The 121896-nt window shown below is 31.5% G+C and overlaps 1 protein-coding gene across 2 annotated transcripts; it reads left to right on the top strand.

Annotated features, from left to right (window-relative positions):
• Window positions 1-313: 313 nt before the first annotated feature.
• Window positions 314-59748, top strand: MS3_00002725 (uncharacterized protein; the record flags this gene model as incomplete). Of its 2 annotated transcripts, none has more annotated exons than XM_051210343.1 (6): window positions 314-877; window positions 31014-32187; window positions 43705-43890; window positions 46482-46919; window positions 48180-48294; window positions 57203-59748. In XM_051210343.1, exons 4-6 carry the CDS (start codon window positions 46599-46601, stop codon window positions 59185-59187), a joined length of 2421 nt encoding a protein of 806 aa, XP_051070329.1. In that variant the 5' UTR covers window positions 314-877; window positions 31014-32187; window positions 43705-43890; window positions 46482-46598. The 2 variants fall into 2 exon arrangements, with proteins under 2 accessions (XP_051070329.1, XP_051070330.1); XM_051210344.1 differs by lacking the exon at window positions 314-877 and adding an exon at window positions 36269-36357 and having other exon boundaries at window positions 57203-59187.
• Between the last annotated feature and the right edge of the window lie 62148 nt (window positions 59749-121896).

Raw genomic sequence — 121896 nt, 5'->3', positions numbered from 1 at the left:
GCTAAAAGAGAATATGCTCACTAATCTTTCTTAGCGTACTTTGATATGGAGCCCGAAACGTAAGCGGCGTTAACCTCAGATCATCAAAAATCAGCCTTAATACTCACCTCACACCTTTCCTTATGAAATTACCTTCAGAGTCCCTCTATCACAATAGAAACATCACTGGTTTAGAGCAAGTACAAAAATAAGTTAGTTGTTTGGCATGCTGCTCTAAAATATTCATTCATGTTGTAGCGAATTAGGGGTGGAAATGCCCCATATATCTTACCCTAGCTAATGACTGATGCTCTAAATTGCTATCCCTCACCTGCATGGACTTCGTATAAATTCAGTCTACGAACGGAGGAATTCACGGCATCTACAGACGATTATGTTATCTTCCAATGAGTCTTCCAAAGAATGCTCAACATTCACTATCAGCTGAATGGATTTTTGGGAAAATACTCATGACGCTGAGTCTCAGTCACTACTTTAGTTATTGACTTAAACTTATATGTTATGTGTTCCAGTGAATAGTTGATATCCCCAATAGACAGATTAATCTTTGAAAGGTTTGAAGCTTAAAGTGATTTTTTGATGAATGATAGGCAGTCATCCCGCATTCCAAAATTTGTTTATTTATACCAGTTTATTAACAGTGAATGTGAAACAAAGATACACTAAATTTAAAATTACTATTAGGATTTCGTGGTTTGGTTGCATGGATTTAAACACAATGAACTGTGATTCAAGCTATTTATAGCTATGGGATATGAGAGTCCTATGTCACTTAAAATTGAGATAAACATAGAGAATGAACTCGGAGTTTTTGAGCCTCGAGATGATGTTGCTGGTCATATATTAATAAAAACTGAAGAAGATACAGAAATTGATAGTGAGTACATTCGGTATAATTTGCAAAATATATTTTAAATTCAAGGCATATTCATGTTTTGTGCACGTCCAATCACTGACTTGAAGACTTAAATTTATACAATGGATTTCAACTTCAGTAAGACACATATCTTTCACTAAGCTTCATTTATGTTAATTTACGTCATAACCAAAAATCAAGGTAGTGCTATGAAAAACGTTTTAGTTTTTTTCTGAAAACGGATCATCCAACAAACCGCAAATATAAATACCTAAATATTTGTTTCATTTTTCTCATCTAGTTCATTAAGTCGTATGAAACAACTAAGTGATAGTTTGGATTAGTGTAGGAAGAAAAGAGCACGTTGAACACTGCTAGCATCATACTGAGTTTTGGGCCTTTTTCAAATGATACATTGTAGGTTTACATTCCTGTTTCACATTGCATAAGGAAAGCTGTTGAACTACAAAACTAAATTTAAAATCTGGCTATATGTATTAAAACAGCATATGATTTTTATCTTCGTGTGACAAATACAACGAGTAGATGACTTAAAATAGGTCTTAAACTGGCAGGATCATGATAATTGGTAGTATTTAAATCAGTGTGTTAACTGAAAATTCCGAAATGGTACAATGTAAGGCAAGTAGAGCTAGATGAGAACACATGAACGTATCATATCTGAAATTCGTAATAAAAGCGCAATCAAGTACATAGGAATCATCAGGTAGTATAGATGTCACAGGGATGCCGAATTTTAACATAAATCTCCCTAGGAATTAATAGCGGTGCAGTATATATACATCCTCCCTGACTAGTTTGTTTGTTAGCTCAGTGATCAACTTCTACTCAACAAGATCCAGCAATATCAGTGACCGCTTTACGATCAACAAGTTATTCTTTGTTGGCTCTCCTTATTAGTCTAAAAACTCAGTTCTTTGGTATCTGATAAGGTATATTTACTTGCTTTGAATAACTTCCCTCGCTTTTTGCTAAATAATTGTACAATTTGTTGGAGTAGCTTATCGTTTCACTTTCTGTGAACGTTCTATTTGTTTTATGTTTTCTTCTTAGCTTTGAATAACGCTTTCATTTCGAAATAAACCTTATTTATATCAGATATTGCAATTTTAATGAAAAACTGGGTTTTCATACATTTGGCAAGCTAATACTTAGTGACATACCAATACTCTTTTATTTAATGGATCTCTTAAGCTGCTATAATAAACCAAACATCTAAATCATCCCACTAAAATGTGATAGTATTGATCAATATACTACATTAATTCTAGTTTTTCTTCACTGTATCCGCTTGATTGTTTCTACAGAAAATTGTTGACTCAAACAAAACTTTATGAAACATCTCTTGCTTTTAATGCCTCCTTTGAAGTGTACGATAGTTTATTGGTTACTGAAAGCTGAATGGTCATTTTGGGGTTAAAAGCCTAATTTGTGTGCTTCTTACGTCATTCGAATAATCTGAGTGATATAAACTTACCAACGAGAATATGAGGTAATGTCTAAAAACTCTTTACTTTTAGTAAACCAGAAACCTTGTGAATTTTTCGGTCTGTCCATATCGAAACGTATTGCATCAAATAACACTCAAAATATCTTAGTAAGTTTCGTTATTATAATTGGCTAAAATCGTTCTCAAATTGGGGAAAAACTTGTAAACTTTCAAAAAAAACAACGTCATAGGTTACAAAAGTTTTCAAAACTTATATCAATTAGGTGTTCTAAAGCAACATATTTGCACTGATCTGAGACCAGCAGTAAAGATTATCATCTCGGTATTTGTTAAGAACAGTAATTAGTTTCATATTATACTAGCGCTGTGTGTGTGTTCTTTTTTACTATCTGCAGCTTTAATACTCGATCATGAAGTAAATAATTTAGTTAGAGAAATCCATTTATATGTTTTACTTTTGGTGCGTTATTGTTTTGACTAGAGATAGTAGTCAGAAAGGTTTTAAGCAAAACCTCTTCACAGAAGATATCACCAAAAGTAGCGAAGTTTATGACTGAAATTCTGTTGTATCAGTAGTCACTCAAAATACGTCTTATTTGCCACATATTTTGAGAGTAAAATTGTAATGCAAACCAACTTTACGAGTTGAATATACTTCTGTTAAAACGCCTGACGTTGCACTAATTAACCTTTTTTCACTCCGTAGCCTTTGTTTAATTGTTATCAAGCAAATGGCTAAACGTTAGTCATATCAAAGAGCATTTTAATGGGTATTTTGTACACTCAATCAAACTTTAATTATTGTCTGCTTTATCTGTATGATAACATTTGACTTTTTATATTTTAATTTGAATTACTTTCAAAACACATAAGTTTTTAAAAATAGCGATTGAAGTGGACGTTGGCTGAAAGACAGGGGTATCTAAAACTGAGTTTAAACACCTGGGTAAAAATGTCGCCGTCTTTGACAAAAACATGTATGCTAAAGTTGCCGACACTTTATTCGTCATTTGGTAAAATAAAATATTTACTGGTCAAAGTTTTTATTTAACAGCAGTACAGAATTTTAATTATTAAAAAGGAGGAGGCTTTGACAGAGCATCTGAATTTTTAAGTGACAGACTTAGAGTGAAGTATTCTTTTAAAAATAAACTAGCAAAATACCCTTTGTTCTGTAGTTAACGTACATTCATGTTTATGTTTGAACAGCTTTTGAGAGTGATTTCTTGTTTTTTAATGGACATTTTCGCTACACTATCTTACAGTCGTAGTTATTTCAAAACGTTCCTTAATAAAATTCACTTTATATCTGTCAAATATAGAGAACAAAATACGGTGACATTTCTGATATTTTAAAATCGGTAAAACAGTTGATTTTAGATTTTAAAGTGATTACATCTACTCAAGAATGGTGTCTTAATTGCCTTACCAGAAGGCAAATCATCTCAGCTTCCCAAACACACTTAATGCTATTGTAGTTCCTCAGAGTAAGCCATCATATAGTTATATATAAAGGATCCTTGTAATTGTGCTAAATCAGTACAATAAATTGACCTATAGGCAAATTGTAATTTAGAAGTTTTCGAATTTGAAGAGACGTTGAACTGTTAGATGTATGGTGCCAACTGTTTTGAAACCTAGTGTGATGTAGTGAATCGAATTAGCTGATATGAATTTTGTCAAGTAAAGTGGTTTGATCAAAATAACTCTCAGTTGTCAAATATTTTTGCCACTCTCTCCATATATCTTTTCACCTCTTTTGAGCAAACATTTCACTTCTTATCAGTTTTATGGAGGAACAGCTCCACGGTAGTCCTGCAAATAAAAGTAATCTTTTACTGTGATTGTAATTAATGTTCAGTGCCTGTAAATTCAAAAATATATTTGCATAGGATCTTCTTTTATTTAGTTATTTTTTTATTTATGGAGTTTTATTATTTTGGAACCACGTTAATGAACGCCAATCCGTACATCATGTTCTTCCATGAATGTCTCACTGTCACCTGTAATCCTATTTTCGATTGGTAACTGATAGATGCTAAATTTTAGAATAACTGTCTTGCTCATCCTAGGATTTGTCAAGTAAACCTAATCGAACAACAGGAAATATTTTTGCATTTTACTTAGACCTGAAACTGGGACATGCCACTTAAAGTATCAGTTCTAATTCAGTTTTGGGCAATAAAGCTGTAGAAATCTTGTATCCTGAGTTCTATATTGATCATCATCAAATGCAATGTACTCAGAGTTATAACTAGAATTCAAACCAAAACTTTTGTGTACATGGCAGCCCGTTTGAGCGCTTGGGGAACCCATTTCCCAACCATACCAGTAATAGAAGTAACCCACCTTTTTCAGATCTATTCGGACTAAATCATAATAAGTGGTAACCGTGTCTACTTACAAATTGTTATAGAGGGGTTATAAATTTTAAAAATACTAGTTACTGGAAGAATTAAACAGAAACACTGACATATTTTCATTTTTACCTATCCTTTAAAACACATAGAAAAAATATTATGCAATTCAAGCACATTCTATATGTTAAATGGAAAAATAGTTGTAGTAGCTGAACTGGTAGGAAACGTTGATGATTAAATCAGGTTGAAAGATACTGATTCTTAAAAATATTTCCGAGATATATTTGAACAATTTTAATTTTAATGTATACTAAAGAAACATTTGCAGTAATCTTGTACAGTTGGTACTGAGGATTATTTACTGTGTTAAAGTTCATAGTGTCGAATAAAACTATTAATAATATTATTATTATCACATCATTTTTATTATTGAAGGTAATGATTGTCTTTCGTTCAGATTGTCCTGTCTTGTTAACTAAATAAATAAATAATAATAATAAAATGATAAAAATATTTCTTCAGTAATAATAAAGCATTCGATATAATTTAGATTTTGTTTGAATAGGATGATGAGTGATGAGAGAATGCTTGTGTGACATTAAGTGAAAAAGATATTAGATTTTAGAACGATATAAACGAAACGTTATGAAAGTTAGATTTTTAAAGAAGCTATTGAGTTATTTATACTTATAAAACTTCTAATAGTTCTAAATGTATTAGTTTAGTGTAGTGAGTTAGTCAGCACTATTTCACTAAGTATGGATATCGTTACTTGTCCAGTAAGTTTAATTATCTAGTTTCTCTCATGAAATAATAACCAAGGTGGAACCTAGTGTTAGTGCATATTTTATTCGAATCGTAACAGTCTTAATAAAGCAGCAAAAATTTACAATTGTTTTACAACTGACTTAAAACCACTTAACATCGTATGGATTATCTTACTACTACTATTATTACTACTCAAATACTTTATGCATCAAACCCATCGAACTAAGTTTTCATCCCAATAAATCTAATAAAGGATAAATAAAAAATCAATACTTAATTAATCATTCAATCGAATTACTTCGAGAAAAAAAGATAATTGTTTAAAAAAGAGTGGAAGATTCCGTAAGAAATATAAAAGAAATAAGAAAAATAACTGTTAATCAGTATTTATTAACCTTAACAAGTTTATCGATTCAGTAAGTCAACAATGACAATGAATAAAATTGATTGGTGTTTCCTTTTTTTCAACTTGCCTTTTAATAAAAGACAACTTATGAGTTTAATATATAATTAAAAATAATACAGTTAGATTAGTAATTTGTTTTCCTATATTTATATAAATGAAAATAATGATTGAATTCTACTGAGATGAAAATGAAAGCAACTATAACAATAAAAAAGTAAACACATTTATTCAATAAGTCACTGAAAGTTAAAAATAAATAAGTACACATTATTTTATTTTTATCTTGATATGAACCTTAGCACTGAGAGGGGGACATATAAGTCCAGTCGATGAGTATCTAATAGGATGAAACGTGAGTTCTGGATTCTCTTGCTAGCCACAACCTATCTATTCTACTTGAAACATAAAAGTTTAGTGTAATTTATAGAAACTCAAGTTGTTGGGGTATCAGTTAGTTGCTGTTATAGTCTTGTATGATAATGACAACCATTGTAGTGTTAGAAGTTATCTTTATCAGTAAGGTTTCTGATTAGTGTAAAGCGATTTTGCCCAGGAGATATTTGAGAAGTTCTTGATTTTAAATGCGTATTTTGTATCAAATTTCGTTTATGTGTATATCTTATAGGCTAAATTTTTTAAGCCCATTTTTTCAAGCCCCAACGAACGTTCGTAGAAATAGTGTTACCACTTAGACTCACGCGAAATGACGTGAATTGATTTGTTCAAATTTTAGAAGGTAATAATCTTTTCTTTGAAATATATTAGAACATTTTGGAACGCAGTCAGGGTTTTCCCTACTCAAACATTTCAGTGACTTAAATCAGAAGTAGAGTTCGTGAGACTGTTATTCCAAACTTCAATATCAGTACTGATAGTTTTCCAGCAATTTGTGATGTTTGTGTTTTACATTATTAAGCCAAGTTGTAATTAGTCTCATACAACTAACAAACTAATAAGCATATTTTGTTTACTCTACTGAGTGAAACAATCACTTATTGCTTAAGTGATGAGGCCTGAATACTGGTATGGACGGTTCCCAACTATATGTAATGCTTTTTGGTGTACTTTCAAAATTCATATCACTTAGTCATACTTTATTATTAATAAGAAACATAGGACCAGAGTATTTTTATTAAACTATGATCTCATGTTAATATTCTTTGTGAATTTGAAAATAAAGATTGGAGTTATCTCGTTGATGATACTTAAGACTGAATAACGCATCGATGTTTTAAGTGAGAGATGTTGATTTCTAGTCTCATTGTAAGGATCAACACTAGGTCCCAGGTTTATCCAGATGACGTGTCCCAAATAGGTAGAAATGTACCTCTTGGATTTGATTGCTGGTCATAATTTATTTATTTTAAATAAGCTTTATTTTATTTCAACTTCAAAGCTATTTTTATAATTTTTTGAAATTGGTTATTACGAAATTTGATTAACTATCAGTAAAGAACTGAACATATTTTTAATTGAAGTTTGGTATTTACATGAAAGAATACTGTTACATGTGCCTATGAAGATTGGCAGTGATAGATTTCATAGTGTATTTATCGTATGACATTTTATACTTTACGACTTCTACTTATAATGGGGTCAATTTTCAAATATACCATTCAGTTTCTAAAATAATATAATATCGTGGTATATAATCATTAAATGATTCAGGTTTGTTGATTATTAGTAATTTTCTAATATTCAGTCTTATCTAAAGGTGTTTTTCACAACGATCAATTTTCACTATAATAAGACTTCATCAAGAGGGTTTTCATGCTTTTATTAGTATTTTAAATCCAGTTGGTTGATGACTCATCATAATATTAGTCGACGCTGTCTCATAGGACATTATGTATTCAGAGCAATAATGTTCCAGGTGATTAAATGGTGTTCTTTTGATTCTCTTTTTTTCCATAAATATTGGAATTTTTTAGAATTTTTTTAATATCTTTTATTAATAAAAATAAATGTAGAGTGAAAACTATAATTTATTCATGTTTTTATTAGTATAAGATTAACTACCCAATGACATAAACAGAGTTCCACAATGTACATATGATCTCCATAAGGTTACAGCTGATTTCTAGGATGATAAATTTGAAACATACATTTAGTATAGATAAGTTTGACTAAATGGGTTTGGCAGAAAAAATCTAACTTGTATCAAACTACTTAAGTTTTCCTAAATGTCTAGGGAAATCCTCAACAGTGCAACAAAAATGGGAACTTACTTTTTCTAGTAAGTTTCTATTCATCTTGTGAATGATCATGAACAATGAAATTGTTCTAGTCAAATAAAAAGTAACTGATAATCTCTATGCTAAAGAAATTGCTATACAGGAATACCAATTTTATAATTGACAAAGCTGCAAAGATTGTACGAAGAAGGGTATATAACTTTAACACCAGTATCCTTATGTATCAACTCTTGCAACCGAATATCTTTTTATACACATGTAGGCGTCATTTAAGAGTCTTATCATAACTTCTGTTGACTGGTACTCTTAATTAATGCATAAAACATTTTTAAAAACATTTTGTGGTTAAAATTATGCTCGATATCTGCGCAGCATAATGATATTTGATTTAGTTTGTTCACTACGATTAATTATTTTTGCTGTTATAAAGAAGCGAATAGATTGTACCTATAAACTAAATTCCCATTTATTTGAATGCCTCAAATAGGTTTTTACTTTATTTAAATCATTCCATTTTTCCTGAGTATTTAACTGAAAATTGATTTTTTAACATGAGGTCATACATTTTTGTTTTATATACAGTTATTTACTTCCTGGATATTTTCGAGAACATGCTAATCCATTCCCACATTTTTGCAATAAACTTTATGAAGTGTCCTTTAATCATTCAAAATAAAGAATGAATTTTGATGTATTACTAGCTAAGTATTTTATTATTAATACCGCTTAGTAAGTATAAAGTACAATGGTGTTTATTATTTTAAAAATTTTGACTTTACTGATAGACTATGTAAGGTTGATCAAATTACTTATTATTTTTTATGTTTAATTAAGATAAATATATTTCCGGTTAATTCACCTGTTTTTTTAATGGGTGGAAATTCAAATTACTTGGTGAGAAAGTGTAAATCCACTGAATAAAGGTGGTTGTTGTTTACCTCAAACGCCCTGGTACAACTGAGAGTGAGGAGAGTAATCTCTCCCTCTTAAAATACTCTCACATGCCCACGAGTATGCAGCCATTGCCAGGGAAGTCCTACTCATTGCCTTCTCGTGGCAGGGGTGTTGTTTATGAATTTGAGAGGATGAAAAGCGAATATTCGGCACTTTAACCGGGTCGGTGGACAAAGAGGGTCTATGTAAGGGAGTGGGAAAACCCTGATTATAAACCATTGGTACACATGGGCTTCATGATACTGAGGGAACAAATGGTGTATGAGTCAATCGTTGGTTACCGGATACCCTGGAACTACATCTCCTGACGTTGCTCCACTGCCTTACAGATCAGACCTTTAGGTCGAAGACTCCAGGTGTGACCCCCATAAGAAAAGCATCTGCTCCGGTTTGGGCACCCGGGCAGTATCATAGCCCATACATAAATCAAGTGACTTGTGTACTTCATATCTATTCGTTGCCTTTTTGTATCAATATTTATGTGTTCAAATAATAAATAATAATAATAACCACAATTTGTATTTTACGTAATCCAAATAAAATTCAATTAAAATTTTCAATCCAATTGTTTCAATGTTTTTCCAAAAAATAAAAGTGAAATATTTTCTTAAATTCAGAAATAATAAAATATATTATTTAGTGTAGTTTTCAGACAAGATAAATTTGAAACATATGACGAAATTACTAAAATGAATATTTATGTTGTTGAAGTATATAGCATATATAGTATAAAGCAACCTATCAAAAACGATAAGCTATTTATTTAAAGTTGGATACAAGTCATAAACTTGATGGTACAATGATTGCAACCTGGACACCAATTAATACAAATACTGTATTTGTTGTTATTGTTGTTGTTGGTAAATTACTACAACTTATCTAAATGACTAACACATTCTCTTATCTTGTTCATACGAAATATGGGAAACGTTTGAAAAAACAATTGAATTTTCACTTAACAATATATTGAAAGAGCAAAATATAAATCCTTTCTTTTTTAAAATAAATAAGTGGAGATTTTTAAATTTCTCATGATTTTCTACTTTTGGAGTTGAAGGAATAGCTAAAACGTTTGCTCATACTCAAGATAATGAATATTTTAACGTATTTCTTAAAATTATTTAATAATGATAAGTCAGTAGTTGAAATCATGAGTCAATTGAAGCTAGATCACCATGGAAAACCTGAAATCACTGGACGGCCGTTTCGTCCCATTGTGGGATTCCTCAGTGGCGCACAGCCATGATCCCGCCCCCGCGAGATTTTGAAGCTAGACATTAACACTGTTGGATGACGGCCTGCTCAGTGGTCTAGTGGTTAAGTGCTCGCTTGCGAAACTGATAGGTCCTGGGTTCGGATCCCGCGGGGTGCGGGATCGTGGATGCGCACTGCTGTGGAGTCCCATACTATGACGAAACGGCCGTCCAGTGCTTCCAGGTTTTTAATGTTAGTCTAGATTCAATTGACTCATGATTTCAACTATTGAACTTATAACAATCTCCACAAAACCCCTTCTGATAATGATGAATCACATCAAGTTTTTAAAAATCCAACTAAAATGCTTGATCTAAAGTTTCAGTATTTTCTAAAAAAGATTAATATCAAGTTTATGCTTATTAGACTTCCTAAACTAAAAAGAATACTGAAAGTTAATGCTCATCCTTTGGGTCTTTTGATTCAGCTTCATCCATTAAACCTTTAGTCAACTGGAAAGACGTAATTCATCATCTAATGAATGAATATGTTTTATTTCGTAGGTTCACGTCAGCTGCTTACAACCTGTGATATTTAAAATTATAATTATATAATGGGTTTAAATTACTTACATGAAAGAGTTTATTATCAAATATAAAAAGCTCAAAAAAACCAAGACGGAAATAGTTACGGTCAATAAAAAGCCAGTATCTATAAATGTTAACTTCAAAGGTGATGATGTCGCACACATATTCAACAGGAGACTGAATACTACGCCAGCCAGAACTTATCCGGCGGTTAAACTTTTAATTCTCTATAAAACAACATGCTCAGTAACTCTATCAAATGTCGACAAGCACCCCTTTCATGCTACCGCCAACTGTATTTATAAATTTACGTGTACCTGAGAAGGCAGCTACATTGGCCGAACAGAAAGGAGGGCATATCTTTTGAACATGTTCCAAAAAGTCTCAGAACAAGGAAAAGAAGGACTTTAAATAATGCAATCACTAAACATCTCCTTGATACAGGACATCAGGTAGATACCTTGCAATCGTTTAAGGTGATTAGTGAGCAGCCAAACTTCAGTCTTCTGAAGTTTGCTGAAGTCGTTGCCATCATGCGTCAAAAACCTGACCTATGTGTTCAAACGGAGACGATTATTAACCTTTCCTTGCCTTGGTGACAAGTACTCTTTCGCTGCACGTTAAAACTTTTTTTCATTAAACTATTTTTCATACTTATTACATCATTGAGTTTTATTTCAACTATCTTCCAAATTAATAATCCTGTTTTGTCGACTGGGCTCTACTCACTATATTCTCATCAATATTTATTCATTATGTAATCACTTGTTTCTAGCCGCTTGATCTGTTGTCACATAAAGTATATTTTCATAGATTGAAATCATGAGTCAGTTGAATCTAGCCCACCATGGAAAACCTGGAAGCACTGGACGGCCGTTTCGTCATAGTATGGGACTCCACAGCAGTGCGCATCCACGATCCCGCACCCCGCGGGATCCGAACCCAGGACCTATCAGTTTCGCAAGCGAGCACTTAACCATTAGACCACTGAGCTGTCATCCAACGGTGTTAATGTCTAACTTCAACCAATCCACAAAATTGAGAGACATATCCATCATTGTCTTCAGTGAGCTGATATCTCACAACTGACTTATGATTTCAATCTGTGAAAATTTCTAAGATCTCCACAAACCCCTTCTGAACATAAGGTATATATTTACAATATTCAGTCTATTAATTCTATTTACACCCTTGCTATACTATACGAATATGTCTTCAATATAACTTCCAACCAAACTCTTTCATATAATTAATTTAAACCCATTATGTGATTATAATTTTAAATATCACAGGTTGTAAGCAGCTGACGAGAACCAACGAAATGAAAATGAATTCATGCTATTCTGATAGAATCTTTGTTCTTGCTCTTTTCAAAATGATAAATGGAATGAATATATTACTGAATTATTGAGTTACAGTTATTTTAATTCATATTCGATGATATAACCATTAGATTTAATTAAATTTGAATAAAATATACACTACCTAATTACTGAAGTTATTTATTATGTTTAACTTTTAAACGAATTTACAAATTCTATAACTTAAAAAATATACACAATCTTGTAAATAATCCAATCGAAATATTCAGTTTTGTACAAATTTGTTATCATTAACATTGGCTTTTTCTTTCTTCTGCATTTCTCATTGATTTGAAGATTTATAAATCTTTTTTTGGGTTCATTTACTAACTTTCCAAAAAAGTTTTGTACAATATGACAATGAAACAAAAAAGAAGGGTCGATTAGTTAAAATAACCTGTCTCTCTCTCTCTCTCTCGACAGTTCCTTCAATAATGCAACTAGCTTATTAGTAGTATATGACAATTTAGTTAATACTTAAGTGGTAAAAAGAAGAGAAAAGTCTATTGTTATTATTTTTACTCTACTTACTTTTTCAACAAACATACTACATACAATGTAAATGCACAATGTTATTAACTGACAAAATAAAGGTCACTGTTAACTTGTCATCGTGAATAAGTGAAGTGTTTTTTTTAAACAAAAAACGGGAATACAAATGAAGTGGAAAAAATTCATTAAGAGAATAAGTGGCACAGTATAATTATATATTTATACATGTGGTTTTATGAGGGAAGAAAAACCACAAAAATAAAACAGATTAAGTATGTCTTGTCACTTGTTTTTCTCTTGGTTAACATTTTTACATTTACCATTTTTAAAACAATAAATTGAAATGCTTTTGTTTTAACCATATAGTGAATTGTAAGTACTTATGAAAAAGTAGTTTAAAAAAATCATTTACATATATTTTTCATCTGAAATATGCATAGATATATACCATGTTGTCAAGTTGCGTATAGATAATGAAACCGAAAACGAAAACAACAATTAAACTAAATGGCTAATTACTACACGAATCAATGTTAAGTTGAATTAACTTACAAGGTCAGAGCTACTATTTATTGACGAAGAAATAATTTGTTTTTTAAAAAAAGCTAATGGGTCATTCAGACAATCATGAAAGTAACGTGAAAAAAAACCTAAAGATTCTGGTTTTTCGCACTTCATTTGAAATGTTATTTAAAAGCATCATGATTGAGACAGTGTGTACATTTTTTATTCTAAAGTGTGCTATTATGTCATATGGAATATAATGGTCGAGTACGTCAACAAAATATCATTTGTTTACAGTTGCATAGTGAGGTATAAACTAAACCAGGTTTGGCTCATATTTCTAGAAAATAGGGAAAATATACTTGATAATTGATTTGTATTCCCTGGATATATATAACTCGTGTTAGCGGTAAAAATCATATGACAGATTAAAAGTAGAAAAGAAAGTCAATTCTTTTATCATATCGTTTGAAGATCATCTAACTTAAAATTTTGGTAGTTAGATATTCTGTTTAAAATTGTTCGAACCTAAGTAAACTCATACTCAACCACTTCTAGCTTCTAAATTTTAAACGGATTCTACACTCTGCATATTCTTCCACCTTCCGTTTATTTCCAGATTTTATATTTTATCATATTTCCGTTTATGTTGACTTTCTAACTCAGTATCGGTACATATGATAATTATTTGTGAGGTTCTATCTAGATCATTTTAGTCTCTATTCTATCGTTCCTTCGTTGTAAATCATATTCTCAGCATTTGAGCAGAATAGCACGAATCCTTTTTATTTCGTTCATTTTACGTCAGATGCTTACAACATGTAGTATTTAAAAATCATAATAACAAAATGGGTTTAAATTACTTTTACGAAAGATTTTAATCGAAATTCACTTCAAAGACACATCAGTATAATATAGCAAGGGTGTAAATAAATATAATCGACTGAATGAAATATTATATACATATAGATACCTTATATAAAATAACATTCTACAACATTGATTGTAACAAGAGTGCTTGAGTGCGTTATTAATCATGTTTTATACAGCATTAATAGTTTAACTGCTAGGTATGTTCTGGCTAATATAGTGTTAACTCTCCTGCTAATTGAACTTGCGACGTCATTCCCTTTTCAGTTCAGCTTTATTGATGGCTTCAGCAACATGTCTTTTTCTCTTTAGATTTTTAAAACTTTTGGGTGAATTTCTGTGGGTAGCAATTGTCTGTTAGACACTTTTTCACTTTCATCGAATCTTCTAGTTTGTCAGTGGTACATATGCTTTATACCCTATAAAGTAATTTCTTGACCAATTCTTTCTTGTCGAACAAAAACTACTGAAATTCATGCAAAGACTATTCTAAGTACTTTTTCGATAAACCGAATTTTGAAATGTCCCGTTTCCCCTCCGTTTTATGGCAATATCAAGAAAGTGGAACATATCATTCTGTTCGTGTTTCATAGTAAATTGCATATTGGGATAAGCATAGTTAAAGAGTTCTAACAGGTGGATCGTATGGTGTTGACTGCTTCAGATAATCGACATATTTGGAGTATCCCGTCATTTCTCTAAGCACTTGTTTAAGCTCCGTGTTTTCAAGATAGCCCGTGAAAGCATCTGCCATAATTGAACCTAATAGACTTCTATTGCTACACCGTCACTTTGATGGTGTGTGATATTATTAGACTATAATTAAACGTGTTTTGTGCATATAAGTAGTAGTTTTTTTATTCTGAGAGGCAGGAGGTCAGAATTCTTACAATTTGTATCAATAGTTCCTAGAATTAATATTTTGGTCAACAAGGATGTTACATCAAAGGAAACCATGGACTTACAGGCAACATTTATAAGATTCAGTCTGTCGTCATTTGAATGAACCTCTTAACGCATATGTTGTTAGTCTCTGACGGACTGGTTCAGGTTTATCTGATAGCCAGGGTGCAACTTTGTGATACAGTGAATTGACAGGATAGGTTTAAGGGGGAAATCATGTTTATACACCTTAGGTAGAAAATGCATATAAGGCAGACATGAACCGTGAGGTCTTAGATCATTTTAAGTATAATTAGTATCCATTTTCTTTTTTAGAGGTTCTCTAAGCGTTCTATTTTATTCGTTTTTCTGTTGAGTCATTTAAATCCTTGTTGGAATTGTCTGCCTTAAATTACTGTTAGTCGTCTAGCATTGACTTCAGCCTAGTGATGTAACCATCTGTGTTCGTTTGGATGATACTCAAGCCTTCAACTGGTCGTAGGATCATTACCTCATCATTTTGTTTCATGTTTATCAAAGCTATCAGGTGTTCTTTGGATAGAATATTAGACTTTAATGCCAGTGAAACGAAATATTGGTTGATAATGTCAGCTAACGTTGATTTAAACCAGCCTTCTTTTGCTCATCCATTAGATGCAAATCTTTTAACTGGTTGTTTGGTAACCATATAGAAAAAACAGGATCACGACGTGATTCTAGATTTCAAATATCAAACGAGATTGCGTAATAATCAGGGGGTTAAAGAAGAATAGGAGGGAAGAAGTAATTTATCGGTCAGAATTATGAGAGATAATTGTCCATTTAACAGATATGAAAAGAAGAAAAATGTAAAGGTCATAATAACAATCGAACAATAATCTTGAGAAATTGTTAGGGGATAAAAATAAATGATTACGGTTTTAAATCACAAAACAATACTTTAAAAAACAAGACCAAGATATAGAGCAGAAAGGAATCAGTGTCAAGGAAGGATGAGAGGTCTCATGCACATTTCGGGCTTATATTGGTGGATCACCAACGCCTCAGCAGTGCGTAAGTTTTTGATTTGGCATCCATTCAATCCAGTTTCCTTGATTGTATAGATTATTTTGAGGGAGACTCCTTCAGAGTGACGTGTCCAGATTTGATCAAGTGCTCCTGTAACTTTTTGACATTCACTCCGGGTAATGTTCTAAAATGCGTTTGGAAATTGATTGGTTTGTGTGGTCAGTGTAATCTGTCTCAGAACAGCAAGTAAATTTATAGATGTTTGGCAGTTTAAAAATCCTCATAGAATATTCAAAAAATGAATATTTGAGCGAACAGTTGTTTTCTATAACTTCATCGTTTTAATAGATGCAAACGTTCACCATTTTTAACATATAACATTGTCAAACTCATTAAAACATGTCTTATTTTAGCCTTTGTAAAATATCATAATAATGGACTTATAACTGTAGAGCCTGATGATGAAGTTATAGATGTTTATCGCTGTGGTTTAAACCGGAATTTTATCCTTAACATATCCTTGAATAATAGGCTGGTTTGAGGAAATACGAAGGTTGGTTCAATAAAAGGTTTCATTCATGGATTTTGGAATGTATTTATTTAAGAGTTTGGCAGCCGTATCTCCTCTAATTTTGATATTCAAAATAGTTTTCTTTTAAACTATGGGAACTTTTGTAGGATATTGTCTTGGTATTAAGTTTCTATCATTAAATCAATAGCCATTTCTGAGGAGTATATGCTGAAGTTGAAGTAGTTCATTATTTATAATGTCATTAGAAAGTGTTCGCCTGTCCTTGAGAATAAAAAGGGAATCAAGTTTCTCTTTCTACTCAATTGGACCCAGTTATGGGAATTCGTATACTGACCGTTCTAGGTCGGTTGTTTATACACGGATTTCTGTGAGAAACCATCTGACCTTCTTTTCAACCGGACACGGAGTAAATGAAATTCCTCGTTCGCTTCTACTTCGAATGTGAATTGCAGTGAATAATGACATTAATTGAATTAATCCAAATTTCATTAAAGTTCATATCCTCTTTGCAATTAATGAAGATATCATCCACATATCGCTTATATAAATGAAATAGCTCAATTATTATTCTTTTAGACAATGTTTTGGGATGCAAATATCAAAGTTTTTATTTTCAGTGTTGTCATATAAAAAGCATATAGTTTCAATTAGTGGAACATATGTAGAGAGAGGTGACATTGAATGACATCATTTCTTTGATTATATACATTGATATTTCTGATTGAGTTGACAAAATCAAATAAATAAAGTTGTATCGATTGATGTGATTTCTGACGGGTTTTAAAATTTCAGCTAACTATTTAGCAATCAAATGATATGGAGAGTTATTCATATCAATTATACGACTTATGAGGGACATTCTTATTATGAAATTTATGATGCAATCTTTTTTACCTTTTTACAGTTTTGATTTTCGTCTATGTTCAAATTTCCTAATTAATGTGATAAAATTGAGATCGGTTACATAATACTTTAAATTAATTATTCGTGGAATTAACCGTCAAAATTTACATTGGTCATTGTTTTTCGTTTAGACATGCATAAGAGATATAAAAAGAACCTGTCAGAGTTTAAATGAACTTGTCAATATTTGTTGAATATAACCGCTACTGCATTGTCCTTGGAACAGAAAGTGTTTTTATGCATCGGGATATCGTTACTTAAAAAATGCATATGCACACAATTTGTGTTTTTACGAAATTCTTTTTAAATAGATTAATATATTTATAAGAATCTACCCAATGCTCAATTTATTCGAAATTATCAAGTCAAACCTTGATAATGATACCTACAATCTCTTTGAATAGGTTTTAAAGATGGTTACGATAGTTAGCTGTTTTTGAATAAAAAATTTTTTAATTCAGAAAAAAACCAAAAATATATATTCCAGTTTTACTTATGTTGACCGTGACATGTATTCCTAAATCCTATATTCTGACTAGTTTGACAAATAAACATTAGCCCTTATACACTTTATCATATCAGAGTTAATATGCCTGTTGAAGGGAGGTCAGTTGTGCTTTGGTTATTTCTATTTCAAAGCAAGTTAAATATTTAACAATAGCCTTTAATGTTAGCTTTGTTTGACCAGGTTTTTCTTCTACAAGATGAGGTTGCTAACCCTTTCCTAAATTCTTCTATTTTATCCAGGCTTGGGATCATCCGTAACCCTAGAAGGGCTGTAGACTAAGTTGTTACAGAGTACAGTAGAATAAACGCTCAGCTGAAGTTGCTTTGAAGGGATTTGTATTGTGTATTTATTACGGTTGAATTGCATTTTTGATCGTGTTTAGAACCAGGAAGCATTCAGCAGAATTTTTATACATGTATGGGACTTCTCCATGAACCCGTTAGATAAATGAATTAAGATTTTTAAGTTTTACAGTGGACATTTAATAATTAGAACCACTTAGTCGGTGTCCATTGATAATTATATAATTCCAGTTAACTTTGATATAGACTAAGGGCCGTAGAATTCTGTTGCTGACAATCGCTTCAATCCCGAAATGTCTGAATAATAGTTACGACTTCTCACTGGAACTTCGGGAATGTCTTGAGAGAAATCACCAGTAAGCCGACTTGTATAGTTCAATTGAAAGGGTTTTAATAATAACAGCTTAGTTTGTAGGTTTTATGGTGTGTGTGTGTGCATTGGAGAATAGTCTCATACTAGGACGAAATAGGTATCCAGTACTCCATGTTTTCCAATCGTATTTTAACTGAGATCATTTTGTGGTAAATGCAATCTATTAATAAAGTTATAGTCAAAATTTATGGGAAAAAGTTAGTACTGACAGATTGGTAACTGATATGATTAACATTTTTTAAAGTGATTTTTTTTTACTTGAAATAATGAATAATAAAGTTTACTGTTATTATGTACAACTGCATTTCACTTATGAAAAAATTGTTTTTTCCATCTACTTAATTTTAATACACAGTTTATTGTAAACGTCAAATAATCATTATGTTTTTATCTTAGTAAATTTAAGTGAATACTTACTTACATATTCCTTTCCATGAATATTCATATTACATTTTATGTAATTGGAACGTTATGATCACAGAATCATAATACTTTTATTTTAATCCATATCAGATACATTCACTATCGAAAATTCTGTTAATAATATCTTCAGTGTTGATTATATTTTTCAACCGTAGGTAAACTGGTTTTTTTTTTACTGGAAATACCAAGGTAATCATTATGTGATTTTATGCTTTTTGTTAAGTAGGAAAATTGACTATTTGCACAAATATATAATAACAAAACTAAGATGTAATCAGTAGTATAAACGTTGTACTTAGTTATTAACAAATGAATAAAGTATTGTATATAATTAGTAGATGTATAAGAGTGTTACTTGTAGTGATGGTATAAACTTAAAATTAATTAAGTGGTTAGTAAAGGAAATTAAGAACTTTGCATTTATAATTACAAACGAAATAATTTTTTTTTAACTGTTGACTGACCTTATTCTAGATTAAAGTGAGAAAAATTGTATTGAATCAAGTCATTATACTATTTAACAAGTGAATGTATTTAAATGTGATTCCTTATATTTTGGAAATGTATAGAAAGTATATGTGTATAGTATTTATCAGTTTAGGTGTTTTGGAGATTGTTAAGTTTTTGATTGGAATCATGAGTCAATTGAAGCTAGACCACCATGGAAAACCTGGAAGCACTGGACGGACGTTTCGTCCTAATATGGGACTCCTCATCAGTGCGCATCCACGACCCCGCACCCCGCGAGATTTTCTTATGTTTTTAAAAAGATTGTTTAATTCACAGTCGACAGTTTGTAGCTCTCAGCTATATAATAGCTTACTCAATATTTTGAATATATTCTTGTAGACAGAATCCAAAGAAGTATTTAATTTATAAGAAAATATAGGAGATAGTATTATTTAATGTGTTTTATTATAAATCTATCTGAATAATAACTTACAATTATGCTTACTTACGAAAATTATATATGATGACAAATTTTTAAACTTTTGCAAATTCTTTATATCAATAAGGATACATACTTAATTTTCTTTTGTTCAAACAGTTTAACATTTGTAAAGTTATGTGATTTTATATTACCCTGTATTGGTGTATGGTGTGATTGTGTAAACGACATGTAAAAGTACACCGATTCATAGTATTCGTATTCACTATTTTAACCGTTTAATTCTATCAATAACTGTTGCTGATTGATCTGTATAATTGAAAGTTGGAAATTTTAAGAAACGGACAGACAGAAATAAATCAACACATGATATTGTAATATAACTCTGTTTAAAATGGATTGGATTATCGCGTTGTTGATGTTTCAACTGAAACATGATTAGTCTTGATTTGCATATATGTATTCCAGGTGGGTTTTTAAATTGAGTTAAAGCTCATGCTCGTTGCGTGAGTGGATACACAAATTCAATATAAAATTGGATAACGCGACAGGATTTGAAGTAAACGGCACTGGATTCAAGTTCCGAAATAAAGTTCAATTTTGGGATGCAGGTACATGAGTCCAAAACTGGACTAAATGCGCGTCCTGGATTCCATTGCCAGCCACACTTTATCTATTTTATATTAAATTGTAATATATCGTTTTTAAATATCATGATTCATATTAGCTAATGCACATATAAAATACTGGAGTTATGAAGAAATGGAATATCTCCAGAACAAAGTTTACGAAAATCTATGAGCTGTTGTCTAAATAAGATCAGTCCGTGATGTAAATTGTGAAAATAAGTCATTGTTTGCGAATCAGTATGCTGTGTCATAAGTAAATTTGATTGAGAATTCGCAAATGTTTAAAATATATTCATTGTTTTACTACCTGAACCAGTCAATCAAACGTGGTATTTTCACCTTCACGAAAACGTTTGATCACACGTCCCTTTACAGTTAATGTCTATGATGATAAAAAGAGTGAGCGTATTAAATATACTTCGAAAATAGTGGACGAGATTAAGGACTAAAGAGTACAAAATAACAATTAAACTAAAGATCCAGGTGAAGATAAACAATGGACTTATTTTTTTCACTTGAAGAAATTCTGGTCCATGTCACCTAAGATATTCATTCATGAATCACTGTTGTTGGGATTAGGCCAACCAGAAAGTTTCAAGCCACTAATTTGGCTGAGATTATCAGCCACTGACTTTACGGACTGATATCACTTTTTTATTTATCATCTTAGAGTTGTTTTATAACATAACTAACAATCACTGTGGAGATACGTAGTGACTTGGCATAACAAATGTTTAAACACAGTAACTCGATAATGATTCATAACATCATACACTAGTTTTCAAAATCTCATTAGCACTCAATATGTAATCTCAAGACTGGTTACTCAGTCCTTCTAAGACATACTCTTAGATGGTGCTATCTTTTCCTTCTACCTTTAGAGAATATATTGCACTGTTATAGAGTAGTAAGGGACAAAAAACTGAGCGGTGTACTCAGACAGTGTAGCAGTTCTATCTAATCCACAGTTTTTATTTTCTGTTGTTTAATTTATTTTTCAAGATAGGAAGCTTGCCTCATTCTATTTTTCATCAAGTCAGTTATAAGATGCAAATTAAATAACCTCTTAGATGTTAACAAACTAAACAGGATGTTTAGATGGAAAAGTCGTTAACAGAAACATTAGTGTCATGTAATGAGAAGCCATTACTATTGGAATCCAACCGTGTTTGAGGTAGTTACCCACCGAAATTAATGAAGATGGTTGTGTAAAATGGTATTGTTGAAGTTAGGCTTGTACATCATTTGACACAGGTTTACTGGTATCTTAAGGAAGCATTCGCGTGCGAACCCGGAAGTGTTGGGTTTTGTTCCCGGTTGTGAGGTCGTGAATACACATTGATGAGGAGTCCCATACTATAATCAAACGGTCGTCTAATGCTTATAGGTTTTCAATAGTTCTCCAACTTCGATCGGTTCGCGATTTCAGCGATATGTCTTAACTTTTTATACATTTTAATCTTATGTTTTCCCCACACGTAATTTTGTTATTATCTGTATCGTTCACTTAGAAGTTAATTTCTTTAGCAAAATATTTATCATAGCTTAAAATATAAAATCAACTGTAGTTTTACAGTAAATCTTGACTAATTCAGATAATCTAAATCAATCTTTTACATAACTATGTTTTCAAAACTATTCCAGAACTGATGTTTTAATTATGTCGCTTTGCTGCTAACCTTTTGTGTAAGTTATTTATTTAAGTGAACTTGTAATACTACTGCCAGCAGTGTGAGATAACCAACAACCGCTCATAATAATGAAAAGATAGATAATCTAATTATCTATATATTCGCATTTACAACAAACAGTTTTACTGAGAAGATGAAAAATATCATGTTTTCTTATAATATGAGGTAATTTTTTTTTGAGAATTGAATTTCGAAGGCTTTTTGTACTAAAATATTATAAACAATTTCATGTTTCATTTATGCTTGACTACAGATTTAGACTTTTAAAGTTGAGTTTATTTACAAAGAGGAAAGATAAATGTTGACAAAAGACACTTTGATAAATAAGATTATAGATAGAAATGCTCGAATATAAAAGCTAAGTTTTCATTGAAAATGCATTATATCATATTTTTTCGATAAATTCTCATGGAAGTTCTTTTACCAAACAAAAAAACGAAGTCAATCAATTTAAAGTCATAAAATTGATTAATCAGTCAAACTAATAAAAAAGAATTTCAAGTTTGATCGGCTATACACGTTTTAATTTTTTATTCAGTTGAACATCCATCATACAAGCAGAGATTGATCCTTTTTTTTGAAAAGTTAATTATTCATATCAAATTATGAGTACAATATCAAACTCGGGGTAAAATGGTCAAGTTCTCATTTTCTTCAAGATATCGATTTGTGATTATTTACTGACTGGAAGACGTAGGAACCAAACTTATATATATATTTCTCATCCCTTCTAAAATTTAAATTTCCACTTTTGAATAAAACAGTGATGAAAACAAAAATGTGTTGGTTACTTACCTGTCAGTTATCTACCTGTGAGTGTAGTTTAATTAGATATAAGAAAAAAAATCATAGGAATCTATACTTTTCTCTTTTATCTTACTGTAACTTTACTCAGTCATTCTCTTATCCATTTTGTTCACATAGATTAAATCTTGACGTGTTCATGAATTTTGAGGTAGTTTTCTTGTATGACTTCAAATATATTATGATACAAAATAGTGACATTTCATTAATGATCTTTGCTTTTTGTTGGTATGCAGTGTAGAGTTGATTTTTTACTTTTAATTTAAACGAATAGTTTGGGTAAAAGTTTGAGAAAATTAAAAATCTCTATTTCTATTTTATAGTTTGCGACAAGCCTTATTCTTACCTAAACAACCACTAAACATCAGGGATGACCGGACAAATATTTCGTCTCATTGTGGGACTCGTTCGTAATACGCATTCACAATGTCACCAGAGATTAGACTCAGTTCATTCAGGTTTCTGAAACAGCGATTAATTTTTAGACTACTGAGCCAGCAGTATCGCAAACTGACTGAGGTTAAACATGTTGGGTATTGGATGAAGCCTCAGTTACTCAATTTTTAAATCCTTAAAGGTCTTAAATTCGGCCTCTGGTGTAGTCTCAAAAGGGGTACTTCTGAAGAGTTTCATACTGTAATAAGCTTTTAGCTTCTCAATGGTTGTTTAGCTACAATCAGCTAATTCTTTATTCATTAGACTATTCAGAAATTCCTTGATGTGCTGGTATAGGTTAAAAGCAGAGTAAAAGGCGGTAAATCTGCTTATTATTGTCAATTGTCAAGAATAAAATCAATGATTGACATACACGTTCTTTAACATGTAATCTAATCAAGCATTTGTACACGAATTATATCTAAGATTTATCTACGATATATTAAGGATTTGTGAAATAAATTTGAGTTCATTTCATTTAAATTTTACTCGTTGGTGAAGTTTCGATGAAAATAACAAAAATCATTTTCACTTTTCTAGCTAATAAAATTGGTTTAAACGTACTGGTGATTATGTTCAATAACATTTTAAGTTGAAATTTATTTTAATATGTTGAGTATAAACAACATATTTATCTTGATCTGTTAGATGATAATATAAATTTACTTTAGTGAATCTATAAAACCTATGAATAGAATCCCAATTAAAATGAAAAAAACTAATGAGGATCCCCATCACAAAAGTTCAAATAAAGACTACTTGTTAACTTAATGATAAGTAGCTGAATATAACATATTTTTAAATCAATAAGACATCAAAAATCATAAACTTTTCTCAAAATTTGTTTTTCTTTTCTTTTCAAACTATGAATATCCCCAAAGATGAATAGTGGATAGCAGTGGTGTGCAGGACTCGCGTTTCGTCCTGTTTGGGACTCGTCAGCTGGTTGTACCTGCATCTCAGAGTTGGTATTCATTCTGGGACCCGAACCAAGTAGCGTTTACTTCAATCTCCATCGCGTTATTCACGTAGCTACTGATTCCCGGTAGTCACATGCTTGTGCAATCGGGTGAAGTATAAATTCACTTGGTGTTGTTTTACTTGTAGCTTCCTATTGTTATTTAGGACTGCGATTGATCAGTCTCTTATTGGCATATGTGTATCCTGTGTGGATTGCCTCGATATAACCTTAAGTTACAAACTTTTTAGCAATGATGGATAGTAGCTAGAGAGACTGATCAATTGCAGTCCTAAATAACAATGGGAAGATACATACAAAACAACACCGAGTGAATTTGTATATCCCCATTTTAACAAAAGATATATATATATATATATATATATATATGTATTGGTTGTCTCCAAAAGGAACACTTCTAAAAAGTATGACATAGTGTTTACTGTTAAAATCATAGAGCTTTCTAATTTCATTGACTTAAAGTCTTATGTCAAAGTTTTTCTTTTAAAAACATCCTATTTATTTACGAGTCTGTCAATCATTTTTTCCATTATCATCTAAAATGATCATTTATGTATACTAGAATCTCATTCATTCATCATGTTTATCATAGATGGTGTTATTATTATGATATTTTACTAAATTTACGGGTTATTATTTTTTATTCCTATGGAAAATAACATTAGTAGAAAAATGAAAATAATTTTTCGTCTTCATATTAATAATAAATTGAATGATAAACAGTTATGTCAGTGTTATAATTCTTGACCTATATGTGACCTAAAATAAACGTTTTACTACATAACAATGATATATATATATACATATATATATATATATGTTAGTCAATGCTGACATATTTAGTCATACCAGAAATTTTCATATAAACTTTAAAAAAACAACTGACGAAGACAAATAAACAACCTTGAAAAATTGAAATTCGCGCTGCAAAATAAACATGAAACTAATAATAACAATTTGTTTGTTTTGTTTTTTAATTATTTTTCTAATAAATAATTATTATCAGGAAATCTATGAACTAACATCAATTGATAATATACCATGGAATTTGTTTTGTTTTTTTAAAAATAATCATGACCTTTTTCTGCTACTTAAAAGTTTAAACAAAAGTGAATTAAATATATCATGTTAAGCAATATTAAATCTACTTCCGCTCGGTTGAATTATATGCTTTTCTTTGTTATAAATGAATTGATTGTTGATTTAAAAACTTGTGTAATTAATATAAGTTAAAGAAATGATCCTAAATTGCTTAGTTTCCTTTAAGTTTTCTAATTTACTTGTCAATGTTAGATGATAATTTTTAAAGAAAGGATTTTCCTAACTGGATAACTGTCGGTCTGGAATAAAATCATTTAAATATTCTGCATACATTGTGAATTACTTAGAAACCAATCAATTATGAATTATGATGATGATGACAATGCAGTTAGTCTGAGAGTATCATTTAGACACTATTTGAGACAGACTTGATCAATGAACCAAAGTCGTTGACTGAAAGAAAAGGCATAACTTGAGTTTAGGTTCTGTTTAAACTATCTATCATACATTTTTGTATCGGTTGTTTAAAACTCCTCATTTAGTTTTAATACTGCAACTGAGCAGTCTCTTTTTGTATGTGTCACGGAGTGAACATCAACCTTCAGATGCAGTTGCATCCAGCTGACAAGTCCAAAATAGAACAAAACGCGTGTTCTAAAATTCAGGTGCTAGTCATCAGTCACCTCTGCCTATCAGTCTTACAGTAAACTTTAAAACCAAGTTGTAAATTTATAACTATTATTGCCAGGGTTGGACTTAACAGTTTCAAATATATTCGACACCGAGTACAAAGTTAATGGTAAGTATATGTTTTGTTATATCACAATGAGTAGAAAAATCGTATTTTTGGCGTTTCGTGACTTAATGTAAGCCACTTCTTCAGAATAAATAAACAACCGAAATAAATTAACATAAGTTCAAAGAGTACAAATGATACTTATCTTAATTTATATTAAGTCATAAAACGTCAAAAATCCAATGTGTTTTACTCATTTGGAGATAATAAAAAATTATATTTACTGTCAAGTTATGGATTAGTTAATTATACATAAATAATTAAATTTCCCTTTTGATTTAGGTGCCATATTGATTATCTCAATAACTACGATTAATTTTTTTCTAGTGATTTCCATGAGTGCTTTTTGTGAATGCATTTTTAGAGAATTCTTTAAAACAAAGCGCCTCATTAATAAATTTACAACTTTCTTCCGATGAATCATTTTCCACAACGATGAAATGAACCAAATTATCTGATTTAAATTAGTTGAGTAGTCAAGCAAGTGAGATTTTCATGAACATACTCTTATCTATTATTATTATTATTATTATTACTATTCTCAACAATGATAAACCGAAATTTCTGATCTGATTTTTATAGATAATGCCTTAAGAGAACATATATACATATTAAAAGAAAGAAGTATATGTTAAAAAATTCACTATTATCCTGTGAAAAGATTTTTAAATTCAATAAACTAAAAAAACAAGTGTAAAGAATTAAATTGAAAAATTACGATTGTACATACTTCAGTTTTATTTTAATTTGTCATATCACTTTAATTATGGTTAATCCTATGAAATCAAAAAAGTAATCACTACAAATCAGAACCCTTTTAAGTACTCGAGTACAGTTAATGAAAATCCAATCAAAAAATTATCCTTAAGATGTTAAAGAAAGAGGATCTTAAGTGTTAGTTAGTTTAAGATAGTCAAGAAAAATCTTGAACCTTGAATGCGTGATAACTAGCTAGCATACATCAGCAAGAAAAATCTATGATTTTGACATAGTTTATCACTCTTATGAGATTTGAAGTTTAATCATACAACTTTATATTCTGAAGCATTATCAGTAAGCCATTTGAGCTACCCTTGAGATATTTACAATTAATTGATTGCTAACTGGTAACCAATATTATATTTGTTCAGTCTTTTAACTATTGATTAAATTGTATCAATCAAGATATTATTTCCACTTGTCTAAATAACACGTAATTGCATACACTATGTAGAAACGTTAAGGTGTTCTGTTCACTGAGCTTAAAAATTCAATTATTAAAATCTTCATTATCTTAACTTGTAAGTATTTTCTTATAAGTAAATTCATTCAGTTTGTTTTCCTTTCATACTTGAGAAAACAATTTGGTTTTGTTTACTGGATTTTCTTATTTAAAAAAACAGTTGGATAATCTATAGGCTTTGTAAATTCAAGTTAGTGGATTAAAAGAAATAGAATTAATAAACTTTTTGATTATGATTTATTTTTGTTATAAAAGAAAAAGAGATAAGAAAGTGTTTTTCCCTATATATATTCGATTCAATTTGTTCGTTCACACAATAAACTTAGAAATAGTATATTTAATGTAGATAATGTTAGAACTTCATTTGATGAGATTATAAAATGGACATTAATTTTTAGAAAAAAACATTGGCTGGTTTGAGAATTAAAACTTGATTTTCATTTCATTGAATTATATGAGATCAAATATTTAAACTACTTTACTCTTTACTACCATCTTTAATAAAAATTAAGTTTCTTATTTAAAGTAAATCATTTTCAGAGGTAGTTTCATTATTAGAGTGTAGCATTAATTCAGCTTGTAATATTCTTCAGAGGCATAAAGTGTGATAAAATACTAAGTCGGTAATAGACAAATAAGTACAGAATGATGAGATTAATCTTGGGTTTTATTAATAAGAATTCACTATACTCTAGATCATCATATAGTCAATTAGACTAGTGTTTTATTCTTCTCATGAATACAAAAAATAATCTTATGTGAATTTCCATGAGTTTCAGGAATCTTTTAAATCGAACTATTCTCATTTCTATAATAACATGGTTAAGTAGAATTGAGAAATATCAAAATCCCGTGCATCATTTTTTAAAAATTGCTTTGGATTTCTTTTAATCTATTGATTATATTTGTTTACCAGATTTACTTATTCAACTGCATAAATTGTTTTCGATTTATCACAACTAAAAAAATACCATATTGGTGGTTCGTTTATTTATTTTCTATTATGTCCATTTGAAAAAGGATAAGCTACTACTATCTTATTCCTACGTCGTTTAATTAGAAAATGAAATGAGGTGTCTTGGAATCAAGATTGGTTGAAAACTCATAAATGAACACGAATGTGTTTTAGTCACCGTTTAAAGATTTTGTACAGATATGTTTGAAGTAATTATAGGTTGAATATTTATTAAAAGTGAATTATATTGGAAAACTACATATCTTACACTTCACTATCATTAAATAAATAATATTAAATAATATGAGTTTGGCTATTATTATTCGCAATAATAGTAAAATATAACCGGATACATTTTATTAAAGTATTGGTGTGAATTTCATCTCGGGATTCGTTTGACCAACATAAAAGATCATTGTTATCGCCAGTCTTAGGAGAAAACGAAATTGATTTTTGTATTTTAGTGTATTACTGGTAATATCTTGTTAGTAAATCTTTTGAGAGTAGACGCTATGTTCTGTTTTGTGTTGTTTATGTCAATCTAATGATTAAATTCCTCCCAAAAATTATTTTCTCAACTGTGTCAACAATAAATTTTTTACTCATAAAAAACATAAGACACCAATAGATATTTTCTATTTGCATGTTTCATTATCAATCAAAAAATATGACTGATTTATTCCTTTTATTTCTTATAAGTTAAGTCATTCAATTTGTTAATGTGGTCATATCGTTTATTCAGTTTTATAGCTGTGAAAATTATTACGAATAGTTTTTTGGATTTCGTTTCAGCTTGAAAAAAAGGATTATAATTGTCACTACTAAGGTTTGATCCCAAAACTTCAAATAAATTCAGCACTGACTGGATTGTTGATAATAATAGTTTCTTCTCTAGTGCTCACATGTCAATTCTGTAGATCTACAATTTGTAATTCAGTTAGGTAATCTTGAGTTAATTCAAAGATCACTTTACTCAGTCAGAAATATAATATACATCATAATTACATGTGTTCACAGAAACAGATCCTGTAAACTTATGAACTTATCCTAATAATTTGCAAATAATTGTTACTATTTCACTAAGTCGTTAAAATTTGATTAAATGATTGATCCTTTTCACCACTTTACAACTATAAAACGGTTTTGTGATATATACAACTCCGTAATTTAGTAATCTGTAATAAAATACATCATTTAACCTTTATTGAACAACAATGATTTTACAGGCAAAATACGGAATGTGATCATGAGATCATAAACTGACCAATGTTAGACCGCGGTTGAAAACCTAGAAACACTAAACGACCGTTTTCTCCTGATGTGGGATTCCTCAGCATGGTAAACGCCTCGCACCTAGCACGGTTGAACTTCACTGTGTGGCTTCTCATCAGAACTCAGCGAGTTTTCTGTCGAAGCTAGTCATCTGTGATCTCGTGATAATTGTTATTTAGGGATTGTGGAAATAGCTGAGTTTCATTGGAATCATAAACGTCATTGGAATTGTCTTGAACTTTCATTCAAGGCTTCTGATGGGTTTTTTAAAGTCATTTCATCATATTATAAGATGGTCATTTAATATCTCTAGGTGAATATCTACATTTCAGCTAATTATTTGGAAGATTTTTCAAAAGAAAATTTTTATTAAAATGAATAGATAGAATGAATCTATTGAGTGATTTATTTTACAAACTGAAAACTTTTTGAGTTTAGGGCATTACACTTTCCAGTTAAATGAACTTCTTCTGTTTTCTAATTTTGCTATAAATTTCATTCTTATTGTAACTGTTCATGCAAATATTAGAAATGAAAGAAAAAAGCTAAATAAAAGTGATAGATAAAGAAATGAACACTTATTTACGATTTTCTCTTTACCATGAGAATTTCACGATTTGGAACATTACAATAATTAAGGATAAAACAACCAATCAATGATTTCAGGTTTACACTGGTTGTTTAAGTTAGATCAATCTGTGATTTCAATGAAAAATACAAGTATATTTTTGTAGAAAATAGAAAAACAACAAAAATTCAATGAAAAGATTCATTTAGAAGAGGATCAGTGTTAAGTATTTATCAAAAAATCGTTTTAAAATCTATAAAAGTAGTTAGAAAAAGTTAATCGTTGATAATCATTAAAGATACTAGAAACGTATATCATAATAAACTTTGAATTTGTAGTTTATAGACAGTAACCACTGAGAAACCTTTATGCTAGGATATTCTAAAAGTAATGTGTTTTTCAACAGGAAACCCTGTTGACTACCTCCAACTACCATCTCATCTCAACAAGTGCACGTAATGTCAAATCACCTAGACTAGTGGCCACATTGCAACTTGGTCGGTTACATTCGATCTGCACTAAAAGGACTTGATACACATTATATTGATCACCACCCAGTGATCAGTCAATTGTGAGGTTTATCATATCTAATAGAATTTCACCGAACAATATGAATATAAAAACTTGACATCAAGTTGAACTCAACTATAAAATCGGTTTATAGAAAATTTTTGAACTATGGTTTATATTTAGTGATCTACATCATTGTGTATATTTCATAAAATCTGTGATACTTTATAATTAATTGTTTATTTGCTTCTTTTTCACGGTTAACATATTAAGGTTGTATTGTGTGGTTATATGGGTTGGCTAAAACCCGTTGGAATATTGAAAATGAAAGCTATATGAATAGACCTGGTTCATTAGCAAGTGGAATTAATTTATCAAGATCTATTTCAAATTTTAAAAAATTCACTAATACCAATGTTTGTATTACAGAAAATAAAATTTGCAAATTACTTTCAAATGCATCAAACGTTTTGAAGCAAACAAAATCATGTAAATCGCATGAAACTGTATCGCCACGTACACATTTAACTTGTTGTACTGATCGTGGTTACTTATCTGATACACATTTTAAATCCAATTGTAATTATAATCATTCGTCATGTGCATTAGATCATGATTTAATTTGTGAATCACGAATTGGTGAGTCATGGATTTCAGCTTCAGGATCGTTTACATCATTGGATGCTGAAAGCAGTATTAAAAGTAGTCAAAGTTTTAATAAATTAGTTTCACCAGGTTCTACTATTAATAATAACGATTATCCTCTGAGATCATTTCAACAAATAACGAAAACAACAGACAAAATATATGATTCAACATGTCTTCCTAATTTCTGTTTAGAACAATGGAAAAGATTATTTGAAATGGATGAGGAGAAGAAAGAATGTATATATCATGGTGATTTACAATTAATTTACAAATCGAAACTTGATTTGCTTAAACAATACAATGATGTTTTGTCAAGTAAACATATGGAGAAAACTGATCAGTTAGTAACAAATAGCACTATTGAAACATTGAAAAATGATAATGATTTAAACAATAACCCAAATGACATTGAATTACATTATGATAAGTTTAGTTTAAATGGGCAAACAAATAAACATATATTGTCGAATAATACTAATAAAAATATCATGATCTATTAAATGATAATAATAATACCAGTGAAAAATTACAATCATCCATTGATAAACATAGTAGGACAAAAACAAAATTTACATTGACACGTGGTATACATGTATTTTACTTTGAATTTCAACTACCAGCAGATTTGCCTAGTACATTTGAATTACCGACAAACTGTTTGGCTGGTGGTGCATCAGCATCTATTACATATGCTGTACGTATTGAATTACGTAATAATCGTCTAAAATTAAGGCATATACAACAGCGTGAAATTATTGTATTCAGACCATTAGAATTAATACATTTCCCCAGATTAAGAGTAAGTTTTGTTTTATATTAACTAGCGTCACTCACTTCTAATTTCCCAAACATATTTTTTTAATTGAATTTGAAATTGTGTAGATTATCCCGTTGTCATTATTTTCACTGACATTTGATCGATCTTAGTCGGTATATATACATTCTGTAAGAATTACGTCGATATGGCCAATATGACATAGGTATATTTAGAGTAGATAGGATATGATAAGCAGTTGACTCGTGTTTCTTCTAGTAGTAAACAAGAAGTCTGGGATGCATATACATTTAGCTGACGAGTCCCACATGGGACGAAACGAAGTCCTGGATTTCACTGCACACCACATCTCATTTATTCTATATATCTTCCGGATGGCAAATAGAATTGAAATTGAAAATGCACCTTTCATTTCATATATGACCTGTTAGTTCGATTTGCCTGCATTTTCATATTCATGTTTACACTGAAACTTGTGCTCGACTGCAGTACTTGTTGCCATCTAAACAAATTATCAAATTGTAGTTACGTGGAATATCGAGACATTTACTAAAGACGCATATTTGACAACGAAAACTGATCGCGTACATCTTTGGACGTTAACAACACAAACGCTTACAAATTATAGCATCATTGCAGACATCATGCCTCAACAAGATGAAGTTTGTACACAAAGCAACAAGTCATTTGATCTTTTAATTTTCATCTTTTGATTACAATTCAAAAATTATGAAGCATATATTTTTTTTACAAAAAAGTTAGAGTTTGAAAGCAACTGTCAGTTTATATCTGATTATAAAATTCAGAAAAAGAATAGACTCATTAAAATTTGATGCATATTTAAAGAATTAAAAAAACCCACATTCATGTTGATATAATTAAGATTACTTTTTATATTACAGAACATTTGAATGTAATTAGTAGACAGTTGTATCATGATTTATACTTTACCAGACATTTCTTCAATATTGCAATCAAGAAAAAAATGTATACTCTTTATTATTATACTTTAATATATATGTCTAATCGGCAGTTGAAACTCAATTTCTAATGAAGTAGAAATGTTTTATCTTAACATATAAATTACATATATTATTAGTTGATCGAATGAAAACAAAGATCAAACAAAAGTTGAAATTGAACAAAAAAGCACCATTTAAAGTATAATTAGGTATACTTATGAAGTCAGTTAAGTGGTTTTTGAGAGTAAATATGTAAAAAACAGAAGGAGGGTCATTAAAAATGTCCATCATTCATTTCATTAAATACATAATTGAAGATGGTATGATATAATGGCAATAATTTGTAGACTATGAAGGGTTTATTTTAACTTCAGTTATATATAAGCGAAAAATAAAATTTTTCAAGTTAAGATTCGAAACCGATCTTCAGTAAACAGAAGTACTTTATCAATTGTTCATTGATGGTCACAAACTATTACATCATAAATTACAAACCAACTTAAGTTGTCAAAAGTATTTACTGCTTTCGAAGGAAATGTGTGAATAAAAAAACTTATTTGTTTTCTTTATGTATTTAAAAAGTTAAAACTGTATTCGAGCATATTTAATAAACTTTAAGACTATTGGGGATGAAAATAAATTTTTATTTACAAAAATATATGCAGTTATTTATAAAAATTTTGCAGTTTGATTAGGATGCTATAAAGTTTGAAAAAACGAAAGTAAAGATGATGATAATAGAGGTCGTTGGTTGAAAGCGAAACTTGCAGTGTCTACTACTTTGATGCCATGTTCAGGCTTAGATACTGTAGTGAACCAGACAAGTTATTTCGTCTGGAACATTTGTTTTTAGATCATGACAGACCATGGAGCTTGGTTGTAGACTAAAAATGGTTAATTCTTAACCCGATTATAAGGCAATACGGCTGAATATGCAGGAACGTGTTGTCATGAAGGCGTATTTCAGCATCTCCGTCGATCCTGCATTTTCACAACAGAAGGGGGACTTTGTTAAAGCTTGACCTTAAAAGTAGAACACTTCACTTTACTCCATGGATCACCACCACCAGCAGTAAGGTTTGGGGATTACAAAGCCAACACTGAACTACTCATAGAAGGGCATCAATTAGTTGTACTTTGGTTACCATGATAACACATTCAGGTCGTCGAGATCTACCTTAGCCTAATCTCTTTTTCAGACACTTGAAAAACATTTTTATAGAGTATGACGAACTGGGACGTGAACACCACTCTCGCACCTCTAGCAGCATTTCAGAAATAAAATGTGATTAAATAAAGTGAATGTAAGTCCTATGTGACAAGTTATAATTAAAGTAAAGAATAAATCATAATTTATATATCACTGAATTATGACATTTTTGTAGGGAACAATTTATTGAATATTTTCTTCCTTCATGTTTATGTACTGTATACAATTGAAAAGGAAAAAAACCCATTTTTTTCATTCCATTCAAATAGTCATAACAAGTTAAATGACCCTTTTCGGAATTTCACATATAATTGAACAAATTAACCATATACAAGTTTTATTATATGATGATCATCGAATACTATTTAATAGATCATGCAAGATTTTAATATGTGACAAAAGAATTAGGATAAATGGTATTTTACATTATAAATGAATAAATATAAACAACAAAATGTTACATAATTTTTAAATAAAAATGACATTTCATTTTCCTGCTGAGCGGATTGAATATTCAACTTCAATGGTTTCTGTTTTGCTCTTTTTTTGTTGCTGATTATTTATGGTAATATTCGTTTATTTACAAAATCTTTGATTGCTTGATTTTACATGACATTTATTTAAAGAAAGAAGGCAATTTCACAATTCAATTAACTTTCTATTATGTAATAATTTAAATGTTGAAATTATTGTAGATTAAAACAAAGTATACTTATAAAATCAATATAATGAGTGTAATAGTCAACCAGAAACTAGAAATATAAAGCATTAATAGTAAATAGTTAATGATTTAACCACAGATAAAATGTTTCATCACAAGGTCTCATATCATCCTCATGTACTTATGAAAAACTCTACTTGATCTCGTAATTTAATGGTTTATATTAGTTTAGAAATAGAAACAAGTTAACTGATTTTTTTTTAATGTTGACGAAATATACTAATTTAAACTCACTTGGCGTTGTTTTGTTGGTATCTTCGCAATAGAATTGCGATTGATCAGTTGTACATATTCTACAGAATTACACAGTTACTTGATTCTTATTTATAACTGATTTTGCAAATGATGACATTAATCAGACGGTTATTATTTCTTTAATTCCAAAATTTTATAACTCAGTAACTAAAATATAAAAGATTTTTCGACCTTAAATGTTTTAGACGAATTAATATAGTTCTCCTTTGCTTGAATTCAATTGAGTTTTGAAAAAGTCTTAGATTGGTACAAACTATAATTGAATAGTATGATTTTTTGATGAAATCATTGACATTTATCTCAAATATTATTATGACTTGATTTTCGATTATATCTTCTACATAAATCTAGAGACCTTTAAAAATTGTATGGTACTTTTGTCGTTCATAAATTAAATTTTGAGTATTGAATTTAAAATATACAGACCAATAATTTCTAAACTGAATGTTGAAACTGTAATATTCCCTGATAAATTATGAACACAATGTTTTTTAAATCCCTGATTTCAAGTTTGTATATTAACGTATTATTGTTGTTTATTACTAGTGGTAAAAGAAAACTATTAAGCAATTGATTTTAAATAATAATAAGGCCACTTTTTAAGATTAATAGAGTTAAGTTTTACGCTCAAATGTTTCTTGATTAGCGTTATACAATAATCAGGTGTATCTGAAACTTTGAAGTAACTTCAGTAGTATTGAATATTTGGATTACCGAAATTCACGGTCAAATGTAACTGCTAACCTAAATTTCATTTTTGAAAATGAAATAAATTCGTTACAAATAACATGCAAAACGGATATGTAATTGTATATATACTGAAACCATTTACTTCCCAATGAATTTTCAAAATGATTTACAGGTCAACGACAAGAACCTACTTCAATTTTTAAAAGGTAGAGCATAACCATAAATTCATTCCAACGGTCACATCAAATTTTTAGTTGTTTTGTTTAGTGTAAAGAAATCAAATTTTTGGGGATAGAAGAAATAGAAATGAAGTACCATCTTTTATGCTGCATAGTCATTTATTGAGTTATATCGAGGTTAGAATTCTAAGAGATTTAGGAGTAATCTTAATAACTGAAAGTTGGTAAGTTTAAAGAACACATTACAATGTAAAGTCTAAATTTATCAGTATTTCTTAATGAGTTGTAACAGAGTCTTTTAGAGAGTGGTCATTATTAAGTAAATCAGTTTTGCTATAAATTCCATTTTATGTAGTTTGTGAATAGCAGGTATATTGGACTGATGACTCACCAATAATAAGAAACATACATTTCAGACTCTACCAGTAGCCCTAATCAAAGTATGCCAAAATTATGTACGAAGCTATATTCTAGCAGAATTTTCAATGTATATCTAGTTAGTATTAGCTTTAGATCTCTGTAAAACAAAACAGTATCATGTGATCTTATATTCCAAAAAGTATTTATGCAGCAAATACTTATAAGTGACTGCAGAGGTAAATTTGGGAATTTATACCTCAAACACAGAAGTCTTGTCAAAACAATCTCAATTTTTACCCAAGTACAATATCTTATATGTTTAAATACTTATCGGGAAATTAATTTATTTTATCAGTTTGCAAATTGGATGTTTTTATGAATAATTAAAAATTTAATCTAATCTATACCAGTCTCTTAGAAGGTTCTACTTTTAGGTATTGAATACAATTTGCTAGTAAAAACGTTTGGATCCATTTAGGCCATAACAGATTAATACATTCTACATGTAACATTACCTGGTTCATTCATTTATGTATGCAATATTTTGACCATTATAATACTCAACTTTATAGGCTGATGATGGAATTATTGAAGACAATTTTTCATTCTAATACTTTTTATGTTTTTGAATAAAATTTGAGCTAAGGAGAACTACCGGATAACGTCACGGTGAATTAGACTTTAAGCTCTCATCGTGAGCTATTAAGATTCTAGTGAATTAGATTTTCATAACAGAATATATTTTAAAAAATAACTTAGGTTACATATAAATCACTTTTAAATTCAAATGTGGTGACATAATGTCAATGTGTATTGTATATAATGTCCTGAATATAAATGTAATATTCCTTGAAATTAAGTCATGACACTCATCCAAGTTCTTTTTATAACCCTTCCAATGAACAAGGTTTGGAATTGTTACATACTAAGACATAATTGTATTACATGATGCTGGTGGAATGTTCGATTGGAAAGTCGATTGAATAATCTTTAAATTCCTTAGCTTTTATTAACTATCTATGGGTTCTTTCTATAGCTAGCTGTAGCAATATAATAATCAAATGAAATCGTTCATCTTTACCAATGGATACTATTCAGAGAGTGATGCTTAGACTGGATTCAGAATACTAAAGTAAAGATGTTATACTGGTTGGTGAAGTTGTGAATTTGGATATATATTAAGTATCCTCTGGCATCATCTACCCCAACTCACGATGCTGCGCTAGTGTACAAGTAGGTTAGAAGGAAGCTAGACGTGACTAAGCCAGTAATTTTCTTCAGAATATAACACTAAGACAACTGTATTCAGTCTTTGTCTTCTCTTCTCTTGAATATGCCTTTCAATTCACAGATAAATTATTTTTCTAGAATCACATTCTCTATACCTTTTCTACTACTACTATTGATACTGCTCCTACTTTTATTACTCTGATATTTGTCTTAATAACTTCACTGTTGTGAATTAATGGTTCATCAAAGTGCTACGTTCTACGTTGCATATAATTGGCTGATGTATATCACATGAATACTGTAGAAACAAGTAAAACTATAAACGATAAGATTTTTCTCAAATTTACTTTATAATGGAATGACATGAAAGGTTGCTTGGTTTAAATCATTCTCGGATGAAAATGAACTCATCATTCATTCATTTGATTAATTTGAGAAGAAACTTTACACATGATATTTCCCAGAGTAGCGACGGTCGAGGACAGTTTTTGAAAAAGCGTTATCTTTCATCTTGGACCATAATTCATACTTTATAACTATACGGTAATAATTTACGATTGGACATGTCAAAATGCTATACATAAGCAGACGAAAGTAGCACTAAGAGTTATCAAATCAGAACCTAAGTGATTAAGACTTACATAGAATTCGCTGCGATGTCCAAGTCTAATGTGAAGTATCAGATTATAAATAAAGCCGACGGAGTCTCTTGATAAATGTGAGGTATGAGATTAATGAACCAAGAGGATTCAAAATAATTATTAAGTCATTTTATTCTGTTTTATTGGGACTCTACCATATTAATTAAAACAATAACATTTGGTTGGTTTCTCAGTAGCGACCAGAAAAATATGAATTTGTCTAGTCTTGTGCAAATGGTCAGGTTCTATCAATCAAGTCATAGTGTACTCGCGAGTCTAAGTGACTTGACATCACACACACTGTTAGATATTTGAGGGTTTTCAGGGTGAAACCATTCTCAATTTATGTTTCTCGCTATTTTTAGGACTCATCAGCAAGACTTACGTAGTTCTGTTTTCTTCAGGTTACAATTACGTCTTACTGACGAGCGCCAGATAGCATAAAACGTATCCTGAGGTAGATTTTCAGAGAATTTTTACTCAAACATTAGATATGAAAAAAAGAATCAGTTGTTGACCTTCTGCTTTATATTTTTAATTGAATTGTGATCATGATTCAGTAGGTTTTAATATTTTGGATTAAAAAGCCAGACCTTTGCATCCAAAAGAAATATGTTCAGCCACTCTTTTTACCCTGGACAACTTCGTGGCCAACTAGTTAATAATGAATTTCATAATACGGTGACGTACTCTGATCCATGTTTGTTTTTAGGTCCTAAACTTATCCACATATTTTACTATTGTCATTATTATTATTATTATGTTTATCATTGTTATTATTATTACACTTAGCAACTTTTTGAGAAATTTATTCAGCGTCCACCCCTATCTACTACGTCTGATCTAATTTATATTATTCTACATATTACGTGATTTCCGATTTTTATTCTATTATTCTCTCTCTCACCCCATGTTGACCGTATTTATTCTGATCATTATTTATCTTATAATTTCATTTCATTGAAATTATGAGTCAATTGAAGCTAGACCACCATGGAAAACCGGGAAGCACTGGACGGCCGTTTCGTCCTGTGGAATCTCTAAAATCTCCACAAACCCCTTCTGATAATAATCATCTGCTCACTAGTGACTGACTACAAGGGATACTCCTGAGGTTCTAGTGAAAAGCCATTACCGGTGGAGTTCAACCAGATCTATTGTGAGATATGAACTCACTGAAGACAATGGTGTACGGTGGCTCAACTTCATGGATTGGTTGAAGTTAGTCATTAACACCATTGTGTGCCGGCCCAGTGGTCTAGTTGGTTAAGTCCCTAGCGCGAGACTGATAGGTCCTGGGTTCGAATGTCTCGAGAGGCGGGATCGTGGATGCGCACTGCTGAGGAGTCCCATACTAGGACGAAACGGTAGTTCAATGCTTCCAGGTTTTCCATGGTGGGCTAGCTTCCATTGACTCACGATTTCAATCTGTGAAATATATATTTTTTTACAATTTACATTTATTATCTTATATGTAATTGAAGAGAAATAAACGAAATGTAACGTATTTATTGTATTCTGTAAATATTATAGTTTATGAATTGTTTAAATTTCTATAAGAAATTCAACTCTACAAAATATAATAATTACAATATATAATATTTCAGTGTATTATGTACAATGGGCTAATAATTTTATTCTGACACCACTAATTCATCATAATTAAATTATCTTAAATTCTACAGAACTATATATATATCCATATATTTGTTTCAAATGCATTCATGTTAAATGTACACTGATATCTTCATTTAACACAATTACGGGCCAAAGAATAACTCGTGTTTGTGTAAATAAAAAGAAAACAACAATTGAATTTCTCTTTTTTTGAAAAAAATGTTTCCAACATTTTATGATTTATGGTTAGTACCTAGTAAAGGTAAACTGATTATTTATTTCTATGCTTTATTTGACACAATAGATATTTGTTAACATAAAGCCATTTATTATTTATCAACATAATTAATTTCAATTATTAAATTACCGATAATATAATTATTTAAACAAAACATAAAACAACTAAGCTTAATCACTTGGTTACATTGATAATATATTTCTCATGTGTCCAATTTTCTTCAGTTCATTGTTAACAAAAAGAAAATAATATATTTATATGCAGAATCTACTAATAGGCTTAAAAAAATATATATATATATATACATAGAACAACAGAAAAGAAAGTCTACTTTGATTATGTCAATCATTACTGATTGAAAAGAAGTAACATTTTATTTATCAATTCAGTAATGATGTTTGTTTTTTGTTTTGTTATTGTTGTTAAGGCAGAATTATTTTACATTACAACAATATTTTGTGAAGAAATCAATTAATGTTTGTCATTTGACTATTATAAAAGTAAATATAAATTTTCTGTATGATGGTTATAATTAATGTAATTAATGTAATACTTCACAGGATTGCAACAGAAGATTACAAAATGTTAGCAGAGTAGGAGTAATTTACTAAAAATGTTTATACTATAAAAACAAATGTATTAATAGTGTCTTTGATGATTTTTAAAAGAAGTAATCCAATTACTGATTAGGAAAATAATAAAAATAATTTCAAAACTGAAGATCTGAAGCACGTTAATGATTGATCAAAATTATCTATCAGATAATCTGAATTTTTCAAAATAGCTCAAACTGATATGCACTAACTGTATAGACCTATAACGTATCTTAATTTGATAATCCCTTGCTAGTTAATATTAGGCATCTAGGTAGGCAATAAGGTTGAACGATGTATATATTATATATCCTAGCCTGCTTGAATATCTGGGTTACCTGTTCAACAAGTTACTTTTTTGCTTGTTTATAATAACACATCATTATGCCTATTAGTCTCATAACCTATTCAGGTGCGTTTGTGAAAAGTTTACGACATTTCTATGTACAAGTTACAAAAGAAACCAGTCAGAGAAATCCTGGTTGCTTGCAATATGCATCAAAAGAGTATACGTTAGCTAGATGTCGATTCCTGGACTGTTAACATCTAACTGGCGACTACTCAATATTTATCGCAAGGATCTATCATGAAATAAGAAAAGAAAAGTCAATTGAAGCTAGACCACCACGAAAAATCTGGAAGCACTGGACGGACGTTTCGTTCTCTTGAGGGATTCCTCAGCGAAGCATACCCACGAACCCGCCTAGCAAGATTCCAACCGAGGACCTATTTGTCTCGTGCGCGAGCGCTTAACAATTAGACCGCTGGGCTGGCCGGCATCGAACGGTGTTAGTGTCTAACTTCAGCTAATTCACAAAATTGAGCGACACGTCCACTATTATTATAATATCCACAAAAACCCCTTCTGATATTAAAAGGAAACGTGTTGAAATAAATTGCGCCGAGAATTCTATATTGTACGAAAAATATGATATTGGATGAAGCCACTAATAATGATAATAATAATTGTTAGGTTCGGTAAGCTTGAATGCTAATACTGATTCGGCTTATTCGGAACAGAGCGAAGGATCAAGGATCTTTTGGGGATCTATCGTCCCCAACAATAATCTCAGACACAGCCTCAGCAACTGATTTGTCAACTTTACTTAGTATCTTTATTCTTAAATTCCGCATATCTAGAAATTCATTTGAATTTAGATTAACATTTTTAAATTAAATGTACACTTTTTCCCATAAATAAATATTATCTTCACAATATAATCCCTATTCAAGTGTATCAATTGCATTTCTCTTATTAATTGATTTAACTATATGTTTAATAGAGTTTCGTATAATATTGTTTGTTTATGAAGCAGTTAAAATAAAAACAAATTAACCAGTGCCAACAAATAGAATATAAAATATTTAATAACCGATAGTATGAGACTAAATTAGGAAGTATATTACAAGGTACAATTTAGAAATTAGTCCATCGAAATTGGCAGTATGTTATATATATATATATATATATATATATATATATATATATATATATATAAAGTAAACCTTTTGTAGACAAGTAAATGAAAGTTCTTATTCGATTTTCTTATATATCTGATTCGAATTCGATATATTCTGTATCCAAAGAAATAAACACTTAATAATTGGTCACAACATATAAGTACTATATTTTGAGTAACTACATTTTATTTTCATTTAGAAACATTTCGATAATTGTAAGGAATAATCTTGGTTAGTTGCTAAAGCTTAGTTGACGTTGATAAATATCTGAAATTATGTATTTCTATCAGAATTAAAAATAAACTGAAGATAGCCAAATCTTAAGAATTGTACAAGCTTCTGTTTTCATGATCAGGAAGTTTAAATTGTTTAGGACTACAAAAATTGTATTAAATTATCTAAACTAGCTTGATCACATTTTTCAAGGGAAAATTGTTTATTATTTATAACGTCATTATTGTAAAAATTAGCCTAACTTATTTAGAAGCTTTTTCCTTACGCATGACGTGTTATACTTTGCCAATCTCACAACAGATTCTATCCTCATTAAGCTTTCTGAATTTATTGAACTACTGGCTGATTTTTATTTCAAAAAGTCACGTGTCATGAAACTTAAGTTTTACTAAGTAATCAAGTAATCAATGGCCACTCTTTAACTCCATCAGTTTTATTTAACAAGTAAATTATGTAACTCGGCAAAATACAAATGGTTAATTAGTTGTAAGATGAAATATTTAGATTTTTTCATCCACAGAAGCTTGGGATAAAAGTTTATATCATTATTACAAAAGGATTTATCACTGAGTAAGGAAGAAGGTTATGTCCTTAAGTATCGATAGAACTCTATAGACCAAGTTAAAATGTGCTCGCTAGTCTAGGTGACTTCACGTACTATGTAATATACAGTGATTTTAAATGGTGGAAGGTAGTTATTGAGAAACCCTACTTAGCCTGGACTTCATGTTATTAACCATTCGTCAAAAAGCGTAACTATATTCCTGAGGAAATCGTTGCTTTTTGTGGGGTCCTAGCCAGCATTAATCATTTACGTAGTCCTACAGATGGTTGGTTGTAGACCAAAGAGCTCAGAGGTAACATTCCAGACTGTGAAGTTGAATGATAGCATTCCCAGTCCTATGATGAGGATCTTTTCCTTTAAGACCGTAGGCATCAGTTGATGACATGTGCTGCCTAGCAAAAAATTCAGATTTACGGTTCTCTGCTAACTATCTTTAATCAGTCAACATGCCAGTAGACTATTGGGAGGTTATTGTCAATGTATATCATTTTAGCTAGCAAAAGACAATCAAATCATATGTAGTCCTATATAATATTTATCATAAAACATTTGATTGATTTTTAAGACCATACTTATCTTTTTTAGGATCGAATAACATTACATCGAGAATTTGTATCATTAGGCTGTTGTTCACATCCAAGTGGATTAATTCTATGCGATTTAGCCGTGAATAAAACTGGATTTGTTCCTGGGGAAACAATTATTCCTCAAGTTCATATCACCAATCGATCTAGTCGTGCTATACAAACTGTACATTTAACATTTGCACAGGTTAGTTTAATCACATATAATTTGAAGAAATGATACTTTATTCTATTTGATTTAAACTGTAACTTATTATACTAAGTTTTTCTGTGTTGTTTTGATTGAACAATAATATCTAATGAATTGATCATTTATGACAAAACATTCATTTCACTGTATTTCTCATATTGTAAAATTCTTATATAAATTGAACACATTATTAAACACATAATCACCGTTATCGAATATCAACTAGAATGATACTAAAACTTAGGTCTCCTTGTGATCATCACTATCCTCCTAACACATAAATACTAATGTCAGAAAGGGTTTTTTGACAGTTGATATCATGAGCCGTTTCGTCCCACTGCCATCCAGTGCTTCCAGGTTTTCCATGGTGGTCTAGCCTCAATTGACTCATGATCTCAACTATTAAGATTACTAAAATCTCCACAAAACCCATTCTGATATTAATCAACATATGCTCACTAGTGACGGTCTTCAAGTGATATTCCCTGGAGTTCTAGTGAAAAGCAGTGACCAGTGGAGTTCAACCAGGTCTGTTATGAGATAGTAACTCACTGATGACAATGATGAATGTGTCACTCAGTTTCATGGATTGGTTCAAGTTAGACATTAACACAACTGGATGCTGACTCAATGCTTTAATGGTTAAGCGCTGGCTCGCGAGATTGATAGGTCTTGGGTTGGGAACACGCGAGGCGGGATCGTGGATGCGCACTACTGAGGAGTCCCGTAATAGGACGAAACGGACGTCCAGTGCTTTCAGGTTTTCGAAGGCGGTCTAGCTTCAATTGACTCATGATCGCAACTATTAAAATTACATATATATCTCTTATAATAAAAATCACTGACTTCAGTGTCTTATAACTACATTATTTTTTTAAAAAAATATTTAATTCATATAAATAGTTATTTGTTTGCTTTTTTCATTGGACATATAATCAAATTCATTTCACGATACTTTCATGATTTCAATCAATAAATTATTAGTATCTACAACCCTTTACTGTGATAAACATGTGCTCACAAGTGACTAGCTTCATGGGAGAATTCTCGGAATTCCAGTGAGAAACCGTGACCAGTGGAGCTAATCCGTGTCGGATAGAGACAGGCATCTACCTAAGTACAATGGAAGATGGTCGCGCAACTTCATGGATTGGTTGAGGTTAGACATTAATGCTTTTGAATGCCAGCTCAATAGTCTAGTAGGTTGAGCGTTCGCGCGCGAGACTGAAGACCCTGGGTTGGAGTCCCGTGAGCGTAATCGCGGATGCGCACTGCTGAGCAGTCCCACAATTGGACGAAACGGCCGTCCAGTGCTTCCAAGTTTTCAATGGTTTTTTAACATAAATCAATTCATGATCACAACCATTAACTTAATAATCTCCACAACCCTTTACTGACAATGAATTTCTTTGTTACTATTACTAATAATACATTTCTTAATTTGTTAAAGTTTGTTTACAATGTAGTTAAATTAATTTAATTCTATAAAGTGAATTATTGAGGAAAAAATAAATAGAAGTCTTAATTTGATTGTTCAATATTCAATGTAATTTATTTCTAAATAAGACATCATTAAAGGTTGTTAGTGTTTAAAACAATCTATTACATTCGTTGAATGTAAACTAAGGATTATTTCTCTTTCCAAGATATATCTTCAATATTTATTTTAAATGAAAGACAACTAGATATTTCACATATATTTAGTTATTTGACAGATAGAAGTTTTTATAATGTGTCTACAAGTGTTATCACAAATTTTCGGTTGACAAGATAATATTGATTTAATGGATTGGAAATTTAGTATAATTATTTTTCTAGAAAATCATATTGGCTTAAGCTAGTGATAAATTTTGTCATATAAAACAATATGTAATTTTTGTTAAAGAATTCATTTTTTAAAACTCATAAATGATAGTTGAGTTCAGAAAACACTTATACAGCTAATTTATCCATTGTGATCAATTGTCTTGCCAATAAATCTCTTCTTAGTTACTATTCTACTGATCTTACATTGGTACTGAATTATTAAGTTGAGGGTGAATATTAGTTGAATATCTTACTTTTGGTTAATAAAATTACAATAAGTTATTAATATTTCGAAGTTATAGGTGACGAATCCACATATTTTTATTATGATTTATCATTCAGTAAGTAAATAGAATGAATGGAACTAAAAAATTTCAAACAACTATCCTTAGGAAATCAGTTTAAAACAAGGAATAATTATCGTTAGACAAATAGTAGAAATCAAGAAGTACTGAACAGCTGTCTGGTCTTAGTATGGGGGCTTCTACGTAGTGCGTATGTATGACCGACTCAGTGTTAACATGTAAACCAGTGACTAACGGTCCAGTGGTAACGTAGTGGATAGGTACTATTGAAAAGTCAGATACTAGAAAGAAACAGCTTTCTACTATTTTTTGGTTTTCATTTGTTTTCTAATTGAAGTCAGCTCGTTATGTAACCTGTAAAAATCAATCATTATTTATTCATTACTGAATGAAATTTAATTATATAAATATTTGAAAAACTATTTTTAAATTTATGATTTCCTTTTTTTTTCTTTATCTAATAAAATCTAATTCAAGACAGTCTTTTTAAAAGGTATCAATAAACAAAATCATATTGAAGTTTTACGTATTTTTGCGACAAGATTAAATGCTCAATCAACATTGTCCGGATATAATTTATTTGAACAATTAGATATGAATAAAATTTCTGGTGTATTTTCTTCATCAAATTCATTTTCATCAAGAAGTTCAACAAATCGTTTTGAACGTAGTGAACAACAACAAAAAACACATCGACATAATAGTGTAAATAGTAAAAATGATAAACAGATTAAATCCCAGACAAAACATAAACACCGACAAAAATTACATCAGAATTCTTTATCAACAAATATTATCGCTGTACCAGATCAAGGTGGTCAAGCATATTTCACAGATTTAATACATGTACCACCTCTTCCAACTAGTGGATTATTTGGTAGACAAAATTTAATTTATTTAGAATATTCATTAATTGTAAGTTTTATGGATATTTTTTTTATTAAATACGAAAAGATTAAAATATTATCATATAGTAAATATAGTATGAATGAATTGAAAGTTGTGTTCAATATCTTTCATATTATTTATCTAATCTTAAAAGTCATTATTAATAAGTCATATATTAGTGCATTACATTTGTACTATTTTCATAAATTGGCATAGAGTTATTATTTAATCTCAGTATTTTGAATTGGACAATGATTTGATAGTTCTTATTTATATTTTATGATGTGTAGATAAATATTTTTACAAATAACAGCCTGAAGATTAAACGTTCAGGCGTGAGACCGAAGGCCCTGAGTTCGAATTCCGTGTGCGGGATCGTGGATGAAACGACCATCCAATGTTTCCAGGTTTTCCATGGTGGTTTAGCTTAAATCGACTGGTGAATTCAACTGGAAAAAATAGTGAGAAGTCGTATCTGATATATGGTCAAACATATTGGGATTTAAACAGTTATCATTAATTGAATTGAATAATCATCGAACGATATTGTAGACTAATTGACTTTGGAACTGTAACATTATATGCTAGCCTAATGGTCTTCATAATTAAGCTATTGATACTAGACTTGAAGATACTGTGCTCGATTACTGGTGTGATCGTGAGTACACAGTCCTTGGTATTTACATACTAGGACCAAACAGCTGTCTACTGTTTCTTGGTTTTTAGTGGTACGGCATCTGAGATTAATCTTTGACAGATCCAATCTGCAATCAATCGTCTTTGCAAATTTTGTATTAAAACCAAAATAAATCATTTGTTACCAACTAAATGACTATCTTATTAAAATATTTTTATCTTAAATTGGCATAGTATGGCTAAAAACAAGCTGTATTCTAACTATTATTTAATCGGAAACTTTGTTAAGCTTTTGTTGATGTATTGAAAAACCTGCAATTTATATTCGTTGAATGGATTTCAAACAATAATGTGACCATAAATAATTATTAAAATGTTCTTAAATAAATAGTAAATAGGTTAAATTGAATCAGTGTGAATATCGTTAACTAACTGGAGTTAGAAATGTAAACACTTGAATACCTGCTGAGTGGTTTAGAGGCTAAGATCTCGCCTCGGTACCTGAATTTCTTGGTTTCAGTCGTGTTTGAACACAGGTGATAGTTTATACACTAGGAGGAATCAGCTATTCATTACTCCTCGGTTCCTAATGACTGGTTAACTAAGATCAACTAGTTATATGAACTTTTAAACCATTATTTACCTTTTTAGTTACGACTTCGTATGCAAGGTGATAGAGAAGGTAAGCATGATCACTGTATGCAAATCCCAATTACAATCGGTTCTGACCCAACTAGAGAAACATCGTTCATTGGAAATGATGAAGGTAAGCCTTATTGATTGTTTTCTTGTTCACCAATATGTCTTTTTAAAGCTTCTGATCATGAATGAAATATATCAGTCTTTTGATAAAGTAGAGAAAAATGAACTGCTGAGCAGTATACTCACTCTTTGGTTAAGAGACGGATATAAAGCCTTCAAAGAAGGTGACCTACGGTGTTAAAAACCAGGGGAGCTTTATGAATACCTCCTGGGATTTCTTCAAACATTATTGCTTAATAGAAGATGAGAATTTCAAGATAAATAAAATGTTCGAGAGATTCAAGTATCTCATTTTCTACTTTTGATTCTGGGGTTGACATAGCCAAGTCATGAAGCGATATTCAGTAGTTAGTAGGGGAGAAACACATTCCGTATACGGTTGGATTTTTTACTTAAAGCGGTCGGAAGATTGCATTTTGTCAGTCTTCATCAAACACAACAATATCTTTTGAGTAAGTCATACATTTTTAATGTAAGGGTTGAATAATATTATCCCTAACTAAATAGAACAAGTTAGAACCGATTTCAGCCTTATTGTAACTTTATAGTTGAAACTTAATCAATTTTGATCAATGGTTCGTCGTGTATACAACACATTCTAATTATAGGTAAAGCAAAAAGTAATGATAAATTTTCTTAAATAAATCATCTTGAGAGCATCTTATCACTTCTCGACAAATAAGTGTGAATGATGTTATTCTGTGCTCTTCAGCACCAGTGACTTATGTATTACCCGAAAGTTTATTGAAAGAAAAATATCTGAAACTAACATTTATCAAAGCATAGCCCAATGAGTTGATGATTATACTCGATTAAGTGTTCTTTCAAGTCCCTTTCATATCAAGTATATTGTTTGTTTTAAAAAGAGGAGAAAGTATGCGGAAAGTAGGTTGAGAAATTTTCAATCCGACTTGCCAGTTAACATGGTGCTACGTTAGTTTATATTCGTGATATGAAACACGAGTTAAAACGTCTGGTATTATTTTTGAGCAAGCATTTCCGTAAAGAAGCCTGTAGTTTTTTAATCCAATTCTTATCATATTATTGTCTGAATTGAATAAATGATATATTAAAGAGAGTATATCAAGTAATCGATCACTGAGTTTTAAACAATGTTATGTTTTTAGTTCTTTTGCACTGATCGAGTTCTATCAATCATGTTGCAGTGTGATCACTAGTCTGAGAGATTCGGCACAGTATACAGTAAGCTGAGGTGTCAGATGGTTAAGAGTGATCAACCAGAAATTCCGGATCTAGGTTTGGTATTATTCAGCTGTACTTGCGATCTTGAACGAACTGATACACCTTGTGCGACTGAAGCTCGTCCAGAATTTTCTGTTGACTTTCTTCAACTACGTAACAGTACAACACGTGCTGTCAAGTTAGCAGAATTGGTGTCCGTATTTCAACTACAACGAGAGATTTTCACCAGCAATAAAAGTTAAGTAAATATGACAACAATCGTTATCAAGTAATCAATCAGTTGTCAGCAGATGAGTTATCTAATTATCAATCTAATCAAACAGACATGATGATTTACCGACTATAAACAACATGACAAATATTTCTATGGAAAACAAATAGATAAGACGAATGTTTGATGCTTTCTTACATTACATACCGAATATTATATATATAGAAACCAATTAGAGATTGATCATTATAACATAATAATCTGTTTATTTTATTGAAGACATCAGAGGAAAATATCTACCAACGAATAATATGTTAAAAAAAAGGGAGTTAACGAAAGACAAACCAAATAATATCTATTTTACTGTTTCCTTCCATTTGTGCTTTTCTTCTGGCTGTTTACTTGATGGCCCTGATGAGTGCGAGAAAGTATGTGTGTGTGCGTGTGAGTGTGTGGTATACAGGCAACAAAAGGAAGAAGCCTACTATGTAAAAGTAAAAAAGAATTACATGATGATGTGACAGTTAGAAAACAGTTGTTCTTATCAATTTCTCAGGTACACAACAAAAATCAGTCATTGAAAAGTTTGTTTTTCTTTCAATTATTAGACATATAATTTTGTACTTATCTTTTTTTTCTTTAACATTATTCAACAAAAAACTACACAGCTATGTGTACAAATCATATATTTTTTCAAAGATATATATATATGTACACGCATATAGATGCACATAATGTAACAATTATGTTAAGAGTAATGAAATTTTTCCTCTAATAATAAGACTGATGGTAACGGTCAAAAGAAATAATAACCGTAGTTTGAAATTGGTACGTTTTTGTTGATTATGGAGAAAAAAAATGCTAAAATAGGGGAATGAAGTGGGAAAATAGTAGTAGATGATGATGTTGTAACAAATTTTCCCATATATCTGTCTTTGTGTAATATATTTATGGTATGTTACTTTGTTTATCTTTCTATATTGCCTGTCACATTTTGCCTTTTTCCAAGTTAATTCTGCCTATTGCTGTTATGACTTGAATTTGTTTTTAAGATGTATTTAGCGCATGTATACATGAAGGTATGTATGAAGTTGTGTGTATGTAAATGTATATGTTTTCTACCCAAAAATAACAATTATCTTTCTAACGAAATAAATATATCTAGAGGTATTGACACAGGATTTTGTGGAGAAAACTAAATTTTCATAGTTTGTGTCACACACGAACCGATACTAGTGGGATAATCACTGAGAACCAGGAAGTAGTGAGCGGTTGCTTTATTCTAGTATGGGACTCATCGGTGATGTGAATACATGACCTAACCAGGGCTCGAACTCAAGGTCTTTGCGTTTCGCAAAGATATATTAGTCTTCAGACCAGTTAGTCAGCATTTACTGGTTTTACATGCCTAATTTCAATCGTTTTATGACACTGAGCAACGATCGTTCATCACTTGAGGTGGTCAATCGTTTTATATCCGATGTTATCGTACTTCCCTAGTTATAGCCTTTCATTCCGACTCCAAGAATCACTTCTTAAAATTCATCATTAATGAAGACGTATTTTTCAATGTTACAGGAGTTTATGAAATTTGCCGAAGGTCTCAGATTTGAACCCTGGTGTAGTCATGGATACCCACTACCTAAAAGTTACACACTAAGATGAAATGTCCATTATTGGTGAATTTATGTACATACATGGAATATTTGAGCGAACAATTGTTTTCAGTAAACTCATCATAATGCAGTGATGTATCTATAAATATTTTATTACGATGGCCAGAATAAATACAGACAAGTAAATAAATATAAGAACGGAAATAGAAGACAAAAAGCGAAACGAAGGGATAATAAAACTCATTATCTAATATCTGACTCTAAAGAGGATATAGCGGGGGATATCTTAACACGTCACATAAGAAAACCTAATGAAAGAACTTTTAACGCTGTCAAATTGTATGTTATCTTCGCAACTAAACCATTACTCACACTACTAATCAAAGATCCATTCCTGATGATGGGTTTTTCTGTGTGTATACTGATTCGGACGTTTCTATGGAGCTATTAGCATAGGCTGTATTCAAAGCGTCTTATCCTTGAGTGCTCTCGAGCGTTTACCAAAATGGATGGAAATTAATCATAAAATTTAATAACACTATCCTTTCTCAACTAGTACTTAGTGAAGACTACAATAAAACGAACGAAGTTTTCTCGATTTTGTATCAGATCCTAAACAGTCTGCATGTGGGCCAAGATTATGGCTCATCTACATAGCTGAAACCATCATGGTTATTCTTAGAGAGCGGATATATATTCGAATCCTTTATTTACATGGCTTATAATCAGACAATGTCATACCTAAATAACATGTTACAAATACTTATCCTCGATCCTCTTCTATGTTGATCTCTTCCTTACCTCAATCTTGATTTACCCATTCGCCTTTCTTAATTCACATGAATTTATATGTCATAATAATTTCTATGAAAACACATCGTTCAATGGAGATTCTTGCTTCAAGTTGCCTGGTTCAATCTTAAGTCTTTCCTTTTCTTTCTGAACAACGATATCCGTATAAATTTCAGACAGCAGTGAGCAATTAAAACCTTTCTATTTATTGTTAACATTCAGGTCCCTATAAATATACCTCTTGTTACAAAACATATCTTCATAACACTATTACCATGTTTATTATCATCCTAATGAACTAGGTCAGTCAGTCAATAACAACGTAGAACTAGGTACGAAAGCACATCGGTTCAAGTTACCCTATCTATAGTGATAGAGCTAGTAGGAGCATAAGCACTAATCGGAAAGATTAGTGTTTGAAGGTGTTATTCAAGGAGTATAATCCAGTGAAATAAATTTGGAAAGAGAAAAAAACGGACATGAAGAATTCAGAAGATTAGAATTTGGGAGAACACAAAGAGTGGATGCACCTGCGCCACTGAAAACTATTTTGAGCCATTTCATTCAGGGTCTCTAACCATCGGTTGCCATCATCTAGCGGTCCCCAATCAGGTAGTCTACACCTACCAGCATGACTCAGTCCACTTGTCAGTGACTTCATGGACTTGTGCCATGTTTTGGTTTGGCCGCCTCTAGCTTTCTTCCAACCTACTCCTATACCACTGAACATAGCACGTCGAGGCAGTCGGTGGTTGGGCATACGTAAAACGTGTCTCAGCCATCTCAACTGATGAAGTTTCACTACTTCATCAATTGATTTGCCATCCTTACCTAGTACCCGTTTCCTAACAACTGTGTTACTTACTCGATGGTCCCACGATATACGAGTAATGTTTCGAACACACCTATGATCGAATACTAGTAACCTACGAATATCCTCTACTCTTACCGGCCATGTTTCACTGCCATAAAGTAGGATGGAATGATTTGCTGCTTAGTAAACCCGTTCTTTGGTTGATAGACGGATATCTCGCCTACACTACAAATGGCTCAAGTTGGCAAAAGCTAGTCGAGCTTTCTGTATCCATGCTGAGATTTCGTCAAACACCAGACCACAAGGGCTGATGAGACTTCCAAGATAAGTGAAGCGGTCGACACACTCAACTACTTCACTCCCTATCATTAGTTCACGTAGCGATGCAATTCAATCCTGAAGCAACATTTTGCATTTCGAGGGGGAGAATCGCATGCCGAACGTGTTTGCATTGTTGCTTACAGTGGTTAGAAGACTGCATTTTGTCAGAGTCTTCACCAAATAGAACTATGTCATTGACATATTCTAAGTCAACAAGTGGATCACCTGGTAGAAGTTCAACCTCTGGAAATTTAGATGAGGAAAATGTGAATTCATTCATGTAATTTATCTTAACATATTGGTCATAACTCAACACTTTTTAACAAACGTTCCTAATTTTTTTTTCTTGAATATCCTTTTCAATTTACAAATAACACGTTTTTTTTAAAAAAAAAACTTATTTCATCCTTAACCGAAACACTAATTTCAAATACAAACATTATATGATTGTCATATACTTCGTGTAAATTATTTTGACAATAGTAATACAATCATTATTGATTTATGACTGTAGAGAATGATGAAGAAGTTATTGTCAAACAATTGTTCCTTTAAATATTTCATCTTTTTGAATCCTTTATGAAGTTCTTTAAATAAAAATGAAATGATCAGATTGCTCACCAATCTGTATTTCATTGATTAGTTTAGTCTTATTATTTTTATTTACATCATGTCAGTCAAATGTATACATATCATTGAGAAAATAATCTTTGTTCGAATTACTGCTCTATACTACTTCTCTTTTATTGTCATGATCTGTTCACTTTAAAAATTTCGCTAGGTTGTTTCCATTTACTACAACTGAATAATAATATTCGTTATATGAATACTGTTATATATGTGTGTATGTGTAATGATGAGAACAGTTTTAGTAAACTTTATTCACATTAGATACATGTTTGACTATTTTAGTTACTTTCATTTCGTTTCTGTGTGTCCCTCACCGCCTCCTCCATTTTTCTTTGTTTCTCTCTCTCTCTTTCTTTCTATGTCTCTCATTTACAATTCATGTTAAAATGTAGAATCTAAAAAGAATATCACAATCAGTATTGAATTTGTTGTTGGTTATTGTCAGTCTTTTCTTTATTTGTTTATTCTTTGAGAAAAAATATCTAATAATTTATGACTGATAGATTTAAGTAAATGTTACCTTGATTATGTTTTTTCAAATTTCCATTTATTTATCTTAGAATGTATTGTATAGTTCTGATTTTAATTCTCTTATTTAATTCACAAAATCTTTCATACTTCTGAGACATTTTTATTACTTTGGAAATAGTTAGCATTTAGTAATTGTAGTGAATCTATTTACAACGTAGTGAATTTCCATTGACTGGGTTTACCTAACAATCATCATCTTTGACGCAAGATACTTATTGACATGGAAACAGGTTGAAATAAGGCTATAGATAGTCAGACCGAGACTTTGTTTCAGTTCGTAAAGTCATTTACTGCTGGACTGGAATATACAAGCAGATGTAAATTACCTGGTTATGATCCTCAATGTCATCTCACCAAATGATTGCAGAAGTTGTATTGTATCCATTCTTTGTCTTGAAATACTTATACTTTTTATTCTGTAAATTCACTCATCCTACTCAAATCATATCTTCAATGCCTTTAATTTTCTACTAATATTTTAAGGTTACTACTTCAACTACACTGACATATGCCTTAATATTTTCATCTCTCAACACCTTGTATTGTGCTGTGACAACTAAGAGCATATATATGCTCCGGTTTCTACGGTGCTTATGACTATTCAGCTGACCATATGATTGGCAAGATTAGACACTGTGGTTAGGAATATGATTTCATGTGATAGCACAAAAATCAGAAGTATCGGTGTTAATTTCTCAGTAAATCTTATGTTAATTACTAATCATTAGATTAAAAATAGGGATACGTCGTAAATGTTTCCAACTTGTAATTAATAATAAAGTATTTACCAGTGTTTCATTTCATGACCATATGTTTGTAATATGTTCATGAATCTACATAGTTTGCTTTGGTATGATGTTTAGAACGTTGATATTTTCCGCACAAAGTAATTCCACCAGAGTGTTGATTATATAAACCATTTTTCTACTCTTTTATCGTGTTATTGAGAATCACTGATTTTTTCTCAAAAGTATTGACTGAATTCAGCTTAAAATAAGTCTGTTGAAATCAATATTCGGTACTTTTTTAAATCGTCCATATGAAGAAGAATATGTCGACTTAAAACTGTCGTTACAAATAAGTGTTTTTTTCTTTCAAAATGCTCCAAGTTCTTTGAGAATGTCAACATATAGTAATCTTGTTCAAAATCAAAATACAACCTGTTATTATCTATAAAAAGCCACCTAAATTAATGAAAAGTTATTTAAGAACTTATATAGGAAACATTTGATATAGGGATTTATTTCTAATTCTATAAAGTGAGCCATAGAATTGTTTTTTGTAATAAATCTTAATTCCTATCTACTTTCTAGTGAAAAAATATTTCCAAGAATTATCTCTTCTATCATGTTGGATTTTCGGTTTGATGAATAGATTTACTAATAATAATCACATATCTAATAAATAAAAATACAAAATGCAAATCAGCTTATAAATAAAATATTTAGTTTCTACTAATTATAACAATAGTAATAATGAGTGTACATCGGCCAAAAGGCATGGTTTGAATGATCTAATATACAATTAAATTTCTCTAATCATTAATACTTTGATGGAGTTTTGTTTTCTGAGCTGCGTTGTTTGGTTGTGTATCTTTCATCGTTATTCTGAAGTCCAGCTGAGAGAACAACACTCCATCAAAATCATCCACCTAAGCTAAAAATCTTCACCATCTCAAAATCACTAATACTGAACAAAATTTAGTCGAATATCAGTTAGACTTAATAATTATGATATTCAGTTATACTCTATAGAGGCTAGCCATATTATAATATACATTTAATTTCCCATTTAGGATGTAATTAAACATTACATATTTGTTAACAATGTTGATTAGGTAAAAGTTCGGTTGAAGATTGAGCTTATAGGGATTACTAAAATGATTTATTGCTTTTGAAATCATTTTTCATCTAATAAATAGAATGTTTCTTTGGTTTAATAATATTTTGTTATAATAGTATTGAAAGCTATTGGAATTTGATCAGTTTAGTTGGTGTATTAACTTTTCTTTAAGGCTTATAATTGTTTCATCAATTTTAATATTTTTAAAAGAATATCGTTAATTAATTTCAATAATTTGAATGGGAACTTATCCAAACTAATGGTATCTTCTTTAATTTTCTTAATAGGCAGAAATAGTTTTCTAGGAGAATTATCATTGTCTACTTAACCCTTATTAATGACTTAACAGATGTGAAATAATGTGAGAACAATCGTTGTCACTGCATCGATATGCAGGAGTAATAGCGAAATATCCCTATCTATTTTACTATGATTACTTAGGCATGTATATATATATAGGTCCTGGGTTCGAATCCTGCGAGGCGGGATCGTGGATGCACACTGTTGTGGAGTTCCATAATAGGACGAAACTGCCATTCAGTGCTTCCAAGTTTTCCATGATGGTCTAGCTTCAATTGACTCATGATCTCAACTATTGAAATTATTACAATCTCCACAAAACCCCTTCACAATTATATTACCTAAGTGAGCCGTTGGTTCATTAATCATTATCATTCTTATTATTTGATAATTGAAAATACTTTTTTCGCTAAAATATTTAACATTCTGAGCACAATGATATTTTTTAATCATCATAATTTATGTAATAAGTGATAGTTATCATTCATTTTTGAAATTCAATCAAAAAAACCAAACACACTTATAGTTTTACTATTACAACTAACTCATCACTATATTTCCTATTTATATACCTCTATAATGATAGATAAATTTCAAACAAATAAATAAACTTATACTACTGTTTGTTTTCTATTTCTTTTTTCCTGTCTAGTTGTACCTTGTTATGCATCATTTGATTTTGCTTCTGGTGATATTGTAGAATATGATCCATTAAATCAATCTAATTCAATACGTTTAACTCCTGTTTATAGATATTTTAAACCAAAACCTATTGAGCAATCACCAAATAAATTAAATAATATTAAATTTTCTTCTAATTCACCATTAAATAATAATAATAGTGTAAAATCATTACAAATTCTATCAAAATCTAGTCCTTCAATATTAAAACAACCGAATATTATAAATACTTCAACTAATAATATACCTATTACAAAAAATAATCATCAAAATTCATTGAAATCTACAAAATCATTATCATCACCATCATCATCGTCATCATCACTTTGTCATGATAAGGAATTCATTCCACAGAAACAATATAATCAATCATTGAATAATACAACTTGTTTGGTTAATAATAATAATGATGTAATGATAACTACTATTCCAGGATTAATGAATTCTGATGATCCTAAATCAGAGAATTATTCACATAAACAATTTCCAAATAAAAAGCTCAAACCTACTTCATTGAATAAATTAAAACGTCAAAATAATATTCAAGACATAACACCAATACATAAAATGAATAATATAAATTCAATTGATCTAATAACTATGAGAAATGAATCACCTCAATTACGTTTATCAAATCAACAATATTTTGATGATGGTAATATAACATTACGTGATATAACAATAATGAATATTGAAAATAAAATTAATTCATTATCCTCTAAATTGAAATCATTGAAAAAAACACAATCTGATGCTTTTAATTTATCAAAATCTAAGAAACAAAACTATAAACAACAATCATTAACAAATTATCATCAGAAATATTCAGAGAAAAATGAAAAAGCACATTTGATATCTGATCATTCCTCTTCAACATCATTACCTCATCATTATCATCATCATCATCAACATCATGAACATCGTCTTCACAATTATTATCACCATCATCATTCTTCTACTTCTCCACCATGTTTAGAAAATTCTAAATTAGAATATAAATGTAAATCGCAAACAAACATTCCGATTCATCAATATTTAAATGATTTATTATTAGATCAACCATTATCATATGATGTAATTAATAAAAATGTAAAAATTACACGAAATCAATCCAATGATCATAGTTATTGTTATAATTTAGATTCTATTCATGCAAACCAAATGGATTATACAAAAGTTATTCATAATGATAGTGATAATGATGGTGATGATGATGATGACGACGACAACGACGTGGAAGAAGTTGATGATGAAGAGGGGGAGGACAATGAGAATGACGAAGACACTGATGAAGATGATGGGGATGAAGAAGATGATGACGATGATGGTGGTGAAGAAGAAGGCAATATTCCATCTGGAAATAATAACTATGATGATATCACTAGTGATGAAATAAATAAATATACAATGAAAACTAATCAATTTCATACATATCCGTGTGATACTTTAAAATACTGTACAGATAAAATACCTAAACTAGATAAAATATCAATTAAACCGCATGAAAATTTTGATAATTCTTATCACACTGATGATAACGTTGACAAAGAGAGTGACGATGAAGATGACAGGGATAATGACAATCAAATAGTGGATAGAATTAACAACCTAAAAGACAATCGTCAAATAGGAGATTATGAAGAAGTAACACTAAAGCAATATGATACACAGTCAAAACATATTTTAAGCATATCTCATGAAGATTCAACTAATGAAAATGATAATACATCATCCGACATAACAGATTTATATCATAAAGTTCAAAAAATATCAGATAATAAACAGATTTCATTGAATTATAGATTTAAACAAGCCAAAGATTTATACAATGCTTATTGGAATTGTCCAAAAGTGGCACCTATTGTAGGTCGTAAGTCTGATACTGATGGATTTTGGACGTATGGTCATGGAAGTACTAATGAAAACAATAATAATAATAATAATGCTGACTCGTAAAACTCCAGTTTACCGGAATCATTTCTAATTTCTATCTTTTGTAAATATTAACATACCGTTTTAAACTGTAGATTTTTCTTCTTTTCATTTTCAAATAAAAAACTTAACGTTCAATTTTCATTGTTGCAAACAAACAAACAAATAAAAGGACTGCTTCATTAAACTATTGAAACATTGAGCAAAGTGATGTTCAAGTAAATAATAATGAAATGTATAAGTAACTATCTATAAGAATTACGTAACAGTTATAAAAATTAGGATATTCTTTGTTTGTTTGTTTTTTCTTGTTGCTGTCGTTGTTGTTGTTGTTGTTGACAAATGTCAACATTTAAATTTAATGACAATTGATTTGTTTAAATCATATTTTCAATTAACCAATCAAATTGAAATATTTAAATAAATACCTCATTTCTATATAGGCAATAAAATAAATACATAATGACATGTTTAAAAAAATTTGTAGATGAAATAAACCTTATGTAAATAGTTGTATAGTTTCTTAAAAAAAGAAAAAGAGAAAACAATTTTTCTTAAAAAATTATTGTCATTAATTGTAAAACGGTACCATTTATTTAATAATAATAATTATTATTATTACTATGAAATAAATGTTTTTTCGATTTAACTATTTGGTTATATCTGTGTGAATATCTTATGAAGTTGTATATGTTAATAATTGTTTATATTTTTGATTGAGATCATGAATCGATTCCCAAATGCCTTGGTACGGCCGAGAGTGGGGAGAGTCAACTCTCTCTCTCTCTCTCTCAAAAGCGCTCATACGGCCACGTGTATACAACCAGTGCTAGGGAAGTCCTACTCACTACATTCTTGCGGCAGGGGCGTTATTTACGAAAATGAGAGGATGAAAAGCAAATATCCGGCTCTTTAGCCGGGTTGGTGGATATGGAGGATCCATCTAGGGAAGTTGGAAAACCCTGATTCCAGACCAATGGTGTACATGGGCTCCAGTATCCTGAAGGAACAAATGGCGTGTGAACCTATTGTTCGTCACTTGCTACCGTGGGACTGCATCTTCTGACGTTGCTCCACTGCCTTGTGGATTAGACCTTCAGGTCAAAGGCTCCGGGTGTGGCCTCTAAGAAAATCACCTGTTTTGGTTTTCACACTCGGGCAGTATCCCAGCCCTTACATGAATCGACTGATTTATGTGGCGCATATCTGTTTGGTGCCACCTCGTACCAATGTTTATTTGTTTAAATAAATAAAATAAATAAATGAAATTGATTGATTTTAGACCACGATTGTTAACCTAGAAGCATTGGATGGCCGTTTCACCCTATAGTGGGACTCGTCAGCAGTGTGCATCTATAATCCTGTGAACAGGATTGGAAACCAGGGTGTTCGGTCTCATGTCCGAACGATTTATCTAAGTTTTAATTAAAAACATAATAATCTTTACAACCCTATATTGATGACTATTTATATGATATTTTAAAGTTGATTCAATCTAATATAATGTTTACAAACAATCTGTTAATGAATTATTTCAAAATAGAATAACAATATAAACTTATAATCTAGCTAAAGATTCATTACACCAATGTGAAGAGTCCCTTATCCTTATACGTGTTATAGATTTTTTTGACACTGGTGTCAAGTAAAAATAATTTACAACTCATATCTTTGATCAATTGGTTTATTTAATAATTCTATAATTCTGATTTTATGAATCTTATGCATTTTAACATTATGTTGTAAGAACTAATAGATAATGATGTTTTTAGATGGATAATTTATAAAGGATTGACATTTTGGTAAACAATGCATCACGTATAATTGATATCAACTTTCATTGATAACTTGAATATTTAATATTATCTTGAGATATTGAATTTCTTTTACTTTAAGTAAGATTCTTAAATTTTTAATGGTAGTTTTGGATTCCAGTAAGTTCTAAACTATCATTTGTCAGATCATCATTGTAGAACACTGAAAGGTGTTCGATGTCTGTCTCAAGCTATTACTATAGAGTAGTGTCATAAAAAGTGAACATCAATCTTTATAGGTTTGTATTTAACGCTAGGACGAAAGATATATTTTGTTGATTTATAGAAACTAATGTGCAATCGAGTTTGTTCTCATTTAATTCAGTTAAGCCCTTTTGTTAACTTATTTAGCGGACAAAGTCATCCGTACTATAACAACTTATTGTACCTTTATTATTGTTGTGCTTGTATGAAATATGTATGCTTGAACATTGCTTACCGTCTACGCATATATTCTTTCTACTAGCTTTATTATTAACTGCTTAATTGATTTGATGATCCATTCATTTCCCTATATATACATGTACATTTACACTCTACACACTCTATACTCTCGGTTCGCTAACTCATTCATTTGCCTCTCTGCTTTGTGGTCTGAGTTATCTGCTAATAAAACTGTAGTCGCTGCTTCTCTTTGCCTTCTGATTTCAAACACCGTTGAGGATTATATGATAACGGTTACGAGGGTGATTGGTCAACGAAGCACAGCCACTACAGACTTTTAAATAAAATATAACTTGTTATATTCACATTCAAATAATCCAAAAATTCCAGTTGATTATTTACATTTGCAAAAAAATATGTCAGGTATTGGATTATTCAGTTGAATTTATTCACGTTTATTTTCAAAATCCTAGAAGTAAGAAATGTTACAATAAAGAAATAAAAAAGCCACTGTTCAACGAGATCCAAAAGGTATTCATTCTAACTATTATCCTGTAACACTATGAATTTAAATAAATTCTATTCCTTAAAGTATTCTTTCTTCATATGATGAGAGATTTATGAGCACTGTCCAATATTTTGAAAAAAAACTTGGGATTATACATTTTCGATTTTATTCTATTTCTTACTCTTTTTCCTGCGTGGTATTTTTTTAAGAATTTCGTCCAAAATTCATAAAGAGCTGATTCGCAAGGAGTAGGCTAGTTTTCGACCAGGTCATTGATTTATTGACCACATCACTCTGCTGCAATTGTTAGAGAAACTCCACATTTATTCCGTGTCAACAATCGTTATGCTTTTGATATCATAGCAACCTTAGGTTCACTGAACAGGATTGTGATTTGGGATTGTCTGTTGAAGAAAGATGTATGAAAGAAATTTGTTAAGACGTTCAAGACTCCATATATTTAAATCTCGGGCAGGCTTAGAGCATACAACCACTTCACTTCATTGTTCAATTCTGGCAGTGAAGTTAAGAAAGGTTGTCAATCACTCTTTGTGGCGATCCGTTAGAACTAGCCAAACGGTTCATGTATCTCGGTAGTTATGTGAGTGCTGGTAATGGTATGAATGACGGGATTAATCTATGCATAGTGAAAACCAGAGCGCCTTTTCACAATCTGGGTCACTTTTGAGGTTGTCATGATGTTGGTTTGACTGCAAAAAATCGGGTTTATGATGCGTTGGTTAGAACATATTTACCCTATTCTCCTAGTTGAAAATATTCGGAGACTTTCGGTATTCGATTATCATTGTTTTTAAAATTAACGGTGATATTTTGTGGTCATCATGCCTGTAGTGTAGAGGTTAGGGAAAGTGTGTTCGCGAACACTGATAATTACTCATTTGGCGTTACCAACTTTAGGAACTAGTTTTCGTGTCTAGGATATGTGATGTGAATGTCACTACAGGAAATTTAACCTAGTTTGTCATTTGCCAGTCATGAGATTGAGTTGCAGTAGTCGTCAGTTTTTGGTATTGCGTCATGGTTTGAAAGAAATCTTTCTAAAAGTAACGTCTGTAAGATCATCAGAACTTCTTGGTTGAGGTTTTCGGGTTGATACATCTCAATAGCTTAAAGCGTCATCAGACTCAACTCAAAATAAGAGCTAACCGCGATCGTTATGTAGTTTTCTTTTACGTATTTCATAAAAGTGAGTTGAACTTTTTCTCTTCCATTATGACTGAACTCCGTCAAGTAAATATTAACTACTTACTAATTTAGTCGCCATAGTATACTTCCGGGAACAATCCATTTTTATAGGAGGAGGATTGTTTTAATATAAATGTCTAGTAAGGTAAATCAAGCATTGAGTCTGAAAATCATATGATAGATCATGTCTCAGTTGGAAAAAATCAGTCTATTAATAATGATAAATATCTTCATAATACACTAATTTATGATTCATCTCAATGACAATGAATACTCTCTTTAACTTTCATTTTATAAAAGAAAAAGGATCTGAATTATTTTCAAAACAATCCTATAACTTCTATATTGAATAATAGAAAATAATTTAGTCTTTTGTTAAAATTATATTCAGTCAATAATATATAAAATTGGACATTGAACAGTTTAAATTCACTTGGAATTGTTTGCTTCGATCTTCCTATTGGTGTTTAGAACTACCTTTGTTCAGTCTCTTATTGGTATATGTGTATACTGTGCGTATTGCCTCGATATTGTCTTGATTCACAAGCAATATATACAAAGATGCATAGTGGCTAGTAATGGAATCCAGGTTGCGTGTTTCGTTCTATTACATGGATATATTTATTGCATAAGTAAGTGGCTATCAGAACTTTGTAGCTAAGTAGTAGTAGTAGTAGTAGTATTAGTAGTAGCATTTGAAGCAAACTGTACTGGGTTTGAATCCCAGAAGTGAATGTCAACTGCGATGCATGTACATCCAACTGGTGATTCTCAAATAGGACGAAATGAGCATCGAACTGCATTCCACTACTAACCACTATCCATCTTTGCTTATAATATTAAACAATTTAATTCACATTATCAAAACATTCTTATCATGTAAATGAAACATTACTGTGGTTTTATATATTGAAATTTTCATGGTATTCACCTCATCTCTCTTTTTTCTTAGTTTAAAATGACGCATTAGAAATTAATAACTTAACAATTATTCATTTAATGTTTAAAGGAGGAAAAAAATATCGTGCTGTGATCAATGTGAAACATTTTTTTTTGAAAATTTTTCAGGATTGAATAGTTACTTTTTGTTTAAAAAGTCTATGTAACATCTTAATTCCGTGATGTTATTTTGGTTTTTGATAGACCAAAAAAAAAAGAAAATTGTAACTATGGAAGAAAACAGTAAGTGTGTAACGCTTTGAAACATGACTTAAGGCTATATCGAAGCAATCCAAACAGGATAAACATATGCCAATATGAGACTGATCAATTGCAGTTCTAAATAACAATGGTAAGATACAAGTAATAAAACAACATGTGAATGATAATTTGTTGTTCATATTGAATGTCGTCATTGGTTACTTTTTTTGCATTATTTTTTTGTTTCAGTGTTGGTTAACCCCTAGATGCTTTTGTATACGGAGAAGAGTTTTCATTTATATTAAAATTGAATTTGTTTGATTGAAATATTATTATTACTGCTAATGATAACAGTAATATTAATTACCATTATTATTAATAATGGCTTCATTCAATATTATATTTTTGGTACAATATAGAGTTCTCGGTACTAGGTATTTCAACAAGTTTCCGTTTCTTATTTCTTGGTTGATCCTGACGATAAATATTGAGTGATTGCCAGTTAGATGTTGACAGTTCAGGAATCGACATCTAAATAATGTTTGTTTTTTTCAATGTATTGTTACCAGCCACCATGATGTCTCTGATTAGACTCTTTTGTAACTTGTACAGCGAAATACCATAAACTTTTCAAAAACGCACTTGAATAGGTTGTGAGGCTAATAGACATAATGATGTGTTAGAACAAACAAGAAAACAGATAATCTGTTGAAATATCCAGATGGCAGGAACAGATAGCCCAGGTACTCAATCAGGCCGCCAATCAAAGTAACAGTCGAATGTTTGAATAATAACAAGCATTTTGTAATTGGTTCCTATTGAAATTCGAAAATGGAGAGGTATTTTTAAATGCTTGGATAAGAAATACAAGGGAGTAAAATAGTAAGTCATGTTTAACTGGAGCACACATATTTTGTCACTCAATCTTATTAAACTCAGTACTTCTACAGGTAGTTAGAATAGGTCACTGATAAAATTTCTGTGATACTAAGTAATAAGAAATAATAGCAGTTCCTTTTATCAATACGAGTGTCATCACCTCCATTTACTCAACATACAGAGACAAAGTATCCTAAACATTACTTGTTTTATGTTGTATTCACTGACTATTTCATCATATTTCTGATATTTCTTTAATTTCAACAAAGCTTATTAATTATCTCAGCAAAATACGTATAACCATTTTCGGGAAAAATTTTCCGTATGCTTCTTATGAATATAAAGCAATTTGTCCCTTTTATAAATTTCGATAGGACAATGAGAAGACGGAGTTGTTCTGAAAAATTTTTCAAATCAACTTCGTCGATCTTATGAATATCTTAGAAATCACTTAAGAGCTTTACACAAATAATTATTCTTATTCACAAAGTTCACTATGATTTTGAGAGTTGAAATGATCGTTTCAACAGATCAGAAAACTGTTTCAAAGTTAAGGTTAATTTAATTCTATAAGTTTGTGATTTTCCGATCATTTTCATACTCAAAGTATTCTGTATGTAATGGACTAATTATAAGAATGAGTAATTTTTTTTTAGCTTTGTCTATTATATTATTGTTTGGTGTCAAAGCTGTCAAACACTTAGAAATTCAGTAACTTTTGGACAAATCATACTCTTAATACAACATATAATTTTATCCAAGACATTTCAATTTCTCAATAAAAAAAATGATGCTATTCAATTAGTATGTTTAAATTCTAAGTTGACCAGCTTCTGCTTCATGTAATTTATGATGCATATTGCAAGGTTATTTACAGAATTTGTTCTGATATTAAACTGTTACATGATATAATTGTTTGATGGCTGAATGTTGAAAGTAGTCGACAAATATGATATGAAACTTAGTTTGGATATTGAATTTGTCTACCATCAGAAAGTTATACTTTCTATCATCTTTAAAGAACTGATATACTCTGTCAAATTGCTAACCCTTTTCAGTTACACAAATTATCATTGATTCATTCATTTAATAATGAATCTATTGTAAATTAAAAATGTTTAAACTGATTGATTACGTAGTTGTAACCTCTGTTGTACTTATCCAGATCTCATTGATAATATCGAGTACTATTGATCAACGAGATAAGTATGGGCGTTTTTTAATACTAAAAGAAGCAGTGACTAGTGTAGTTCAACCGCATCTATTGTGAGGTAGTAACTCACTGATAACAATGGTGGATGTGTCGCTCAATTTGGTGGATTGGTTGAAGTTAAACAATGACACCATTGGATGCCGGCCAGATCAGTGGTCTAGTGGTTAAGTGTTCACGCGCGAGACCGATAGGTGATGGATTGGAATCTCGCGAGACGGTATCGTGAATGTACACTGTTGAGGAGTTCCACAGTATGACGGAACGACCGTTCAGTGCTTCCAGATCTTCCATGATGGTCTAGCTTCATTTGACTCATGATCTCAACTAATAAAATAAAGGAATCATTCATTAAATAAAATACCACCAATCCAAATTTTTTACTCATCGGTCCAAAAATCATTTTGAAGGAAGTTCATGTATACATAATCATAAGAGAGTATCACAATTGGTTAAATATTTTTTCTACCTGAGGTATTCTCTCAATTCATTTTGGGCTATTATTTTTTTGTTTTACTGAAAATTGAATAAAGTTCAATGAAATTAAGTTTTCTTCTCAAGTTTTATGTTTTGCTGTCTAAATTTTCAATCGACTATCAATAATCTTCTCAATTTTATTCTTTATTTATTTATTTATTCTTTTTTTTTCTGGGTTTCAACTCTTTTGGTCATTCATCCATTCCTTCCAGTATTTTATTCAACCTGAACTTATGTCGTTGTGTATGTGTTAGTTTGTTCCCTTAGTTGTACTTGTTCATTTCCAATTGTATGAAAGCATTAATTAGTGCAATACACACCTACATATATATATAGAAAGACAGTAGTAGTAATTCATTGGGAGAATCATTTGAAATACTTTTATTATTAGTATTATTATTCTGTTTGTCTATCCATTTTCATGTATACAATCTCTGTATCTATCAATTAAGTTTTAGTGAAACTTTTTTTAATTATGTCTCAAGACTTGTGTGTATGCGTGTGTATGATACTTATTGCTCTGACTAGCCTGAGGATAATACGCAACATAATAAATCCAGGCAATTTTTATGATAAATTCACTTGATATTGTTTACTTGAATGTTCCAAATGATGTTTAGGACTGCGATTGATCGGTCTCTTATTGGCATATATGTATACTGTGAAGATTGTCTCGATATTGCCTTAAATCACAAGCATTTTAAGCAAAGTTCAACGCGCGTTTCGTCCTATTTGGGACTCGTCAGCTGGATGTATCTGCGTCCTAGAGTTGATGATCACTCTGGGACTCAAACCCAGTACTGTTCGCTTCAAACGCTATCACTTTATCCACTTAGCTACTGATTCATGATAGCCAGTTGCTTGTACAATGGGGTGAAGTTTAAATTCATTTGGTGTTGTTTATTTGGAAGAATAGTGGCTTGCACATGTCTCTTTTGTACAGAAGGTTCGCGTTTGAAAAGATGGATTATCAGCGCCTTTGTACTGCATAAGTTAGAATTCCGCGCTGCTTCCGAACCAAATCGTCTGACTGTATAGATTATTTTAAAGGACTTATCAGGAGGGGCCATTTGACCAGTGTTCACAAGATATTCTATTATTGAACTGTTAATTGATTTATATTCACCTTTCGAAAGCCGTGCGAGATAATGTTTATATAGTACCCGCTTCATTTGCTCTACAATAGCAAGTGAACTTATAAATACACAGTAATATGGCCTAATGCCAAAATTTTTCTCTGATATATGCACGAATGATTGGGCGTCTGAAAAGCACAATGTAGATCAAATATAAATACGATTCTACAGTTTAGGCAAATGACATCGTCGAAGAGAAAATTTTCTTCTTTGAATTGTCAGAGTTCTTTTTCGATAACCTATTTACTTTTGATTGTGTTTATTATACAATAATGTTACATGAATATATGTTTGAGAATGAAATCGTTCTTTGTACTTAACATGACATTGACGAACTAAGTATAAACACAATCACTAGTATAGGGGTTATGGAGATTATTAAGTTTCTGATTGAGATCATGAACCGATTGATGTTAGACCACCTCCGGAAACCTGGAGGCACTGGACGGCCGTCTCGTCCTATTGTGGGACTGCTCGGCAGTGCGCGTGCACTAACCCGCTCGCGGGATTCGAACCCAGGGCCTTCGGTCTCGCGCGCGAACGCTTAACCTACTGGACCACTGAGCCGGCATCCAATGGTGATAGTGTCCAACTTCAACCAATCCACGAAATTGCGCGACCACCTTCCATTGTACTGAGGTAGATACCTGTCTCTACCCGACAAGGATTAGCTCCACTGGTCAGGGCTTCTCACTAGAACTCCGAGAATTCCCTCACGAAGCTAGTCACTAGTGAGCACATGTTAATTACTAGTATAGGGGTTGTGGAGATTATTAGGTTTTTGATTGAGACCAAAGACCCTGGGTCCGAATCCCGCGAGCAGGATCGTAGACGCGCACTGCTGAGGAGTCCCATAATAGGATGAGATGGTCATCCAGTGCTTCCAGGTTTCCAAAGGTGGTCTAACACCAATCGGTTCGCGATCTCAATCAAAAATAAATACGATCATTGAAACATGCATAACAGATGGATATTAATATCATATTATTATTATTATTTCATGTATATCCTGACTTCATTATTCAAAGATGAATGGTAATTTGCAAAAGAGAAATCGATCTAGTAAGCCTACTTTATTGTTCTACTATTAACTAATCATGACTATTTTTGAGAATGTAAAATCAATTATTTAACATATTAGAATACATTTGATCTAAATAATTTATTACATAAAAACTGTGAAAAACAATTACGTCAAGAGTATCGGTTTGGAATTTGAAATTAGGACTAGGAGTTTTTTTAGTTAAGTTTGTGTATTACAGATATGTGTTAGAAGAGTGTAGTGATAATCGTTAACAATGCAATGGACAAATGTTTTGTAGTCATTTTGAGGAAATACTTCTATCCAGTGAGTCTTATAAATTAAAGTATTAACTGTTTAAATTGTCTTTTAAAAGATCTCACAAATCGTATTGAAGAAATAAATAGATTACAACGTTGTTAATCAAATATTGCTTTTCCATGAAATGCTTGTCACTTTCATATTGTTACATTAAGAATCGTTTATATACATTTGTAGTATTCATTTTTGGTATTTTTATCAATGTTGATCGTTTCCATATTCAATAAATTGGTAGGTTCAACTTCTTTTTTATTTAACTCGCTATAACATTTCGTGCCAAAATCTAAGGAAAGCACCCGACTATGTCACAAGGCAAGCCCTCACATGGAATCCTTAAGACCAAAGGAGAAAAGGAAGACCAAAGAGCACATTACGACGAGAAATGAAGACAGATATGCGAAGAATGAACAACAATTGGATAGAACCAGAAAGGAAGACCCAGGACAGAGTGGATTGGAGAATGCTAGTCGGGAGCCTATGCTCTATTGGAAGCAACAGGTGTAAGTAAGTAAGTAACATTGAAATAAGCTGCTATCTCACAGCAGACACAATCGGACTCCACCGGTCATGACTTCTCACTAGAACTCCAGGAACTACCTCTTGAAGCCAGTCACTAATGAGCATATGATGATCATTATCAGAAAGTGGTTTTGCGGAGATTGTAGTAATTTAATAGCGTACTGCTGAGGAGTCCCATGTTACGACGAGACGGCTTTAATTAATTATTATTGTTTGATTACAAAAATAAGTTGACTGTATCAATTATCTCAGAGTTAATTATGATACTAGACAAATAAAAAATAAATATATTTAAACATAATTAATTAAATACCGAGAAAGTGAAATATCGCAAGTTTATAATCAACATTCATTTGTTATGTTGGCACTAAACGATATGTACTAAGAAGGAATTAGATCCATTGTATTTGAATTGATTAGCTGATCTTATTGATAATTTTGTATGTTAGCACCAAACTGGTTCAATATTCAGTGTGTATGATGCGTATAGTTCTGTTAAAATTAGTATTTTTATGGGCGAGAATACACTCTACCCTCGTTCTTAGTTTTGATCTTGCATTTAGCAACCAACCAAAATGAGGTGGAAATTATTATTTACACCATCGTAATTTATAATGAAGGGTGAACTTTGATCTCTGTCGCTTTTTCTGGCTTACATGAAAAATGTAACGTTGTCTACGATGAAAATACTACTTCATTATGCTACGAACGTATCAAATGTGGCCCAATCAGTCATTATGGTAGAAAAGTTACAGTACAGCAAAAGCCATATCTCCAGTTAATTCTGTGACAGAAGTAATGCCGAAATATCTAAAAGCGAGTGACTAAGTAAACTGAAACATTACCGTAATTGCTGACTACGATAGACATGGATGACTTGACAATGTGAAGTTTATCTCCGTCCGTTTTTATCAAATGATACTAAATGAATTTCATTTATGATCTAAGCATGGTCAAAGGTGTCTTGTGAAAGCATTCTGTGAGGAGAATTGTAGTGATACTATTGAAATTATAACTAAAATGTTTGCAAAGGTTTGCATTTTTCCATTGTTGATATTAAGGCCTGTAATATATTAGCTTACTGGACATATGTGCATCTCGAACTGACTGCCTCGCTATTGACATTTAAGCACAAGTTTTTAATAATTTGGTTAGTTTTTCACAGTGGAATCAGGCAGACGTATTTCACTCTGTGATGGATCTATGGCCAGATAACAATATTGAGGCAATCCACTCAGGGTACATATATGCCAAAAGAGATTGATTAGCTGTAGCCCCGAACAGCAAAAACGGGAAAATACGAACGCTTATAAACATAAGCACACCCGTCAAATAAATATAATGGTGTCTATCTGTACTAGTAACTCAATAGATAACACTTTAGATATAGAATGAAAGTTACTCAGTCCCAGTTTTAATGTGAGCAGCATCATTGGAATCAAAGTACATCAAATTCTGTTGCATAGTATTCAATTTTGTTTCAAGCAGTTTCCTAGACGTGTTTCTATTTATTTTAATGGCGTTTTTTATCTGACTTATTTCAGCTTGAAATGTTTTGAAAAACAGAGGGCGATGTCGAGCTTTTCGTTATTAGTTTGAGACTGCTTGATAGAACACGAATACAAATTCAACAAGATTGGAACATATATATATATAAATATATATATATAAAACTCACAACAATCATGATATTCTTTAACTGTTGTAATTAGGATTCAGGGATTCACATTTCTAACTTAAGTCAGTTCGTCATATTGCATAGCTATTATTCATTGACATCTATGATATATACCTTACCTCTACAATTGCTGGATACCTACGAACGGTCAGCAGTTCTCCAAAGTAATTTAGCGGTTCTTCTACGGCTCATCCACTAGTAAATAAATGATTATTATTACCATGATGGAGTTTATGAAGATTATTTACTTGACAACATAGTTTATATCACAGATTTTGAGATGGTGTAGAATGTTTTCATTCGTGTATGATTATTTTGGTGGAATCGTGTTCTATGCTCTAGATAGTGAAACACAAAAGAGATCATAGAATTTTTAAACGGTTGCTACTCAGGTTAATTGGCAATCAAAAAAGATACGTAAGTCAGTTTAAATTATCAACCAATTAGAAAATTCACACAGACCTGTAAAATTAAGAATCGAATCATGGAAAGAGGTAGTCAAAGTAATAATGCTGACATCCAGACAATTATCATTTAAATTCAGGGTGTTCAGAACAAGTTGCGGGTCATAAATGATGAAATTCTAGTGACTCACTTATCCTTGAAACTTGTCTGATAATATTTAGAAAGGTGCTGTTAGTTTCGTATTTAAAGTACCCACCTTAGAGTATAAAACTTTAATTTAAAAATTGATTTTGAAAATCGGGATCATCAAACAGTTTTTTCTTCTTCACGCCCACGACAACATTTGAACTAGTAACCTTTTGTATTAAGTTGACCAAGTTATCTTGAGATCTTCAAGTTTGTCTCCAGTAATTCATATCTCTAGCAAGTTCATATTTTAGTGACATTATAGCAAATTCTTCATTTTAGTGCTCATCATTATCTTCGTTATGATCAAACGATAGTAATGTTATTAAAATGTACATTCTACTTACTTCGCATACATTCTGTCGACAAATCACATTGATACAATCCAGATAATTAATCGAATACGAATTGTATACAGGACAAGTATATATTAGGCATGGTAATATTGAATGTGAAACAAACAATAAAAGATTCAGCGAATGTATAAATTTCTTTTCTATCCCGCTCACGGGATCGTGAGTGCGCAGTTCTGAGGTGTTCCATACTAGGACGAAACGGCTCCCAGATTTTCATTGGTGATCTAACATCAATCGATTCATGATCTCAATCAAAAACTTAACAATCTTCACAACCACATATTGATAATGTATAAGTCATTAGAGTTCAGTAATACGTTGACTCAAAGAATAGTAATCTGATTAAGCTTTTATAATTCATTCAAGAGGTACATAGGAAAAGATAGACATATATATACTATCATACAAACACGTTTAAAAAATGACTAACTGTACATATAATTAATTGGTAGTGTCAAATATATAAATGATAGAATATCTGGAATGATTAGATCCACTATTCGGTGACTAGAATAAATCATATAGGCATTATACTGGTCCATCTATTGATGACTAGACAAATAATAACTTTTCTTATGTTTCTAGTGTATAAGTCATAAAAATGAAGTGGAGTATCTCCTGGGTATAAACACAGTAATCTTTTCTCATTAATCTAAACAGATTGTATATAGAAATAATCCAGAAGCTTTTCATTCTATAATAAAAAAAGGAACGACTTAATTTTTCAAAACAAAAAAAACTCTTGTTTGTTAATTTTGACAATCATGATTAATCTAAGTAGTTCCTAGAAAAAAACTTGTTAAGGCAATTTAATGCAATAAAAATTATGTATCCAAGATACGAAATAAAAGGTAAGAACTATCGATCTATTAATTTGTGTTTTTTTTGCTTCTTTATCCGAAAAATAAAAACAAAGAAGACAAATCAATCAATGATGATTGACTTGTGTTCTGTCTCTTTTTTCATTATTTCACAAGTCTGTTGTGAGATATCAACTCACTGAAATCAATGGTGCACGGTGGCGCAACTTTGTGGATTGGTTGAAGTTAGACATTAACACCGTTGGATGCCGGCTCAAAGGTCTAGTTGGTTGACCGCCTAGCGCGAGACTGGTGAGTCCTGGGTTCGAATCTCGCGAGGCGCGGGATCGTGGGTGTGCACTTCTGGAGTCCCATGCTAGGACGAGACGGCCGTCCAGTGCTCCCAGGCTTTCCATGATGGTCTAGCTTCGATTTATTCATGATTTCAACCAGCAAAATTTTTTAAATCTCCACAAAGCCCTTTCTGATATTTCGCCATTGTTATTTTCAAATATCAAAGTGCGTTATTTTGATGACATAACAATAATAACGTAGAGAATAGGTGTTGCGTAATCACTTGTTGTAATGATTTCACGTTTTAGTTGATGATAGAGGCACATTCGAGTTAAAGCTTAAACGGGAGTAAACTATAGAATAAATGGAATGTGACTATCATTCGAATCCAAGACAAGTAATTCATCCTATTTAAGATTCATTAGATGAATATACCTACATCTCTGTGTTGATGTGTACATTAGGAATCTAGTCTAGTATCTCTTGTTACAAACTACCATGAGGAACGCATTGAGTAAAGTGTATTGTTCAACTGACTGGATTTAGAACGGACTATCTTGAATTTTTGCATAAGGTTCGTAATGTAATGATAGCTAGCATATATTATTTTACCAGTAAGAAATTTATCATGATACATTCCAATGATCATGTCAGAACTGTTTATCAACTATAATTTTAACATGTTTTTGTCATCAGCTCTTTTGTAATGATACATCGTTTTCTAATTAGCTGAAAAGTTGCTTAATTACATGAATATTGTTTACGTTCACTAAATGTTAATTATTGAATTACAAGACATTTTATCAGATGGGGAAGTTACTTGGTATACAAGCATGAAATGTAATGATTATCATTATTGAATAGTTTGTTATGATCTCATCATTGTTATCATGTATTGAATAACCAAAAACACAGAAAACAGAAGTGTTAATGTTTGGTATTAAATAGTAGAAAGTAATCAAAATGAAAGTTCTTTTGAAACTCGAATCCGTTTCGACAACGTTTTTTAACAATCTAACATTTAATTCATATTTATATAAGAATTGAAAATAAAGACGTGTTAATTTAGAAAGGATCTAACTCACTCATAAGGACATAATCTGTTTAAACGATATTCATTCAAGGAGAAAGTTTGTGTTGAAATGTTGCATTCCTTTTCATTTCAAGTTATCAAGTCTACCCTAAACTGTGTCAAAGATATGAAGGAAAGAGTGCAAACTTATGGCATACCGACAAACTAATTCTTAACTGTTATACGCATAATGAAATAAATTTATTATGTTATTAAAGAGGAAATAAGAATAATTGAACGAAGGTCTCACAAAAACTCGCAATAAGACCTGGAAGTTATGGACTCGAACTCCGGTCCTATCATTCATGTTCATTATCAGTGAGTCACATAAAAGCACAGAAGGGCTGTCTAGTAATTCTTGATTCTTAATGGTTGTAGAATTAAAATCCCTTTGTGATATAAACCAGAATATCATATACTCCGTTATGTGTATTTATAATACCCCACTGCTTTAAAATCCCAAATTGGAAATGAAAGTGAAACGAGTGCTCTCCACTTTTCAAGGTGACTTTAATTCACAATGAATATTATCAATAAATTATAAATAAACTCTGTTAAATTTTTTTACAAAATGGATATTATTTTTTAAATATTTAAAAAGCCGCTACAAACCACTAAGTAGAATGTCAACTCACCAATAAATTTGAAAATATCAGTTAAAAGCTAAATGAAATGGATTTTGTGATCAGTATAAATCGGTAAAAAAATAACGTTGGGTCTAATTTTCCCATTTGACAAATCTGTCCTGGGTTGGAATCCCGCGAGGTGGGGTCGTGGATGTGCACTGCCGAGAAATCCCGCATTAGGATGAAACGGCCGTCCAGTGCTTCCAGGTTTCCCATGGTGGTCTAGCTTCAATTGACTCGTGATCTCAATTGTGGAAATCTGTTTTTCTCTCAATAACTGCTTCTGTTCCCTTATTCACTTCTTTTTGTGTAATTAACTACACTATTTACTAATATTCAGTAGTTTGTAAATTAACAACAAGTTTCTTGATCTTAGGATAAAGAATACTACAATACTGTTGCAAACTCTTAAATCAAGTGTTTGTATATTTCGCTGATTGAAATCATGAGTCAATTGAAGCTAGACCACCATGGAAAACCTGGAAGCATTGGACGGCGGTTTCGTCCTGGTATGGGACTCCTCAGCAATGCGCATTCACGATCTCGCTCACAGGATTCCAACACAGAGCCTTCAGTCTCGCGCGCGAACGCTCAACCTACTAGACTATTGAGCCGGCATCTAACGGTATTAATGTCTAACCTCAACCAATCCACGAAGTTGTACATTTGTATATACGAATAATTTTCTTACTTTTAATTAATTTTTTCCATCTCTTATTATTTGGTCATTGTCATGTATGTGACTCAGCGTTATAACGTTTATTCTGAATAGTTTGATTAATTCGATGTATATTTAACTTTGGCAATTAGTGGTATTATAGTTCGTAATTGGGTTTTTTTATAAAATTACTTGAAAGATGTACTATCTCTTTGACTTTGAACTTGGCTGCTATACAAGAGCCGGGAATTTTGCAATTTAAAGTTTTTTGATTATATGGTATTGAAGTTTACTTTAAGGACATACTTTTGGTAAGGAAACTATTGAAAACTATAGTACTGGATATCTATCTATAGTAGTATGTACTCTTTGGCAGTACGTACCCAATATTATCTACTAATTTAGTTTGGATAGCTTCCGGTTGAAAACCTGGATGTCTAACTATAAAAGCATTATAAGAAAGTGACTAAAAAAAAATTAATTCTCTGTTGCTGGAATTATCAGCTGTTCTGGAATCCTATAGGGTTTGTGACCGTATAGTCTGAATTTTAAACCAAGCGTAACTGAAATGTTTCAGAAAAAAGTAGTTGGCGCAGTATATGGATTCGTTGACTATTCTGTAATAAATATATTCCTGATAAATCTAAGCTAACTTCGAGGATTAACTGTTTGTATTGAATAAATAGCGTTAATTTTATAGACAGTCCTGCGTCAATTATCTTATCTTAAACTCATAATCGGATACGCTGATACGTCTGTTTCTGGAACGCTCATTACTGCCTTCCTAACATTCCCAGACTACTTCTACACATCAACTTGAATAAAACATGAACAGTACGAATGTAAGAGTTTTACTACAATGTTAGTTTGTGTTCAGAAAATCGAGTATACTTATATAGTTGCACATATTCTTTGTCTTCCAAAACATTCTGGAAGCATACTAAATAAAGTAACTGTACAGTCACAAACGTAACACATGATCCCTTGTTACCTTGACATTTCTTAGAGTAGATAAAATATTTTCTGTTATTTTATGGACTTCTAGAGACTCTGATGAGGAATATTTTTTGACTTCCTAACATAAGTGAAACACATTTTATCAGTTTTGCATCCATTATTTAAAAAACGTTTTAGTTTGTTCTGATATACCCCATAATTTGGTCAATAATTTCATAGTGGAACCAAGAGCATAGCTAGCAATAACTTGTCCTACCTGAACGTTTGACCAGTTTTATAATTTCATTTCTTCTGGGTAGTTTGTCTAAGTAAGATAAATATCTAAATCTTTATATCAGAGAGGGGTTTTGCAGATATGATAGTAATTTTAATAGTTGAAACTATTGAAACAGTTGAGACTAATAGGTCCTCGGTTCCAATCTTACCAGACAGGATCATGGATGTGCACTGCAGAGAAGTTTCATACTAAGATGAAACGACCTTCCAGTGCTTCCAGGTTTTCCATGGTGGTCTAGTTTCAATTGACTCATGAATTCAACTATTAAAATTAATATAACGAATAAAGTCAATTTGTCTATATATTGTTATGATCGTGAGTTATTGCAAAAAAATAAAACAACTTTGAAGTGATAAGTTTGTTTAGAAACAAACTAAACATAATAATCCCTTATATGGATTGGCTTAGTGATTATATTTTATAGTTGAAAATTTCACCTCAGAACATGAGTACTAACAACTTTGTTCCTAAGTAAATTCAACCAAGGCACTTTTTTATAAGAAACGCACTACTTATAAGTAGTTTAAACTAATTTGCTAAATTTTAAACAAGGAATAATCGATTTTTTTTTACTGTAGTTATTACACTCACATAAATAATACTTTTAAACTATAGAAAGCGAATATTTGCCTAAAAAATTAAGATTATAAATAGATCTATTATTACATCAGTTAAAAATGGTAATTGGACTGATTTACAGTGCTGAATAATCCATATTTCCAGTACCTTTTTATTTATATACATATTCGAACTAAATACCTCAGTATATATTGTGTCCGTTTGTTATAAAGTACAATTGTCAATTAAACTTTCTTTATTTGTATTAGATAGAATGAATTTAACAGATAAATTCTTACCGCTTTATCATTTACTCTTCAACCTTTCATCTGAAACCAACTAAATTATTAATTATTTAATTATGAATGTATAAAGAAGAAATAAATTCATGTATTAATAAAATGTTTCTACACTGAATCAAAAGGGGTATACAATTGTTCAATATTATTATATACATATACCTTAACATGTATATATTTTTTAAACCTTTTATAGAATTCGTTTTTGTAATTATGTAAAGAATAATTACTGTCCATTATTATTCCACGGACATAGATGTACATACCTACATACATACCTACATACATAGAAATATACCGAAGTAGACCTAGATAGATTCAGATTTTTGTATTTCAAAAACAAAAACGAATAAAAATAATAAACAATATTGAAATGTTTTTCTTTATATACATAAAAAGAAGAAGAAGAAGAGAGAAAAAAGAATTTCCACTCAATTCACATCAATCTGTTGATTGAATCAACAAATTACAAAATTAACAAGTTGTCTATACATAGAAATGATTGACAGTAATAAGTTGGTAACAGTTTTGTATATTGACTATAATATTAACTCTATAGATTAACTCTAACATAATACTCAAATTGATTAGTTGATTGTATAAATAATGATTTTGTTTGTCATATAAACTATTGTTAATTAGTATATTTACATGTGATTGATTATTGATTAATGTCGTGTACGTCAAAAGTTCTTGTTACCTTTCACCAATTACCCTTTTATTTAATATATATATATATATATATATATATATATATATATATATATACATGTGTACCAATCAACTAATAGCCTAGTCAACAAACTATACTCTCTCTCTCTTTTTGGTTAAATATATTACATAATAATATGAAGTATGTAAATTGACAGAATGACAGATAATAATAATTTTTCTAAGACCAATTATGTATAATGATTATATGACAGACTTTTTTCATATCAAAAATAGATTGAAATGATTTATGAAATATATTAACTATTAAAACAATTAAATGATTATTTATAATAAGTTGTTGTGTGGATGGTCTACGGGTGGACTTGATGAAGTTGTAATAAGCTCAAAAAGAGCTGAAGATATTCCATCCAATCACCTTTTGGAAAAATATTCTAGAATCTCTACATATAACTTCCTGATTGGACAATACTAATAATAACCTATGTGTTGATTGGATAGCTATAATGATGATTCGGTTTTTATTAAAAACTATAAATAGCTGAACAGTTTTGTACTGTGAATTGACACTATCTGGAATAATATTCCTCTCACTTGTCTTCTGTCTTCTCATTTGCGACTTGGAAGGGTTCTAGCATTCAAGTGTTCAAGTTATACACAGCAATCAACAATATAAGCTATAGATATAACAGTTGTCATATTTGATACGTAGCATACATATTCTACTAATCAATATATATTTAGTTACAATAGGAAGTCTGTTGATATTGTTACGACACCTAACAAATAGAAACCAGAAAGGACTAGATAGACGTTTCATTATAATATAGATCTCCTTGACAGTGTGTATGCACGACTTCACTAGTAATTCAACGTAAGACCTTCAGATCTTTTTAAAACAAGCTTGATCTTTAGCACAACTATGTACATATCTAACTTTGATCGATTTAGGATATTGAGAGACAATTCTCCAAAGTCTTCTTTGGGTAACATTTGACAAAGTCACGAAGTTAGTCACTAGTAAGTATATGATAACTATTGGTACAGGAGTATATTCTATTTGAGTCGTTTATTCCTATAATTGAAAGAACGAAAAATCATTGTACTTTCCATTATGTGAAGTAAGAACACCAAAATTTTACATTCAAATAAATTAATATTGTACTAAATAAAATATCACTGATGAACACGGTGGATCTGATGCAGATGTGAAGGCGTGGATCGGTAAAACAAGAGCAGCATACATCTACAACTGAAAAACATCTGGAACTCAAAACAACGGTCGACCAACACCACGGTCAGAATTTCTAATACAAATGTCAAAACACTTCTACTGTATGGGGAGGAAACTTGCAGAATTACGAAAGCCATCACCCAGAAGACATAAGTGTTTATTAACAGTTGTCTACACAAAATACTTCAGATCCGTTAGTCAGACACTATCAGTAACAACCTACTATGGGAGAGAACAAACCAGATCCCAATGGAGGAAGAAATCTGGAAGAAGCACCAGAAGTGGATAGGACACACATTGAGGAAAGCACCCAACTGCGTCACAAGGTAAGTCCTCACATGGAATCCTCAAGGCCAAAAGAGGAGAGGAAGACCGAAGAACACATTACGCCGAGAAATGGAGACGGACATGAGAAGAATGAACAAGAATTGAATAAAGTGGAAAGGAAGGCGGAGGACAGGATGGTTTGGAGAATGCTGGTCGGCGGTCTATGCTCTATTGGGAGTAACAGGCGTAAGTAAGTAAGTAAATAAATAAAATAGCACACTGAAAAACAAAGATAAGTATTACTCTGAATAACCACCATATAGAATTAAAAATAAAATTAATGTTGAACAAGAATCAAAATCAGTTAAAAATATGATTTCGTCTTCTTACCTCGTTGTGTTAGAGTTTCTCGTACCTGTTGAATTTTCACAGAATGTCATCTATTAGTCTTAATTAAACAACTAATCATTTGGGCTGTTATTATTGGCAACGTAGTACTGAAATACATGGTTATGGTATGGTTATTTAATATAAAGATCGTTGATAGGAAATGTAGTTAATTTCTTTTGGTTGTTCTTGCTAGAAAAACCTCAAATTATCTAGATCTTAATGATAACTGGCGGTTGAGATGTATAACGAAGTCATTGAGTTCTCTTTTCCAATTCATATTCTCCCATTATATTTCATTATTATCTAATAGGCTGTTCTTACCAACAGATTCCCATTTTTGGTATATGTTTGATGATAATAGGCAATACTATGTAAACAGAGTTGTTCCTTAAGTAAACTTTCTTCTTGAGTTCTTGACTTCTTATTCACTAGTCAAGTTAACGATCGTTATTGGAGTTTCTGTATTACTTTCTCAGTCTACCTAGTTGGCATAGATCCCGTATCGTAATCAAAAATCTCCAAGTCGTTCGTATTTCTGAAACGCCGTAGGTTGACCAAGTTTATAACAGTTTTCCGAAACTATGTCATCAATAAAGTAAACACTTATGATAAAGTAACTTTGGTTGTCATAGAGTTTACGTATTCGGTTGTAGGATGAACAAGAAAGCTTAAATTAACAATTTCTTGGAAATACAAGTGAAAGATGCTTATGATGCTTCTGAATTTCCCTCAAGCTGATAATTTAACTATACAGCTTTCATCGCCGCTCTGGATGAAATTGACGACTGAAAACAAAGATTTTGGACAAATTTGGAATCAATATTACTTAGAAACTACTGGAATCATTTCATACTATTTTATGTGACTTAATGGGCGCTACAGTGTAAGGCGACATGGAGTACCGTCTGAGAAATAGATTTTACTGACAAAATGTATTGACTAACATTTTAGTCTTCATATATTACCGTATTACAAACGAAATCTAGCCGTATCAGGTTGTATGTTGAATTAGGCAGTTTACAATATTCGATGTGACAGTTATTTTTGCCTCTTTTACTTTCATATATTCACATTGGAATGAGTAAGACATTCATACATAAATCAATGTATGTACACTTTCAAGGTACATTAACTGACAGTGATAAACATTAATCGTTATTAAGAACACAGACTTTTAATACAATTCAAACATGGGAGAAGATTTCAAGTATAACGTTTCCCATGAAGGTGATTAGACAAGTTGATTATTATTAATTGATTTGTATTGATTGTTTAAATCTTTTCATTTATGTTCAGGACTGCAATCAATCAATCTCTTTTGGTTTATGTGTAACCTGTTAGGATTACCTTGATATTATTCATGATTTGCAAGGATTTCATCCAAGTTTAGATGTCGGCTAATAGTGGGATTTAAGACGTGCATTTCATTAGCTGGATGTATTTGCATTCGGGTTGATGTTCACTTCGGGATTCAAACTCAGTACAGTTCGCTTCAGACGTGAACGTGTTTTCCATTTAGATAAAGGAGATACAAACAATCCACCCTATTTCACAAACCAGTAGTTTCTCCTACTTAGTAACTAATGTGTAACTCATTGGCATTTAGAGTGAAAGGTACTGTGTTCGAATTCCGGAATGAACATGAATCTTATTTATTATTTTAAAATTCTATGATTATCAGTTCAGTATTGTTATGCCCAGATAAGCATAATGAATGGTAACTTTTGGGATCCATTTATGGACCAAAACTAAGCGTATATTTTTATCCTATAATTGTTAATTAACTAAACTATTCATGTTCATATCCTTCTTATTATGAGCCTTATTTTGACCTATGAACTATTATTATACGATTTACAATTCTTGAATTATGCCCTGTCTATTAATTACTTACTACCTCCCACATTCACAGCCACATTTGGCCAAATCTTTTATAAGTAATTTTAATGGTTAAGATCATTAGTCAGTTGAAGCTAGACCACTATGGAAAGCCTGGAAGCACCTCGCACTTAACCACTAGACCACTTAGCCGGCATCCAACGGTGTTAATGTCTAACTTCATATTTTATTGGTACGATATGGTCTGTCCGGTTGGTATATAAACCTAGTATGTTTGAAATAAATGATTCATATCGCATAGGCTGAGGGGGAAAGAAGGACCAATAAGTACTTTAGACTGCTCGTACGGGTTTTATGCGTCACTAGTGCGGTCGATAATTCACTGCTCTATAATTGGCGGTATAATTACGTTATACATTAACAGAGCACACAGGTTACAAGTTATAACAAGTATATCCCTTTATGTAACAAGTAACATTTTCTAAAGTACATTTTAAAATTGTCACATCCCACTCTATATTGACATATGTACTACTATTTTCTAACCCATGTATCATCATAAAATAAACAACTTTATCTTGCATTATTTTGTCTTTTCAGCCATTTATATGTTTTAACCGATTAAAGTTTATTTGTATTTTCGTCTCGTAAATGTTTATATTCAAATTGACTAAACATTTTTGTTTTTCGTTAAAATCATCATTATTGTGCATTGTATATTTGAACTTTACAATATGTGCTGTTAACCTAAACTTATCAAATGTAATAAATATATTTATGTACTGTATTCGATAGGCGATTCTTTGATTCCAACTCAGTAGTCTAGATGTAAAGCGTTCGTACGTGAAATCAAAAGTCCTGGGTTTGAGTCCCGTGTGCGAGATTGTGGATGAGCACTGTTGAGAAGTCCCATAGCAGAACGAGACGGCCGCCCAATGTTTCCAGGTTTTCAATGGTGATCTAGCTTAGATTGATTCTTGAATTCAACATTGAAAATACTGAATTCCCAATAAACCCTCAAAATGTTTTGATTGATTGTTTAAATATCAGTTTTACTGACTATTCATTTAGTTTATTATTAGTACGTCTTGATAAGATCATTATTCATAATAAATGCTTATTTTAAGACGAAATATTTCTTTGGATATATTATCATGAAGATCTGGTCAAAGTGGAATGCTTGTGGCGTCGGTTGCTATGTTAAGCCCATATAGTTTACTCTAGCTTCCGGCAAAGCCAATTACATTTTTGACCTTGTTAATTATTTACTTGTCAACCTTGACTACTTTTATATGAGTGTATGTGTGTGCGCACCTTACCTTATCCATCACATGTCTGTAACTTATTTTTGTGTTAAGCTTGATTGAAGTGGGTTGGCTCACACGCCTCCTGCACTGCGTATCATTTCAACTTACTGTCCTTTTTCACTTCTACGATCGTTTGTCTGGATCAACGGTTGTAGGAAATATACATATTCAAAGCTTCATTCCCGTATTTGACTCATTTAAATCCGTTGTTTACCAACGCCATTTAAGTCAATGATAATATACGAGGATTGGCGACATGTAAACATTTCAATAACAATCATTCACACAATCTACCTGGAGTCGCATCACGGGCCACTAAAGTGGTGAGCTCGTCGACAACAAAGTTCGATCTAATTGGCGTCTAAATAACTGGCCATTAAATGTTATAAATTGGAAATTATTAAAACCAATCAGGACCTGTCATATATTACAGCAGTCTGTACTATTCATTACACATGAAAAAGGTCTTAGAACACAGCTAGTATGCTACTATTAACTCGATTAAGTGCTGAAGAACAGCTGTGGATAATGATTACAATACGATCAAAATTCATTTTGATACATAACAATGCACAGTACAGATGCAAAACCAGACGTGTTTCACTCGTTCTTATGTAAACTCACAAAACCCCAAATGACTTGATACGGTCGAGAGAAGGGAGAGTCAGATCTCCCACTCCAATTGCCCTCACATGATCACGCGTATACAGCCGCTACCAGGAAAGTCCTATTCACTGTATTCTCATGGCAGGGGTATTGTTTGCGAAATTGGGAGGACGAAAAGCGAATGTCGTGTGTTTTAACCGGATCGGTGGATACGGAGAGTTAATCTAGGAGAGTTGAAAAACCCTGATTCTAAACTAATGGTGTACATGGAATCCAGAATCCTGAGGGAACAAACGGCTTATGAACCTATTGTTGGTCACCAACTACCATAAGATCGCATCTCCTGACGTTGCTCCACTGCCTTGTGAATCAGACATTCAGGTCAATGGGTTGGGGTGTGACCCCCTAAGTAAACCTCCTTCTTCGGCTTGAGAGTCCGGGCAGTATCACAGCCCTCATACAAATCGAATGATTTGTTTTGTAAATAATATTAATAATGTCAATTAATTATTTAGAATGAATTAATTAATTGCTAATCAAATTGTAGTAACCATCAGTGAGACTATAATTTCTGGCCGTTCTTTGAGCGACGCTAAAGTGACCTTGAGAGTGTTCACCTAACAATTAGGGCTAAATGAGGGTTGTAAAATAGTGTAAAGAAAAAAATTATGTTTTACAGTTGATGGTTAGGGTTAGGAATTAGATTTGAGGTTTTCATCAGCTATAATGCCAAAATTCAAGACCTGTTATCTTATGCCTGATTGGTTCGTCCATAAATTATAGTCTCGCCTAACCATCGCTACTTTTTTTCTAGATACTCATCTTGATTAAATTGTATTGAAGTCACTAAGCTAGGTATTTTATTTAGTATTTACCACTTGATGATAATGATCAGGAAACTCAAAAATAATGTTTTGTGTTAACTAATACTTTTTAGGGTAATACATTAAAAGAATTGAGTGAATTGTTAGTTCCTTTAGGAAGTGATTTCATATAACTTGGTGTTTCGACTAAAGATAACTTATTGACGAGTAATAACTATGATGAGATCAGGGTCAAAGGTTACCATTTGTAAATTATATTCACATAGTAAAATTAAGTGTTATAATGAAGTGAGTATTGAAGACACTCGAAATGTTGTGACTAATTTACAAATTGTTTTTGTTAGCATTTTTACTGTATACTTATTTACTTCCTTACGCCTGTTACTCCCAATAGAGCTTAGACCGCCGACCAGCATTCTCCAAACCATCCTGTCCTCCGCCTTCCTTTCCACTTTATTCAATTCTTGTTCATTCTTCTCATGTCCGTCTCCATTTCTCGGCGTAATGTGTTCTTCGGTCTTCCTCTCCTCTTTTGGCCTTGAGGATTCCATGTGAGGACTTACCTTGTGACGCAGTTGGGTGCTTTCCTCAATGTGTGTCCTATCCACTTCTGGTGCTTCTTCCAGATTTCTTCCTCCATTGGGATCTGGTTTGTTCTCTCCCATAGTAGGTTGTTACTGATAGTGTCTGACTAACGGATCTGAAGTATTTTGTGTAGACAACTGTTAATAAACACTTATGTCTTCTGGGTGATGGCTTTCGTAATTCTGCAAGTTTCCTCCCCATACAGTAGAAGTGTTTTGACATTTGTATTAGAAATTCTGACCGTGGTGTTGGTCGACCGTTGTTTTGAGTTCCAGATGTTTTTCAGTTGTAGATGTATGCTGCTCTTGTTTTACCGATCCACGCCTTCACATCTGCATCAGATCCACTGTGTTCATCAATGATGCTGCTCAGCTATGTAAAGGTTTTTACATCTTTCAAATATTGGATTAATGCATGTTTTGTTATATCGGAGAATCTTGCTTTTCCCTCTGTGTATATTGAGGCCTACTGCTGCTGAAGCTGCTGCTACACTGGTCGTCTTCTCCTGCATTTTTTGTTGCATTTGCGATAGAAGAGACAGATTATCTGCATAGTCTAGATCGTTCAGCTGCATCCTAGCTGTCCAGTGTATCCCATGCTTCCCCTCAGATGTTGACGCCTTCATGGTCCAGTCGATCACCAGGATAAATGGTTTTCAATGTATAACTATTAGATAAGTTGTTTATAGTGCTTCCTAGGTTCCTTGTACTAACTCTTCCTTCAGACTTATGTTCTATTGTTATACGTTGCATTATCCTTTAGTTTTTGTTAATTCATTCATTCTCTGTGATGGTTGTATGAAAGATATGATTTTTTCATATTTTATATCCGTTGTAGTTTATATGTATACGATGATAAATTTATAAGATAAAGGTGTTGAATGTTTGAAATATAGAAATAGAAACCTGATTTATGTGCCCTCTTATCTGGGCTCATGACTATGTGGATAGAGGTCGGTATTTAAATTAGCGAAACCATTAGAAAATCAAGATTATTTTGTTAGCATTCAATGTCACTCGGCCAAGTCTAAGCATCTCATTATTAAAGTTAAGTAGTTATCCGATAAACAGATTAGCATAATTAATCTCGAGAATACATCAAGATTACAATTGATGCGTTTATTTTTCAGAGCTATCGAATAACGAAGTACAGATCTACAAGTGTATTAATGTTGAAACGTAAGTTACATCAATTTAGGTTATATTGTATTGCTATCAAACAAAATGTCAAGAAGCTCTATTTTAGGATTATAAAAATTCATAATGTAGCTATTGCTTACTTACATATGCTTGTTAACCCTCGTGAAGAAGCATAGGCCTCCCACAAGGATTCACCAACCAACTCCGTCTTGAGCTCTCCTTCCCAGTTGTTTCCAGTTGTTATTTATTCTTTTCATGACGCAGTGTGTTCTTTAGTCTTCTTCTTTTCTGTTTTCCTTCAGAATTTCAAGTTAGTGCTTGCCTTGTAATTTAGTTTGTTGATTTCTACGACGTATTTCCTGTCTACCTCCAGGGTGTTTCCCTAATTTCCTCTTCATCTGGAAGTTGGTTTGTTGCTGATGGTGTCTGCACAACGGACATTGAGTATCGTGTATAGAAAACTGTTTATATATATTTGTACTTTTTTGAGGATGTTTGTAGTAGTTCTCCACGTTTCAGATTCATACAGTAAAACTTCCTTGACGTCTGTACTCAAGATTCTGACAGTTGTTTTGAGTTTCATATGTTCCTCAATAGTAGGAATACTCGCCTTGCTTTAGTAATCCTTGCCTCTACATATGTATCAGATTCTCCTTATTTACCAATGATTCTGCTCAAGTACGTGAAAGTTTCCACATCTTCCAGTTCTCTGTGTTGTATTTGAGGATAACCATAAAGTAACAAAAGTGATCATTTGTAATCAGTCAATTCATTTTGTGTGTTTTTTTTTAATGGGGTTTATGGGGTAAATGAATCATGAAGTATATATATATAGTCTAATATAAAATACATTTGGAAGGTTTCTAGATTTTTCTCATTTGTGCATATGAATTGTTTGCAATCTTCCATTGAACAGTATCACAGATATTGGATAACAAGTATACACAGTGAATATATTCGTTATAACTATACTTATAAAAACACTGTCCCATGGTATAATATGAAGATATTATCTCCATTATGCAAACTCAGGATAGAAGTTTATTACTGAAGTACTCATAAGTAAATAATGCCAACAAAAAGTTTGTAGATTTAAATCATTCCATCATTTATAAATAAGTCAATCAATCATGAAATTATACAATTATGAAGATTGATTGATATCATGAACGGGCCAATGTTAGATCAGCATTTAAAATCTGGAAGCACTGTATGGCAGTTACTTCCTCCCACTGAACTCGTCAACAGTGCGCATCCACGACCACACACACGGGATTCAGACCAAGGATCTTGGATACTGGCTTAGTGGTCAAGAGTTAAAATGTTCTCATTTGATATTTAAGGTGCTAGGTCAGAGTCCCATGTATGGGATCGTGAATACTCAGTGCTGAGAAGCCCTACAGTAGGATGAAACGGTCATCCATTGCTTCCACGTTTTCAATGGTAGTCTAACACTGATCCATTCATGATCTTAATCAAAACTCATAAATCTCCACAACCCCATACTGATAATTATGAATATTATGAGCGCAAAAACCAAATTCAACATATGCATATTAATGTATCTGTCTACCTGTTCAATGACAGTTTTCATCAATGAAATCATGATTTTTATTATTTTTAATTGATAATGACTTATTTTAGATTTAATATTAATAGTAAATCTACATAGAATATACCTTAAAATAACTTTCTATTCAGTGTTAATATGAAATTAATTATGTTTGACTTAAACAAACAAACAATCCATTTAAACAAAAGGAATAAATACAACTTACATACATATATATATATATATATATATATGTCAAATCTTATGTAAATATTTTATCTCTTATCCCTTTGTCATTCTCTCTTAAGTTTCGTTTTATCTATTGAATCATCTCTATTTATCTATGTATATTTACTCATTATAATCCCATATGTTATTCTATGTCTTATTTATGATTGATGGTAACTGTCCTAGTTATTTCTTAATATTTTAATTATGATCATTAGTCTTATTTAATTTTTCAACTCTGTTCTTTCTTTTTTTCTTTTTTTTACTAACAGCATCATTTCACTCCTGTCATATTTCATCATAGACCAAAACAACTGATAAATTCTATGTATAGGTATATTAGTTAAATAAACACTATTTAATTATAGGTATATATATATATATATATATATGTGTTTGCATATGTTTTACTGTCTACATATTAACTAGATTAGTCTACGACATTTTTAAACTAATTTCATGATCGTGGGTATATTCGTTTAATATTTCTGTTGTTGTCGTCGTCGTCGTTATTATTATTACTGTTGTTGTTGTTGTGTACTTCATTGTTATAATAATAATAATTACTATTATTACATTCTTTTTACTTTTTTCTTTTCAATATGAACATGTCATTTATGACATTGAGGTTGACATAATAGGAAAGGGACGTATATATATGTTTACTTTGAACTGTTATACTAAGTTAATAGAATATGACAGGTTTCGGGAGAATATATTTTCTACCTAGTTGTTTTTTTAAAAATTTTTTTTACACTTGTTTGTAAGGATTTAATCTACAATAAGTACATGGATATATGGCTTAGAAATTCCCATTTTATTACGACAAAAATATCAGAAAGGGATTTTATGGAGATTGTAATAATTTAATAGTTAAATTCATGAGTCGATTAAAACTAGACTACTATGAAAAACTTGGAAGCATTGGACAGTCGTCTCATCCTAGTATGAAACTCCACGACCTCGCTCGTGGGACTCGAAACTAGGATCTTCGACTTCATTCTCTACCGATGAACCTCTAGACCACTTAACTGGTATCCGATGGTGTTAATGTCTAACTTCAACCAATCCATAGTCGTCCAAATTTTTCATGGTGGTCTAGCTTTAATCGACTTATGAATTCAACTAAGAAATTACTACAATCTTCATCAAACCCCTTTCTGATAAAAAAGAAAAATACTTACATTATTCTAATGCTTGTATGACATCGTCAAATTGATTCTTAAAGGTGTATTGTTAAAAAGTAGCTGAAAATATAAAAATAAATTGTACTTTTAAAAATCTTGATTAGATTAAAGGATCTTCGTCCTCCTATATATATTTATCTACATAAACTTCCAATTTAATTGATCCATTATTTAAAAACCTCTCTCTCTTAAGAAATTCAGCAAAGTATTTCTTATCACGTTCTGAATAACCGATCATGTGCTGTTCATAATATGATCAATTTGATATCAAGTTATGATCACAGGATGACATGAGAAGGGTAATCATATAATAGTTTTTTTGTAATTATTTGTTAAGTAGTGATCGATTGCATTAGTCAGGACAATACGATGCCCATATGCTGAATGTGGCCATTAAAACTAAGTGATTCAACATTAAATATTATTTGATGTATGGTTAATAAATGCAATAGACAAGAAGCTCTAAACCTAAGTCATGAAAATTCATTTACATCAAGAATAATAGTCCAATGTTCACATCTCTGATTATGATGCAGTAGACATCGATAACTTAAATAAACATACAGTTTGTTAACAAGTGATAACTAACACAAATGCTTGGACAAAAACTTTTCGTTGACAGTCTTCACTAAATATATATGGAATGAGAATAAGAAAACTACGTATAATCAATTGTGACAAACCTATGCCAAGCTCTACAAACCAAATACAGAGGTCAAGTAAGTAAGTGATCGAGTTAATATGTAAAGTCAATCAATTTCGGTTACTATATTAGTCAATACAACATATAACTAAAGATGTTTATAGATTACTTTGTTGTTCTTATTCTATTATTACATTTTGAATGACAACATTTTATCATGAGAAAACGTTTTATTTCAAGTAATTGACAAGTTTTATTGAAATGGTTAGTGTTCTTTTTTTAGAAAGTTAGTTTTCCATAGGATGGAGTCGCTAATCCCATGCCCAACCCTTCTCCTTTATCCGACCTTTGGACCACCAATATTTCTAGAGGAGCTCCAGGCGGAGTTTTTGATCGAAATTTCCAAGACAGTTTGTCAATCAAACAGAATACGAAAATTTCCTATTAATTTATCATCTATAGGAAAGAGTACATATTGCTAAATAAATATGATTGATTGTTTTTTTAGAAATTGTTGATAATTGCACAAGCAAGTGGCTATCAGGACTCAGTAGCTGAGTGGAAAACGCGATGACGTTTGAAGAGAGTGGTACTGGGTTTGAGTCCCAGAGTGAACATCAACCCTGAGATGCAGGTACATCCAGCTGACGAGTCCCAAACAGGACGAAACGCGCGTCCTGGATTCCACTGCTAGCCACTATCCATCTTTGCTTATAACGCTTGTAAATTAAGGCAATATCGAGGCAGTATGCACATATGCTAATAAGAGACTGATCAATTTCAGTCTTAAACCTCAATGGGAAGATACAAGCCAAACAATACCAAGTGTTGTTAATTTGTTTATGTAAATTTTAAAACAATAAATATAAACGGACAGTATTGTTTCCGATTACTTTACTCTAATATACAGTAATATTTATGTGCATATATGAAATTATTAAACCAATCAAGGCAGTTTATAAGTCTATGATAACAATAGAATAGATTACATAACAAGTGAAAAGTAAAAATTGATAGTGTGATGACAGGTATACTAGTGTGATAAGAACAAGATTACGTAATAAAATGTGTTCAGATAGTTGAACCGTCAAGTATATATTTGAGAAAAGAAAAGGGTGGGAGGGGGTGAAGAAAAATAGACGAAGAAAAAGTATGGAAAATAATAATAATGAAATCATTTATTAAGTCCAAGGGAGAGATAAAGATGTTACAAATTTCTTATGAACAGAAAGACTTGGATTGTTGACTCGAATTCCTATAGCTTCTGCTATGTGTAAAGGACGAGATCGAACCCCATTAAGAAAACTAGTACTTACTAAATTACTTACGCCTGTTACTCCTCGTGAAGGAGCATAGGCCGCTCACCAGCATTCTCCATCCAACCCTGTCCTGGGCAATCCTTTCCAGCTCCTTCCAGTTGTTATTCATCCTTTTCATATCTGCTTCTATTTCCCGATGTAATGTGTTCTTTGGCCATCCTCTTTTCCGCTTTCCTCCAGGATTCCAAGTTAGGGCTTGCCTCGTGATGTAGTTTGATGATTTGAATAATGTATGTCATATCCGTTTCCATCGTCTTTTCCTAATTTCTTCTTCAGATGGAACCTGGTTTGTTCTATCCCACAAAAGGCTGTTGCTGATGGTATCCGGCCAATGGATGTTGAGTATCTTGCGTAAACAACTATTTATAAATACTTGGACCTTCTTGATGATGGTTGTAGTAGTTCTCCAAGTTTCAGCTCCATACAGTAGAACTGTCTTGACGTTCGTATTGAAGATTGTGCATTTGATATTGGTTGACAATTGTTTTGAATCCCATATGTTCTTCAATTGTAGGAATGCTGCACTTGCTTTGCCAATCCTCGCATTTACATCAGCAGCTGATTCTCTTTGTTCATCGATGATATTTCCCAGGTATGTGAAGAAGTCCACATCTTCCAGAGTTTCGTCATCACGTGTGATTTGGTTGGTGTTCTCAGTGTTGTATTTGAGGACGTTGGTTTTCCCCTTGTTTATGTTGAGGCCTACTGATGCAGATGTTGCTGTTACATTAGTTGTCTTCATCTGCATTTGTTCGTGTATATGCGATAGGAGGGCTAGGTCATCTGCGAAGTCCAAATCGTCTAATTCGTTCTGAGCTGTCCATTGTATGCCGTGTTTACCCTTAGATGTCAAGGTCTTCATAATCCGCTTGTAGCTCTTCTAGAGTTACTGCCGGTCCCAAGCCCGGGTAAACGAGGAGGGTTAGGCATGGGGTTAGCGACCCCATCCAGTAGAAAACCAACTCGTCAAGAAAACGCCAACCAGAAAGAAAACTAGTAGGAATACGATAAATCAATTTAAATGACCTATTTCTATCTACTACATGACCACTATTGATCAAGTGTGATAGAATCGAGCTGCGTATTTTCTTGACTGTACCTTTCCCTAACCACGAAAGGAAGTGTTCACCAAATCTTTGGCTCAGTTGTCTGGTAGTGCGCTCAATATAGCTTTCTCCACAGGAGCAACTGACTTCGTAAATACCCATAGAAGTGGTATAACCAGGTTACTTATCCTTTGGTTGAGGAATCATCATAGATCGGGTCGAGTACAACAGACAATGGTAAATTTTATTAAATGCTTTAAGATACTAAATTTAAAGAGTTTTTTAGACATATTTAAACAAATGAGTTATAGCACGGACTGACATTAGTTTATTTAAATCACTAAACCTCGTTACAGTGATCTAAAGGTTTAACTTACATTGTGAAACCTCTAGATACTAGGTTCGATCATTAATAGAATCGTGTAATGCGCACTTCTGTAAAGTTCTAAACTAATACCAACTGATTATCTGATACTTACTCGTTTTCAATTATTACTAGACTAAAACTGTCACAAGATGTGTAAACCATGAATGTCGAAAAATTCCCCATAGTTCTGACTAAGATTAATAATATCTCTTAGTTTTTCTTGTTACGACTTGATTACTAGAAGCTAACTGATGATGACATTCAAATGATAAGTACAATAATAACAGTGGACAAATAACGAACAAGTGAATTTTTCGTGTTTCTTTTTTTCAAATAATCGTCTTATAATTCCGTATTATTCAATCCTAATAATTCAACCACACTAATATCAGCTTGTTTCTTGATGTATAAAATAGTTATCATGTTGACATAGCAACTAGTGATTACTGAAATACATACAAATTACTGTTGATCCACATTGATTTTTGTTATATCTTTTTCGTGCTCAACAGATTTTATTTGGTATTTAAAACTTAATTATCCTCAACAGTGCGCATCCATGATACCGCCTCGCGATATTCCAACCCAGGTCATATCAGTTTCGCGCGCCAGCGCTTAACCATTAGACGACTGAGCTGGCATCTAATAGTGTTAATGTCTAACTTGAACCAATCCATGAAGTTGAGCAACACATCCACCATTGTCATCAGTGAGTTACTATCTCACAACAGACCTGGTTGAACTCTACTGGTCACTTATCACTAGAACTCCAGGAAACACTTCTTGGAGACCGCAGTAGGACGGAACGGCCATCTTGTGCTTCCAAATTTTCCATGGTGGTCTAGCTTCGATTAACTCATGATCTCAACTATTAAAATTAGTATAATATCCTCAAAACCCCTTCTGAACCCAATTATCCATTTCTATTGACTAGACAAAACTACACAACAAATTCAGTAATCAACTGATTCATTCAAATACATAAAATTTAGTATCAGGTTCAAATCTTTATCAGGAAAAGATCATTTTAAATCCTCAATAGTCTAATGCTAACTAGTTATTATTTTGTTATGGTATGAATTGATCTAATCCATAAGTCTTCAACTTCCTGTTCGCAATGTATCTGTTAACCACTAATAAAAAAAATATAAGAATTGAATTGACTGGATTACACACTTCTGCTACAATCTCATCATGAATTAATGATAAGAAAATGCATAATTAATTCGTTTTGTATTATTTACTTGAATCTTCCCATTGACGTTTAGGACTGCAATTGATCAGTATCGTAATGGAATATGCGCATACTGTGCGAATTGCCTCGATATTGCCTTATATCACAAGCATTCTAATCGAAGTTGGATAGTGGTTAGCAGTGGAATCCAGGATGCGTGTTTTGTCCCATTTAGGACTCGTCAGCTGGATGGACCTGCATCTCAGCGTCGATGTTCACTCTGGAACCCGAACCCAATACCTTTCTGTCCAAACGCTATCGTATTACCCACTTTGTTTGTTTGTTTGAATGTTCTCATTGATGTTTACAACTGAAAAAGATCAGTCTCTTATTGGCATATGTGTATCCTGTACGAGTTGCTTCGATTTTGTCTTAAGTCACAAGCATTATAAGGATATATGGATGATTGTGACTTGAGACAATATTGAGATATGCCTCACAGTATGCACATATGTCAATAAGAGTCTGATCGATCGCAATCCTAAACATGTATGGAAACATCCAAACAATCAATATAAAAATGAAATTATCGTAACTTATGTTGACATTAATATGTTCTAGATTTAATTGAATATATATTGAATATGTGTATAGACCTACAATTATGTATTTTATAAGATATTTCTTTTGTATATTATGAATATATTCATTAATCTAGACACTAACTTGGCTACCGGATTACCTATCAAGTTATGTAACTATTTTCTGATTAATTGTATTAGTAAAGCTTTATTTTTAAATAATGATGATCTAGCTTCAATTGACTCATGATCTCAACTATTGATTTTAGAAATTTCTTAAATTATTACTGATATTTGTTATTAATATAATTATTGTTAAATATCTGCTTATAATTTATAATATTTGTACACACAATCAGTCGCCTTTTGGTATGTGCTATTGATTTCAACAGATATAAGTAGTATGTATGTATGAAAGTGGAATATCTTGAGGTAGAAAATTGAGAAGATCGAATAGAAGAGAATGAGAACAGAGAATGATTGATATGGAAACGAAGGAACAATAAGATCTAAAACACTTGATGGATATTTTGCAAATGAAGTATTTACTGTATAGTTCTCAAATTTTACTAAGAGATTCTGTAATATTGTATTAAAATACATTTGGTTGTACCAACTGATGTCCTCATTCATTACAATCTAACCATCTAATTACTTATAAAATTTATTTCTAATGTCTGATAGGTACCATCAATATCCTGTCAATGAACAAGAAGAAGACAAAATAAAAGACTAATATGACAAATATAACAAAAAGGAACAAAGAGTGCTATCTTAAATATTGTAAATCAAGTGAATAGATGAATGTATAGTTGTGTATCTATGTGCTTGTATATGTGCATAGAAATAAAGAAACAATTTAGGTATATTTTTCAATATTGACAATTGGAAAACAAACTGGAATACTTATATATGATAATAATGATAATTAATTTGCAATTCATATTCAGACTACATAAAATTCAACATAGTATTCATTCGTATACATAGAATACTTGAGTAGTTATTACTTAAAAAAAGGTTAATTTTGTATAGTTTAAAAAAATGAATGAATGTTACAACTACACAAGCAAGTGGCTATCAGGAATCAGTGGCTAAGTGGATAACATAATAGCGTTTTAAACGAACGGTATTGGGTCCGAGTCCCAGAGTGAACATCAACACTGAGATGCAAATACATCCAACTGACGAGTCCCAAATAGGAGTAAACGCGTGTCTTGGATTCCATTGCTAGCCACTATTCATCTTTGTTTATGATGCTTGTGAATTAAGGCAATATTGAGGCAGTATGCAAATTTGCTAATATGTGATTGATCAATTATAGTCGTAAACATCCATGTGAAGATTCAAGTGAAACAATACCAAGTGAATTGAATTTGAATTTTATTACAATAAAAAAGGACAAAGTTCGGCAGTAAACCAATAGGTGGTTGAAAATGTACATTATATTCATTCGTGTTTACTATGGTACAAGCTATTGTTGTATTTTGTTACTGTCATCATATTTAGCTGCATAAATAAAATTTAAAACAAACACACAAAAGAAGAAATACAACTAATATAGTCATTTTATAACTGAATTCATGGGTCATTTGAAGCTAGACCACCATGGAAAATCTAGAAGTATTGGACGACCGTTTCGTCCTACTGTGAGACTCCTCAGCACTGCGCATCTACGATACCGTTCCGCGAGATTCCAAGCCAGGACCTATTAGTCTCTCGTGCGGGCGTTCAACATCTACACCACTTAGCTGCTTGGCATCCAACAGTGTTGATGTTTAACTTCAATCAACCCACGAAATTAACCACCGTCTTTCATTGTCTTCAGTCAGTTGCTATCTCACTGCACTGTTCACTGCTTCTCACTAGAACTCCAGGATATACTTCATGGAGCCAGCTACAATTGACTCATTCAATAAATAAATTAAATAGATATTATCATTTGGAAAAAAAGCAATAATTTAAACTCATCTAAAGGTCAAATACCCTTTAGGGCTTTTTATTTCAATATTTATTATCTGTCAGATAAATTTGTTTAGTATTATCAAAAAGTGATATATTTGACCGTTATTAAACAACAAGTATCCTATCATATATATCATACTTTGTATCGTTTATTGACAGTGAACTTATCCATTTCATAAATTGTTATATACAAATAAGTGTATTTAAACAAGATGTTACAGAGTGATGCATAAATAGATAGATAGCTGCATAGATAAGTCTATATATATATGTATATATGAGATGGTAGTGATGAGTATGATATATATCCAGCTGAGATAATATGAGACATGCAATGGGTTAATATATCAAGACATTGAAAATTGACAGTTAAAACTACTATTACAACTATGAATACTTTAACTACTTTAACTATTATGTATTTCATAACAAAATAAGTAAAGAAGAAATTTTTTTCTCTTTTTGATACATCATAATTGACTGACTTTTAACAAAATAAATGATGATAGACGGGTATAATCTTGTTGTTATTCATAGAAATACGATATGAAATCTAATTTAAGGTTAAAATAACTGTGTGTAGATGTGTGTGTGTGTTTGTTTGTTTGTTTTCTTGTTCTTTTCATATATGTGACGAAAATGATATCATTTGTATAGATACTTTCGGATATATTTGCCTTGTTTACTGTTAGATTGATTGTATGTTCATTAATGATGATGTATAGTGGTGATGTATAAGAATGACAGAGTGAATTTTAAGTGACATGCATAAAATAGATAGAAATCAGTAATGATTGTTTGTACTTAACCTAAAACATTATAACAATGATTAACAAGCAATAGGTGAACAATATTGAAGGGTTAGTATTAGTTGAGTAAATTGGATTTCTTTTTTTTATTAAGAAAAAGCTGTTATTATTTTCTAGTATTGGTTTGACTATCCATAGAAATACATTAGGAAATGTACAGTACTAGGATTAAACACCGTTTAATATATTAAAGACCAATCGAAATATTCATGTATACTCTTTGGAAAGTTTAAAATGAAAAGAACCATATTATATTTTGCCGTTATAAAGTAAAATGATAATGTTAAGCTCATCAAATCCTCGGTCACTTTCTTTGTTGATTGTTTGAAATAAGGAAATTGACACAATCTCTAAATCATAGGCCTAGATCATCAATCTTGAAAGAACCCTTAAGCAGTTCTGATTGTATTATTTTTTAGACGAACTAATCAAATGGTGCCCCTGAGATTTTTGCTAACTTTACATTATAACTAATATTAAATGGTAATGGAAAGCCTAACTTCAGACCCCTAATTCTAACTTCTAATCCATAATTCTTATCAAGAACAATGTGGGCTCTTAAAATTGTTTCAAGTGAAAGGATAATCTTTATTCTTACTCAAGTAGCTAGTTTGAGCATGTATATAAGAAGAATAAATGTCATTAGAGGGTTCGAACAATTGCACAATATAACAACGATACTTAAAAAGAAAAATAATTAGGTTACCATATATTCTATAATCGAACCAATCAGATTTAAAATAGTACTTCTTAGGGTTTTAAGCAAAATTCATTCATTCACAAGACTTAAAATTTTTCTTCAATTATAGATCATCTCATTTCGTGATGATAACATTCATATGTAGTGGGAGTTCAACACACGATCACTTTCGGAACCATTCAACATTTTTCATGAATTCACACCATGTAGATTTAATTTGTTTGGTTATTGTAAGAATAGTAAAAGATAAAATCAGTCGTAACATTTATGTATGTTTGTTTGTGAATATGTTTAGAGGAGAAGGGTACCAACTTAAATTTTGCGTTATAACAAAATCTACTAGAAGTGGCTAAAGGAAGATAAAAACGCTTTAAGTTAGTATGTAATTTAAAGGAAAGTAATCTTATCTAGAAAACTGTCAATACTATTCTCAATAGATTTTTAATGATTGTTGTTTTAATGCCAAAATTAGAAGTAGTTGAAGTAGAAGTAGTAGTACAAAGGGCGGAAATTTGTTGAAATTTTGATATGATAGACAATAATAACAATATAAAACATTAATTCATTCTTGTATTGAATGCTTGAATGATCCTATTGATGTTTAGGACTGAAATTGATCAGTCTCTTATTAGCATATGTGCATCCTGTGAAAATCGCCTCGAAATCGCATTAAGTCACAACTATTGTAAGTAAAGATGAATGGTGATTAGCAGTAGTAATCTCGGAGTGAAAATCAACTGTAGGATACATACACATCCAGTTGATGAATCTCAAACAGGATGAAACATGCATCCTGGATTTCACTACTAGTCACTAGCCATCTCAACTTATAATTATTGTGACATAAGGCAATATCCGAACAATACTCACAGTATGCATATATGCTAATAAGAGACTGATCAATTGCAGTTCTGAACATCAACGGGAAGATTCAATTAAACAATGCCAGGTCATTTTAAACTTCACCCAATTCCACAAGAAAGTGGCTCTCAGGACTCAGTAACTAAGTGGATAACGTGGTGGCATTTGAAGTGAACGGTACTGCGTTAGAATTTCATAGTGGAAATCATCTCCAGGATGCAGTTACATCCAGCTGACGAGTCTCAAATAAGACTGAACGTGCGTCACACTGGATTTCACTGTTAGCCACTATCTATCTTTGCTTATAATGGTTGTGACTTAGGGCAATATCGAGACAATCCTCACAGTATGCACATATGTCAATAAGAGACTGATCAATTACCTTCCTAAATATCAATGGGAACATTCAAGCAAACAATCCAACTGAATTTATATATCTTTATGTATTGACACAAATTACCAAAGTTTCATCATTTCAAACAAATGTCATCAACTTGTAATTCATACAACAAAGAGTCTTTCATTCGAAATGTTCATATCTCATAAGAGGATAGGAAATTCAGTCATCAATATTAAAGATCGGCATAAATAAACCTAGAAAATCCATATATTTATGTATACATTATACATATAAATTAAATTATATATATTGTTACTCAATAACCTGATGAATTACGCTCTTCAGATTGAAATAATGTTTACTTGGTTTCAAATGAAATAATAATACTTAGATTCAAATATGTTCAGAGAACGAATCACATATATTATGATGTGCACTTTCTAAATTTGATGACTATCCAATTTAGGTACACTGACTTATACGATCCAACTAATGACAAATATACCAATACAAGCAACCTAGAGTTTCAATTGTCTCATCTTCTGCTTAGCCTTGCCTGTTAAGTTCAAAACGGAAATCTCAACCTCGGTGATAAGAATCATATATTTCAAACGTACTGAGTTTATATACAGACAAATCAGACCAAGATTGTGATAAACTGTCATGAATAAATTAGGAATATCTTAAGAATAGTAGAGCATATGATAATAGTCCAAAGATCAAATAAAAGCTTATAATGAACGGAATATGAATATACATATCATATAGTCACTTAATGTTCGTACAATAAGAATCTATGTATAATAGTTGTTCATAATTACATCCCAACAGTTAACTTTCATGATACTTTTTGCAATAATATTACAAATATGATAATGATAAACGTATTAAATACTTGATTCTCTCTTCATTTAACAGAAAAGTCAAAAAATGAGAATCATTAATCTTGACTATGAACACTTGACTCTAATAGACATATACCTGGTTGCACTACATTTTATGAACAAGTCATGCGATAGCACCTCTTGTATTTTTGTTCAAACTACTCACCTATATGACGGCCAAGCATTTTGGAATGTAGCTAATATCATCTAATAATGATTACCTTAACTCTGTACCGCTAATCATAAACCTAAATACTTTAATTATGAAAAATTTAGGGGCTCTTAAAAATCTAGGAACAATCTAGAGCTTTTAGAACGAGTTTACATGTCGTTGTTTCCACGATTTACAAACAATAATATATTTTAGTGTAATAGTTAAAATCATGAGTCAATTGAAGCTAGACCACCACGAAAAACCTGGAAGCACTGGACAGCTGTTTCGTCCTATTGTGGGACTCCTCAGCAGTGAGTATCCACGATCCCACACACGGGATTCGAATCCAGGTCCTGTCGGCCTCACCTGTAAACGCTTCACCTCTAAACCACTGAACCGGCATCTAGTGGTATTAATGTCTAACTTCAACCAAATAACATATTTATTATCAGAATAAGAATTTATACAGATTGTAGTAATTATAACAGTTGAATTCATGAGTTGATCTAAGCTCATTCAACTCATCAATTGTCTTTGTTTTACCAAACAACTATATCATTTTATAAAACAGGTAAAATTCTTGAGAGCAATTTGTAAATTTAATTTCAAGAGTACCAAATGTTTATTATTCTTTTTTTTAAAAAGAAAACGGAGTGTACTTGAAAATTGCAATTAAACGTTTTATTTTTTAATCGTTGAATTCATGTGTCAATCAAATCTGGACCACCATGAAAAACCTTAAAGCACTGGACGGTCATTTCATCCTAGTATGAAACTCCTCACCAGTACACATCCATAATCCTATGAGCGGAGCTCGAACTCAGAACCTCTTGTCTCCTTTTTGAACGCTTAACCTCTTTTCCACTGAATTGGCATCCATCCAACGATGTTAATGTCTAACTATTTTTTCTCTAGAAAAACTATTCACGAAATAAGACAGATGAATTCAAACAGAAATTAACTACTACTACTACTACTACTACTACTGCAACTACTACTTAATTCTACTATTCATAACTAGAATCTATAAGCATAAATAGTATAGAATATTTTGTTTATTAAGAAAAAGTCACTTACATATACATCAATCATACATAATAAATTAAAAAAAGACAAATGATGTATGCTATTTAGTGATGATTGAAGAACTAAACATGGAATCTTAAACAGTAGAGTAAATTTATGAAAAAAAGTATTGGTTTGCTGAAAAAAACAAAAAAAATAATAATAACTTTACACCAAAATCCAGTACAGTCATTTTATTTCTCTTTTCTTTTTTTTTCTAGGGAAAAAGAAAAAGAGTAGTTAGTTAATAGTAGTAAATAAGATTGACAAGTAAAGAGGATTTAATATAATCACTTTAATGTTTAATAGAATGACTGATAGTATAAACTAATATTAAGTTTTAAAAGAAGATTACAATGAGTTTGAATTAATTCTAACTAAAATATTCATAATTACCTATGGAATGAAAAAAGAAAAATACAGTTCACGAATGTCATTTGGATAATAAATCTTCTCTAGTTACTTTTAACTGTATATTTACGTTGGAAGAACAAAGAGAGAGAGAGAGAGATAGAGTACACTATCATTCAGTCATTGAATTAAAACCAAGTGATCCATAAATTCATTTGTTCCCATTGATGTTTATGACTGTAATTGATTAGTCTCTTATTGGCATATATGCATCTTATGAAGATTGCCTCGATATTGCCTTAATTCACAAACATTATAAGCAAAATTGGATTGTGGTTCGTAGTGAAATCCAGGATGCATGTTTCGTCCTGTTTGAGATCCATCAACTGGATGTGCATGCATCCCACAGTTGATGTTCACTCTGAGATTACTATTGCCAATCATCATCCATCTTTCCTTATCATAGTTGTGACTTACTGCTATTTCGAGGCGATTTTCACAGGATGCACATATGTTAATAAGAGACTGATCAATTTCAGTTCTGAACATCAATGGGAACATTAAAACAAACACTACAAAATGAATTCAAACTCGACCCAATTGTACAAGCTGGAGGTTATCAGTAGTCAGTAGCTAAGTGGGTAATGTGGTGGCTTTTGGGGCGGACGTTACTGGATTCGAGTTCTGTTACGTACGTCTACTCTGAGATGGAGGTACATCCATCTGACGAGTCTCGTGTAGTACACAACGCGTACCCTAAACTCCACTGGCAGCCACAATCCATCTTTGCTTACAAATGATCTATATTATCACATTTAATCATTAGTGAATATCATTGGTGGATAACAATTGTGCATCAAACGTGTTACGACTCCATTAGCCAAAGATTCTCAGGCTATTAGGATTTCTGGTGTAGCATAAATCATGACTTGTAACAATAATAAGCTAAGATGAGTAAACAGTTTTCGCTTCATTACAAGACGTTTTGAGTCACTTCTGAATGGTAGGTTGATCTAGAGATTTTTAAAGTCCCAAAAACCAGTAGGTCTCAACAAATTTATGGTTTTTTATCAATTTATAATTTATAGAGGATATTCATTTTACTTGAATGATTAGATCCAAAGCTTTATTCTTTTCAAATTGTAGAGATTGTTTCGACTTTTTTGTATAGTCACATAAAATTGGAATGATTACAATACGATCTAAACAACTTATAATATATATAATCACTTTCAATCTGTTCTTGAAAACAATAAACGTTGATGATCTCATCTCTGATAAATTTCTGTGCACAATGCAAAGTAAATTAAACGAACAGAGTTTAAAGCAATGACTAAAGAAGAATGAACACTTAAGCTTATCATACTTATAGTACTACCTAATAAGCCCTATCATCTTTGTGTCTAATTAAAACAAACATATTCAAATGTAAATTGATATTAATAGCTAGAATCATTTGATTGATAAGTTTCATCAGAACTAGTTTAATAATCTATAAAGTTCGATTGCATACCATTCAATATTCAGTATTATGATTTTGGTACAATATAGAACTCCCAGCACAAAGTATTTCATCAAGTTTCCTTTTCTTATCTCTGGATCGACCATTGTGATAAATATTGAGTGGTCGTCAGTTAGATGTTAGCAGTTCAGGAATTGACATCTGATTAATGTATATTCTTTTCGATGTATATAGCCAGCAATCACAATATCTCTGATTGGGCTCTTTTGTAACTTGTACAGCGAAATGTCATAAAGTTTCCACAAACGCACTTGAATAGAATATGAGACTAATAGACATAATGATGTGTTAAAACAAACAAGAGAACAAATAATTTGTTGAAATATCCAGATGGCAGGAACATTTAACCCAGATATTCAAACAGGCCACCTTGGTTAACGAACTGATCAATGTAAGTAATTAATTTTGTATGAACAGATCAATATAGGTAAGATTAGTGATTTATATACCATTAATTTCTTGATGAACTGAAGACGATCTACAAAATATTTCCTAAGCAAACTCTAAAAGGATAAAACGTAATAACTAAAAGTAAAACACTTTCTAAACACTTCATCATATCCGTATAAATTGAATTCTTTCAAATTATTCAAAGTTATTTGCCTGTTATACAAATGAACTGTCGTTATAATGGCTAAACAAAACAAAAAAAATTGAATTATGTGACTACAAGTGTAATTCATGATGTTTGATTAATTTTCATACAAGACTTAATATCTGGATAAATATTAACTTCCTAAAGCTGATATTTACACTGACAGGTACGTGACAAAACTCCACCAAAATCATCCACTTGAACTGCAAATCTTTTCCATGTTTTCCTATGTTATTAAAACAAATTGTTCTATTGTTGTTATTGTTGTTGTTGAGTAATGCAACTATCCACTCCTTATTTTCTTTTTACACATTAATGACTGACAGAAGGTGAATTAGTATTCTCTCTTTCTTCTTCTGATTTTCTATCATATTAAAAAAATAACTGAATTCTTAAATGTAAGCAAACAAACAAACTTGCTTATGTTTATGATTGACATCATGAACCGATTGATGTTAGACCACCACTGAAAACCTGGAAGCACTGGACGTCTGTTTCATCCTACTGTGGGACTCCTCAATAGTGCGCATCTACGATCAGCGCGCAATTTTGTGGATTCATTGAAATAACACATTAACACCATTGGATGCCGGCCAGCTCACTGATCTAGTAGGTTAAGGGTTCGCGCGCGAGACTGAAGGTCCTGGGTCCGAATCCCGCGGGCGGGATCGTGGATGCGCACTACTGAGGAATCCCGCAATAGGACGAAACGGCCATCCAGGGCTTCCAGGTTTTCAGTGGTGGTCTAAGATCAATCGGTTCATGATCTGAATTAAAAACTTAATAATCTCCATAACCCCTATACTGATAAGCTTGCTTATCTTGTATATTATGATTATAAATATAAAGTTAAGGGATGAAAATGAGAGGATTATTAACATTTAATGATCTGATAAAGATAAATATACGAAGTTTACCTTATTCAAAATCATGCAAAAATGTAATTCTGCTTTACATATGAATCATATGTATCAGAAGGGGTTTTGTGGAGATTGTATCAACTTCAACAGTTGAGATCATGATTCAATTGAAGCTAGACCACCACGGAAAACCAGGAAGCACTGGACAGCTGTTTCGTCCTATTGTAAGACTCCTCAACAGTGCACATCCACAACCCCACCTCGCAGGATTCGGACCTAGGACCTATCAACCAAATGATTATTTTTAAATTCTGAATTATTTGTAAAAAAAAAATAACAAGGTTGATGTAAATGTAGGCTATCAATCATAAATATAACTTCCCGATTGGATTAAAGAAGTATAATCTTAAGTATCTAAGGAACTATTGATTGATTGTACATAAGAAAGACAATTGTATAATAAAAAGAAAATTATTTGATTGACTTAAAATTTAAAGATCAATCTTATTAAATTTCCATTGGAAATTCAAATTTAATTTTGGTTATTTTGTAAGAAATTAAAAAAGGGAACTGATTGAAAACTGGAATATTTTTGTTATTTTTTTAACATTTTTTTGTTTTTTATATGTCTATACAAAGATCCCATCTACAAATTGTAAGTATGAGGAAAGAAAATTGAAAAAAATTTTTTTCGGAAGGAAAAAGGGTGTAGAAAACTTGTTAAGAACAAAAGAAGAAGAAGAAGAAGAAGAAAACGTCAACAGATATATGGAAGAAAAGGAGTAGGATACAAATATGAATGGTAGAAATTGAATTGTAAACATATTTCTTTTAAAGTGTAAACTGATTTTTGATTGTCACTCATTATTATTATTATTATTCTTGCTTTTTCTAAAATATCATTCTGTCAATCAATCGATGGTAGACTAGACTGTCAGTTATAATGAAAATATCCTCAATTTGTTTCGTTGTTGTTGTATATTTACATGTGTGAATGTTCCAAAGATTTATATCTCAGAGTTACCTCATTCAAAATAAATATAAAAAATTTAGAAGACGAAGATGAAGAGGAAGAAGAAGACACGTAGAATAAATAAATATTTAAGTAGACAATAGATTGATAGAATATATTAGATAGAAATCTGTACATCATTGAATAATGGATATGTATAGGCATTATGTCAAGTGAACTATAATGAAACATAAAAACGATTGGTCACTTGACCAAATAGAATTCTCAAAATATACTTATATATATACATACAGTAATTCCTATTTGTGGATTAACTATACCTTTAGTTAGCAACATGTACAAATACAGTGTTACAATGTTATTTGTACAATTAACTAGAAAATCATCAATCTATTAGATGATAATCATTAACTATCTTCAATATGAAATAAATTATGAATCTTATGTGTGGTATCAAATAGATTGACAGATTCTTTTATTTTAAGTAAAGTGAAGTTTTTGTTTTGTTTTATTTTATTTTTCTTTGTCACAAACACAATTAACACAAAGATAAACTAATAGATGAAGTGAATGTTTTCGTTTTTCGTTTTCGAAAGAAAAAAAACAAAGAAAAGAAGAGAAAAGAAAAAAAGTGACACGAAAATTACACAGAATTTCAATTAGAATTAATATAACAGTAATAAAATATAATCGGATAGATAAGTATAGAGAGAGAGAGAGTGAGTGATTGAGTGAGTTCTGCTTTATTCTTTATTCTAATGTTTCCTTAATAACTAATTGTTTAGATTAGTAGATTATTAGAATGAGGTGTATGAATGACTGAGTGGGTGAAATGACTGAATGGATAAATAAGTGGCTGAGTGAGGGAGGGAGGGAGGGAGGGAGTAAAGTTACGTGGCAATTATTTGAATAAAAAATTTTTTCTTTTAAATTTTGATAGACAGAACTTTTTCCTTTTAATTTTTCTGTATATATATGTAAGTTAATATAAATTATTTGAATAAATATCTAATGAATGTAGAAGAGTATCAAAAGGAGTTTTATGGATATTATAGTAATTGAAATGGTTGAGATCATGAGTTAACTGAAGCTAGATCGCCATGGAAAACTTGAAAACATTGGACAGCAGTTTTGTCCCAGTATGAAACTTCTCAACAGTGCGCATACACGATCTTGCTGTCCAGTGCTTCCAGGTTTTCCACGGTGGTCTAGCTTCAACTGACTCATGAATCCAACTATTAAATTACTATAATATCCACAAACCCCTCTCCGATCAAAATAACTTGTATTTTGTAATCAACTGAATAAATACGGGAAAGTAAATCACAATATTTGAAATATATACTTTAATTTAAGTAAAAGTTCCTGAAAGTATTTACCAGATAATTATTGTATATTAGAAATTGAATAATTAGATCATCGATCTATTGAAATTAGACATTAACGCTGCTGTAGACTGACTCAGTAATCGTGAGGTTAAGCGTTCTCGAGCGATACCGAAGGCCCTGGCCTCCAGACCCTTTGGTGTGGGCTCGTAAATGCACAGTACTGATAAGTCCACAGTATAACGAAACGGCTGTCCAGTGTTTTTGGGTTTTCAATGATAGTCTAGCTTTGATTGACTCGTGGATTCAATTCTTAAAACTAGTTTTTTGTTCATATTTTGTTTTTTATCGTAATTATTGGGATAAATCATATGTAAGTTACCGGTGAAATATTCTTCTCTAAGTAAAATTTATTTAGAAGTTGACAATAATTGACTTAAAACAAATGAGTAACGTTTTATTGTTAACCCGGAATAGCATTTATTTGTATAAATGAATAGTGAGTATTTGATGAACAATGCTTATGTAATGGCAATTGACATACAAATACATAGATGCATTTGATATAACTAGTTAACAAACATTTTCTATTCTTTATCGATGATAATTAAGGAATAATTTTCTCCAAAGATTGATTATTGACTAAGACAGTGGATGAGAACGGTTTAAATCAATACAATACATTTATTGTCACTTGCTTAGAAGGGTGAATCAAGAGGAAATCAAGGACCAAGACATCCAGCTGATCACCTCTTACCACTTAAAGTTCAGTGATACACTTCGTTTTATGCAATTTTGATGCTGTAAATTGATCAAATAGTTATTAATCAAGGAAATAAAGGCCATTAGTCAAAATCACTATAATCTTAACAATATTATTTTCCTTCTCAGTTGAATGTACACCTTTACATTTAGCAGTGAATATTGAACACTTATAGCTCAATATTTGTTGTAAGCGAACAAAATGAGGGGAAAAAAACTAATACTTGTCGAAATTATTCCTTTTTAAATATCTGGTTTAGAATCTTTCTATTCTATCTTCAAGTACAACCCTAAGTTCCAGCGGTACTATAGAAAACTTAAGCTATATATAGTTATAAAATACTAACTTTAAAATAATGTAAAACATTTATGTCTAGATTCTCTCCAACGACTTAACTAACGCTAAAATAAACTTTCCAATAGAAACCAAAAGAATCAGTATAACATACAATGACAATAAACTACATGTGACGAGTGGTGAGGGCGAGAATAATTTTCTGATTATTGAATAAATTTAGACAATCAATCAAAGTACGAAGCAGTGGAAAATTGTCACATTATGGTATGGGACCCCTCAACAATCCACACACACAATATCAACTTGAGTCAGTTTGTGATCACAATAACATTTGGCAGTCTCCATAAACCATCTATACTGATGACAAACATACACTCACTATTGATTCATTTCGAGAGATGATTCCAAGAGTTCAAAGAAGAAGCTATGAATAGTAGAGTAGAACCATATTGAAAATGAGGCATTTATTCACCACAACCATTGAAAAATGGTCATGTAGTATCGAGAATAAGTTAAAGTTAGAATATATTCATCACTGTACACTGTCTCAGTTGTTTAGAAAATAAGCACTTTCCACAGAACACCAAGGTCCTAGGTTAGATTACCAGTAGAATCGAGTGAATACACTACTGAGGAGTCTCATAATAAAATGACGTAACTGTTTTAGACTCCTTGGCTTTTAAAGTTATCTAACTTAAATTGCTTCATAATCTCTACAAAATATAATTAATTATTTTTTTTAGTTATTCAGTTAGAAAAACAATCAAATAAGGAAAATAAATAAAATAGACAAGTATAATGAGTTTTACAAAAATAAGAAGAAAAAATGATAGATGTCCATCATTATCATCAGCTACAGAGAGAAAATACTGTCAGAAATGAAGAAAAAAAACTAAAGAAGAAAAATTTCTAAAATAAATAATTAATAAAAAATGAATAAGTAGTATAAATAGAATCGTGCCAAAAGAAGTAGTACCGACAGACTGAAACAAATGAACAAGCAACAGTTAGTGGGAAATAGTAAGAGATTGTGGAGAGATTAAACTAGACAAGGTAACTTAGAGATAAGGAGTCACTTATAAGTGTCTGTATAAATGTGTAAGTCAAAAGGTAGCAAGGCTGTTAGTTTATTCAAAGTAAGATATTGTTCATTTAATCTATTGCATCAAAATAACATTTTGATTTAGATGATGTTTGGAGGTAGTCAACAGGAAACCCTGGACCCGGGTTTCGTGCGGATAGTGGTAACGTCTCTGACTGTGAAGCTGGGTGACACGAGATTTAAGCACGAAACCCGGGTCCAGGGTTTCCTGTTGACTACCTCCAACCACCATCTAAATCTCAATATATAGTGCCCGCAGTGTTGAGTCACCTAGACTGGTAGCCACATTGCAACATGATCGATAGTATCCGATCTGCACTAATAAGGACTAGACACGCATGACATTGATCACCACTCAGTGATAACATTTTGATTCTAAAAGCTGTTATGAATTTCACTTGGTATTGTTTGTTTAAATCTTTCCATTGGTGTTTAGTACTGTAATTGATTGGTCTCTTATTGATATATGTGGATACTGTGTGTATTGCCTCGATATTGCCTTAATTCACAAGCGTTATATGCAAAGATGAAGGCGAACGGTACTGAGTTCGAGTCCCAGAGTGAACATCCACACTGAGATACATGCATATCCAGCTGAAGAGTCCCAAATAGGACGAAACGCGCATCAAGCTAGATTACACTACTAGCTACTATCCATCTTTGCATATAATGTTATCAGTTTGTTTTTAAATTGACAAACATCCGATCTAATAAAAGAATCATCAAGATCTGAAAAATATTGAATAAGTGTTTTATCATGAACTCGTATCTGTGAACTTATATTGGAACGAATTCACAAGATTTCACTATTAAAATGAGACTTTAGAATCACAGAAACGTGTATCTTCATTGGTTCATAAATTCTGAATATAACTAGAATATGATCATGACTCTGCGTTAAAAGTCATCTACAAGGTAACTAGAAGTCCTCCAAAGACAATTAGATTGCATCTTCTTTTCATTACCGAAGCAATAGCCATATATCTGGAGAAACCAGAATTGTGTGTGTAAAAAAGATTGGTACAACCTCTTCTTCTACCACAGTGTTAATGTCTTATAGTTTTTTTTTCTTTCTCCATACTCTTCTTCTTTTACAAACATTTGCTTCACCTTCCGGTTTCCTCTTAAATCTACCCACAACTGGTTTATTTATGTTTCTACTATCCTCTTGATTACATTTAATCTCAATTTCAACATTTCATGTTATCATCCTGAGCCATCCCTTCCCAATGATAATTTCCCTATCTACCTTTTGATGAATACTTAAACCATTAACAATCAAACGATTATTGAGCTTTCCTTGTTTAAAAAAGGTTTTTAATACCTTTGTTTACTTTACCTCACTGTCACCATGTCTAACAGAAGTTTATTATCAGTATTATTATCATCCTGTAAAAATAAGTATATCTATTTGCGATTTTACAGCTTTGAAAATGAATTCATCGAAGAGAGAACTATTCACTGAACTAATCTTTCTTATTTAATACATTGACTTTCCACCTCTTCAATATTTCATAGTTTCGAAGCCTTAGGGGGATTTAAATATTTCTTAATCGTCTACCGATTATGTTGTTCTGAATACATGTAGCTGCTTTTGGAAGTCGTGTAGAAATACTGAACAAAGTTGTCCTTTATTGTACAAATCTTTTAAAAGCCAATAAAATTTATATTATGGACATGAATTATATTTTAGTTTACAAACTAAGATTGATCATATTATCAAAGATGATTTTTATGTACCCAGGTATAAGGAAAAATTAACTCACCTTTATAAAGTTTGACAAAAATAATTTTCATCAACAACTGAGGTAATTCAGAAAACCGCTGAAAACCAAGGATTGATCTAGCCTATTATGGGATATCATGGCTGGAACAGATAACATTCATAGCTCAGAACAAACGAGTTAGTCTCATACTACTGGATTGATACATTAGATCATATTTCCAACTTTAATCAATACACAAATATACCACATTATTAATTCATAGTTGTCGATGATACTGTGGTCGTTATAGCTTTTCTCCTTCAATTTTAAGGATTTTTCTGGAAAAAATATTCACTTGTGAACATATGATTATAACTGCGATGAGAAGTTATATTTTTTTAAACACCTACTGATCCCAAGTTTAATCTATTATTTGTAATAAGTCCTGACTGTTAAAACAATTCAATCTAGAACGAAAAAACCTGTTCAGACCTATTTAACTATGATTCTTTGATTGAAGTTGATCTGATTGAAATTATGAGTCAGTTGAAGCCAGACCACCATGGAAAACCTGGAGGGACTGGATGGCCGTTTCGTCCTAGTATGGGACTCCTCAGTAGTGCGCATCCCCGATCCCGCAAGATTCGGACTCACCACCTATCAATGTCGCGCCTGGCGCTTAACCAAGTAGACCACTAAACCGGCATCCAACGGTGTTAATGTCTAACTTCAACCAATCCACGAAGTTGCGCCACCGTACACCTTTGTCTACAGTGAGTTGATATCTCACAACAGACCTGATTGAACTCCAATGGTATCGGCTTCTCACTAGAAGTTTATAAAATCTCCACAAAACCTCTTCTGATAACGTTGATCTGTCAATTCAGCCTTGAATGAGAATCCCTCGTAAGTTATTAGAAAAAGATTGGATGTATTTCTGTAGTAACATGATATAACACCAGCACCTTTATACATGTACACCTTGATATGATGGTAAATGAAGAAAGAAATAACAAATGAAATATCTATAAACTTAGATCTTCTAACTCTAGAAAAATATAAAAATGAACATAAAGAAAACCACAAAATAATTATATTTCTGTTAACATTTTCATGTAGACAAAATATAATGACATCAAAGAGGATATATAAATTTTATTTGAAATGGCAACCTTATAAGTACCATCTAATATAAGTTATAACGTCATATATACATGGTAACTATCTCTTCTTTCTTTCTTTCGTTTTTCTCCCTTTTTTCTCTCTTGTTTCCCTTTTTTTCCTTTTGTTAGTAGAGCATCTTGACTTTAGAGTTAAAAAACAAACAAACAAAGATTTAAGTATTGGTGAACTATTCACAAATATTCTGTAGTATATATTCACGATAATAAAATAGAAATGTGTATGGCTCACCAATCGTTTGTGTATGCGTGTGTATGTGTGTATGTGTGTGTGTGTAATTGCGTACACATAATTGTTCTTATAAACATTTTATTTATTCTTTACTATTTGTGATTTTCATAAAAAATCATTTACGTCAAGGGGAATAGTACATTTTCTTTTTTTTCAGAGTAGCATTGATGTTAGTATTACATCGACGTTATGTCGGTACAAATATCAGTGTAATTTATCGTTTATTCTTCTTTATTGAAATAAATTACTTTCTATGGTAATGGTTAAAGCTACGTTCTTGTTTAGATATTATATATTGAAAGATTCATTTGAAACTTATAATTTATGTAACTTATATATAATACATGAACCCTGAGTACAAAAGAGACATGTGCAAGCTACCGTTCTTCCAAGTAAGTAATGCCAATTGAATTTAAACTTCACCCAATTGCACAAGCAAATGGCTATCAGGAATCAGTAGTTAAATGGATAAAGTGATGACATTTGAAGCGAACCATACTGGGTTCGAGTTCCAGGATGAACATCAACTCTGAGATACAGTTACATCCAGCTGACGAGCCTCAAATAGGATGGAAAGCGCGTCAAAATGTATTGGATAGCTAGTCACTATCCATCTTTGTTTATAATGTATGTTTTTATTGTTCATACAGTATGTTGTTCATTGGTACAAATCCTAGTTGACATTGCTGAAATGAGAAGTCATAAAGAATATCTACTGTTGAAGATGTGAAAGTTACTATGGATTTCGCATTAGAAATGTTCTAGTTTTGGTGAATTTATTAAACATTTTCAATATATCATTTTCACTTCTTATCTAAACTTCACTATTCGAAATCTTAATGAACTTAAGGTTTATTAAATATTCCCTAGAGAAAATTTTATTTGTGTTTTATACATCTTTCAGGTTGATTATTTAGCTTCTATAGATTTTGATTTAAAAGTGGATTTGAGTGTTTATCAAATTCCTCTCTTAAAACTATTCACTCTTTAATTGAGATCATGGATCGATCAGTGTTAGATTGCCACTAAAAACCTGGAAGCACTTGACGGCTCACTATTGACTAACTTTGAGAGATAATTTTCGGAGTTCTGGTGAGAAGCCGTGACCAGTGGAGTTAATCTGTGTCGGGTGAAAACAGTTATAGGAGGTGGTTACGTAATATTGTTGATTAGCAAAGTTGAACATTAACACCGTTGGACACTGCTTCAGTTGTCTAGAGGTCAATTGTTTGTGAGCGAGGCCAAAGATTCTAGGTTCGAATCCCACGTCCAGGATCGTGGATGTGCTCTGCTTATAAGTCCCATACAAGGACAAATCGGCCATCCAGTGCTTCTAGGTTTCCAACGGTGGTCTAATATTTATCGATTTACGATATCAATCAAAACTCAATAATCTCCAGAACCCTATATTGATATTCATGAAATCAGCAAATTTCAACAATTTTTGCCAGTACCAGACTATATCCAATCAAAAGATTTTCTAATGTAATCAACAAATCTAACTATTTAAATTATGTATGGAAATTTAGGTTTAATTGTTATGCAAATGATACATTTATTCTTCGTAAAAGTACCACAGACAAGTTTGCATTTCTGAAAAAAGTTACTGCAGTTCACCTACGCATTACGTGAACTTCTGGAGACTAATATAAAGATAGAATAGCCGTTAATAATAAAGTTTGTACAATAACTCTATTTTTAAAAAAGATACTTATAAATTAGTTTCTATGTTCTCTGTACTGACAGCTAAGTGAATGTTTTATTTCATACCCCTAGAAAAAGACTTTCTGAAAATTTTCAAAGTATTAGAGAAATGTAAAAGAAGTTCATTAGCTGTTTACTAATATACAAATCAGAAGTGATGAACTCCAGAAAGTGTTAATCTGTTAGTTATATATAAAACTACTCAAACAACTTAAATTGTGGATAATTTGAAATGTTGTGTTAATAAGCTTTGACTGATTCATTTATGAAGAGAATTACCATTCAAAAGTTATAAATATTAATATTAATATATTTATTCTTAAAAAGGGTAGTTTAAACAAATTTGTAACATAATAGATAAACGGTACATGCTAGATTCACTTTCCATTGCATTTCTTCAATATCTAGGTATAGGAACTTCAGAAAAAAGAAAACGTTGAATATGTATGGTACTGAAAACAAATGGTGAAGTCTAGGTAAACTTATATTTTATTTAATAGTTGAATTTATGAACCAATTGAAGCCAAGCTACCATGAAAAATCTGGTGGCACTGGATGGCCATTTCGTCGTATTGTGGAACTCCTCAGTAGTACATATCCAACATCCCGCCCGCGGCATTAGAACCTAGGATCTATAGGTCTCTAAAGTGATACGGTTTGTTGGAAAGTCTTTGTCCGATTTGAAATAATTTTCACAAAACCTTTTCACATAGACCCTTGAATGTTAAACTTACTTCAATGTATATGCACATACATTATTCTCTCAACACTTTCCATCAATAAGAGCTAACCAGAATGATGTAACTAATCAACCTAATATGTCATTACATTGAAGCTGCATTGTTGAAAGACTCCCTACTTGACCAACTGTAACCTGAAAATCAAGTTATCCTGGTTTCTTATTATACTTAGATAAAAGATTCAAACATACTGGAAAGATTTTATTTAAGGAAGACGGATAATAACAGAAATACGGTGCATATATCTAAGACCATTTTAAATAATTCTTGACCATGATCAAATTCAATTATTAAGTTTACATCGAGTGACCACAATATTTCGACGTATGAAGAATTCTAGCATTATAAACTAAATTTGCCACTGTTCGGTATTATTTGACAGACTGTACAAATTCATTCTCTGAACAATATTTTGGCAATTACGTGATCAACGATCAAACTGGAATTCATTTGAAAAATAAATAATCTACGAAGAGTCGGATATAAAAATAAAAAATTACAAGGTCAAAATACCGGTTGTTATATCTAGAGCTTAGATTCTTAATATGCCACGTACTACTTGAGCACCTGAACGCTAGAACCCTCTCAGTCGCAAATGAGAACACTGAAGACAAGTGGGAGGAATGTTATTCCAAAACAGTGTCAAATATGGTACAAAACTCTCAGGTATTTATAGTTTTTAATAAAAATGAAATGATCATTATAGTCCTCTAATCCTCATACATAGATGTTCTTTAACATTTATCCAACAGGAAAGCTACACATAGGAATCCTGAAATATTCTTCCAAAAGATGATTAGATGGAATATCTTCGGCTCTTGCTAAGTCTCACATCGGTTAACATCAATAAGTCTACAGTTTGTTATAGATGAATTAATATCTTTATTACAAGTATCAGAAGAGGTTTTGTGGATAATATAGTAAATTTAATTGTTGAGATCATGAGCTAATTGAAGCTAGACTGCCGTGAAAACTTGAAAGCATTAGAAGGCTGTTTCGTTCTATTTGAGGACTCCCCAGCAGTGCTCATCCACTATCCCACCTCGTGGAGATTCCAAACCAGGAATTGTCAGTCTCGCGTGCAAACGCTTATACATTAGACCACTGAGCCTGCATACATCGGTGTTAAAGTCTAACTTCAACTAATCCACGAAATTGAGTGACACATCCATCATTATCTTCAGTGAGTTACTATCTCACAACAGATCAAGTTGAACTCCAGTGGTCACTGCTTTCCAATAGAACTCCAGGATATACCCCGTGAAGCCAGTCACTAGTGAGCATAAGTTGATTAATATCAGAAGGGATTTTGTGGATATCATAGTAATTTCAATAGTTGAGATCATAAGCCAATTGAAACTAGACCACCATGGAGAACCTGGAAGTACTGGACGACTGTTTCGTCCTATTGTGGGACTCCTCAGCAGTGCACATCCACGATCCCACCTCGCAAGATTCCAATCCAGGACCTGTCAGTCTCCTGCATGATCGCTCAACCTTCAATTTATTATTATTGTTCAATGTGAATAGGAAAGTTTCGACCAAAAAATAAAAAATAAATAAAACCGACAACAAAATTCACTTTTTTATCAATTTCACACCAGAATTGTTTTTAAAAAAATTCTTTTTTATAAACATCTACCATATAAATGTAACTAGGCCTTTATTTAAAAAAGAAAGAAAACAATAATGGTGCCAACATTAAAAGAAAAGTAAAATAAAGTAAATGATTTTTTTATTTTTTTAAATTTGTTTCCAAGAAGAAAATTTTTTTTTCAACTAAACCCTGTAAAAATTTTGATTTATATTACCGGTTTTTAATAATTTTCTATTTGCTTTATGTAACCTTTTTTGTGTATATATATTTTTTATTATTTTATTTCAATAAATTGGTTTATTGATTTATTTTTCATTGGTTGATTAGAATTTGAATGAGTTAAATAATCGTTTTTTTTTGTCTTTTTTTTGTTGTTGCTGACATCTAATGAAGTTTCTGAACAATTGTTTTAGTTTATCAATAAGATACTACTTTATAAGTCGCTAACTATAATATATACCGATCCATTTGTATCTGTACATATATAAACCAGCCATGTTTGGTAGACTGAATACTGAATGTAAATATTTTGAAAGATGTTTGAAGTTATTTATGTAAAATATAGGTATATGTATATATAAACATCAGACAACATTGAGCTGTACATATTGATGACAATAATTTATGGTAGTTTAACTGATATAGTATAATTAGAAATAGAAGTAACGGATATTTAGTCTAACCTACAGGAGTTTGCCTAAAAAAACATACTTTTAAATGTATGGATGAAATACTTATTGAAACACGAAAATTTAGCTAAAATAATACCTAGGTTAGAAAACTGTCTGATGTTTTTTAATATTCAATGGTTGTTTAAATAGGATCAATAGGATCAGATTTAATTCATTTTGTATTGTTTATTTAAATGTTCTCATTGATGTTTAGGGTCGTAATTGACATATCATTTGAAAAGTTCGAAGCGGACGGTACTGAGTTCGAGTCCTGGAGTGAGCATCAACACTGGGATACAGGTACATTCATCTGAAGAGTCCTAAACAGGACGAAACGCGAGTCATTTATTGCATTGTTATACACCATTCAACTTCAAACTTTTTTTAATGTAAATTCACTCATAAGATTCGACATTCATTTTTCGCAAAACCATACCATTTTTAGAAGTCAAACATTAGTACTGAAAACGCCAGAGTAATATATCCAATTTATTTAATACCATATACCATATAAAAATAAATTATGACTTCACAATACAGGGTGAACAGTTTACTAAAGAGATTTTTAACCATATTTTGTATCTCACTGTCAAAATATTGAAACTATTTGTAGAAAAAAAGCATAACTAACACTATGTTTAACGTTAAATTTGTATATGTGATTGAATTAGCTCTATATAATGTAGATCATGGAGTTCGATGAACACCTTTTTCTAACAATCAAATATACTTGTATGATAGTTGGCTTTTGGGATGGCGTAATGATTATTCTGGCAATTTTACTGTAACATTTCTGAGAAATCAATCAGTATACCAATGATATTTAAGGTATAATAGATGTATTTGCTTACTCAATCAAATACCTTAGTATACACTTGTCTGAAACACTTGTGTTCAATTAGTTTTTGTGAAGTGATGTAAAATTACTACAAATTGACGTGAAAAGCTCATTGTCAAGATGTATATTTCCATAGTTAAGAGTTATATGATGATTACATGTTATTATCTATTATGAGGTAGTATCTGAGGATTTAATCTTTATAGAATGTTACTAAGTGACAGATATACATTAAATCAGTATTTGAGATGAACAAATAAATTTATGGACAATTGATAATGGATATTATCTTCTAATCCGTGTCCGGTGGAGATATATATCCACCTCAGATAACAGATAAACGGATGCATGAGATCATGGATCGATTATAGTTAGACATTAACACCGTTGGATACGGGTTCACTGATTTGGAGGTTAAGCGTTCGCACACAAGACCGAATGTCCCAGGTTTGGGTTCCGCGTATGCGATGGTAGACATGTACCGTTGAGGAATCCCATACTAGGAAGAGACGACCGTCCAGTGCTTATAGGTTTTCAATAGTGGTCTCGCTTAAATCTACTCATGAATTCAGCCATTAAAGTTACTGCAATCTCCACAAACCCACATTCCGATAAATAAAAGCATTTCATTAATTGGTAACAGTGAAATAACTGATGACAACGTGATTACTAGATTGGATGTTTTGCTTAAACAACTGTTTATGTAGTACTAATGAACTTTATAAATATGTCATTTAAATATTGTTTATACAATCTAGTCTATTAAGTTGTAACGAAAAACATATTTGGTAAGCTTTTAAGATAGACATTAAAAGAATGTATTTTTCAATATGTGTTACGACTATATCAAAAGTGAAGATTGGAATTCGGAACATTTTTTAAAATCTATTTTTAGGTATCCAATTTTGGTTCAAATAATTTATACATTAAATTAATACATACTATTTGGTCGATTAAATACTGGTTGGAAACTATGATATTATTCAATTTGGGAAAGTTTTTAAATGAACTTTACGGTATCTTTTTTTATAACTAGGGAGTGCTTGATAGACCCTTCGAAGATAGCTGAAGAAGAAACGGTGGAAAAAACTTCAGTCAGCTGATGCTTTGTAATCTTCTAGAAACTTAGGGTTACATAATATTTTATAAGTAGTTATATTCTAAGTAAAGCATTCTATTCACTTTGCTTTTTTCATGTTTAGGGTTGTAAAATAAACTTTTGAGGATTAGATCGAAGTTAGGAAGACAGTTTTCTTTCCCGCAATTAAACGAAGCATCATAAAGAAAAATCATCATCATCAAGATAATTACGTTATGTTGGACATTTGTCCTATCTTTGACTCATTTCCAGTGAGAATTTACGATTACTGTGAATCGCGGTCTGTAATAATTCATTAAATCTAGGTTGTTGATTAAAATCTAGGCTAAACCTTTACCAAAAATTAAGCTATCTCGAGAATTCTACTTACTATGAGGTATCATATTATTAAATCAATGTTTTTTCGAACTATGTATATGTGAGGACTGCCCCCGGCTGGACTCAAAGAAGCTCAGAAAGAGCCGAAGACAGTCTCATCCAATCATCTTTTGGAGGAACATTCCAGAATCTTGACATTTAACTTCCGTAATGGAAAAAAGCTAAAAACTACTGCACATGGTTTGCATAACTGTGATGATGATTTCACTTTTATTAAAAACTATAAATACCAGATAGTTTCGTACCATATTTGACACTGCTTGGAATAACATTCCTTCTCGCTCGTCTTTTGTATTCTCACTTGTGACTTGGAGGGTTCTAGCGTTCGAGTAATCAAGTAGTACGTGGTATAACAAGTATTTAAGTTCTAGATATAACAGTACATTTATAGGGTGTTAAATGTACAAAATGATTATATCGAATAAGTTAACAAAAGTAGAATGATATCATTTCATTCAGTTAAATCTAGAAAGGACAAAGTAGTTGAACATATTATTTTTGGATGAAAAGATCAAGATTCTTATGGTCAAATGAGTTAATAATATGACAAACATACAAACTAATGCTTTCTGGATAGATTTATAACTTTTGAAAAAGAAAAAAAATATATCCCTTGTAACATATATCCAAGTACATTCAACTGACAAGTCATAAATAGAGTGAAACATACGTCCTGAATTCCACTGAAAGTTGCAACCCATGTTTTTTTCTAATGAACATTTGTCGAAAAAATATGGCTACATCAAAGCGATCTGTACAGAATACATGTTTGCCAACTAAGATTGTCTGAAGAGTTCAGTCAAGATTATCAACAGTGTTACGATTTAAATCAAACCTGTTGATTAGATAAGTGTTTATTTCTCTGGATTTTTTTATTTTCATAAAGTAAATGTCATTGACCTTTTTTTCATATATTCCGACAACCGACCGTTGTTGCTACCTTAACGTGATGGTCAGGCTTGCCTATCGTGATGAATCAATCGAGATATACTGGCTGGAACAATCGTTCCTCAAGTTCCTACCATGCCAGACATATCGGTTGAGGAGCGGTAAGACTAAAGGCAGCAAACTCAAGGTCTGGAGGTGGAGTCTTAATGCTGACTGTACAGAGGTGTGACGGCAGTAAGGTGTTTCCTTCAGATAATCAGCATGACAGCGGCGCTGCCTTCCCAGAAGGAGGGGTGTGGTTGGAAATGGTTGGTCCTGAAAATGCACACCTTCTTCATCCGTATCCGGCGGTAAGTTATCAACAAGTACGGAGCTAAAACGAAAATTCCTCACAAAAAGGTCGTGTGTGACCTACCTCAAGCATTTGTTCCTTGGGCACTGAGGTCACGCTCTCCTGTCACAAAGACCATCTCTAATCCGATTTTCTTTTCAGGTACCTCCAGAAGAACCCTTCCACAATGTGGACAACGGGGAAGTAATACCCGCCCTCGTACCTCTAACAGCACTCAAGACTAACTGACTAATATTCCTACAAAAGTATAAAAGCTGTACTTAGTTGTTAAATATATAAAAAGTTTCATTGTGAAAATGTTGATGTAATTTAATAGTTGAATTCATGAGTTGATTAAAGTTAGACCACCATGGAAAAACCTAAAAGAACTTGACGGCCGTTTCGTCCTAGTATGAGACTCAAAAGCAGTGTGCACTCACCATCCCGTACGCGGGACTCACACCTGAAAACTTCGGTCTCGCGTGCAAACACTTAACTCCTAAACCATTGGATGTGCACTGCTGAGAAGTTCCATACTAAAACTATAATATCCACAAAAATCCTTCTGATAGAAATGTATGTTTTAGGAAAATAAAACCACACTGTGGACAGATGGACACAATTTCCATTTTTAAAATAAGCTAATGTCTAAAATGGTTTAGTTTATCATTCTAAGAAAAAAAATTTATTACAGACAAATATGTTTATCTTGACCTAAAAAAAGCATCATTTAAAAGAACAATTGATTGATATATTATTCTCACTAAAAATTCTGTGATTATTATTATTTAATGAATACGAATGCCAAGATATTTCTACTGTACGGAGCTGAAACTTGGAGAACAGCCAAAAACATCAAAATGGTACAAGTATTTAAAAACAATTGTCTATACAAGATACTCAGTGTCTATTGACCGGATACTATTAGCAACAGCCTTCTGTGGGAGTGAACAAACCAGGTTCCAGCTGAAGAGGAAGTAGGAAAAGACGATGGAAATAAACAGGACATATATTACTCAAATCAACTAACTGCATCACGAACCAATATCAAATACCCAACC

The sequence above is a fragment of the Schistosoma haematobium genome, chromosome ZW, assembly GCF_000699445.3.
Source record: "Schistosoma haematobium chromosome ZW, whole genome shotgun sequence".
Taxonomy (NCBI): Eukaryota; Metazoa; Platyhelminthes; class Trematoda; order Strigeidida; family Schistosomatidae; genus Schistosoma; species Schistosoma haematobium.
This window is presented reverse-complemented; position numbering and strand designations above follow the sequence as displayed.